The 144,179-nt window shown below is 42.4% G+C and overlaps 1 protein-coding gene across 1 annotated transcript; it reads right to left on the minus strand.

Moving 5' to 3' along the window:
- Positions 1 to 23,254: 23,254 nt before the first annotated feature.
- LOC124606153 (cytochrome P450 4C1-like) lies at positions 23,255 to 94,533 on the minus strand. Its single transcript, XM_047138117.1, has 7 exons — positions 94,474 to 94,533; positions 94,322 to 94,428; positions 81,945 to 82,146; positions 66,079 to 66,306; positions 48,380 to 48,610; positions 40,688 to 40,888; positions 23,255 to 24,333 (listed from the first exon to the last, which is right to left on the minus strand). The coding sequence occupies exons 1-7, from the start codon at positions 94,531 to 94,533 to the stop codon at positions 23,887 to 23,889; spliced, it is 1,476 nt and encodes a 491-aa protein (XP_046994073.1). The 3' UTR covers positions 23,255 to 23,886.
- Positions 94,534 to 144,179: the final 49,646 nt, after the last annotated feature.

Genomic DNA, 144,179 nt, shown 5'->3' on the forward strand with positions numbered 1-144,179 from the left:
TCAGTCAACGTTTATCGGTGGAGTTGCGCACAGAGGCCGTACGGAGTGTACGCGCAGCCGTGGTGACGCTGATTTCCTAGTCTGCTAGTTGCAAAGGGCAAACCTCAGCTCTCGGCAGCCTGTGTGTCCTCCTGTCTGGCATGTGATTTACGTGACGCGATTGTGTTTTGTTAGAGCAGAGTCATTTGTTAAAAATCGAATGTACTTGGTTATTTTCGGATGAGGTGTGTCTTGGTACACTCTGCAGTATGGTGGCTGCCAATGAGGGGTCTTTTGTGGAAAACTGTTGACCCGAACTGCAGGACGCATCGGTTGGCATGGTGCTTTTTGCTGAAAGTGAGCTTCGCGTGTGTTCGATGCATGGACTGTTCCCATGAAAGCAAACAGTTTGTCTGGGCCACTTTCTCTGCGTGTTATTGTCCTAAGTATTCGTCTTGAATATCATTTATATATTTTGTGGGCTTTTAATCATCAGTTCCTGAGAGCCAATTGCTTTCCGCTTAACTTCTAAGTTGATCAACACTAATCTTACCACTGTCTGTAAGCTGTGGAACTCAGATTTCTTGTTTACCTCATTGTGAACTGTTGCGCGCTGTCACACGCACGTGAGCCGTTTGCCGCAAATCATGAGTCTGCTATAGTGCAGCAACAGAGTTATTGAGTTGTTGTAAAGTTTAACTTAACTAAATTCATAAAGTTGAAGTTTTCTGGGTCAAAGTAATGTGAATGTTCTTAAAGAGTTCGTTAACTAGAATTAAGATATCAAGTCTTAAATTTTACTTGTTGCTTAGTTTAAGGTTCCTTGTTTTAAAGATTTTTTATTATATATACCTAAACTTAAAGGTTTCATTATTTGAGGCCTTGTTCCTCAGTTGTTGAAGGGAATTCATAGAATTTTATTATCTAGGCTATTTGTGGCTGGTTGTGATTGGTTTTAAAATTTTATGTTTCCAATCTTTTATTGTGTAGTTTCTCTCTGTTTTCGTTGTGCCTTAATTGTCCAAGGGGCCAATCTGAGGACCCTTCTCCTGTGCGTCGGAATTGCATCACTGTGTAAGTATATTTGAAGAGTTCTTCCCAGTATTAAATGTTAAATTTGATAATGAGACGTTGTCCTCTTTGTTAATTGATTTACTTGTTGTAGCTGTATTAAATATTCTCAAGGATCAATAAAGTGACTGTTCAGTTTTGTTAAATATTTTTGTGGCCTAGGCTCTTACCTCTCCACCTAAATCCTCGCTAAATATCACTGAGCTGTTCCCGCACCAACGGCAACCACAGTATAGTTCTTTTACATCTACATACTCACCTACAAGAAACTCTGTGTCCCAGATTTTGGTTGTTGCATTGTATACAGTTCTTCACAGTTGTGAAGGTATTTTCACAAAAAAAGGGTGACCGCAATAACAAACAAAATAAATCGTCATTTACAATATTATTCCATAACAAGGTGCCGGAGACCATGGGTTCCTTACAGCAGAATTCTCAGATGGTACTCCTGAACGACCTTTGAAAATTTGTCGGTGGAATTCTGGTTCACCCTGTATGTTTCGAAATTTTCTGCAGACTTTCGCAGAATAAAATAATATGAACACTAACAGTCAAGTAAGTGGCAAGCAGTTCTAAAAAATCACAAGCTGCGTCCAGCATAAGGCGCTGGCCCACATGAATGAACTCGCTGCCTGACTAGCTAGTTGCTGAGAACATTCGAACCAGTGGAAGGTGCCCAGTCACATGCCGGCCGTACCTCCGGACAAAAAGACACTGGAGCTGGTTCGTAAGTCCACAGATACGAGTAGAATCGGCAAATCACAGCAAGTTGGCTGAAGCAAAACTGAAAGATTAAAAAATCAATGACTGGCTTTATCGAAAGCAATCTCGAGGAAACAGAATTCCCTCATTATTTTAAATGCTCTCTTATTTAATGCCAGCAAACATGCATCCACAGGTTTAGTACTAGCGGAATGTTGATAATGGTGAATGCACATATCGAGTTAGTATCGGGTAAATTACGTTATTTTCAAAGCTACGAGAGTCTCTTTCTATTATCGTTTTTTTAATGTACATCACTATGTACGTAATATTTTCGGTCGAATGCTATACAGATTACTTAAGTAGTAGGGCAAGGGCGGTATCAAAGCAGTTTTGAAGCCAAATAGATATCACATCGATATGCAAATTAAATGATCACTTAATTACCCCACCGACAGCGAACTCCACCCCCACATGAGATCATGTGTTTTCCTCAGGCGGCACATGGGTTCCTCACCCACCTATCTCCTTTTTCTTCTAACTGGTTTGGTGTGGCCCACCTGGATTCCTTTCCTCTGCCAACCTCTTCATCTCAGTGTAGCTCTTGCAACCTGCATTCTCAATTATTAGCTGAATGTATTCTAATCTCAGTCTTCAGTCATTCCCTAATGTTTTAACAGATAACGTTCATACAGGTTGAAGAACTCCAACAACGAACATTCAGACGTTGTTCAGAGATACCTTCGGCCTATTTAGGTACAAGGGGCTCACAGTCTCCGGCAGTTCATTACAGAATTATTTCGCTTAGTTTGGTATTTTGGCCCATTTAGCTTTGTATGCATATTGCACTGAAAATAGTGCACAACAGTGGAAATGTCCCTTCTCCTTGACAGTGTTCTCCACATATTCCTTTCCTCTCCAATTCTGTGCAGACCCTCCTCATGCCTCACCTTATCAGTCCACCTAATTTTCAACATTCGTCTTTAGCGCCACGTCTCAAACGCCACGATTCTCTTCTTTTCTGGTTTTCCCCTCAGTCAGTGTTTCACTACCATACAATGCTGTGCTCCAAACGTATGTAATAGGAAATTTCTTCTCCAAATTGTGGCCTATGTTTGGTACTAGTAGACTTCTCTTGGCCAGGAATGTCCTTTTGCCAGTCTAGTCTGCTTTTGTCGTCTTCCTTACTCCATCCGTCAATGGTTATTTTGATGTCTAGGTAGCAGAATTCCTTAACTTCATCTAGTTCTTGACCATCAAACCTGACGTTAAGTTTCTCGCTGTTCTCATTTCTGCTACTTCTCATTGCTTTCGTCTTCCTTCGACTAATTCTCAATCCATATTCTGTACTTGTTAGATTTTTCATTCCATTCAGTCGATCATGTAACTCTTATTCACTTTCACTCAGGATAGCATCGTTATCAGCGAATCGCACCATTGATTTCCTTCCACCTTCAATTTAAATTCCAGTCTTGAACCTTTCTTTTGTTTCCATCATTGCTTCTGCGATGTACAGATTGAACAGTGGATGTGAAAGACTACATCCCTATCTTACACCTTTTTAACCCACGCACTTCGTTTTTAGTCATCGACTCTTATTTTTCCTCTTGTCTTTTGTACTTGTTGTCTCTCCCTATACCTTACCCCTGTTTTTCTCAGAATTTCGATCATCTTGTACCATTATACACTGTCAAAGGCTTTTCCCAGGTCGACAAATCCTATAAATGTTTCTTGATCTTTCTTTTCTCTTCCTACCATTATCAACTGCAACGTCAGAATTGCCTCTCTGGTACCTTTACTTTTTCTAAAGCCAAACTGATCGTCATCTAGTACATCCTAAATTTTCTTTTCCATTCTTCTGTATATTATTCTTGTGAGCAACTTGGATGCATGAGCTGTTAAGCTAGTTGTAAGATAATTCACGAACTTTCAGCTGTAGCAGTCTTCGAAATTGTGTGGATGATGTTTTTCCAAAACTCAACTGGTTTATCACCTGACTCATACATTCTACACAACAACGTGAATAGTCATTTTGTTACCACTTCCCCCAATGATTTTAGAATTGTGATGGAATGTTAGCTATCCCTTTTGCCTTATTTCATCTTAAGTACTCCAAAGCTCTTTTATATTCTGATTCTAATACTGAATCCACTATCTGTTCTAAATCGGCTCCTATTTTGCCTTCTATCACATCAGACAAATCGTCTGTCTCATAGGCGCTTTCAGTATACTCTTTCTACCTATCCACTCTCTCCTCTGCATTTAAAAGCGGAATTCCAGTCGCACTCTTAAAGTTACCACAATTGCTTTTAAAATCAACGAAAATTGTTTTGATTTTCCTGTATGCTGTGTTAGTCCTCCTGACAATCATTTCTTTTTCGATTCCTTTTCATTTTTCATGCAGCCGTTTCGTCTTAGCTTCCCTTCACGTCCTATTTATTTCTGTATTCCTGAATTTCCCTGAACATTTTTGTACTTCCTTCTTTCATCGATCAGCTGAAGTATTTCTTCTGTTTCCCATGGTTTCTTCGCTGTTACCTTCATTGTACCTATTTTTTCTTTCCCACTTCTGTGATTGCCCTTTTCTAGAGATTTGCATTCCTCTTCAACTGTACTGACTGCTGAGCTATTCCTTATTGCTGTATCTATAGCCATAGAGAACTTCAAGCATATCTCATCATCCCTTAGTACTTCTGAATCCCACTTCTTTGCATATTCATTCTTCATGACTAACCTCTTAAACTTCAGCCTACTCTTCATCATTACTGCGTTGTGATCTGACTCAATATCTGCTCCATTATAATCCAGTATCTGATTTCAAAATGTCTGTATGACCATGAAGTAATCTAACTGAAATCTTATCGTATCACCCTGTCTTTCCCAAGTATACCTCCTCCTCTTGTGATTCTAGAACAGAATATTGGCAATTGTTAGCTGAAATTTAATACAGAATTCAGTTAGTCTTTCTCCTCTTTCATTCCTTGTCCAAAGCTCATATACTTCTGTAACGCTTTATTCTACTCCTTCCCCTAGAACTTAGTTCCAGTCACCACAACTATTAGATTTTCATCTCCCTTTATGTATTGTATTACCCTTTCAGTATCCTCACTTACTTTTTCTGTATCTCATCATCTTCAGCCTGCGACGTCGGCATGTATACCTGAAGTATCACTGTACATGTTGGTTTGCTGTCGATTCTAACAAGAACAACACTATCAATGAGCTGTTCACTGTAATACTTTCTTTGCTCTACCTTTCTATTGATAACGAATCCTACTCCTGTTATATCATTTTCTGTATATTTTCTGTATATTACCCTATACTCATCTGAGCAGAAATCCTTGTCTCCTTTTCATCTCTCTTCACTGACCAATGCTATATCTAGATCGAGACTTTTCACTTCCGTTTTAGATTTTCTAGCTTTCCTACCACATTCAAGCTTCTGATATCGCATGCCCCTACTCATAGAACGTTATCGTTTCGTCAATTATTCAATTTTTTTTTCTTATTGGAACCTCCCCTTCTCAGTTCTTTCCCAGAGATCCGAATGGGGGGCTATTGCGGAATCTTTTGCCAATGGAGAAGTTATCATGACACTTTCTCAATTATAAGCCACTTGCACTGTAGATACATGATATGTGTCTCTAATGCTGTGGTTTCCATTGCCTTTTGCATCCTTGTGCTGTTGATCATTGCTGATTCGACCCCCTTGAAGAGTAGTATCCCATTCCAAGAACAAGAGACTATTCTGAAACTCTGTCCACTCGCTTGCCTTCTTTGAAAATGCCATTGGCAGACTGAGGGTGAGCAGCCAATGCTGATTCTTAGTCAGAATTTAAGCAGTGGCTGTTTTCGAACGTGGGACTGAGGAAGTTTTGATTACCAATCAAAGATGCTACACCTAGCCCATAGCTGCACCCTTCTCCACTCCTCCACCGACCAAATTGGCAGAAATTTAGAATTTTGTCAGGAATTTCTTTGTCCCAGGGCTGCGCTGATGTCCCACCCCAGGCCCAACCGGGAATTGGAGGAGGAAATTAAAAACGATGGTACCCTTTTTGTTACTCGAACCATGATCCTGCTGGACAGAAAGCGCAAGCGCATCCCCCACCACATGTAAACTGACCAGATGCAGGAGAGGAAGATTTCGTTAGTGTACTTTATTTATTTTGGTTTGGAAAAAGAAGTTAAAATCGGACCTAATTACGTCATTAATCATAAAGATCTGTCCTTATTACACAACTATATGCGTAGCGCTACACATGGATTACCTAAAATCGCAATACAGCTCAAAAGCTGATCATGCCATACAACTGGTTTTATCCTGCTGGGAAAAAATTTCACAGTATGACACAAAACTAGTAGCAGATGTACTCAAACTTTACCCTTCACCTATAAGCTGGCAGGAAAAAGGTTGGGCTGTAAGGTACTATCTTTTTTTATGATGAATATGTTCAACAGATGAGATGCTGGTGTTGGACAGAGAGGAGCTTGAAACTTCCTGGCAGATTAAAACTGTGTGCCCGACCGAGACTCGAAATCGGGACCTTTGCCTTTCGCGGGCAAGTGCTCTACCAACTGAGCTACCGAAGCACGACTCACGCCCGGTACTCACAGCTTTACTTCTGCCAGTACCTCGAGTAGCATCGCGTTTTAGTACCTGAATAGCGTAAAATCGCGTAGTCTCCTTGCGCCGCCGAGCAGTGTGTCTGCAGTGCACAAGTAGTAGCATTACTGCATTTACTAGGCAATCTCGTATTTCAATAACCGTTTAAATTTTGTGTCGATTTGTTTGCGCTCTCTGTAGATTAGCTCAGACGTTCTTTGCACAACAGTTTTTAGCATGGATAGGGACTGCAACTCCTGTGTTCAGATGCAGGCTGGGTTGGCATCCCTTCGCTCCCAGCTTCAGGCAGTGTTGGCTTCGGTCACACAGCTTGAGGCTGTTGCCAATGGGCATCACTGTGGGGGTCCGGATGGGGCTTTGTCGGGGACGGCCAGTTTGTCCCACACATCCCCTGATCGGACTACGACTGTGGTTGCCCGGGATACTACCCGCATTGAGGCTGATCCCTCACCTGTGGTAGAGTGGGAGGTCGTCTCAAGGTGTGGCAGGGGGCGAAAGACATTCCAGAGGGCTGAACGGAAGCCTCTCCAGTTTGTCTGACGAACCGGTTTCAGGCTCTGTCTCAGGCTGGTACTGATCTGCGGCCTGACATGGCTGCTTGTCCTGTTCCAGAGGTTGCCCCTCAGTCTGCAAGATCCGGGCGGTCGCAGAGGGTGGGCTTACTGGTAGTTGGGAGCTCGAACGTCAGGCGCGTAATGGGGCCCCTTAGGGATATGGCAGCAAGAGAGGGGAAGAAAACCAATGTGCACTCCGTGTGCATACCGGGGGGAGTCATTCCAGATGTGGAAAGGGTCCTTCCGGATGCCATGAAGGGTGCGGGGTGCACCCATGTGCAGGTGGTCGCTCATGTCGGCACTAATGATGTGTGTCGCTATGGATTGGAGGAAATCCTCTCTGGCTTCCGGCGGCTATCTGATTTGGTGAAGACTGCCAGTCTCGCTAGCGGGATGAAAGCAGAGCTCACCATCTGCAGCATCGTCGACAGGACTGACTGCGGACCTTTGGTACAGAGCCGAGTGGAGGGTCTGAATCAGAGGCTGAGACGGTTCTGCGACCGTGTGGGCTGCAGATTCCTCGACTTACGCCATAGGGTGGTGGGGTTTCGGGTTCTGCTGGATAGGTCAGGAGTCCACTACACGCAACAAGCGGCTACACGGGTAGCAGGGGTTGTGTGGCGTGGGCTGGGCGGTTTTGTAGGTTAGATGGCCTTGGGCAAGTACAGAAAGGGCAACAGCCTCAACGGGTGCGGGGCAAAGTCGGGACATGCGGGGACCAAGCAGCAATCGGTATTGTAATTGTAAACTGTCGAAGCTACGTTGGTAAAGTACCGGAACTTCAAGCGCTGATAGAAAGCACCGAAACTGAAATCGTTATAGGTACAGAAAGCTAGCTGAAGCCAGAGATAAATTCTGCCGAAATTTTTACAAAGGTACAGACGGTGTTTAGAAAGGATAGATTGCATGCAACCAGTGGTGGAGTGTTCGTCGCTGTTAGTAGTAGTTTATCCTGTAGTGAAGTAGAAGTGGATAGTTCCTGTGAATTATTATGGGTGGAGGTTACCTTCAACAACCGAGCTAGGTTAATAATTGGCTCCTTTTACGGACCTCCCGACTCAGCAGCATTAGTGGCAGAACAACTGAGAGAAAATTTGGAATACATTTCACATAAATTTTCTCAGCATGTTATAGTCTTAGGTGGAGATTTCAATTTACCAGATATAGACTGGGACACTCAGATGTTTAGGACGGGTGGGAGGGACAGAGTATCGAGTGACATTATACTGAGTGCACTATCCGAAAATTACCTCGAGCAATTAAACAGAGAACCGACTCGTGGAGATAACATCTTTGACCTACTGATAACAAACAGGCCCGAACTTTTCGACTCTGTATGTGCAGAACAGGGAATCAGTGATCATAAGGCCGTTGCAGCATCCCTGAATATGGAAGTTTGTAGGAATATAAAAAAAGGGAGGAAGGTTTATCTGTTTAGCAAGAGTAATAGAAGGCAGATTTCAGACTACCTAACAGATCAAAACGAAAATTTCTGTTTCGACACTGACAATGTTGAGTGTTTATGGAAAAAGTTCAAGGCAATCGTAAAATGCGTTTTAGACAGGTACGTGCCGAGTAAAACTGTGAGGGACGGGAAAAACCCATCGTGGTACAACAACAAAGTTGGGAAACTACTGCGAAAGTAAAGAGAGCTTCACTCCAAGTTTAAACGCAGCCAAAACCTCTCGGACAAACAGAAGCTAAACGATGTCAAAGTTAGCGTAAGGAGGGCTATGCGTGAAGCGTTCAGTGAATTCGAAAGTAAAATTCTATGTACCGACTTGACAGAAAATCCTAGGAAGTTCTGGTCTTACGTTAAATCAGTAAGTGGCTCGAAACAGCATATCCAAACACTCCGGGATGATGATGGCATTGAAACAGAGGATGACACGCGTAAAGCTGAAATACTAAACACCTTTTTCCAAAGCTGTTTCACAGAGGAAGACCGCACTGCAGTTCCTTCTCTAAATCCTCGCACAAACGAAAAAATGGCTGACATCGAAATAAGTGTCCAAGGAATAGAAAAGCAACTGGAATCACTCAACAGAGGAAAGTCCACTGGACCTGACGGGATACCAATTCGATTCTACACAGAGTACGCGAAAGAACTTACCCCCCTTCTAACAGCCGTGTACCCCAAGTCTCTAGAGGAACGGAAGGTTCCAAATGATTGGAAAAGAGCACAGGTAGTCCCAGTCTTCAAGAAGGGTCGTCGAGCAGATGCGCAAAACTATAGACCTATATCTCTGACATCGATCTGTTGCAGAATTTTAGAACATGTTTTTTGCTCGAGTATCATGTCGTTTTTGGAAACACAGAATCTACTCTGAGGGAATCAACATGGATTCCGGAAACAGCGGTTGTGTGAGACCCAACTCGCTTTATTTGTTCATGAGACCCAGAAAATATTAGATACAGCCTCCCAGGTAGATGCTGTTTTTCTTGACTTCTGGAAGGCGTTCGATACAGTTCCGCACTGTCGCCTGATAAACAGAGAGCCTACGGAATATCAGACCAGCTGTGTGGCTGGATTGAAGAGTTTTTAGCAAACAGAACATAGCATGTTGTTCTCAATGGAGAGACGTCTACAGACGTTTAAGTAACTTCTGGTGTGCCACAGGGGAGTGTTATGGGACCACTGCTTTTCACAATATATATAAATGACCTAGTAGATAGTGTCGGATGTTCCATGTGGCTTTTCGCGGATGATGCTTTAGTATACCGAGAAGTTGCAGCATTAGAAAATTGTAGCGAAATGCAGGAAGATCTGCAGCGGATAGGCACTTGCTGCAGGGAGTGGCAACTGACCCTTAACGTAGACAAATGTAATGTATTGCGAATACATAGAAGGAAGGATCCTTTACTGTATGATTATATGATAGCGGAACAAACACTGGTAGCAGTTACTTCCGTAAATTATCTGGGAGTATGCGTGCGGAACGATTTGAAGTGGAATGATCATATAAAATTAATTGTTGGTAAGGCGGGTACCAGGTTGAGATTCATTGGAAGAGTCCTTAGAAAATGTAGTCCATCAACAAAGGAGGTGGCTTACAAAACACTCTTTCGACCTATACTTGAGTATTGCTCATCAGTGTGGGATCCGTACCAGATCGGGTTGGCAGAGGAGATAGAGAAGATCCAAAGAAGAGCGGTGCGTTTCGTCACAGGGTTATTTGGTAACTCTGATAGCGTTACGGAGATGTATAACAAACTCAAGTGGCAGACTCTGCAAGAGAGGCGCTTTGCATCGCGGTGTAGCTTGCTCGCCAGGTTTCGAGAGGGTGCGTTTCTGGATGAGGTATCGAATATATTGCTTCCCCATACTTATACCTCCCGAGGAGATCACGAATGTAAAATTAGGGAGATTAGAGCGCGCACAGAGGCTTTCAGATAGTCGTTCATCCCGCGAACCATACGCGACTGGAACAGGAAAGGGAGGTAATGACAGTGGCACGTAAAGTGCCCTCCGCCACACACCGTTGGGTGGCTTGCGGAGTATAAATGTAGATGTAGATGTAAAGAATGAACCACCATCAGATCGAGTCAGGAAGCTAGTAGATTTTCCGCGATCAGGAAAGCAATGGCACACGGAAATTGTCAAGATTGCGATAGAGCGCGTTAAGAAGGCAGCTAAGGATAGGCAGGAGAAGCAGAAAGAAAAGATCCGTAAGATCGAATTAGCAGTAGGAGACAAGGTTCTAATTAAAACTCATCGATTATCAAAGAAGCACAGATTGCTAACCAGCAAATTCTTTACTGTGCATAATGGACCATTCGGAATGAAGCTGACTGTCCATGAAAATGCTGTACTGATTGAGACGATCAAAGGAAAACAATCGTATGGGCTTCATCACATTTCTAACATCAAATTATGGAAAAGTTAAGGATAGATCGAAAGTAGGCAAGTTATGGGAGATAGTCAGTGTATTTATTTGTGGTGTGTAACGTTGTGCAGGGTCAAGCCGAAATAAGAATTTTCAGGCGGAATGTCAGGAAGTATGACGGAATAGACTGGTCGAATGAGTCATGAACAGGAGTTGCCAGAGTGGTGTATGTATGTATTTTTGGTCATATGAATAATGATTAAGCAGAAACGACGTGATGATTAATGAGTGGACAAAGATGGTAGATAGAGAGAGAAGCGACTTAATAAATAGTGGTGGATAAAGGTGATATTTAAGGAGAGAAGCGACGTTAAGCAGTGTGATTAATAAAGAGAGATTCAACGTGATGAAACAGTGGTAAATAAAGGTGAGTAGAATGGAATAATGTGGAGATGTCTTAGATGTATGTTACAGAGAGTCCTGTGTATGCTGCAATCGAGATTGATGTGAATGGCGAAGGAAGACCAGGAAATGATGGAGTAAGGGACAGACGGAGAGCCGAAATACGAATGAAGAGATGACGACAGCACAACGTGAAAGGTCATAAAGGGAGTATGAGATCCAGATGGTGAACGTTGTGGAATACTGACGTAAGATGTAATATAAGTGTAAATCTAATTCTTACCATAACATTTGAAATATGGCAGAATAATATTTTGTTGTTGTTGTTGAAGCCTGGTACTAGTATAACTAATCAAAACGGTACCAAGAATGTGTACAGTAATTTTGCAGGATGAATAATTTGTGTATTTTTTGTTCTTAGATGAAATGTCGCAATTTTAAGTTGATATTTAGCAGGATGAATAATCGGTAAAGTGAATGCAGAGGTAAGCCGATGGAGAGAGGTGCTGGAGTGAAAGGACGAAATCGGAGACTGGAATGCTATCTCTGAAACAACTCCATGTGTTATGTGGTTCAGTATAAGGGAGCAAAGGTATGGTATGTTGACGTGAGTGTGGTGGTGTTAAGGTTAGCTCACTTCTAGACCTATTCTGTTGGTGTATTAATGGATTGAATGAGAAGGAAAATGTGGTGTCAGTTGAGTGAGAGACGTAGAGTAGGGTGATCAATGCACACACTCCTGCAAAGGGGATGCTACCGATCCGTAAGTAAAACATTATTGTGCTTTATTCTTTGATTTGGATGAACCTCGATGGTAGGTCAGGACATGACGTCATGTGGAGGGTACATACATGTCCTAGAAATGATGTTATACATAATAAAAGGTAAAATATGTAAAGAGACACTAATTTCAGTCGGTCACAAGCACAAAGGTGCGTTGTATATTGTCGTTTTAGAATCAACAGTTTCTAATATGTCCACTGTGATAGAATGTTAAAGTTGTCTACTATTTGATATTGTGTAATGGGTAATTATGAGCTGTATAGATTATTTCTTATTCCTTTTTTTAAAAAAAAACCTTTCATGTTTTGTATGAGATACGACAGGTACAATCAATAGCACAAGTGTGAGCTGTATATAGAAAAGAAAAGGGATAAATGTTGATGTTGTATGTGTAGAAAACTAGGGTATATGATTTTATGTTTTTTAGAACAAAGATTCTTTTATTACCAAGGTATCTAATAGATCATACATGTAATCAAAGAGTATTTAAATACTATAAGAATATCCTTTTGTCTGTATTGTTGCGAGATGCACGGAAGGGTCTGACTAATTGGGTGTCTTAGTGCTGAGGTGCCCACGCGGAACACGTCCATACCTGCATAAGAATGCGGGAGGCCAAGCTGACGTCGGCATGGGAGAGGCGACAGAGCCGCTGTGCTCCCCACTCCACTGTCGGTCGAGGTACACTCCAGGCACCTGCTACAACAGGTCAACGGCCTGGGGCGACATGCACCTACCACTGGCCATTCATAAGTTGTGCCACCCTTACGACTGGAGACAGTATCCCGCGGAGGCAACAGCGGGTGGTTTTTCTGTTCAACGGCTCGCGCGGCGGCGGCGCCCCGGTGACGCGCGACGGAGTCCGGTGGGGATTTTTTAACAGCAACTATTAACTAGTACTGGACTGTGGGGCCATGAAACAAGATGATTACTCGTATGTCTCAATACGTTGGAAAGTGAAGGACTGGTGTTTCCACATTGTGAGTCTTTAGCAGACAGTATGATTGTTTTGTTTTGTCTTGACCACTGAATGGTGAGATCCATAAACTTTTGGGAGTGACTTGTTAAGTGTGCTTTGTAAAATGCATGTGGGGCGCTTGGTATACTTAAAGAGGACAGTTGTTTGGTGACTAATTATTGTGAATGCAAGAAACTAAAGTGGGACATTGACATTTGCTTTTCTAGTAGGCGACATTTCTTTAATTGGTGTGGGAATAAGTGTTGTTTGTTGGCACTTAGGACTTTTAATTACACCATGAACTGAAAGGACAGGACCGTGGGTAATAGTAGTTGTACGGCCATTTCTGGACGACCAGATTCGTGTGGATGGTAATTTGAGAGTTACTGTGACATTTGTGTTTAATGTGAGATACAGTTTACTGTTCAGTGCGTGTTCAAAATGCCGATTTGAGTGACCTAAAGACTTTCGTCCGGGTAACCATGGCAGAGCTTTGACACCAAGACAGTGTTTCTAGAAAACTGTCAGCAACTTTTTGACCCCAAGAAAACCACAGAATGAAATGATTCCATGTGACTCGCAAGATGGGGAATAATGTATTTGTAATTGTGTAAATTTTTTTAAATGTTTTGTTCCTGAAGGGACAGCAAGTGTAATTTTATTTCATTAACATATGTGTTTAGAATAGTTAGTGTGTTTCTTTTTTGTTTGTTCTGGGTTATCAAGTTCACGCAGCATGTTTATTAGAATATTTGGTACAAGGACACTTTAATTATTAGACGGTGCCGTAATACTAACGTAGCGGCTCTTGTTGCGTTGGTCAGTAGGGTCGTCACAGGGGACAAGAGTTTGCATTGCACACCTTGGTCAGTAAGGTCGTCACAGGGGACAAGAGTTTGCATTGCACACCAAATATCAGGATTAACTGATGTATTTTGATGTCGCGGACAGTAATAATCTTGTTGGTGTGTTGACTGAAGCCACTTATTTGCATTATCACAGTGGTGATATTTCACATTGAAGTGTAATGGACGCTAGTCGAAATGCAAGTTCTTGTCGTCTAAATATGTAACAACAGAGAAATGAGCAATATATTAAAAGACGAGAGTTACTGGTGGATTCAAGCACTTGTTGCCAACTATTTACTGCGTGTATTGATTATAGTTGATGGACTGACTAGCTCAGCAGCAGGTATTTGTACTGGTGGACAAGGATAAGGTTTAACTCACAGTCGAGTAGTGGTGGCAATTGCTCAAGTGATGACAGTTAATGACGTATGGCATGATGTCTTAGATGGACTATATTACGTAACCAGTATTAAACTTGTGGTGTATTTCATTGTTTTGTTTTTTTCTAAGTTTAATTTCTCTTTAGGTTTGACGTACACTAGATAATGGTATGGAGCCTGACATTCTACATGTAACTAGTGTACACAATTTTTTTTGTTGATTTTGTTTTGTATTTAGATATTGCTGTGTAAAGACTATTACCCTGCAATTTATGAATGTCAGATTACTTGCTCAGTGTTTGGACAGTGAGCTATTTAAAATTTCATGAGTACAATAAGTATTCTTTTTATTTGTTGTAGAATTAGTGAAGTTTGGATTACTCCTAAAAATAACGGAGATCCCGGTAACTAAGCAAATTTTTATATCACTATTATTTTTATTTGTATGATGTTATGTTTTATATGTTATTTGGGTTGATGTAAGTTTGTATGTACGTTACTCCGGATTGTGGAGAGTACAATAATGCAATAATTGTGTCAATAATTTGGTAAAGTAACAGCATCTGGTCGTCTATTTGAGTCAATAGGGTCTTAGGTCTCCTCCGGTTATTATGATGACTTGCTACATTTGTTTGAATACAGTTTTCTTAAAAAAATGTTCAGAACTACCCTCGCATTGCAAGGATAGTACTGTGCTATTTTTTTCTGCATGGGTGGCCGATGGTGAAAGGGTACAGTACCGACCGACATTGAAAATAGGTACAACATTCTTCGTTATTCTTGTCAGAACAACATATTTTTTGTAATAATAACTAAATTTCAGTTAATACACCTAATCCGGATACCAGTGTAGGAAAGAATGACAATTTATTTATTTCACTGATCACATGTGCACTCCCACAAAATAAATCCGTACATCCAATTCGGTGAGATCTGTGAAATGAATGAATGTATGGTCGTCTGCTAACCGCAGATAGTGTATGTGCAATATATGATCATCTTTGAGACGGTCCTTTGGTCACCTTTGGTGGAACCAAAGAGATGAAATTTACCTGAGCTTTGAGCGCCTGAAATATGGCAGACCAATACGGTAGCATGGTGCTACCCCACCTCGGCGGAGGTGCGAGATGAACTTAAGGCACACTGCACGCAGCAGAGGCAGAGCCGAGGCAGAGCCAATGGGGCACCGCATACTGCACGCAGCCAAGGCGCAGGGGAGGATTAGCTGGGTCAGCCCTCTGTCCCTCTGTCCGAACCGCACAGTTTTCCTCTGCCTGCGGCCCGAGGGGCCCGTTATCTCCAATCCCATCTCTGTCAGCGGTTCGCACCACCACAGAGGTGGTCTGTGGCACCGCGCTGCGCTCGGCCAGTAGTGACTTTCCAACAGCAGTGTGTGCGTCTGTGACAGTACCTCACTTTCGTTCTTGTACGAAGTCTTTTAGTTATGGAACACCTCATTCAGTTAGTTCAGGACAACCCAGTGCTGCACGACACCAGTTATCCGGACTACATGTGGAGTAAATTGAAGTACGAAATATAGAAGAAGGTTGCAGAGGAATTACATTACAGCAATTGTAAGTATTATTTATTAATTGATTTATTTATTTTATATGCATTTTCACAATATACATGGAATATTAATGACATAAGTCGTTCTCTTTAGTATTGGCCTCTTTTTATAGCTGCATACTGCCATTGAACAGAACACTCTGGTGAATTAAAACACTCATTAAATTTTTCTCTTGTAAGAAAAGCTTCACTCGTGTTTCTGCACCTACTTGGAGCAGGCAACAGAAGCTGGTTGATATTCAGTGGCCCCATGTCGTCCTCCTCGGCGAGATCATTTGACGTAATGTTATCAGTCCTCAAGTAATTATGAAGTACACATGCAGCTGTCACAATTCTATCTACAGTCTCTAGTTTACACTCAAAAGGCCGTTTAAACACACGAAATCTGGAACTCAAGATCCAAATGCACACTCTACAGTTTGACGAGCACGAGACCGTCTGTAATTATAAACTCTGCATTTAGGGTATGGTCGCATTAAGTTTTTTAATAACGGAAATGCCTCATCACCTACGAAATCGTAAGGGGCTCTATTTTGTTGTCCAGGAAGCGATTTATCTTCTGGGATTTTTAAAGTTCCGTCAGTCAGCTTTCTACCTAATACTGAATTAGAACAAATATTTCCATCACTAAATCTGCCCATTGAACCGACGTCTATAGAGGTAAATCTGTAATGAGCATCGACAGTAGCCATTAATACTGCAGAGCAATGCCGTTTATAATTGAAAAATGAAAAACCAGATAATTGAGGTTTTCGCAAAATGATATGTTTCCCATCCACAGCTCCAAGACAATTGTAAAACTGCCATTTCCTCTCAAAGTCAGAAGCAATATTTTCCCACATAACTGTTGTTGGCTCAGGTAGATGAATGGGTTGTAGATGCTTCCATATCGCTCCACACACGTCATAAACTATCTTCGACACTGTCCTTTGACCCATGCGGTAGCTTAGAGCGATGGTTTTAAACATGTTCCCCGTCGTTAAATGCCTAAAATGAAAAAAGACAACAATCCGTTTATGCTGCATTAACAGAGTGGACAGAAAGTTACTAATTGTTTCAGCATTTATGGTACGTGTACACTAAATCACAGATTGTTTCTAACACTACTAGGGGAATGGGGCAAAACTATTCGAAAATGTAACTGTTCACCTTTCTTATGTCACTTTATACGGAAATATATGAAAAACTAAATTCAGGAATTCCTTGTTGCAGGGGAAACAGCGAAAGAAAATTGGAGAAAGCTTAGGGATTGTCATCGAGATGCCCTCCGTAGACAGAAATAGAAGATTGGGCAAGCAGCGACCTCAGTCCGCCCATGGCTGTACCAAAATCAGTTGGAATTTTTAGTTCCATATATGGCCAACAGAGGTACAGTAACAAATATGATGGAAGAGGTAAATGCTACAACGAGCGTTGCAAATGATGGTGGAGGAGATGACGTAACGGACACACAGAGGAACGAAACACAAGACGACTTGGGGCGCCATTGTCAAAGAAGAAGAAGAAAGCAGATGTCAGTAAAATCATTCTTGAAAGTATTAACAGCTACGAAGAGAGAGCTAAGAAAAGAGACATTTTACGCGAAAGATCACTGCATCAAGAAAATGACGCCTTAGACCAATTCTTCATATCGGTGTACCTATCGACAAAAGAGAGGCCAAATGCGTACCAAGTGTTGGTAAAGAAAAAAGTGTTTCAGATAGTATCTGAAACGGAGGAGGAAATTTTGACTAAACCAGTGGCTCAACATCATTCTTCAATATCATCATGCAGCACAGAAAATAGTTCGTCTACCACGTCAATATCTGACTCTCCTGGTACGCAGTTTGAACCTTCAGTAGCACATTTACTATAAACAGTGTTATCATGTTCATTATTTTAACAAATTTACAGATGGAAATTGTTTCTCTGAACTTTAATAAATATTGAGAGAAAAAAATACTTTATTTCAATTGCATACCTTTAACATACAGCTAATTTTTCTTCTGTAGGTATGGGCTCCCGCATGTGACTTGATTTTCCTCTTATGTCTTGCTCTATCAATGTATGAACCTCTTCAAACTGCCGTCTGTTCAGTCAGAAGCTTTCCCTGAATACGTGATCAGTAACTTCCGTAGACAACACGTATTCGCCATTTGTTCTTCGCTTTTGCATGTACTTGCTTTTCCATAGAGATCTTTTTCTGTTCTTTCATGCACTGTACAATAAAATAACACTCCTGAGATCCGAATCAGAATCGTAATCTAAGTCTAACTGCATAGAGTCTAGACAGACCCGCTGTGGACATTGCTGGGCGTTCTGTGTTTGGCGAGCGCTGCGCCACCACTGAGCTCTGCCGTGCCTCTGCTGCGTGCAGTGTGCGCTGACCGGCAAAACCCCTGTTGCTCTGCTACGCCTCTGCTCTGCCACTGCTGCGTGCAGCGTGCGGCGGGCCTAAGAACGGCCACGTTTCAGCACTCGGGCGCTGGATCTAGGGTTGGTAAGATCTGTCTTAGGTGTGCTCCTTAAAGACAAAAGAGTGGAGAGAATGGTATGCATGTGAAATACTTAAGAGTAGTTTGGAATAATTATTTCTCAATTTCAGGAACTATTGGGGGGAGAATTAAATGACAGGCAGGTAATATTAAGGGGATCGTAGTAATCTTCGGAAGAGACCAACAGTCACAATGAAACCACGTGGAGCAATAAGTTGAAATACTTGTGAGTGCTTTGCGAGTGCTAGTACTAAGTTGAAATACTTCCGAGTGCTAAAGTTAAGCTGAATTATTGGAGTGTGTACTGTAAGTTGGAAATATTTAAGAAATTGCGCGTGCAGAACTTGAAATTAGAGACGAGCACTTCCACGTGGTGCCTACTGTGTGTCTCAATCTGTGTATGAGACAAAGGATAAAGAGAAGTACTCGTCCAAGGTATCAGCTGTGAACTCTCATGTGTGACGAATGTGATCTTAATATTACTTTGCGTGTTATGTTTCCGGGTGACGCTAGATCCAAACTTAATACTCTGAGAGAGAAGCAAGGTGAGTCAGCCGTCTATCCAGCAACGCCACTTGGCTTGCATAGCACAGGAAGACGTGCATATGTCCTCTAGAGTTCGTAGTAGGAAAGAAAAGTTACGAAGTGGGGCAGTGTCGTGTGAAACTCGAATGAATACTAATTGAAGTGGGAAAGGTGGCAGTGAAGTGATTCTAACGCTGTGACTATTCCTTGTGATGTATTCTACACTCCTGGAAATTGAAATAAGAACACCGTGAATTCATTGTCCCAGGAAGGGGAAACATTATTGACACATTCCTGGGGTCAGATACATCACATGATCACACTGACGGAACCACAGGCACATAGACAGAGGCAACAGAGCATGCACAATGACGGCACTAGTACAGTGTATATCCACCTTTCGCAGCAATGCAGGCTGCTATTCTCCCATGGAGACGATCGTAGAGATGCTGGATGTAGTCCTGTGGAACGGCTTGCCGTGCCATTTCCACCTGGCGCCTCAGTTGGACCATCGTTCGTGCTGGACGTGCAGACCGCGTGAGACGACGCTTCATCCAGTCCCAAACATGCTCAATGGGGGACAGATCCGGAGATCTTGCTGGCCAGGGTAGTTCACTTACACCTTCTAGAGCACGTTGGGTGGCACGGGATACATGCGGACGTGCATTGTCCTGTTGGAACAGCAAGTTCCCTTGCCGGTCTAGGAATGTTAGAACGATGGGTTCGATGACGGTTTGGATGTACTGTGCACTATTCAGTGTACCCTCGACGATCACCTGTGGTGTACGGCCAGTGGAGGAGATCGCTCCCCACACCATGATGCCGGGTGTTGGCCTTGTGTGCCTCGGTCGTATGTAGTCCTGATTGTGGCGCTCACCTGCATGGCGCCAAACACGCATACGACCATCATTGGCACCAAGGCAGAAGCGACTCTCATCGCTGAAGACGACACGTCTCCATTCGTCCCTCCAGTCACTCCTGTCGCGACACCACTGGAGGCGGGCTGCACGATGTTGGGGCGTGAGCGGAAGACGGCCTAACGGTGTGCGGGACCGTAGCCCAGCTTCATGGAGACGGTTGCGAATTGTCCTCGCCGATACCCCAGGAGCAACAGTGTCCCTAATTTGCTGGGAAGTGGCGGTGCGGTCCCCTACGGCACTGCGTAGGATCCTACGGTCTTGGCGTGCATCCGTGCGTCACTGCGGTCCGGTCCCAGGTCGACGTTCACGTGCACCTTCCGCCGACCACTGGCGAGAACATCGATGTACTGTGGAGACCTCACGCCCCACGTGTAGAGCAATTCGGCGGTACGTCCACCCGGCCTCCCGCATGCCCACTATACGCCCTCGCTCAAAGTCCGTCAACTGCACATACGGTTCACGTCCACGCTGTCGCGGCATGCTACCAGTGTTAAAGACTGCGATGGAGCTCCGTATGCCACGGCAAACTGGCTGACACTGACGGCGGCGGTGCACAAATGCTGCGCAGCTAGCGCCATTCGACGGCCAACACCGCGGTTCCTGGTGTGTCCGCTGTGCCGTGCGTGTGATCATTGCTTGTACAGCCCTCTCGCAGTGTCCGGAGCAAGTATGGTGGGTCTGACACACCGGTGTCAATGTGTTCTTTTTTCCATTTCCAGGAGTGTATGTTGCCAGTGTGATGTATTTCATGTAATTAAAGTATGTGTGGTTTGCATGGGAGAGTAGCAAGATAGGTTCAGAGGCAGTGGGTTATGCATGTTCCCTTTGGTACAGCTCGGTCTGGAGTAAATTTTCGTGATGATGGGTGTGAGAGTCGAAGTGTGAGATATAGCAAAAGATCCACCATCCTATCCAGAAAGTGCACTGTAGCGTTAGATAATTATGAGACCATAAGATAGAGAATCAACAATGTAAAGCCATGCCCACTGGACGGAGTTTCCCATGTGTAATTGTTGTATTAAATGTGATGGTGTGTTTAGGTTATCTTTGAATCAAAATAGAATTTATCGGAATAAAAAAACATTGTGAAAAGAAAAAGATTGGTGGCCTTGTTCTTAGAACAGTGTGTAGTAATGATATCCAGAATTTATAATGTGTGCGCCATTCATATTCAGTGCGATGGCCACGTGTTGATCAAAGTCGTCGGGTAAGAAAGAAAATGTGGTATTGCCAGAGCGTAGTGAACAGGGTTGTGTAAATTCCTAATAGATGTACGTTATCCGTTTCCGTTGCGTAATTTTCAAACAGGAGAATAATTTGTAGCTTAATTGTGGGTACTAGAGCTCATAATCAGTCACTGATGTTGCTCGAGAAATAAGAATAAATCCACTCGCTTGGCAGACCACTCGTCTCGCAGACCTGACTGCTTGATGCCACAGTATGAGCAAGGCATGTGGGTGCCTCTCAACAGAATTTCACAAGATAGCTTATTTCGTATAGTTTTATTGTTTTGCAATTATTTTTAGTAACATTTTTAGGTTCACATTACAGCACAGACATACATGAAATTTAAGAATAAGAAACAGTTTACATACACAACAGCGACAGACCACAATATTAAAACAACTGTAGACCGAGCAACACTAATTGTGGGTGTAGTGTCTTCCTCGGAAAAGCGTTACAACTGCGTTTCTTGCATAGCCAATTTCTGTATTCCGTATAGTATGAACGTTTTTTGTGTCTCCCTGAGTGTCTGCGGGCTGTGTCACCACTGACCGAAAAAGTATGATGCAGAAGTGTCTGTGTTGCTTCGTCATTAGAATGAGGACGTACCTGCTCGTTTCTGAGTTTGTAGAGAGATTATAACAGCAGAAGTCAGTGCAGTAGCTCCATCAACGTGTAAGAAAATATGGAACGAGTTTGACGATAAATAGCATGTCGTGTGTACCGTGAAATGCGCATTGTACATTTGAGAAAGTTAAATGAAAACATTTTTCGTGAACTTAATTGTAAATAGTACCCTCAGGTTGCATGAAGGCTATTTTTTGTATCCTCTTGGTGATCGCGAAAGTCGCGAAAATCGACATTCAGCTTCACCTTCCAGATACTTCTCTACATAGTAGGCATTCCGACTTAGTAGTTTGGTAGCAGTTTCCCAATACCCTCATCATAGAAGGGAGACACCAGTGATTTCCACCGATTCCCCATACTATTCTGCAGCTAATTGTGCCAAAATGCTATCCTCACAGCCAGCGGTTGATGGGAGCAAAAAAATTAAGATCAGAGGGAGCCAAGTCCGTGCTGCTTAGTGGGTGGCCAAACACTCTTCTTCGAAAACTCTGCAGGAGCGTCTTCGTCGAATCTTTTTGCAACATGCGATCGAGAGTTGTCATGAAGAAGGATACACATGACATTTAAGTTGTATGATCTGCGCGAAAGGGAAGGAAAGAAGATGGAGTTAAGCGTCCCGTCGACATTGAGGTCTTTAGACACGTAGCACAAGCTCGGATTGTGTCAAGGATGGGGAAAATTGGGTGTGCCCTTTCAAAGGAACCATCTCGGCATTTGCATGGAGCGATTTAGGAAAATCACAGAAAATCTAAATCTAGATGACTCGACGCAGGTTTCAACCGTTGTCCCCCCGAATGCGAGTCCTGTGTGCTAAGCACTGCGCTACCTCGTTCGGTGATCTGCTGGAAATAAGGAGAAACCCCACAGCAGGAGACACTGACTTTCTAGGCATCTTCATTTGCTCACTGTGCACTCAGACCTGAGAAGTACGACGGTGTGCGATATATGCTCATACTAGAGAAACTGCGCAACACATCTGCGCAAAGCTTCACCGGATTTTTCACTGTGGTTTTAATTTCGCTACCGATCGGATGCTGGAAAAAAGAAATCTCGTCGCACATGTAAGCGCGTAAACGTAAACAATACACTGCATGAAGGATGTACAGAGTGGCAGTAATCAAACTTTCACTACTTGAGCCAGTCTAGAGGGAATCCTAAGCTATTTATCGTATAGATATAAAATTTCATAGGAATAATGTTCAGACTATGAGCTGCAGGATTTGCGTTGTTGGTAGTGTTACTGTCGTGATGATTGTGATGATAACCAGTACTGCTACGTAGGGTTGAAACATAAGCATCAGTGTGCATTACAGTTGCAGATAGTTGACATGGTTGTGGACAAGATGAGCAGGACCTTACTCGTAAAGCTGTTTTATCAAATCAACAGCAAAAGTGGTGCTGCTCTTCGCGAATATTGACGCATTAAAAGAAGATGGAGGGATTCCCTTTCCCCACTGGTATTGAAGAACATGATTCAAAAGTTGGAGCCGCGCGGGATTAGCCGAGCGGTCTCAGGCGCTACAGTCATGGACTGTGCGGCTGGTCCCGGCGGAGGTTCGATGGCTGGTTCAAATGGTTCAATTGGCTCTGAGCACTATGGGACTTAACATCTATGGTCATCAGTCCCCTAGAACTTAGAACTACTTAAACCTAACTAACCTAAGGACATCACACACATCCATGCCCGAGGCAGGATTCGAACCTGCGTCAGACTTCGGACTGAGCGCCTAGAACCGCTAGACCACCGCGGCAGGCGCGGAGGTTCGAGTCCTCCCTCGGGCATGGGTGTGTGTGTTTATCCTTAGGATAAGTTAGGTTAAGTAGTGTGTAAGCGTAAGGACTGATGACCTTAGCAGTTAAGTCCCATAAGATTTCACACACATTTGAACATTTTGAACAGAATTTAGAAGTAATATGCGATTCGAGAGTTGCCCCTGAGAGAAGCTATTTAATTAGTTAATTAGTGAATGTAATTATTGTAATATTTCTCTATGTAAACATTTTGTCATTATTTTTATCTTCTGTACAAATAATATCTGTGGAAGTCGCACATAATGTATATCTGTGTTTGCCACAGTCAGTTGTCAACTAAAGATGGCCCAGGAAGCCAAAAGCCGGTTCGCAACAAAGTAAATATAATTTTGAAAAACATTAGGAAGTTTTTTTCTTTTTAATATTGGATGTTTCTTTTGAAAATAAGTTAAAATTACCCCCATTTCTTTCTTCAGTAGCGTAAAGGATACAGACATTTGAAATAGGATGAATGTACATGAAACACTGCGTACTTGTACGTACGCGCATTGCTGAAAACATGTGAAGCGACGGTCTTCGTCACAGAAAGAAGCACATCGTCTGAATAGTTTCCCAGACAGAATGCGCCCCGACGCTGACGTAATTTATTGCTGTCCGCAGTGCTTCACGAACGTGCCGCGGCAGGCGACGGGGTTTGCCGGGGCACAAACGCGACCCTGAGACCCGAGATGGGCTGCCCCGTGATGGAGAGCGCCACCTCTTCCAGCTGCTGCCTGCTGGAGCCGGGCAGCACGTGGAAGCGCCGCAACACGGCCGACAGCAGCGTCTTCATCTGCAGCAGCGCGAACCTCCCGCCCACGCACTTGCGGGAGCCGGTGCCGAACGGCAGGTAGCTGTACGGGTGCCTGTCAGCGCTGCTGCCGCCCTTGAGGAAGCGCCCGGGGTCGAAGCGGTCCGGCTCGGGAAACGAGTCCGGCTGGCGGTGCAGCAGGCTGAGCGCGACGAGCACGCACGCGCCCCGCGGGGCCACGCAGCGGCCGCCGTCCAGCGGCGTGTCCTCAGACACCAGGTGCGGCAGGTTCGGCACTATGGGGAACAGCCGCAGCGTCTCCTACAAAACACAGCGCCAGGCTCATGTTCATGTTCGTAAAACTCAGCACAACCAATCTCAACGTCCGTAAGAGGAGGACGTACTGGAAAGCCACCAAAATTGTGAAAACACGTTTTAGTGGCTCTTCATTTATTACTAATATTGAAATTTCAAATCTTCAATATTACGTTCCAATTTCACTGCTAAGTGTCGTAAAAACAACAATTAATAAAAGCTTGCACAGGGCCACGGCCCTTTGTTCTTTATTTGTTATCATTATTCATTCCTTGCGGTGTTTTCTTCCTGTTTTATGCAGTCCCACTGTGGAGAGTACTTCGGCGTTCAGCAGATACAGAACTCCTACTGTAGTATCTGCATGTAAAAACTCAAAATCCTAATGAAAGTTACAACTCTCTGTGAGGAAAACCATGCCCGAAGACAACATTTGTTTCCAAAACTGCTGATGAAGTTGCAGCTTATGATGCTTGTTTAGTTTTTAACTGTGCTAATCTTGGAAGACTACCGACTCTACAGAGGCCATGATTTGATCCAGCAGCTTTCACATTGACGGTAAGGAAATAGACAACAGAGTAATCGATACAGCTGACGTTGTTACCTAGTCTGAAAATCAATTTAACTGTCTTGCAGACGACGTAATACATTCTTTATTTTTAGAAAGTCAGACTTCAAGAAGGATATAATTATTCCACTCCCAAAGAAAGCAGGTGTTGACAGATGAGAAATTTACCGAGCTATCAGTTTAGTAAGTCACAGCTGCAAAATACTAAGGCGAATTCTCTATAGACGAATGGAAAAACTGGTAGAAGCCGATCTCGGGGATGATCAGTTTGGATTCCGTAGAAATGTTGGAACACGTGAGGCAATGCTGACCCTACGACTTATCTTAGAAGAAAGATTAAGGTAAGGCAAACCTACGTTTCTAGCATTTGCAGACTTGGAGAAAGCTTTTGACAATATTGACTGGAATACTCTCTTTCAAATTCTGAAGGGGGCAGGGGTAAAATACAGGGAGCGTAAGGCTATTTACAATTTGTACAGAACCAGATGGCAATTATAAGAGTCGAGGGACATGAAAGGGAAGCAGTGGTTGGGAAGGGAGTGAGACAGGGTTGTAGCCTCTCCCCGATGCTATTCAATCTGTATATTGAGCAAGCAATAAAGGAAACAAAAGAAAAGTTCGGAGAAGGTATTAAAATCCATCGATAAGAAATAAAAACTTTGAGGTTCGCCAATGACATTGTAATTCTGTCAGAGGCAGCAAAGGACTTGGAAGAGCAGTTGAACGGAATGACCAGTTTCTTGAAAGGAGGGTATAAGATGAACATCAACAAAAGCAAAACGAGGATCATGGAATGTAGTCGAATTAAATTGGGTGATGCTGAGGGAATTGGATTAGAAAATGAGACACTTAAAGTAGTAAAGGAGTTTTGCTATTTCGGGAGCAAAATAACTGATGATTGTCGAAGTAGAGACGATATAAAACGTAGACTGGCAAAGGCAAGGAAAGCGTTTCGGAAGAAGAAAAATTTGTTAACATTGAGTATACACTTAAATGTCAGGAAGTCTTTTCTGAAAGTATTTGTATGGAGTGTAGCCGTATATGGACGTGAAACACGGACGATAAATAGTTTGGACAAGAAGAGAATAGAAGCTTTCGAAATGTGGTGCTACAGAAGAATGCTGATGATTAGGTGGGTAGATCACATAACTAATGAGGAGGTATTGAATAGGACTGGAGAGAAGAGAAGTTTGTGGCACAATTTGACTAGAAGAAGGGATCGGTTGGTAGGACATGTTCTGAAGCATCAAGGGATCATCAATTTAGTGTTGGAGGGCAGCGTGGAGGGTAAAAATCGTAGGGAGAGACCAAGGGATGAATACACTAAGCAGATTCAGAAGGATGTATGTTGCAGTAGGTACTGGGAGATGAAGAAGCTTGCGCAGGATAGAATAGCATGGAGAGCTGCATCAAACCAGTCTCAGGACTGAAGACCACAACAACAACAACATGTGAATATCGCTGGTGTATTGCGATGTAGGCTACTCTCATTATTTTATTGTAGTTGGAATACTGACACACTCTATAACATCACAGTCAAAGACGACCAAACCAGAAAACCGTTACAGTCTAACTTCGCTCCTCCCATTGGAGGGAAATTTAAAAATTGGTGGTACAATCCATTTTTTTCTCTCTGGCTATGAAGCATGAGCTTTGCCATTGATCAAGCACTGGACAGTAACTCTACCCAGTGTCATCAATAACTGCTGGATGTAGACACAATAATTGCGCTGTTAGTCTGGCACTAGAGGGTTGTTCCAGCCAGTCTGACCAATGACCCAGTATGAGAAGAATAGTTAATAATAATGGAACAGCAAACTATCTCTGAAACTCTGGGGAATAGCTGTTGGGAGGAACATAAAGATTAGCAATAATATTAGAAAAGTAAGGCACAGTAGCTGTGCAACTATAAATGCCTGCCCCTATATAGAGGACTCCGGTAGCAACAGCATTGGGAATAAAACACACTTACGCCTATTCACAAGAGGGAAGCCATATGCTAGCCAACAGAAACATGGCAGATACATTGTACGATATTTTGTGGTCATTATCTTGCTTGAATTCGGCATCTCAAGACGAAGGAACTGACCCGTCACCATCCGTCTAGTCCAGTATCATCTAGCGAGTGTATTGTGTACCTGAAAAGCCTTCCAGCCAGAATTTTTCTTTGTAAGTGCCACTCACTACTGGCTTAAACCACAGCTTCCGGTCACTGAACCCTCGAGACCACTCCTACCGTTGGCTGTGGCGCAATTTGAGGCAAGCAGGAGCGAAATGAACTAACTGCACCCCTGACATTCAGTTTGAAAAATACACTCTATCCAATACGAAATAGGGATGTTTAGTCATAACACCTCGAATTTCTCACTCGAAATGTATATTCCTCCCTGTTATACGAGATATTTTCGAAGACAGAAGATATCGGACCATACACTCATTTTCAGATCACTAAAGTGTCCTTAATTGTTGTAAAAATCCTGTAGAACACTAGAACATAGGCTATATTTCCTCTAAGTACTCTCTCATCAGGCAGAAACAAATCTGTTCTAATCAGTTTAATATGTGTCACGTCCTGCAACTCAGGACTAGAATGTTAAACTCGTTTTCACCTCATTACGGAACATGCTCTGCCTCTGTCACAAGATACCTCATTTTCGAAGTCTCTTGAAGTAACCAAATGCCTCATCACCTGCGAAGTCTTTCAAGGTAGCGACACAGAGGAGTTGCAAATATTAGCTTTATACTACATACCACTTTATAAATTTGGTAATATAGCTCATTTTATTACGATGATCAAATTTCCCTATGTAGGTTGGAGACTGAGATTTTGTTAAAAGCTCTCTCCACACTGGAAAAAATGCCTTACTACCACTCCAATTCTCAAACGATATCTGTGGTACTCTTGCCCTCATTTCCACCTACCTGGAGACACGTCATTGACATCAAATTGATAGGTTAATTAATTATATTAATCGTGAAGGTCCCTTTAGATGTGAATAATTTCTTTTTCCTGTAGCTGGATTACACTCACCAGGTGATAGCTATAGACGCTTCCGTGACATCTGTGGAGGCTTCCCGCAGGCTACGTAGTCTCTCCCTCCGACACCAAAATGGGTGGTCACGATCGTCATACAGTTGAAGCCATCCAGCGCTAATTGTGTATTGTCTCAAGGCACCTTTCCATGCTGGTGGAAGTAAGTTACTTGTAATTCTGGCATGCTGGTCCCAAAATAAACCTCCTGAAACCTGTCAGGAGTGGAGGCAGTAACACATTCCCTCCAACCCCGCAATCCCTCTGCACTATCTCCAACCCGCCACCATGTCGCATGTGAACAGTGGCCTCTGCCTCCATCACGTCGCAAACCTCCATCCATGCGTCAGAGTTGTACTGCAACTGGCCGACAACCCACCACTCGCCGTGCCAGAAAGCTGTTAATGATTCCATACCCACAAAAATTGTCCTATCCTCCTCAGAATGATAAATACCTTGACTTTCAACAGTATGCTTCCCCTCATCCCGCCTGCAAACTAAACGCTCTGAGATGTTTTTTTAGAAATACCCCACAAAGGGTCACCCAGTGAGCAATAGCAAAATAGCTGTTAACTGACAGCTAAATCCCAGACGTGTACCACTCTGCAGACCTAGGTTTCCCTCAGAATAGAGCTCTATGGAATCGTTACTATTGTCTCCCACCAAATTAATGGATAGATGCTTCGAGTAACGAACTGAGGAACCACGAGGGAATACTATGTTCTTTTCAAGATACGCCATTGAGAAACACTTGGAGCTGATTGCAGAAGGATTCTACTGCCGCCAACATACATTTCGCTTATGGACGCAAGAAATCAGCGCTCGTAAGGAGACATAGAGGCAGTATGGAAATGGAAATGAACGTTTGGCGTCATTGGCCGGGAGGCCCCCTTGCGGGACAGGTTCGGCCGCCTTGGTGCAGGACTTATTACATTCGACGCCACAATGGGCGACCTGCGCGCCGGATGGGGATGAAATGATGATTGAGCGGAGAAAGTCCCCGACCCAGCCAGGAATCGAACCCGGGCCCGTAGGACGGCAACCCGTCACGCTGACCACTCAGCTATCTGGGTGGACACACAGAGACAGTCATTTTTCCCTCAATCTATTTGCGAGTGGAATAGGAAAGGGAATGCCTAGTAGTGGTACACGGTACCGTTCGCCAAGCACCATACAATGGCTTACGAGATACGAATACAGATGTAAATGTATATTTTGTCTACCTATTAAGATTTCAATCCATCCATTTATAGCAACAAAAACTCACGAAAGAATGTTGCCTCTTATTTATCGAGAAAACAAAGGACACAATTTTCGCTGCCGATTGTCTCTCTGTATAAATCTTCGTATTAGCCTCTAAATTTTTCACTTCAGTCACTTTGCGAAATGTATGTGTAAGTTTGTAATTTACTTGTCTTCAATACTTTGAATAAACTGTATAGAGCTCACCTTTCCACTCCCCTATCGTTAGAGTATCACCTGCGGTATTCTCACGTATCCTCCAGTCTTCGATATATAGCATTTGAGTCCGCCTGATTCCGACGAGTAAGAAATGTCCCTCGCCACGTTACAGACCGCTGATAATTATCTTGAAATCCCATCACATTCCAGCAGCCCTGTTTCTTTACTTAGAAGGCTCTCTGGTCCTCCACCCATCACTGACTAGGTATAAAGCTATCACAAAGTGCAAATTAACACGTTAATATATGGGAGGAAATTCACAACCACGCAGGATATAGGTGGGTTGAACTAAGAAATTCATAGCACCTACAATTCATCAACATCAGATGACTGCCTTAAACATCTCTCATCAAATGACCTACTTTCCTTTGTCATATTCCTATGATTACCACACTAGAAATACGACAGTCTAATGGCATCCAAGTCTCCATTTGCAGCACAGGGTCTCTCTCTCTCCCTCTCTCTCTCTCTCTCTCTCTCTCTCTCTCTCTCTCTCTCTCTCTCTCTCTCTCTTGTTATTTTTGTAACATCCAGTGGAATAAAACTACAAACTATAAAAATTTCTCTAACGCCACGTAGCAGAGACCTTTATAAGATTTTAATGCGTATCTCTCTTCCGTTGTATCCGAAATAAAAACTGTTTGCCTATTGACAACTACCATATGTGCTGATCCCGTTAAATATACACGTATTTCTCCACTGGAACAGGGGACAGTGATCGAAGTCGCTTCCACGGACATGTGTAAGGTTTTGACACCTGTACTGGACGATTAACCTCTCCCACAGACTATTAATCACAAGGAGAAGGTTCTTGTGTTGTTATTTCATAAGCAGTATTATACACGGCTTTCTGTTCTAACATGTAGAAACAGTATATGGCTACAGCTGTGTACACAGAGAGACCGAGAGCTTTGATTTCTATTGGTGGTGCACATTTGCACCCAGGTGTATAATCGCTGTTTCGGTGAGTTAGGCGGTAGTCATGCTGACCTCGAAATCTTTGGAAAGTGCATATTGAATTTTTATGACATACAATGCATAACTATCTGTAGAACAATGGGGTACTGTGCACGACTTAAACCTGTAAAGCACAAATACTATACAGCAACAGTTGTCAATCCGAGTGGTTGAAGAATGAAATGATTCTTATACAGTCAGTTTTATATATTCTCGGTCAATTTCGGAATTTTACCGGGTTTCTTTAGCTTCCGTGTCGATCCCGTGATGCTATGAGCCAATGAGATTGGAACACGGTTCTCAATTTCTGTATCATTGTCAAACCACCCCCTCCATTACTTTGCGATGGTCATATACGTGTGGACATATCGCAAATCTTGATACATTGCCAAGATCATACGACATAAATACTGATTTTTACTGTATGTAGCATCCATCTGCAGAGGAGGTTCAAGAACTATGTTCCTTAACCGAAACAATTTTTAAATTAGGCAAGAATTTATTACAATTTGCCATTGCCCTCTATGTTGATGGAAGTTACAAAATATTCTCGTATTCGTAGGATAGTCGGAGAATGAAAGATCTCACCAACACCTTTGATAATTACCATCCCAAGAAACGAATCATATACACTCAGCACTTCGCCCTCTGTTTCCGAACGAGCTGCCCCTTCGACCTTTCCGATTTCACCATTAGTGCAGTCATACAAGGTCTCTCTAGATGTATGCGTGCTGAGGAGGGCAGCATTCCTTCTTGGTGTATATTAGATACGAGCCTGATACATATGAAAGTGTCGTGGTGATATGACAGACGATTAAGAAGAAAAAGAAATATTTGGTTTGTGCATGATGCAGAACCAGAGGAAAGGAGTTTGAAACAGTTTACGTAAATTACTTGTGCTATCAATTTTGTAGTTTTGCTGTAGTGTTTGGATTCCATACAAAGAAGGCACTGGGAAGAGAGAAATGATCATAGAAGAAAAACACATGGCTAAATGATTCGGCATTTAAGCGTGCTATAATGTTAAAGCAGTGTGATTTCCGTTGCATTAGTCGCGTGGAATTAAATGCTGTTACAGCGCAGGCAGATACACACAGAGAAAAACTGCGTAGTTGCGCTGAGTATTGACAACTGTATTACATTTACAAGCAATTTCAGTATATGTGGCGAAAAGAAACGTCATGATCACGTGAGCAGAAGTGCCATAAAATCGGTAAAACTACGAACCTTGACGGAAAATACGAATAATTTGAGGGAAAGTAATCCGAAATGCGGGGAAATTGAGGGAATATAATGGAGTACTTATGTCTGCTTGGGGCAGGAAAGTTCTTGTGCATAGGAACGAGTATGTAACTGCAAGAGGAATATGACAAAATGTTGATAAGGAAGCATCAGGAACCAAAGAAAAAGTTATTTTTCGTCGACACTGATAAGATGGCCGAAATGGATTGTTTAACACGGATGACCACCAAATGAAGAGTAATAAGTTTATATAAGTCGGATCACAAGCCCAGTTGTGAACCCAAAGTTATCGGCAACCAATTTAAAAGTTTTATAAAATGCTCTTAGCTAAAGAGCGTTGTATTATCAACTTGGTGACCGCAGTACACAACTACAGAATGGCTCACTTGTTTGATCCTATGCAAGACTGTTTCAGTGTTTTAAGCTCTAACAGACAGTATTTGCAATGTGCTCCTCTGTACTCTCTATCAATCACAACCATTGTCAGCTAACAAGTACTTTACGGAACAGTTGCTGCATGGTTTTAACAACATTCTGCTGTATGTATATTTAGGCAATAGGCATACATACAAGTTGACTGCTGTCTTTGATGCTTTCGTGGAAAAGAGAACCCTCTGCCTCTAAACTGATGCGTATCTGCGTTAAAGGACGATAGAAAGTAGATGGAGCAATCAGTTTGAGAAGTTGTGATGAGGCATGATTTAATGGTAGACGACTGACGCATTCTAGAGAGAGATGACGTGTGTGGAAAAAAACTGTGTTCTGTTCTCTTAGTGCACCGTGGTATGTAATTTCATATGTTGGACACCATTGCTATGCGTTTATCTATTTCGTTATAAGATGTCTTTGTTTCATATATTATCCACTGCTGACGACCGTTTTATAGGACTGATGCGAGCATAGCATAATTTCCATACTGTAAGTGGATGTGAGCAGTGAGCGCTGTACACATCTAAAAAGCTGTATAGTGCATATATAAAAACAAGGTTTTTTTTTCCTTTAGTGTAGAAGGTAGAAATTTTATCGTTCTAAAGTTCCTTACCATAATAGGTGGAATAGAAAGCTTTCAGGGGGAACGTATGTCAGATGTTGAAATTGAATTTGCTGCACTGGAGTATTGACAGTGTTTCATTCCATGTGACTAATATATCGGAAATCACACTACTTTAGATTGCTTAAGTGCCGAACCGTGTAGCCTTATGTTCTATGTTTATGTTCTACGCTAACATTCTATGATCATATCTCTTTTCGTAGTGCCTTCTTGGTGTGGAATACAAACACTATAAAGATACTGCTGAATTGATTGCACAAGTGATTTACGTAAAATGTTACGAACTCCTTCAATCTGGAGCTCCATTATACATAAACGATACGTTTCTTTTCCGTCTTATATCGTCTGTTATATCACCACAACAATGTCAAATGTATGAGGCTCATATCTACTACACACCAATAAGGAGTGCTAACCGCCTCAGCATGCATGCATCTAGAGAGATCGTGTATGACACAGTACTAATGGTTAAATCTGGACACCTGTTGCATGACAACATTATATAAGGCAGGCACTGAAACTGGATCAGGGCAAAACACAAACTCGACGTTTCTGGCGAGCCAGGCAGCAGACTACAGTAGAATTTTGTGGGTCAGAAAGATCAGAGAGGATCGTGTCACCTACGTTACGTGACGAAAGAAAGACTACGGCGAATGCAGCGGTAACAAGAGCCCTTACCAACCAGTTCTGTGCTATAACAAACTCCTTAAGCAAACACATATGAGTGGGAGCCATTGATTACTTCCTTCGTAATAGCAACTCATACGTGGTCATGACGAAAGATATAGGGTAACCATTAGCCACTACTTCGCTCCATACATACCCCAACCGTTTAGCTTGTAAGGTAGTCGGTGACACTGATCGATGGCATACGTGACGTTCGCATTACATTCTCTGATTGCAGGGAAGTGACGTCTGGCTCAAGTCTGTTGTGGATTTCCTGCACGCTACGGACAACAACAGCTGCTACTGAAAGAGGTATCTACCTCGTCATAATCACCATTTGCAGTTCAAAAATGGCTCCAAGCACTATGGGACTTAACATCTGAGGTCATCAGTCCCCTAGACTTAGAAACTCCTTAAAGTTAACTGACCTTAGGACATCACACACAACCATGCCCGAGGCAGGATTCGAACCTGCGACCGTAGCAGGTGCGCGGTGTCAGACTGAAGCGACTAGAACCGCTCTGCCACCGAGGCCGGCACCAGTTGCAGTGTTCAACATCAAAGTCTACCTCTGTCGCTGATGATAGGACATATAGGTGTTTCTATCCCACCACGATCAGGACACTAGTGTTCCTGATATTCCAGAGGACTGAATAGGGCCTACATGGACGGCAGATCAGTATCTTCGAACGTCACGACTACACTGCAACCGTCTCTTGGTACGATGGATGATGAAGAATGGTGGTGAGCGTGAGACAACAGGGCACTTCCCAAGTTGGTGTGTGTAATTTCAATAGGCGCGTCGCCGTCATTGTCTGCCGGGGCATTGCCGTACAGCCGTAGTCGGGGCCACCACTGAATAGCCAGTGCAGCAGCAGGCTGGAACGAAGTGTGCAGTGTCATTTGATGGGAGTGGGCTGAAGGCCGCTTACGTCGCGATTCCTCTGCGGGCATTGACAGATGACGCCAACCACGAGCCAAGTCAAGACGCTACGTGTACCACTACCATCCTTCTGAGGAAAACTAGGAAGAATCAAACAGGAGGACGTCTCCTGACACAGAACTACCTCTACTCATCCTCTCGCAATAGTCTCCCCTTGCAGACCGAAGTCGAAGCTTATTCCGCAATAGAGGGCAGAGTGCTCCAGTGGATATGATTCGTTTGTTGCGGCGGTGATCATCAAAGGTGTTCGCAAGATCTTTCAATCTCCAACTTTATGCTACGAGTGCGAGAATATTTTGTAACTCTCATCCACATAGGGGGAGATGGCAAATCGTAATAAATACTTACCTAATTTATAAATTGTTTCAGTTAAGGTACGTAGTTCTTGCACATCCTCTCTGCAGATGAAAGCTTCATACACTAAGAAACAGTATTTTTGTCATGTTATCTAGGCAATGTATCAAGATTTGCGATATGTCCACACGTATATGACCATAGCAAAGTAATGGAGGGGGTGGTTTGGCAATGATAAAGAAATTGAGGACACTACAGGATCGACGTGATGTGACATTTTGTTAACGTGTCAGTTCGTCAAGAGTGGTGGTTTGGACCTTGAGTAATTGTGTAAAATGTGTTGAAATTCCATAAACCCTGTAAAATTCCGAAACTGACGTGGAATATGTAAAACTGATTAAAATACGATTAAAATGTGGAGAGGCGAAAGCACAGTGGCACATAAAAAATCACTCGAAGCCATGGACAGAACATAACAAGACTTGCGAGGAAATTCTCAAGTGATGAGAGCAGCTCTACTCATACTTTTAGGAAATTTTTGACAAACACTCCCAACATCAGCCAACATCAGCAAACGAAATCAATGCATGCTTTAAAAAAATCAAGTCTGGCCACACATACAAATACTGCGACTAAAAAACGCTATGAGAGCTGAACTATTGAAAGGCGAAACAACAGCGAATTTTGCTCCACAACTTCTACAAACAGAGAAACCATATCCTACTGACCATACGACCGACCTCATTAAACTCACCAGTGATTTCTGCAACATCGCCACTGCTGAAAAAGAAATCATCGACCAAATTTATCCAGACATTGTTCACAACGTTACCAGTCTTGACTGGCTATTTGAAACGGCAGTTTTGGAAACTAAAAACAGTGTTGTCGACGATATCAACTTTAATATTCAAAATAAAATACAAATCCGATGGGAAACGTTGAAGAAAGTGTGACCTTCCCTACAGAGTTTCTGAACTCTTTGCAAGTACCACGAGTGCCATTACACTCCCTTAGACTTAAAATAGGATCCCCGATCATACTGCTCAGAAAACCTAACTCATCAGAACTATGTAATGGATCAAGGATGCTCGTCAAACAGTTGTCGAGAACATCATCGAAGCGGAACTTATGGCTGGAAAGTACAAAGGACACACACTATTTATTGCAAGAGTACCACTGATCTCTGTGATGGCTGGGTGTTGTGTGATGTCCTTAGGTTAGTTAGGTTTAAGTAGTTCTAAGTTCTAGGGGACTGATGACCATAGATGTTAAGTCCCATAGTGCTCAGAGCCATTTGAACCATTTTTGAACCACTGATCTCTACTTAACTGCCATTCCAATTTATAAAACTGCCATTTCCAATCCATTCTCTCACGGTCAACTATTCGTAGCTTGAAACTTCCTGGCAGATTAAAACTGTGTGCCCGACCGAGACTCGAACTCGGGACCCTTGCCTTTCACGGGCAAGTGCTCTACCATCTGAACTACCAAAGCACGCCTCACGCTCTGCCAGTATCTCGTCTCCTACCTTCCAAACTTTACAGAAGCTCTCCTGCGAACCTGGCAAAACTAGCACTCCTGAAAGAAAGGATACTGTGGAGACATGGCTTAGCCACAGCCTGGGGGATGTTTCCAGAATGAGATTTTCACTCTGCAGCGGAGTGTGCGCTGATATGAAACTTCCTGGCAGATTAAAACTGTGTGCCCGACCGAGACTCGAACTCGGGACCTTTGCCTTTCGCGGGCAAGTGCTCTACCATCTGAGCTACCGAAGCACGACTCACGCCCGGTACTCACAGCTTTACTTCTGCCAGTATCTCGTCTCCTACCTTCCAAACTTTACAGAAGCTCTCCTGCAGGAGAGCATGTCTCCACAGTATCCTTTCTTTCAGGAGTGCTAGTTCTGCAGGTTCGCAGGCTGTGGCTAAGCCATGTCTCCGCAATATCCTTTCTTTCGGGAGTGCTAGTTCTGCAAGGTTCGCAGGAGAGCTTCTGTAAAGTTTGGAAGGTAGGAGACGAGATACTGGCAGAAGTAAAGCTGTGAGTACCGGGCGTGAGTCCTGCTTCGGTAGCTCAGTTGGTAGATCACTTGCCCGCGAAAGGCAAAGGTCCCGAGTTCGAGTCTCGGTCGGGCACACAGTTTTAATCTGCCAGGAAGTTTCATATCAGCGCACACTCCGCTGCAGAGTGAAAATCTCATTCTAATTCCTGTGCTGTTTTTCTAACTCGACCGAGGGGACGCGTATGTTGATCGGAAAATTGGAAATTTGTGGCAAGGTCTTATGGGACTAAACTGCTGAGGTCATCGGTCCCTAAGCTTACACGCTACGTAATCTAACTTAAACTAACTTACGTTAAGGACGACACACACACCCATGTCCGAGGGAGGACTCGAACCTCCGACGTGCAAATGTTGATTGGATATGCAACTTGCCATCAAAAATCTAAGATTGTTGTGGTACATTTTTGGAATATGTTGATAAAAGAATCGCTCGGCCTCATCTCACTACCGATTAATTTTTCTCCGTGTACATCTGCCACGTGGAAGTGCTTTGAAGTCTTTGTAAGGCCTTGGCAGCCGTTTTCTAACACCACATTTTTCTAAACACAATAAGACGCATTAGCTCGCTGAAACATCCCATACCCTTCAGCCAAGGAAGTCGCCATCGATAAATGGCCCGGCTGCCCAAGGAATGAATGCATAAATGATCGTAAATTATATAAGGATATTTTCCAGACGATAACGGTAAGACCGTCGTCTGAGACTCATATATCTGTCCTTCGGGTTCCTATCCTGACGCAATGACTTTCATCCCTAAAAGCCTGACGACTCTTCGAAGAAAGGTCCTCGTCGCATTAACAGAACTCAAATTTGGATAGTCGTCAGCGGTCTCTTAACTAGGAGACATGCAGGAAAAGTCTGGTTGCCTGCTGGTTTCTTTAGACAGTGATCTGCTACATTATCGCATATTGGTTCGTCTTCATGCGCCACTGTTATTTGCCGTCACATTGAATATCAATGATACGTGGAGCACCGAAGTTGCCACTGGTATGGTGTCATTGGTCTACGTATGACACGCTACCACCTTACTGGAACGAGAACAGTTGGCAGATTCTGCCGTTGCAGAATAGCTACCTGGTTCGGCAAGAAAGTCTATGACCTTTACTTTTTATAGTACGAATAAGTATATTTCTTCTCTCATGAGCACAACGAGCGAAATGCGTACAGAAGTCCTGCAAATCTCATACGTAACCAACTTGGCCAGGATGCATCGTGTGATATACGAGGGTTGGAACTTGAATAGTGACAACTATTTATTCGCAACCGATACCAAAGAGTTACATGTTTGCATCTGTTACTGCCCTTCAAAGTAGTCATTAGAGTTGTGTTGAAACCGTTGCCAGCGATGTAGAAGCCTTAGTATACCGTTAGCAGAGCCTGTTCTGTTGATGGTGCGAATGGAGCGGTCTACTGCCTGTCGAATCTCTGGAACAGTTCTGAAGCGAATGCCACGAAGTGGTTCCTTCATCTTAGGAATCTAATGCATAGTATTACTGTTCGTTTTTGGAGCGTCGCCTGCGACCAGCTTTACGAAAGAAGCGGCGACACTTTCTACGCAACCCACCCATCATTTTGCATGACAATACGCGGGCGCATACAGCGCAAGCTGTGGCTGCTCTGTTCGGTCGATGGGACTGGGAAGTACTGTACCACCCACCATACTCCCCGAACTTAAGTCCTTGTGACTACTTCGAAGGACAGTAAGAGGTGCAAACATGCAAGTCTTTTCTGTCGGTTGTGAATAAATTGTTGCCACTATTTAAGTTCCAATCCTCGTAGATTAGAAGCTGTGTACTGTGGTCGTAGCATTGTACTCGTGATCGTGGTCAGGCGTGCTGATCAGTAATTTCAGTACTATCTGATGACTGTAATCAAAAGTTACAGACAAATTGTGTATGTGGCGTAGCAACATGCAAGTAGGTTTAAATATTCTGTTACAATATTGTTCACTAGGCTTTCCATCTTTTCATGGAACCCCTTAACCGAATCAGCTACTCAGTATGTCGTTCAGTGCCCCATAACGTGCTCTCTAGTACACCAAGAGACTATGGTACAGCTTCAGAGGTTTCTATGATTCTAGCAAAATCCATAAGAGTCTAGGCTGTACTATCACCAACTACTTTGTTTGCATGGCCTCAGAAGAAAGATCATACAAAGTTTTACGCTGTTAAGGATGGTGTGCTGAGTTCTATTATGTCCTGAATCCATAATCAAGTATTATTGTTCACTGTTTGACAGTGCCCCTCGTCCAGATCTCTACCCCCTCCCTCCTCATCCCGGCCAGGCTCTCCTTGTATTTCGGTCCCATCGTCCAGACCTCCCCCCCCCCCCCCCCCTCCTTCCAACCCGACCAGACCAGGCCCTCCTCGCATTTCCAGACATAGTCAACCAATTTCACAACGTCATTCATCCACGACGTCTTATTTTTACGTAACACTCTTAGTCATACGTCTTTTTTACGTGAATAATTTGAGTTATAACTCCAAAATAAATCATTCAGCCAAAATTAAATTATGTCGCTAGCAGAGTACGCACGTAAAATCTGCTCTTTCGTTCTCTGAGCAAAACAGAGCGTGCGGTGCGAGAGCTGCAGCAACCAGCACACAGGTGAGTACTGCATTGTCAACGGAAGCATCATCGCTTCTGCTATACAAAGTGGATGGTCACAGGACAGTGAAAGACTTATGAATAAATACTTCAGTTTTTTTTTTTAAAAAAAAAGCGTATAACTCGCCAGTGCGTATTTAGTGTGTCCATAAAAAATATACGACGAAACTGGTTAAACAAATCGTCATTTTAGTCGCTTCAGCTAAAAAATAAGATTTTACAGGTTTTCCTGTATTATCTTAAATATTAATTAGTAAAACTTTGAACATATCTGCTAAGGTTCAGTGACCGTGTCAGAATTATATTGTAACAAATAAGCCCTCGGTCACAAATATTAAGTCAAAAATTTAGACTTAATATTTGTGACCGAGGGCTTATTTGTTACAATATATTAATTAGTATTGATTATAGCTTCAACACCGAGAAAAAAGAGGGAATGAGAGGAAACTCAAGAGAAGTTAAACACAAAGCAGAAAAAAATTAATTTAATATTCCGTGACAAGGAGAAATGAAATGTAAATCGTATTAATGGCAAATTCAAAGGAGTGGGAGTAGTGTGGGGATGGTGATGGACAGTGCATTGTTTACTTATTCTTTCTTCGTAATAAAGTGTTTTTCTCAGCGATACCGCTATACGCATTCAAGGAATTGTTAAGCCATCATATGCTGACATTTATCTTTATTTCGTTATTATTAAGGTTTTCGTTTCTGAGGGAGCTTTGAAACTGACGTGGGTACGTTTTAAAGTGGAAACAGAGTTGTCGACACTGGCAGGTGCGATGTTTACAATTTTGAAAGACGCATTCAAGGTGACCAACTCCAACGCTTCCTTCTGTTTCACAATGCCATAGACAGTTTACAGTAAGACTCTAGATTTTATGAATGATTTGTATTTACAACTTAGTCTCACACTTATTCATCTACGAGTACAACTTTCACTGTCTTGTTTAATTCGTTCCTTTTGAACCATATTTTTTGGGCCGTTATATACGGTCTTCTGGACGTCATAGACAAACTGAATTTCACAATTTCTCTGTTTGAGAAATCCGTTTAGGCTCCTACAGGGAACATCTGCGGTATAAAAAAAAATCGTAATACATGAACATAGGAAAAATAAATTCCGAAGCAGAGTAAGACATAGCCCAACTGTCCTGCTCGTCGTTCAGTCAAACCATCTTGGCAACGGGAATGACTTGTGCCTTTTTCCTCGCCACTAGATACGCTTTGTTGCTTCTCCATAGGCCGCGCGTGGTAGCCGTGCGGTCTTGGGGGTCTTGTCAAGGTTCGTGCGGCTGCCCCCGTCGGAGGCTTGTTGTCCTTAGCGTAAGTTAGTCTAAGTTAGTTTAAGTGTGTAAGACTAGGGACCGGTGACCTTAGCAATTTGGTCCCGTAGCAATTAACACACATTTTAACATTTTGAACGCTTCACTACATAGATGGTGTCTTATTTTCTGTGGACATGGTTGTGTGGTGCTGCCTACCTTTACGACGCAGTCCAGCACTGCGAGACGGGCGATGTCTGCTGCAGTGGACGACCTGAAGCGGCCTTCTTCTGTGCCGAAGACCTCGTCCAGTTCCCGGTGCACCGCGTCCTGCCACACCGGGTGCAAGGCCAGCAGAGACAGCGTGAAACCGGTTGCCGCTGCCGTCGTTTCTGTGCTCGCCAGTGCAAACGTGCACACCTGCAGCAAAGGTATGGGCAAATTCACCGGTGCTGGGGAGATCTGTCGCTCCATAGCGGGTATATTTGTCTCTTACGTACAGCGTTACGGAATTCAGTAATGCAAAATAACAGAAATGTGCAGGGAAGACATTTCAGTAATGCAATGTCATAGATAGTTGATTACTTTAGTCTGCTTGCCTAACGGTGACTTAGGAACAACTTCAGCAAGTGAGAAGTTCTGATTTATTGCAACGTGAAATTGAAATCTGTCTATGAAAAACATTCTTAAAGAAACCATTTGATCCTAGTGGAGTTTTATGTGTAAGTTCATGACAAGGTAAACTAAACTGGAATGTGTTGTGCATTATATAATCAACGGAAATATTCCTCATATCCACTAAGACTCGCAGAAGAGTTGATTATTTAATACTTAAAAAGAACAAATTGGCAGTGTCGTTCCAGAAATAAATTTAAAATTGTTCCAATCGCAAGATTTTCGGGACGTTTGCCCTGGCTGTAAGGCAAATGTCTAAACTGATTGTCCCCTCTCAAGTATTTATGCATTCGAAATTAAGAGCCCCCCTGCCCTCTCGCCAGGTAATTGACTATTAGGAACCTAGTTCAGATTCATGGTTAGGCCTATATGTTCTTGAGGTAGGGGGATTAGGGCCTATATAATAATGAGAATTTTTATATGGAAAAATCACATAATACAGAGTACTAAATTATCATGTTGCTTAGGGGAAGTATCTCTAAAATCTGTTACTGGTAGTACGCTTTTATTGTTATTATTATTATCATTACTTATCAGCTACAAATGCCGTACAGAGAACATAGACGTGAATTGTAGTGATATTGTTTGAGGTATCTAAGGACCTCGATGCAGGAGAAGCATCATTATTTGTATGTTTCTGTATTAGGATTGTAAATATTTAAAAAATAGTACAATGAGCTTACAAACCGTAAAGATAAGGAACGACGGCAGCTTCACTGTGTATTCAGTTAGTATGATTTAAAGTTGGTAGGTAGAGCTACAATAGGGATATCGGTGTCAAACAGATGATGGGCGCTTGCAAGTGATATTTTGATTCTCATTTTCTCCAATCAGATGTTTCAAGATACCGATGTTTTTACTGGCTCATACTGGCATTGTATCACAAGGAGGTTGGTGAAAACAAGTACTTGCACTTTTTGGACCTAATACTACGATCTCTACATCTATATCTCTTTCGTATTCTACAAGTCACCGAACGCTGCATGGCAGAAGGTATCAAGTGCCACCATTAGACATTTCGTTTACTGTTCCATTTGCAAATAGCGCGAGGGAAAAACAACTGTAAAAGCCCCCGCACGAGCCCTAATTTCTACATCTACATCTACATCTACATCCATACTCCGCAAGCCACCTGACGGTGTGTGGCGAAGGGTACCCTGAGTACCTCTATCGGTTCTCCCTTCTATTCCAGTCTCGTATTGTTCGTGGAAAGAAGGATTGTCGGTATGCTTCTGTGTGGGCTCTAATCTCTCTGATTTTATCCTCATGGTCTCTTCGCGAGCTATACGTAGGAGGGGGCAATATACTGCTTGACTCTTCGGTGAAGGTATGTTCTCGAAATTTTAACAAAAGTCCGTACCGAGCTACTGAGCGTCTCTCCTGCGGAGTCTTCCACTGGAGTTTATCTATCATCTCCGTAAGGCTTTCGCGATTACTAAATGATCCTGTAACGAAGCGCGCTGCTCTCCGTTGGATCCTCTCTATCTCTTCTATCAACCCTATCTGGTACGGATCGCACACCGCTGAGCAGTATTCAAGCAGTGGGCGAACAAGCGTACTGTAACCTACTTCCTTTGTTTTCGGATTGTATTAACTTAGGATTCTTCCAAGGAATCTCAGTCTGGCATCAGCTTTACCGACGATCATCTTTATATGATCATTCCATTTTAAATCACTCCTAATGCGTACTCCCAGATAATTTATGGAATTAACTGCTTCCAGTTGCCGACCTGCTATTTTGTACCTAAATGATAAGGGATCTATCTTTCTATGTATTCGCAGCACATTACACTTTTCTACATTGAGATTGAATTGCCATTCCCTGCACCATGCGTCAATTCGCTGCAGATCCTCCTGCATTTCAGTACAATTTTCCATTGTTACAACCTCTCGATGCACCACAGCCTCATCCGCAAAAAGCCTCAGTGAACTTCCGATGTCATCCACAAGGTCATTTATGTATATTGTGAATAGCAACGGTCCTACGGCACTCCCCTGCGGCACTCCTGAAACCACTCTTACTTCGGAAGACATCTCTCCATTGAGAATGGCGTGCTGCGTTCTGCTATCTAGGAAGTCTTCAATCCAGTCACACAATTGGTCTGATAGTCCATATGCTCTTACTTTGTTCATTAAACGACTGTGGGGAACTATATCGAACGCCTTGCGGAAGCCAAGAAACACGGCATCTACCTGTCAACCCGTGTCTATGGCCCTCTGAGTCTCGTGGACGAATAGCGCGAGCTGGGTTTCACACGACCGTCTTTTTCGAAACCCATGCTGATTCCTACACGCATCTTACCTTCGTAGTCGTTACTCGAAGTGTACGTTGGCGGCAGTAGATTCGTTCTTCAGTGGGCCTCAAATGCAGGATCTCTAAATGTGCCTCACGAAAAGAGGTTGTCTTCCCTCAAGGTATTCCCATTTGAGTTCACGAAGCATCTTCATAATACTGGCGTCCTGATCGAACCTACCGGTAACAAATCTAGCAGCACGCCTCTGAATTGCTTCGATGTCTCCCTTTAATCCGACCTGGGGGGAACCCCAAACACTCAAGAATGGGTCGCGCTAGCGTTCTATACGCTGTCTTCTTCGTGGATGAACTACCCCTTCCCAAAACGCTCTCGATAAAACGAAGTGGAGAATTCGCCTTCCCTATTACCAACCCGACGTACTTGTCCCATTTCATATTGCTTTTCAGTGTTACGCCTAGATATTTAAAAGATGTGATCGTGTCAAGTAGCACACCAGTAATGCTGTATTCGAACGTTACGGGATTGTTTCTGCAGCTCACCCGCATTAACTTATACTCTTTTCTATATTTAGAGGTAGCTAATCCGCCTGCTTAGCTGGGTGGTAACGTGCTCGACTCCCATGCAGCGGGCCCCGGTTCGATTCCCTGGCGGATTGCAGATTTTCTCCGCTCGTGGACTGAATGTTGTGTTGTTCTCATCATCATTTCATCCTCACCACCGGCGCGAAAGTCGCCCAATGTGGCGTCAACTGAAATAAACTTGCACTTGGTAGCCGTACTTCCCGGGACGGGAAGGTAGCTGCCATTCATCACACCAATTGCGAATTTTATCAAGTCATGTTGTATTCTCATACAGTCGTCATTTAGGAAGTCTTCGAGCCACTCACGTATCAGGGAACCTAATCTGTATGCTCGAACATTCGTCAGTAGTCTGCAGAGGGGGAAATGTGGAAAATGCCTGTTCCCTCCCGTCCATGGTTTGCAGGGTATCATGTGAGGACAAGTTGTGTTTCGCAAAAGCGATGTTTTCTGAATCCGTGCAGGTTTGTGGACAGAAACTTTTCTGTCTCCAGGAAATTTATTATATTCGAACTCAGAATGTATTCAGGAATAACTCAGAATGCAATCAAGGAAAAAATGGTTCAAATGGCTCTGAACACAATGTGACTCAACATCTGAGGTCAGCAGTCCCCTAGAACTTAGAAGTACTTAAACCTAACTAGCCTAATGACACCACATACATCCATACCCGAGGCAGGATTCGAACCTGCGTCCGTAGCGGTCGCGCTGTTCCAGACTGAAGCGGCTACAACCGCTCGGCCACACCGGCCGGCTGCATTCAATAATTCTGCAGAAAACTGATCAAACTGATGTTACTATACAGGAAGTCATCAACGCTTTTTCTCCAGGCGCTTGTGACTTTGCGCTGGGTGAGAGATTCGCGATAAACGCAAGTTAAGTAAGGGGTCAATGTCGCAGAATACGCTCTGTACACCAAACCAGGATTCCATTTGGACATGACGAATTATTTGTTTAAAATTCTTTCAGTCGCTTCTCTACGTCACGGATGCCTGTATCTCTGTTATCCGTGCCGGAGTCTGTATGGTAACCAAACAACGGTACATTTGTAGGATCCTCCTGCGTCAGTTTCCGCAAACATGAAATTTAAAACTTCAGCTGTTCTTTTCTGTCTTCCATTACCACCCTAGATTTGCCGAATAGTGACTGGATAGAAGGCCTCGACGCGGTCAGTGACTTTACGTATGACCAGAATTTTCCCCGGTTCTCTGCAGTGTTGGGACCACTCCTGTTCCTTATTTATAGAAATGATATGCCCTCTAGTAGTACGGGTACCTCTAAAATATTTTTATTTGCTGATGACTCTAGTTTGGTAGTAAAGGATGTTGTATGCAACAGTGGCTCGGTTTCAAATAGTGTAGTTCATGACCCAAGTTCATGGCTTGTAGAAAATAAACTGACACTAAATCAAAGTAAAACTCAGGTTTTACAGTTTCTGGCAGACAATTAAACAAAACCTGACGTTTTAATTTCACGGAATGGGGGTGTGATTAGTGAAACTGTAAAGTTCAAATTTCTGGGTGTTAAGTCAGATAGGCAGTAAACTGTCGTGGGAAGCCCACATTCAGGTTCTTGTTCAAAGACCTAATACTGCCATTTTTACCGTTCTGACGGTATCTGATGTAATGATCGCTCGACAGGAAAATTAGTTTACTTTGCTTATTTTCATTCGCTTAGACCGTATGGCTTTATATTTTGAGGTAACTCTTTCCATTCTAAAAGGATATTTTTGGCTCAGAAACGGGCGGTTCGGGCAATAAGTGGTTTCAGTTCACGAACATCTTGTCGACCCCTGCTCACTAATCTGGATATTTTCACAATGGCCTTTCAATATACACTCCTGGAAATTGAAATAAGAACACCGTGAATTCATTGTCCCAGGAAGGGGAAACTTTATTGACACATTCCTGGGGTCAGATACATCACATGATCACACTGACAGAACCACAGGCACATAGACACAGGCAACAGAGCATGCACAATGTCGGCACTAGTACAGTGTATATCCACCTTTCGCAGCAATGCAGGCTGCTATTCTCCCATGGAGACGATTGTAGAGATGCTGGATGTAGTCCTGTGGAACGGCTTGCCATGCCATTTCCACCTGGCACCTCAGTTGGACCAGCGTTCGTGCTGGACGTGCAGACCGCGTGAGACGACGCTTCATCCAGTCCCAAACATGCTCAATGGGGGACAGATCCGGAGATCTTGCTGGCCAGAGTAGTTGACTTACACCTTCTAGAGCACGTTGGGTGGCACGGGATACATGCGGACGTGCATTGTCCTGTTGGAACAGCAAGTTCCCTTGCCGGTCTAGGAATGGTAGAACGATGGGTTCGATGACGGTTTGGATGTACCGTGCAGTATTCAGTGTCCCCTCGACGATCACCAGTGGTGTACGGCCAGTGTAGGAGATCGCTCCCCACACCATGATGCCGGCTGTTGGCCCTATGTGCCTCGGTCGTATGCAGTCCTGATTGTGGCGCTCACCTGCACGGCGCCAAACACGCATACGACCATCATTGGCACCAAGGCAGAAGCGACTCTCATCGCTGAAGACGACACGTCTCCATTCGTCCCTCCATTCACGCCTGTCGCGACACCACTGGAGGCGGGCTGCACGATGTTGGGGCGTGAGCGGAAGACGGCCTAACGGTGTGCGGGACCGTAGCCCAGCTTCATGGAGACGGTTGCGAATAGTCCTCGCCGATACCCCAGGAGCAACAGTGTCCCTAATTTGCTGGGAAGTGGCGGTGCGGTCCCCTACGGCACTGCGTAGGATCCTACGGTCTTGGCGTGCATCCGTGCGTCGCTGCGGTCCGGTCCCAGGTCGATGGGCACGTGCACCTTCCGCCGACCACTGGCGACAACATCGATGTACTATGGAGACCTCACGCCCCACGTGTTGAGCAATTCGGCGGTACGTCCACCCGGCCTCCCGCATGCCCACTATACGCCCTCGCTCAAAGTCCGTCAACTGCACATACGGTTCACGTCCACGCTGTCGTGCCATGCTACCAGTGTTAAAGACTGCGATGGAGCTCCGTATGCCACGGCAAACTGGCTGACACTGACGGCGGCGGTGCACAAATGCTGCGCAGCTAGCGCCATTCGACGGCCAACACCGTGATTCCTGGTGTGTCCGCTGTGCCGTGCGTGTGATCATTGCTTGTACAGCCCTCTCGCAGTGTCCGGAGCAAGTATGGTGGGTCTGACACACCGGTGTCAATGTGTTCTTTTTTCCATTTCCAGGAGTGTATATATTCTGTACTGTCGTCTCTTGTTAACAATATCAGCTTATTACCAAGAACAAGAAGCTTTCACACAGTTAATACTCGGCAGAAATTGGACCTGCATTTGAATCAGACTTCCTTAACTCTTGTGTAGAAAGGTGTGCAGTATACTGCTGCATACATTTTCAATAAGCTACCATAAGAACTCAAAAATCTTAGCAGTAATCCACGCTCTTTTAAACAGAAACTGAAGAGTTTCCTTATGGGTCACTCCTTCTATTCTGTTGAGGAGTTCCTTGAAAAATTGGGCTGATTCTTATGTTATATTGTTCATTGCGTTTACTTGAAGTTATGGTTTGACTTTTTTGGGCACATAAGCATATTACTTTCATCTGTTATTACTTTTATCTTGTAATTTCATGAACCGACACGTTCCATGACCTTGGAGATTTGCTCCTCAATTTGATCCTACGGAACTTGACGTGTAAATAAACAAATAAAAAAAATAACTAATCTTTCGTTAAGGCATGGCACCGGTAGTTGTTGTATGCTTCCTTTTGTTTTTGCGTTCAATAGGAAATATAGGTACAAAAATCTCCACCTTATTCAGAAAGTAATTCCTTACATTTTCAAGGAAAAAGCTATAATTCCTATTGAAAAGAAGACATGTATGGGGAGGTGTAAATATTGACCAGTCATCAGTGTAATAAGTTATAGTAGCAAAGTCTGACACGATTAATTGTTATCAGATAAATGGAAAGTCTAGTAAAAGCTCACCTTGGGGAAGTTCAGTTTCTGTTCCGGAAAGATGTAGCAAGACACGAAAGAACGCTGACCCTATAACTTATCTTAGAACACTGAAAAGGCTGATCTGCAGTTATAGTGTGTGTTTAGAGAAAGCTTGGGTGTACTGCTTTATATTATCTTCATTTTAACTTCCTATTTTGATCCTTTATCAGAGTTCTATTCTGGTGAACTTGCTATATAACATACAAATAAAAAAACCATAAATATATACATACAAATATGCTATGCTGACCTCTTACTGGATGAGTTCAAAATGATCGCTGTTGATGTCTAGAAACTTCTCTTATGTCTTAGATGTTAACGAAACATTATGGTTATGTGGCGTGAGTTACAACTAATTTATCTTCGACAGCTTCCACTCACCTCTTCATGAACTTCTCCTTCTGATATCTCCATGTCTCTTCGACGATCCAACAGGACGTCCATCAGAGAGCTCCTCTTGTACAGCATCGTCCCATTTCTTTTCTTCTTCGCCATATTTATTATCTGTCCCACTAATCCATTTATCAGACCAATTTGTCTTCTGAAAGCACGACCTTCCGGCGTCATTGAAACGACCCATTCCATTTGCATCCAGGGACGGAAAATTCTCTTCTGTTACAACAGACAAAGAATGATACATTTTTATCACTTGATTGCCATGTTTAAAATAATATTAATTCCAATCAAGTTTTGTAAGTATACGACCTTTCTAAAGGATACTGGGGCTTCATATTAAAGTACTGAACCTACTACAGAGACATGATCACTTGATTTATTTATTTTCTTATCATAAGATTGCTTAACGAGATGTAACGACATCTGCAGATACCATAGTCGTTAGGGGTAAAAATGCTGTCCCCCTCACAGAGTCAAAAAATAAAAAAACATTAATAAAAATACAAAATGGAAATCAGATAGTATCTAATTACCTTTCTAAAGGAAATCTGAAAAAATACAGAATAAATGCGAAAGGTGTTTCTATAAAGTCGGCTAACCCTGTCATTGAACAAATAAAAAGAGAAGATACAAATAAAATATCTTTATTGGGCTTCAGCTTATTCACGATACCCATTTGTTATGCTACTAATGTTACAGGTCACTATAGTCCTACGTTTCTTTTGTGACTAATCGAGACTTACCATGCATCTTTTTGGTGTCGGAATATTTGACACAAGATTATCTTCCAGAATGACACTGAGGTGCCACACTCACAGAGCAGCGGGGAATAGTAAAGGATCTGCAACTTGAGATAACTGATATCAGGTAACTTTAGTTCTCTGCTTTAGCTGCATGCTGAATGTAAATTGTCTATCAGCGTTATTAAATGTTATTTTCTGTACAAAGAAAGAGGGAGAGAGAGAGAGAGAGAGAGAGAGAGAGAGAGAGAGAGAGAGAGAGAGGTGGAGAGAGAGAGAAATCTCAATCCTCATCAGAAAGAAATTATTGTGAAACTTCCTGGCAGATTTTAATCTGTTCATCTTTCAAAACTAACGGGAAGTACGTTCACCCCAAACATCATGATAAACTTTTCTTGTGTGTGTGTGTGTGTGTGTGTGTGTGTGTGTGTGTGTGTGTGTGTGTTTGTCGTTTGTGCGTATGTGCAATAGTCCGTAACGTACGAAGACGGAAAAGAAGAATGTTATGGAAGATGGTACATGAACTGAAGTCGTATTTCTCTCTCTCTCTCTTTCTCTCTCTCTCTCTCCATCTCTGAAGATCTCAATTAGGCATGAGAAGGACGCACTTACACCTGCAGACTGCACTGCATCGGCAACAGCTCCAAATTTCTTTTCTTGCAGAACTTCTATATCACGAACAGAGCCATTCTTTTGCCGTGCCTGCAACGTGGGTTAGATGCACCTGTTGAACACTATCGTTATTCTTTTAGCACACTCTGAAGCCGTCGGCACACTGAGCGTGCTGTTGAACGTCAGCATCGAACGTCCGCATTTCAACGTGCTGCTGTACATTCAGAAAAGACGCGGCTAGCGCATACGGTACGTGTGCCCCACCGAGGTATAGCGATCGCAGCGCTCTCCAGCTGCAGTTGTCGGCTGTATCTGGTTCCCACATCACACTGTTTACGACATGGACGAGCGTAAAATCACTACGTTAGTCCTATTAAAACCCACATTTGCTCTCTTGTTCATATGTTAGTCACGTTGTTCTGTCAGTAGTACACATAAATAGCAGCTTCAACATCCATGGACATGTTATAAGGCAAAAAGTACCGAAGCCATCGGCTTATAAATGTTCCATCATGAAAAGTACGATACAAATCCTAACTTGATCACTGTTCCTATTCACTAGCAGAATCTTTACAACATGTGAAATAACAAACTTAAAACAAGAAATTGCAAAATATCTTGCTACAAGTAGTGCAAGCTGTCTTGTGGATTAAACCAATGAACAAACTCACTCCTCAGAAAGAGTGCTCTTATATATACATAACATCGAATATCATAGAATACAATAATATACTTTTATTAAATTAATAAGAAAGCATCAGGACCTATTAGAAAACGCAATGGCAAGTAATAAAAATACTTGAATATATTTTGACGCGAACCAGCAACACTGCTGTCTTACCAAACTGCAACGCTACTCATTTAATCTCTACCGACAATGACTGCCCTGTAACCATTCTCTGCCTGTTACTGTATACCGAAATTTTCAAATTTAGATATGTTATTACATATTAAATTTACCAAATTGTATTAAGAACATTGCTTTTCTTATGGATCCTTTGTATGCCGTTGCCTTGAAACAACGTACTCTGATATAAACAGGTTACAACAGTTCTTTAACTAACAATATGACGTTTTTTCTTGTCATTTTATTACAACAAATTATACAAGTAACAACGGGTTTTCGAACGATCCTCAGTTTTCTGATGCTTAGAAAAGGCATTTTTGCGTATGGGATTCAATTTAAAGCCAGTATGGCGTCTCACGATTTTGTACTGAAGAGAGATGGCGTGCACATGGCATTGTTCCACCTCACTTGTCAGCATTCAAACGCACGTTCAGAATATCTGTCACATTAGATACTGCTCTGCACGTTCGGAAAGACTCCCAACGTGCTTTTTCCATGCTGTGGTGTCAGGAACACGGCACACTCAACACTCAATGTTCGAATGCACGATCCGTGTGCCTACGGCTGAAGATGTTAGTAATCTCGCAGCTAACACGTTCAGCAAGCCTTTCTCCCACTGGATGAGTGTGCATCATGATGGGACGGCATTTTGCCCTTCCTGCATTGACAGCAACTCCGAACCTCTAGTGACTATGGAAGAAGCCTGTTTAGGGCTTAGCCGGCCTGTGTGACCGAGCGCTTCTAGACGCTTCAGTCTGGAACAAAGCGACCGCTACGGTCGCAGGTTCGAATTCTGCCTCGGACATGGATGTGTGCGATGTCCTTAGGTTAGTTAGGTTTAAGTAGTTCTAAGTTCTATGGGACTGATGAAATGGTTCAAATGGCTCTGAGCACTATGGGACTCAACTGCTGTGGTCATAAGTCCCCTAGAACTTAGAACTACTTAAACCTAACTAACCTAAGGACAGCACACAACACCCAGCCATCACGAGGCAGAGAAAATCCCTGACCCCGCCGGGAATCAAACCCGGGAACCCGGGCGTGGGAAGCGAGAACGCTACCGCACGACCACGAGATTCGGGCAATGGGACTGATGACCTCAGATGTTAAGTCCCATAGTGCTCAGAGCCATTTGCACCATTTGTTTAGAGCTTGATGACGTGCAGTGTAGCACCGAAACCGGTCGCATTAAATAAACGAATTTCAAAACAAAACACAGCTCAAGGTCGTACCGTCAGTCATCAGGATGAAGGTAGAGCCCAGCACATTTCCCACCAAGATGTGTACAGCACTACTATGAGCATCTCTACACTCAGCTGTCAAAACGTATTGCAGCTACAAGAGGCTACGCGATACAGTTTTTCAATAGGTGTTTGAACCTGTGATGATGAACGCACACAGTAAAACACTTACATCATTGGTGAATAAGGATACAAAGAATTGAGACCTTGCTGCAAACTTTTCATTTTTCGCCTCCAGTTGCGTATGTATCAGTTTTGTTACACTGAAACGGCAGTTTACGCATCGATATTAAGTATTTATTAAATCGGAGATGATAGCATGAAAAACTCTGCACTCAGCTCTCTGGCGGAGTTGTGGAAATTGTTTCTTCACACTAAAGAGGTTAAGTTGAAACGTGTCAGTCAAGTGATCGACTGACACGTCTTATATATCACTGCATTTTATTCATTTTATCAAAAACCGTATCGTGTTTCTACCCGTTGATGAATATCTGGTGCTGATAATATGCGTGATTTCCGTGATTGTAAAGATCAAGCCACTAACCCAAGCCTTAATTTCCCTCTATCACCGTAGTTAACTGCATGTCCTGTACTTGTTGTGCTATATAAATCTGACACAGTCTTGGATAGGTCCTCAAGGAAGGAGGCGGCAGCTGGCCCCTGGAGCGAACAGGCAGCTGGTAAGAACTGAGCCCCGAACACTGGGTGTCAGGTAGACGATTGCAGGATCCTGCATTGTCTGGCCCGGTGCCTGTTTGGGGCCGGTGGTCAAATTTTCGCCAGCATCGACCACGCGCTTTGGGTCCCGGGGTCTGTCTAAAGAGGGCCAGTATAATGAACCATGTCGCGCGTCCGGCCAGTGCAAAATAAGCTACTTTTGCAAGTCAATTTTTCTGCTCAAAAAACACCTGGGTGCAATTTTTAGCTGCTAACGCGTACTACAGGAGCTAACGCATACTAGAGGAGCTAAGAGACTTTAATGTACTCTTATACTGTGTGACATTTCACTGTTATGATGATGGGACATACTTTGACACATTCTGGAAGGTTGCTCAAGATCTTGGACATCAACGTGACCAATGCTAAATGAAATGAAATGATTGTATGGCATTATTGGTTCATTTTACCGATCATCCTGCTATCAGATAACTCACTTTCTGAACAGTTCAACGAAAACTAGAGTCTCATTTCAAGTAGGTACTCCATTCATATAACTATAGTTGGTGGTGACTTCAATCTACCCTCGTTACGTTGGTGAAACTACATGTTTAAGGTCGGAGGTAGGCATAAAACGTCATCCCAAGTCGTTCTGAATGATTCTCAGAAAATTATTTTGAACAATTAGTTTCGGAGTACTCTGGAGAGTGTTCTACCAGTAGTGGACACCGGTAGATCCTGAGTAAGATCCCAGCAGAGGGGTCGAATAGTCGATTATTTTAGAGGAAGTATGACGCGGCCTAATAATCCAGAAGATTTTAACTTCAGTGACAACGGCCACGAAAGCCTGGAGACTTACATAATATCTGGCGTTCTCAAAATAAGTGTTATGGGCCTTCTGCCGTTTCTGATATACATAAACGATTTAGGAGACAACAATCTGCGTAGCACTCTTAGATTTTTTGCCGATGATGCTGTCATTTACCTTCTTATAAAGTCATCAGATGATCAAAACAAAATGCAAAACTGTTTAGACAATGTGTCTGTATGTCGCGAAAAGTAGCAGTTTACCGTAAATAGTGGAAAATGTGATGTCATTCACATGAGTACCTAAAGGAATCCGCTGAATTTCGATTGCACGATAAATCACACGAATCTAAATGCTGTGAATTCAACTAAATGCGAGGGAGTTGCAGTTACGAGTAACTTAAGCTGGAATTGTCGCATATATAATGTTGTGCGTAAAGCAAACTAAAGATTACGATTTATCAGCAGTACACTTACAAAATGCAACAGATCTACTAAAGAGACTGTCTACACTATGTTTGTACGTCCTCTTCTGGAGTACTGCTGCGGGGTGTGGGATTCGCAACAGATAGGATCGACAGAGGGCATCGAAGAAGCTCAAAGAAAGGCAGCTCGTCCTGTACTACAGCGAATTACGGAGAGAGCGCCACTGATATGATACGTGAATTGAGATAGTAATCATGGAAACAAAGGCGTTTCTTGTTGCTTCAGGATCTCCTCACGAAATTTCAGTCACCAACTTTCTCCTCGAAGTATGAAAATAATTTGTTGGCGCCCGCTTAGATAGGGAGGAATGATCATCATTATAAAATAAGCGAAATCAGAGCTCACACAGAAATATGTTATTCTTCATGCTGTTCGAGAGTGAGATGATAGAGGACTACCTTGAAGATAGACACTTAACTGTAAAGTGAAGAGTAATCATGTATATGTAAATGTAGATGAGACCCTTCTGATGTTTGGATGCGCAGTGCAGGTCTTTTTATTTGACCCACTTGCACTACTTGCTCATCGAAAATGGTGAAATGATGATACAACATCCAGTCCTCAAGCGAATGGAATCTCCGACCCAAACGTGCATTGAGGGCAGACCATCCACGTGGCAGTCGGCCACGCTGACCACTCAGCTACGGAGGCGGACAACCAAAGATAATTACTCATAGTCAGATTTGTCAAACAATTTGACTGGTATTATCCTATCATGTCCACATCGATATTAAGTCCATATTCCATATAGGTTGCTGTCTAACGCATGTAACAAGAAAGCCACGAGTTATACTAAAGGAATGAGGTAATACAGTACAAGTCCACCTGATAATTTTCCGTCTATCTCAGACTGACGCCCAGGAAAGTGACAATGAGATTTTCATTGTTGGAACTGGAATATTATCTCATAAAAAGTATCCGGACATCTACTAGTTGACGTTGGTATAGAGTGTGTCCACCCTTCGCCTTTGCTACGAACACTTTCAGTGAGGTGTTGGAATGTCAGTGGATGAATGGTAGCCCATTCCCCTCAAGAGCTGGTACCAATGTTGGGAGTGAAGTAGACGCTCTGATACATCCTAAATGTTTTCCATTGGATTCATATCCAGTCCATTTAGGGAATTTTATTGTTCACAGACTATTTCCTCACAGACGCTTCTTTGTGACAGTGCGCATTGTCAGGCTGACACAATCACAGTCCCTAGACTGTTCCACTAATGTACGCAGTACACAGTGCTATAAAATGTGTTCATATCGTTTTTCATTAAGCGTTATCATAAGCGCAAGAAGGGGATCACACCCTAACCATTAAAAGCACAGCCATACTTTAATACCACGTCGTCCTCTGCACTTCATTGTTCTCACTACACCCGGTGGCAGGTAACGTTCTCCAGCATTCGTGAAACCCAAACATTACTGTCGTATTGCGACACTGTGTGATAAATCACTCCAAAACACTCGTTTCCAGTCATTCACTGTTCAGTGGGATTGTTGTGTGCGATATCTCAAGCATCGTCGCTTCACGTTGACTACTAAAACGTGTTGCTTATGATGAACTGCTCGACCATTGCACCCTAGTCCTTTTATCAGCCTACTCAAACAGCCACTGCGATAGCTAGACTGATGGAAGTACGTTGGAACTGAGGAGTGGCTCCTTCCACTGATTTCATGCCATTTCTACCACCTTCTTCGGCAGTGCTCGGCGGTTCCTGATCGTCAGTACGTGAGCTCTGACTGATCTTGATGTAGTTGTGACTGTTTCTTTTCGTTTCCACTTCACATTCATATCACCAACAGTTGACTTAGGCAGCTTTAGGAGGTTAATATGACCCTGATGGGTTTGTTACTTAGGTAACATCCAATGACTAGTCTACGTTCGATGACTGTGACCTCTCCTGATCATTTCATTCCGCTGTTACTGCTTCCTGCTCAAAATATAACACTCGTTGCCTGATTTTGTACCGGTAGGTCCGCCTCTCGTGACATCTAGTAGTCAGTTACGCATTAATAAGGGTGTACGGATGTTTCCTGATCAGGTAGGTATTTCAAATGTTTGTCATAGAAAGCTATTAGCCATTTTGGTTTAAATATTTGAGAATAAGGTAGTAGGAAATGTCGTAAATTATAAATACCATAAATTTAAATGTGTTACATGTATGCAAATGAAACCAGTGTTTACATATTTTAATTGATTTAGTTAGAACAATGACTTCTTTTATTTTAATTCATACCAAATGCTGCATTACTTTAATTACTACATCTAACTGCAACATGCCACATACTGTTTACAGTTATTAAACACAGATACTGTAAATGAGATGAGAAATCCGGATAACGTAATCAATCCACTATACACCCATCAAAAAGAAAGGTTCATCACCGCGATTCCGAGAGTTCCGGAACCTGTACAGAAAATTGGAATAGAGATCAACATAAACATCATTTCCACCCTTTTTATTGCTCATGAAAACCACACGTTGTATGTTGTACCACCACAGAGCGAGACCTTCAGAGGTGGTAACCCAGATTGCTGTACATGCCGGTACCTCTACTACCCAGGAGCACGTCCTCTTGCATTGATGCATGTCTGTATTCGTCGTGGCATTTTACCCACAAGCTCATCAAGGCACTGTTGGTCCAAGTTCTCCCACTCCTCAACGGCGATTCGGCGTAGATCCCTCAGAGTGGTTGGTGGGTCACGTCGTCCACAAACAGCCCTTTTCAATCCATCCCAGGCATGTTCGATAGGGTTCATGTCTGGAGAACATGCTGGCCACTCTACTCGAGCGATGTCGTCATCCTGAAGGAAGTCATTCTCAAGAAGTGCATGATGGAGGCGCGAATTGTCGTCCATGGATAAGAATTCCTCGCCAATATGCTGCCGATATGGTTGCACTATCGGTCGAAGGATGGCATTCCGCTACGGTCGCAGGTTCGAATCCTGCCTCGGGCATGGATGTGTGTGATGTCCTTAGGTTAGTTAGGTTTAATTAGTTCTAAGTTCTAGGCGAACTGATGACCTCAGAAGTTAAGTCGCATAGTGCTGAGAGCCATTTGAACCATTTTTTGATGGCATTCACGTATCGTACAGCCATTACGGCTCCTTCCATGATACCACCAGCGGCGTACGTCGGCCCCACATAATACCACTCGAAGACAGCAGGGAACCTCCACCTTGCTGCACTCGCTGGACAGTGTGTCTAATGCGTTGAGCCTGACGGATTGCCTTCAAACGCATCTCCGACAATTGTCTTGTTGAAGGCATATGCGACATGTATCGATGAAGAGAATGTGATGTCAATCCTGAGCGGTCCATTCGGCATGTTAGACCCATCTGTACCGCGCTGCATGGTGTCATGGTTGCAAAGACGGACCTCGCCATGGACGTCGGGAGCGAACTTGCGCATCATGCAGCCTATTTCGCACAGTTTGACTCGTAACATGTCGTCCTGTGGCTGCACGAAAAGCGTTATTCAACATGGTGGCGTTGCTGTCAGGGTTCCTCCGAGCCATAATCCGTCGGTAGCGGTCATCGACAGCAGTAGTAGCCCTTGGGTGGCCTGACCGAGGCATGTCATCGACAGTTCCTGTCTCTATGTTATCTCCTCCACGTCCGAACAAGATCGCTGTGGTTCACTCCGAGACGCCTGGATACTTGTTGAGAGCCCTTCCTGGCACAAAGTAACAATGTGGACGCGATCGAACGGCTGTATTGACCGTCTAGGAATGGTTGAACTACAGACAACACGACTTCTTCCTGGTGAAATGACTGGAACTGATCGGCTGTCGGACCCCCCTCCGTCTAATAGGCACTGCTCATGCATGGTTATTTACAACTTTGGGCGGGTTTAGTGACATCTCTGAACAGTCAAAGGGACTGTGTCTGTGATACAATACCCACAGTCAACATGCATCTTCAGGAGTTCTGGGCACTGGGGTGATGCACTTTTTTTGATGTATGTATAATACTCGCTGCCTGCTTTTATACCGATAGTTCCGCTACTTGTGACATCTGGTAGTCAGTTCTGCATTAATAAGGGTGTCCGGATGTTTTCTAATCAGGTAGATATTTCAAATGTTTGTCATAGAACGCTGTTAGCCATTTTCATTTAAATATGTGAGAGTAAAGTAGTAGGAAATTTCGTAAATGATAAATACCATCAATTGAAATGGATTACATGTATGCAAATGAAACCAATGATTATACACTTTAATTGATTTTCCTTAGCTATCACAATGACTTCTTCTATTTTAATTCAGAACAAATATTGCATTACTTTAATTACTACATCTAACTGTAACATGCCACACATTGGTTACAGTTCTTAAATAAATCAAATAAATGTCGTGTGACTAGGGCCTCCGTCGAGTACACCGTTCGCGGGGTGCAAGTCTTTCGATTTGACGCCACTTCGGCGACTTTCGCGTAGATGGGGATGAAATGATGATGATTAGGACAACGCAACACCCAGCCCCTGAGCGGAGGAAATCTCCGACTCAGCCGGGAATCGGATACGGGCCCTTAGGATTGACATTTTGTCGCGCTGACCACTCAGCTACCAGCGGCGGATCAATTCTTAAGTAGAGATACCGTAAATGAAATCAGTAATCCGGATAACGTAATAAAACCATTACAGTGTCTCCCCAGCACGGTGTAACAAAATGCTTATTGCAACATGGTTTTTGACGATACGTTTCCAAAAATGGAAGGTAGAATGGCATATCAGAATTTGTAACAGTGAATTTAGGATCACGACGACAAACTTTGATCTGGATGGCTAGACGGAAATTTGAACGTTGCTTCTTCCGAAAGCGACTAAAATGTGCGTACCACCACACCAGCTCGTACGGAACACATTAGAAACATAACCGTAATCTAGAACTGCGCATCAAAGATAATGTTGGTACTGCAACTGGGGATTTTTGTGAAAATACAGAACAGAGCAATTTACTCCTAGAGGTGAATTTTGTATCGACGGAACCCTATCTACGAAATTTATTGTTTGCAGAAGTTACGAGGTGTGGGGAAACCTGCACTGATTACGTGGAAATCAAAGTGAAGTACTACTAATTACGCGAGCATATATGCCAATAATTCGCCCAGTACGGAGGCTCTGTTACGCTACACGTGAAAGACAGTCTAGTGAACAATATCAAGTGTTTCTATTGGCAATCGACAGCGTACGACATGCTGCACGATTCAAAAATATCGGTACCAGAATAATCTAGTGTATGGTACTGAAGATGAAATTTACTTTCCCATCCTCTTAGTTTCTATACACCCCAGAGACTATCGGTTACAGTCTGCTTCTTCTTAGTGTTCGTAAAATATTCCAGAAGAGCACTGCATGATGTTTCGTTTGTAATAAGGTTACCGTAATTTGTATTCTACTCTCATTGTTCATTGTGAAGATTCGTAAGCTTTAGCGGCGCGCAATTATGAGGTTAACCCTATCAGTGGTGCGTGTTTTTCCCGCTAACAGCAGATGAGTGAAGGTCTTCATTAACAGTTCACCCTAAGGCTCCGCTTGAATGGTCTTTCACCTTTCACCAAAGTTCATAGCCCCACAGCATTACAAAAGACCGGATGTAGAAAGTAGAGAGTGTGGAACGGGGAACTAACGGCTCGAGAACTGGCTGCGTAAGTGGCCTACAGACGTACTCGCAACTGCTTACTTGACACCTCCAGTACCGCCTTCACATGTCTACTTAGACCTCGGACGACGATTACTTGACCTGTTGCAACACTATAATGAAGAAAAAGATTCGAGGAACAAGAGCATTAACTGAAACCTAGATCGAAAGATAAGATACGGATATTCTCACACCAACTTTTAAACAAGTTTAAATTACAGTCCTAACATTGTCATTATTATCGGACAATGGATGAGAAGGAGCATTTAACCTTTTTTTGTAACAGTCTCTCTCATTTAATTGATGCAACAAGTATGATTATCGAGTAATCTGCAATGCCACTGGAAGGACGGGCAGCAACTTTCCATTTTTTAGCTGTTTCATTATCATTACAACACGACTATCCCGATCCACTAAAAATGAAACTTTTTTGTTTTCGCTTTCGGACATTGTTACTCAGGTTCATGTTCCTGTTGCATCATGGACGTCGTATTTACTGCTTTTAATATAGAAATTCATCGCTTACAATGCATATAGTATCTTTTCTTGTAATATTTGCGTTCTATGAACTGAAGACGCTACTCACTCTTGTATATGCGACCAAACTGTTCGAGCACATTACGATCAGTTGTCCGAATTCCTCAGCAAACCCATGTCCTAGGATCTCTCTACTTGTTAGATTAGAAGTCGATTCATGGGGTCCGTACATTAGCAAAAACTAAACCATATTACTTTTAGTGTTTTTAACCAATACCTAATTGTTTCGTGCGGTACGCAGAAACACTGAAAGATATGCACTACATGTACAGAAGACCGTCTACTGCATTTCGGTTCTCCTTTCCTAAACGTATATTAAATAAAAACAAAGACGCTGCATTTTTTCATAAAATATATATATATATATATATATATATATATATATATATATTATCTTTAGCCTTCGTTATTATAGACGTTGTACTGTACAATACCATATGTAGATTAACTTACTACATTGTTGTTATTGTGATTCAAATTAGTATCTTAACTAACAATGGAACTATGCTACTTCTAGAGTGTCTAATGCGTATAGGAATTTGAAGTTTGAGTAGCTTTAGCTGTTACGTTTAGCAAATTATCTTGGCCTAATGACGAGTAAGTGCGCTCGTTAGCGTCACATATAGCTAATAGCTGGGGTACATTAGATTAAATATACAAATTTTTACTTGGTATTGATTGATGAGGTGAAAACTTTGTATCAAACAGCTGAAAACGTACGCATATTGGCAAAATAAGTATGTTACATGTAACATCAACAATGGACCGCGCGTTGCTTTGTGCTGAAAGGGTACGATTTACTAAATGCTGATAAAAGACAAATTCGAAAATTAAATTTTTAGCAACGCTGTATCGTCATACACAATTTGGAACTCTTTTTGTGTGCGTATATCATACTGTGGATCACACTTCACGCTAATAAACAAACACCACTGAACACGGTGGGTTGAACACGATAAACTGCAACCGAAAAACGCAAAGACAATCTCATCTCCTAGTAAGTAAACGGCCAGCGTGTTATGGAGTGAATAAGGGGAGTCCTATCGATAACCTTCCAAGGGTAGATGTAATGTGCACCCTGGAAAATCACTAGCAAAACTACACTGACATGAAAGTGGACGTCGAAAAGTAAGTGTGTATTTGGGGTCTAAGAAACACGAAGTTTCATTCCCACACTATCCTCATGATGCAGCCCATTTCGAAACCCTGCAAGACTAGAGAGTGAGTCATAAACCTTACAAACGATGTACGAGTACGTAGCTTTGCTTCTTTACCTTGAAATAGAATCTTTGGACAGGCTGCCAGATTGACTACGAGAATGAAGCTGTGTTCTGTACGAGCAGGGCTTGAATCCGCGTCTATTCATTGTAATTCAGGATTTCCTTGGTTATAACGCCTGGATGGCATTTTATAATGACTACGGACAATTTCCCCTGCGTCTCTGTAATTATTCTGATGTAGACGGACCGCTAAACTGTAAAATTCATTCCTTTCTCAATTAATAATTCTTCTTTTGATATAACAGAATGGTATGATTTATTCAGAAAAGTCCTTAGTTAATTCCCTCTGTGCTCATGCAGTTCTTTTTGGATACCATCTTTAGTGATTTCGATCACAATGGAACGTTGAATCGTGACCAAATAGATACTGCATTCTAAAGAAATTCTGCTTAGTTGTGCAGTTGCACACAAGCATAGAACTGTAAAAACCACACATATCGTGATCCAGAGTCACACAGCACAATCATTTTTCAATGTTAGAAAGCTCTTTTGACCGATGTAAAGTGCCTAATAAAAAGAGTGAAGCACCCAAGATACACTGAAGTGCTAAACAAACTGTTGTAGGCATGCGTATTCAGTTACAAGAACATGTAAACAGGCAGAATATGGCGCTGCGTTTGGCAACGCAAGTGTGTGGTGCAGTTGTTAGATCGGTTACGGCTGCTACAATGGCAGGTTATAAAGATTTAAGTGAGTTTGAACGTGTTGTTATTGTCGGCACACAAGCAATGGGACACAGGATCTCCGAGATAGCGATGAAGTGGAGATTTTCCCGTACGACCATTTCACGAGCGTACTGTGAATACCAGGAATCCAGTAAAACATCAGATCTCCGACATCACCGTGGCCGGTAAAAGATCCTGCAAGAACGTGACCAAAGACGACTGAAGAGAATCGTTCAACGTGACAAAAGTGCCGACGCTTCCACAAATTGCTGCAGATTTCAGTGCCTGGCCATCAACAAGTGTCAGTGTACGAACCATTCAACGAAACATCATCGATATGGGCTTTTGGAGCCGAAGGCCCACTCGTGTACCCCTGATGACTACACGACACGAACCTTTACGCCTCGTCTGGGCCCGTCAACAACGACAGCGGAATGTTGATGAGTAGAAACATGTTGCTTCGTCGGACGAGTATCGTTTCAAATTGTACCGAGCAGATGGACGTATACGGGTATGGGGACAACCTCATGAATCCATGGACCCTGCATGTCAGCAGGGAACTGTTCAAGCTGGTGGAGGCTCTGTAATGATGTGGGGCATGTGCAGTTGTAGTTATATGGGACCTCTGACACGTCTAGATACGACTCTGCCACGTGACACGTACGTAAGCATCCTGTCTGATAACCTGCATCCATTCATGTCCATCGTGCATTGTGGCAGACTTGAGCAATTGCAGCAGGACAAGGCGATACCCCACACGTCTAGAATTGCTACACAACGGCTGCAGGAACAATCTTCTGAGTTTAAACACTTCCACTGGCCACCAGACTCCTCAGCAATAAGCATTATTGAGCATAGCCGGGATGCCTTGCAACGTGCTGTTCAGAAGAGATTTCCATCCCCTCGTACTATTACGCATTTATGGACAGCCCTGCAGGGTGCATAGTGTCAGTTCTCTCCAGCACTACTTCGGATATTAGTCAAGTCTATGCCACGTCATGTTGTGGCACTTCTGCGTACTCGCGGAGGCCCTACACGATATTACACAGGTACATCAGTTTCCTTGGCTCTTCAGTGTACATAGTCGAATGTCAATAATATTTTGAGCACTTACACACCATCGGTGGATATGTAAATGATTAGAGCTGCAGTTCTCTGTAACAGGTGGAACGGTCATTTGAGAGTGTTAGTGTTGTTCTTTTCTGGTGTTGTTTCCAGGTTTGGTGAGCGATATAATGCGCTTCAACAGCATCAGATATTGAGTGACACTGTGAACTCAAAGAGATGTTGCGTACCAGAGTAAAACAGGGTTATCAGCACTTGATAATTTTAAAGGGACCTCATTGTGGGTCGGGGTCGTGCAATATCCGGATCTGTGGCCCGACTCTGGGTTGCATGGGAACGTGAGGGAAGGCATAATCGTCATCAAGGTTCCAGTCGACCACGTCTGACCACCACAAGAGAGGGTGTGTACCAAACACTTCACATCTGCGCTTGCCATACGAGATCAACTAATGGAGTCCATGAAACATTCTGTCCCATCCCGTACCACTGGTCGAGGACTATCAGCATCAGTATTGAGGAAATACTGTCCCACTAAAGGCTTCCGTTAACATCACAACACAGACGGCTATGTTTCTAGTGATGCCTTGACTGGGAAGCATGGACTGCTGATTAATAGCATCCCACTGTGTCCACGGATGACTAGCAGTTCTGTACTATCCCGTATGACCATTGTCTACGAATACGGCGGTCAATTGGGACGAGTCTCGGACGTTTCGTTGTTTTGGAGAGGCACAGTGATGTTACTCCTGTTGTCACGGTGTGGCGAACCGTCAGGCACGATTTCAGTTTACGGCTGATTGTGATTGACTGAACTCAGACTGCACAATGGTACGTCAGGAATGTCCTGTGTCCATATGTGTTACTTCGCACGTGACAGCATCGTGAGACAATTGTTTAACATGATAACGCTCGTCCACACATAGTGCGCCTCTCTATGAGCTCTCTGCGTGGTGTTGGGGTACTCCCACGGTCATCCAGATCAGCATCTGTCCCCTTTATAATATTGCGTATCAGCTCTCGGACGCCAACTCCGTGTTAGTACCAGTATCCAGCACATCAAGTTACAATAGCTGTGCGCCAGCTTTCTTCTTGATGGAATCCAACGGCTTTATGACACCCTTCACAACCGAATCAGCGCATGTATCCAGGACAGAGGGGGAGTGACGTCACACTAATAAGGATGCTCATATTACCATATTCTTTATTTGATTCGATTTTGGAATCACTGAAATAACCTCATATATCTTATCGACCCGTGAAGTTTCATTTCGTCCCCTCTTCCCGTTCTGGGTGTCTCACTTTCTTTCACTCAGCTTATTTGAGTACACGCTTGACTAAAGAGCAGCACCGAACCATTGAATATGAAACAGTAGAGCAACATGTACAGTGGCTTATGGAAGCTAGACACAGTGATTTTAGCGTTTTAAGAAAAGCATTGATATCCTATACCAACATTTAATAATTTCAACTGCGAAGTAAGTAAATTTATGACGATAAGATGCGATAATTTCGGTGCTAGATGATACACGCTCAGAATACAGGATTATAAACTGGGTGGAAATATAGGGCTTTCATGAAGAAAATATGGTTCTATTAGGTTGGTGCATAAGTTCGCAGCGTTTTTCCACAAGTTTCGTAAATACAACAGATACACATAAAAGAGATTTTTGTCGTCAATAATATATTCTCCTTCACTATTCACAACAAACAGTCTGCCAACGTTGGGGTAACTTTTCAGAAACCACGTGTTTTTGTGGCGAAGAACTTGTCGAGCCATGTTCGAGGCAAATTTTCATTCGGTAAGAAAGTTCCTCGAAGGCTGTGCAATAGAGGCCGGGAAAGGTGAACGTCTGAGGGTACAAGATCAGGTGAATAAGGTGGGTGCGGTATGACTTCCCAACGAATCTCCTATATAGCGCTTTTTGTCAGTCAAGCAGAATGCGGGCGGGCGCTGTCGTGAAGTAGCACCACTTCACGCAGTCATCCTGCTCGTTGTTCTTGAGCTGTGTCTGCAAGACGCCTCATTTGTTGACAATAAATGTCAGCAGTGATGGTTACACCTAGGGGACGCAATTTGTAGTATATCACACCGTTGCTGCTCCACCAGATGCATGGTATTATGTTCCATGGGTGCTCGAAGGTCTTTGTAGGGGAGTTTCTGCTTTGTTTGGATTCAACAATTCCTTTCTTTTCCTCTTGTTATCATAAAGACACCATTTATTATCACTACTACTGATGTACGGTAGGGCGGCCGGTGTTGTTCACGAGCAAATTGACGAGTAGCAAGCAGAGATGCACATATGGCCACTCACTGATTTTTTAGATTTTTGCTTAGAGCATGCGGTACCCATACACCCAATTATTAGACCTTCCCCACTGAATTACCGCGAGACCGCTACGGTCGCAGGTTCGAATCCTGCCACGGGCATGGATGTGTGTGATGTCCTTAGGTTAGTTGGGTTTAACTAGTTCTAAGTTCTAGGGGACTAATGACCTCAGCAGTTGAGTCCCATAGTGCTCAGAGCCATTTGAACCAACCCACTGAATGCCAATGTCACACAGTGGAGGAATGATCACAGTTCTTAAATTCACTGACGTCAATTATTGTCGACTAGTGCGCATAAACAATCTTGATCAAATCCCGAAAGTATTCTTGAATGTGGAAAGTCACTAATATCAAGAAGATCCTCCTTAAATAGATTAAACCATTCTCTTATCGTGCTCTGTTCAATGGCATTACCCCACGGCGCAAATGTTTCTGGCTCCCTTTTTTGCTGTCACACCACTATTGAATTAAAACAGATGAATGTATCGGAAATGTTGCAATTTCTCCACTTGGCATTCCATTTTTTAACGCCCACAGCTACATTTACTATCTCAAAATGACGAAATGACAATATGTAAACTCAAATAGCAACAATGAACTACAAATAAAAAATAACAATCGATAAATAAATACGTAGCAACCACAATACCAAAAAGCAAAACAAAAACACTATAAGCTTATGCACCAACTTAATAATATCCGTTACTGCTTTTCACCTTCGATTTCATGAATGAATGTCGTCCAGATATGCTCTGATCGTGCAAAGTGCGCCTTATGCGTCCTTTACCTGTATGGTCTGCAGGCCGTCTTTCACCTCGTCGGCGATCTCGGCCTGTTTGAGCCGGTCTGGCTCTAACTCGTCCAGCTGGATGCCGACGATGGTCGAGGTGAAGGTCCGCAAGGCCGAATGGAACAGTGGGCCGTATACGTCAACCTCGGCACCGGCAGCCGCCGCCAGCTTTTCGCACGTGAACCTGGCGCCTTCATTGAATGAGTCGACGAACCGGCTCAGCACCTGCCGGGCCATCGTAGTGAATCACAAAACAGGTTCCCATAGAAGGTCTCTTCTCTTTCTCCTGTACGGTACGAAGTATTCCTGAAATCACCAAAAAAACTACAATTTCAACGCCAGAATGAATCTTCCATTATGCAGCACAGTGTGACCTTAGTGTGACACTTTCTGGGAGCTTCAAACTGTGTGCCGGACCGGTACTGCCGGTACTCCAAAACTCGACCTTGCCTTTCTCGGGAATGCTCGTGAGTCGTGTCCTGGCAGCTCAATCAATGAAGGCACTGCGCACGGAAGACAAGGTCCCAGGTTAGAATACCACTCCGGAGTACAGTATTAACTGCCAAGATGTTTATCAATTTAATCTAATCATTAGCGCTATACGTTATGTCATACAATGTTGTACAACAGTCCTGATCGATGTACAGGTCGTGACGACAAAATTTTAACCTCAAACATTTGCGTAACCGTTGAAGATATCGATTTTTCATTCATGGGGAATCACAGTCACGTAGAATATCTTGAAAGAAATTTCACTGTAAATTACTGTTCTGTCATTTCACATAATCATGATTTCGGTTTTCTAGCCATTCTCAAGTGCATCTTGAACTGCAAATCATTAAGGTGTACATATCGTACAGTGTAGGGCAACGGAAAAAGTAGTCATTACGTACCTGATAACATTACTTACGTGGTACAATATATCTGACGTATATACATCTACGTGACACGTCATCGTCGAAAAAAACATATTTATGTTCATATAGAACTATTGTCGAATTACAGAATATGAATACGGATCGAAGATACATAATATGGCTGATATTTTGTATCGATGTCTTCGCTGTATATTCATGTCTTGTAAATATGACAACAGGTCTGTAAGACGATAAATACCCTCCAATACATTAAAATACGACACACAGTGAAGGAATTATTAAAACGGGACGGAGATCTGTAGATATGGGATGTAGTATATGTACAGACAAACAAATGATTACAATTTCAGAAAAAGAGTGTCTACTTTTGCAGACCACCTGCTTAAAGGAGGCCGTAGTTACAAGGTCCAACATAGTCTTACATAACACCCACAAATGGAGGAAGATGAACCGCCTTGAAATGAAGGACATTAATAAACAAATGTTCACTTTTTCCTTCTTAGTACTGAACGATGAGAAACACTTCCTGTACTCTCCATTCTGATTACAGATACTGCTAATAGTCCCGTCCAGACTACTTAGTAAACTATCCCTCCTACTCGTAGGATCATTTTTTCCTTTATCTCAAATACTATAATTTCCCTTATCATGCTAAAAAAATTAGTTTGTATAGTTACAGTATTCCACTTCCTGTTTAGTCTCACTTGTAATGCGGAAAATCTTACAGAAAAATGGGGCTGCGAGAGGGAGGGATGGTTTACTGAGTGGTCTGGATGGGATTATTAGCAGTATCTGCAGTCAGAAGTGGTGGTGAGTAAGGGAACAGTGTCTGATCATTCAATACTAAGCTTGAGAAAGTGAACATCTGCTTTTTAATTTCCTTTATTTCATGGTAATTCATGGTTCAAAAATGGCTCTGAGCACTATGGGACTTAACATCTTAGGTCATCAGTCCCCCTAGAACTTAGAACTACTTAAACATAACTAACCTAAGGACATCACACAACACCCAGCCATCACGAGGCAGAGAAAATCCCTGACCCCGCCGGGAATCGAACCCGGGAACCCGGGCGTGGGAAGCGAGAACGCTACCGCACGACCACGAGATGCGGGCTGGTAATTCATCTTCCTCCATTTGTGGATATTATGTAAGGCATCATACGGAACCTTGTGACGGTGGCCTTCTTTAAGTAGGGGTCTGCAAAAGTAGAGTCTCCTTTTCTAATCCTCCAACATGTATGGTGGACGGATTTTGCCCTGTCAGACTGACTTATATACAATGATCAGCCAGAGCATTGTGACCACCGACATACTATCGATGTAAACCCGCACAGGTGATAGTGGCGTCACCTGCTAGACACACGCACCGTGCGTGTAACATCAGTGAGCGTACCGTCCGTGTGTTGAATGGGGAAGGTGCGCGATGTGTCTCAATTTCATCGAGGGCATACTGTGATGGCAGGAAACTCGGCACGAGCATTTCGGAAACTCCACGACTTGTCGGATGTTTGAAGAGTGGTGTGGTGAGTGTCTTCAACATGTGGCAGAACCAACGTGAAACCACGCCCAGACTTTGAGGCGTTGGATGGCCAGTGCTCTCGGACATCTTAGGCTGGGCAGACAGGTAAAACACGACAGTGAACTGTGGCAGAAATAACATCATACTTCAATGCTGGGCAGAGTACAAGTGCTTCTGAATACACAGTGCACCGAACACTCCTAACTATGGGCCTCAACAGCCGACGACCAAAGCACATTCCAATTTTACATCACGACATCGACAACTGCTACTGAAACGGGCACGTGAGCATTGGCACCAGACGGTGACGCAGTGGTAGAGCTTTGCATGGGTCATGGGTCCTGATACCTTCTTCATCATGCCGATAGGAGGGTGCGAATCCATGCTCTTCCAGCGGAAGAGCTCTTTGACCCCAGTTCTACGGGTCGGAGACAAGCTGGCGGCAGTTACGTTATGCACCGGGGAACATTCACGACGGCATCCATGCGCCCAGCGGATCTCGTGGAGAGCACCATTACGGCAACATTCGTTTCAGACCACTCACATCCCTTCATGTCACAATGCCTGGAGTGTGATGGAGTTGTTCGAGGGATGCTGCGGCGAGTTCCAATTGATGTACTGGCCTCCCAACTAGCCAGGTCTGAACGCAATCGAACACATCTGAGACGTGATTGAACGTCGCGTCAGAGATCATCGCCCCACTCCCTAGAATTTACGGAAATTATGTGACCTTTTTGTGCAGATACGATACCAACTCCCTCCAGCGACCTACCAAGGCCTCATTGCTTCCATGCCATGACACGTCACCGCCGTTATCTGTGCCAAAAGTGGGCATGCCGGCTGTCAGGTAGGTGGTCCTAATGTTTCGGCTGATCTGTGTACAATTTCCCACAGTTTCATGTGAGTCTGTAAAGAGAGGGAAAATATTCCTATCCGAGCACAGAAAAGGCGAATATGTACCTGTTTAAAATACTGTGATTGACGAGAGGGGTATCAGCTGCCTGATCCAACCTCTCTCAGACCTTTAAAAATTTTCGCCAAAATATTGGCATGCGATCATATCCGCGCTCTTTTTAACATACACCTCTCACTCCCACAAGTTCCCCTTACTGTTAATCGTTCAAATCCACTAAGCCATTGCTGTAAGTTTCTCATTTTTTCAGACCAACTCATTGTCATTATATCTTTGTGCATTTCTGTTACTGTCTCCTGTCTTACAGTCTTGGTCTCCCTCGTTCTGTTTAAATATTGCTTTTTGAATAATTAATAGAATATGCCCCAATCGTTTAATTAAGGCTAAAGTACATTAAGAATTAATTTTCTCTGTGTAAATAAATCCGTAAAGTAAGGAGAAAAAGGTTACCATTTAATGCAAGGATTTATTTTTTTTAATTAATTAATTTATTTATTTTTTTGATGTTGCAACAAATAATGTTCCAGAAAAATGTTAATGTATCGAAACTGTAAAGCAAGTTGAAGGCAGTTGCCGTAATTTGTTTTTGGATTATATAAAAGCAGGAGCTGTGAGCTCTCTCTCTCTCTCTCTCTCTCTCTCTCTCTCTCTCTCGTTTGTTTTCGATGGCTTTTGGGCAAATAATTACTCTAATTTAATTACAACAGCCGTGTTTGAATTAAGACTCTACTTTCCTTTTTCATTAATTGCACATCTTAAATTATTATGTTGCATTTTAAAACTTTTTCAGGCTGCAGCGAAGGAGAGTTGCCGACGAATTGTTTGATGGCCACTGCCGAACGCTACTAGTTTTCAATCGGCTATTACTTTATCAAAATTTTATTTCAGCGTCCTTCAGATCACTTTTACCGGTATTTTCTGTTTGCATCCTGGCAATGTAATTGCACAAAGTGCGTAATTTTGAGATCGGTCACTGGCCTCTAAACAATACCATCGGTCAACGTTCCCGTTGGTCTGATGGGAATCTGATGCTGGTTGTCGGTATATATGATTTCATTATCCACAAGTAAAAATTTTCTGTGCAGCATTTTACCATTTCAGAAGCTTTGCCACCAGCAAAAGCTATAAAATATAATATTACATTATGTTTTAAATACAGGTAATAGTATACTGTCTTACTACTACTGCTCCTACTGTCTTATCTCATTGTCACCGTCTCCCACATGCTCTCTCTAACCGCTACTCCCTCATTCATTCATTCCAACATTCCAAATGCTTCCGCCTCTTCTGATTATCTCTCTCTTCCTTGTTGTCACTGTCATAGACTCTGTCTCTCACAATCACTGACTGTCATCCATCTCACCCACTTCCACTTTCTTCTTCTCTTTATTTTCCACTGGTACTGAATGTTTCACTCTTTTTCTAGCAATGTTCTGCCATTGTGGAATATGTTCCACTGCCACTGTGTCCTTATTTTTCTATCACACTACCATTGTATCATTCGCTCTTTCTATACCACAACAATTTTCTAATATTTTCCAGTATTATTACTTTTTCCGTCTTTTCCAACTGCCACGCCTTCTCTCTCAGCATAAAAAAGAGCGAATACGCTGGCATGCTAAAAGTTTGGCAAAATTTCTAAAGGTGCAGAGGAAAATGTAATGAGACAGCTGGTACCCCACTTTCAGTTAGAATATTTTAAACAAAATGATGTTCGCCTTTTTTGTGCTCCGATAGGAGCATTTTCCACTGGTTCCCTTCTTTCGCTAGCACGGCTCGGCATGTCAGTCATAGTGAAACAATTTTACTAATTAGTACAATTTTGATAGTTATCTAACGTGAAATTGAATTAACGCAGAACTTATTTTACGTTTCAGATCGGATTTTACGGGCACAAAAATTTTTCATGTGCTTCAGTACTACAGCATGGGTTTCCCAGAACCCTACTGATGATAACGGAGATAATTTACAGCGTTTTTGTCTCGTACTACATTTTGCCTGCTTATTTTACCTGTACAAGTAGAGTTCAAATGGCTCTGAGCACTATGGGACTTAACTTCTATGGTCATCAGTCCCCTAGAACTTAGAACTCCTTAAACCTAACTAACCTAAGGACATCACACAACTCCCAGTCATCACGAGGCAGAGAAAATCCCTGACCCCGCCGGGAATCGAACCCGGGAACCCGGGCGTGGGAAGTGAGAACGCTACCGCACGTACAAGTAGAGTAACTCAGAATCGCTGTGTCTCGGAAATAGGTAAAGACATCAAGAAAATTTTCAAGGTTGTTCGAGACATTCAGCCATTTGCTGAGCATAGCCGTCGTGGAATGTGCGACTCGGGTAGAGATTTTTGAAAACGGGAAGGGCTAAAGAATATACTGTTAAAACTTGAGCACTCTGTTGCTGTTAGTTATTTAGATATTCGCTGCTGACGGCGAAAAAATGATGAAAAAAGCTTTTTTCGTCTTTTCTCTGGAACCGCCCATGAACTAATGGCGCCTCCATGGGCTCCTTTAGACGCATCGTAGACCACATCTAATTCAAATAGAACCAACAGATTTTCTCCGTTTGCCTAAGCTGGAGGAAGGGACTAATATTGAAACATTGACCCTGTACAGTAGCAGAGTTACAGTAGTTACAGTAAGACGATCCTTCTGTTGGATATAAAAATGGTCCAGAGCTCAGGCGCTTGACTGTTCTCTCCTATCACCAACAGAAGTAGAGGTTTTTTTTTTTTTTTTTTTTTTTTTTTTTGGTCATCAGTCTACTGACTAGTTTGATGCGGCCCGCCACGAATTTCTTTCCTGTTGTAAGAGGTCCGAGCAGATGCCAGAAAGCTAAGTCAGACACGACTTCACATATTCCTCCGTAACATCCCATTGTACCTGTTAAATTGAGACACATGGCCGCTGTAGACATTTTTGGTCCGATTTCCAGAACTAATAGAGGTTCTTGCTACATCTTTGTCGCTGTTGAACTCACTTCAAAATTTGTAACCTTCACTCCGTTACGCAAAGCTACTGCTAAATCGATCTCGAAAGCATTTGTAAAACATTTTCTATTTCATGTAGGGCACGTATTGAAAGTAATTTCCGACAATGGACCACAGTTTCGATCCGCTATATGGACACGTATGTTACGAGCAGGAAACATTTCTCCGATCTATATATCCAGGTACCACGCTTCTTCGAACCCTTATGAACGTCTAATGAAAGAAATTGGTAAACTATGTAGAATATACTGCCATAAAAAACATATTGATTGGGACACACACATACTCTCATTCCAGGATGTAATTAACTCCATACCAAATGAATCTACTATGCTATCTCCGACTGTTATACTGAAAAATGTTGAACCATCTAACAAAATTAAAGAATTAGTATCCTTTCCTACCTCTCGTCAACTACGACACCATGAAATAATTGACATTGCACTCACCAACATCAAACGTGCCACATAGCGCCGAAGAAGACAGCAAAAACAGGTAGGTACACGCCGTGACTTTCACATTGGACAGAAGATATTAGTACGCACACATTATTTATCCAACAGAGGAAAGAGTAGATGCCGTAAATTTGAGCTTCTATACGCAGGTCCATATCGAATTCGCAGCATTCCTCTCCCCAATGTAGTACACGTCGAAACTTTGAGAACCAGAAAAAGCAAGGGCAATCACCATGTCTCCAATATTAAACCCTTTATTGAATGAACATACTTTATGATTTATCACACTGTAATGCCATTTCCTGATTTTTATATGACCACTTAAGCAATTATATTTATGTGACTACTTACTGATAATGATCGTATTTTTTCCTGGCAAGTGCTCGGCAAGGTAAGGTTAGCAGGTCGCTTTTCTTGTCGTTACACATCAGACCGTGCCCTTTTTTCCAGATAAACTTACATATTTTATGACCAATTATGCAATTCTATCTATGTGATTACTTACTGATGATTATCATATTTTTTCTTGGCAAGTGCCCGGCAAGGTAAGGTTAGCAGGTCGCTTTTCTTGTCGTTATATATCAGACTGTGCACATTTTCCATTTTTTGTGTATGTATGATTGTTTTCCTATCGAAAGTAGAATTTTTGTCTGTATGCACTATGTAATCTTTAAGATATAACAAACACCAGTTGACTTTGACATTTTTCTTTATGATATCTCAATATCTTGACTACTCTACAGTTTTTGCCACTACATTATGATACTGTGTGTACATTTTTTGCACTTGAAAACTGTCTATGCTTTTGACATAATACGTTTTCTGTCATGCTATGCTGTATGCTTAATTATATCACTAGAAACAAGTTTTTATTTAATGTGTATATGATTTAAATGCAAGATATTAATCCTTATTCATCATTTTCAGAAAGCAATAACGTGTAAAAGAAATAACTTAAACAAAGCAAAGTGGATTACTATGAAATGGGAATTTCACCTTCGGAATGAACGAAAGAAAATGCAATACCATGTCATGAAGAGTAAATGGATCAGAATTAACAAGCATTAACAAGAATATACTATACACATCGTATGATAGCAGTCTTAACTAATTATTTTTCTTTCAGAATACGAGGCGATTGATGCAGGCTGTCAGACAGAACTACACATCTTAGTTTTAGTGATGAAATATGCTAGAAATAAGAAACTCTATACTACGAATAGTTGTATGAAGTAAATGGTAATATGAATAACGAATAATGAAGTGTCTTTTTTGCAGATGATAATAAATGATGATGAATAATTATATGAAGAATATGCCAACATGAATAATGAAGTTTTTCTTTGCAGGTGATGATAGTAATGAAGTTATAGTAATATGAGTAATGAAGTTTTTCTTTGCAGATGAGGATAATGATGCAGTTTGTTCTATTTACTGTTAGTTGAGAAATGCTATGTAGTTATTTAAGTATTTGTTGCAGTTCGTATTGACAGTATGTCTTATGTCGCATGGTATAATGACTGAATGTTTTGGAAAGGACAGCTAGAGTACATACATATTGAGTACACGTTTCATTACCTGTTAATTCGAAGTTCACTACTTTTCAGCATAATATGCGTTTCTTCTTTCAGCTCAATAATCCATTTTGTATTTTTTCTAGGAGAAGCTATTCATGAAATTAATGTGCTATAAGCAGTTAGTCATTAAACCTGTTCTAGTACTTGCATTTTTTTACCCATTTGTGTGTGTCATTCATGAATGTGATCACATATACTCTACTTGTTTCATAACCTTGCTACAGCTGACTCATGACAAATGACGTTACTAATCCTTATATCCAGTAATAATTCAAAAGCAAATATTTTTATGCCCCAGCAATTAATTATCGACCCCAACGCAATGCATTGTTAGCACCAAAAAAAAATTACCAGCCCCAGCTATTACCAGTATACAACCAAATAATGCTACTAGTTTAAGATGTATTTCTAGTTCTCAATATAATGCAAATTTCTCAGATGTATTGAAACCATTATATCTATGTATTATTGGACCACAGACCTTGAGTAATAGTTACAGTGTGTTACATTTTAAATATGTCCTATGTCACTTGAATGATGAGTTCTGAGTAATACTGAATGGTGTTTTCTAACCACAGACCTTGAGTAATAGTTACAGTGTGTTACATTTTAAATATGTCCTATGTCACTTGAATGATGAATTCGGAGTAATACTGAATGATGTTTTGTAATAATGCATGAATGCTATGCCAATAATTTCTGTAAATAATATTTTTGTTATACTCTATAAATGCTCTGCCAATAATTAACTCCCATTTTGAATGATGACTTCTGAATAATACTGAATAATGTTTTATAAAACTATATGAATACTTTGTAACTGGCCAATGAATGCCACTGTTTCTTATATTTTAAATTTGTCTTATGTCACTTACATGATATTATGTATGAATACCAGTAGCTTGATGCTACACTAATTAACTCTTGTTTTGAATGATGACTTCTGAACAATGCATAAAATGGTTTGTAACTGGCTAATGAGTGCCAATGATTACTATAATTAGATGAATTATGTAAATGCTATGCCATTAATTAACTCTTGCTTTCAATGATCACTTCTGAATAATGCACAAAAATGGTTTGTAACTGGCCAACGAATGCCAATGATTACTATAATTAGATGAATTATGTAAATGCTATGCCATTAATTAACTCTTGTTTTGAATGATCACTTCTGAATAATGCATAAAAAATGGTTTGTAACTGGCCAATGAGTGCCAATATTTACTGTCATCAGATGACTTATGAATAATGTTCTGTAATACTCCATACATAGTACAGAAATATTTAGTAACTAGGCAATGAGTGTCAACAATTACTCAAATCAGTTGATAGACTAATGTAATCCTCAATGATGACTAGCATAAGACTTAATGTCCTTCACCTTCTGACCTAATTACCAGAAACTACTGCAATGTCCGTTTGTCCTGTCCATCCTCATGATCATGGAGCACTATATTTGGTTTTTCCACTAATTCTACGTTGGTGAAAGAGTATGGATTCTACAAGAATGTGGTGTTGACACATCATGCTGTCCACCACCTTGAACGATGCAGATTTTACTATGGTCCCACTGTTTGGTGTACCTAATGTACTACGAAAATGATAACATTGAATATTAATACAACATTTCAGTGTCTTGGCTACACTGATTAATACTTCAGGGAAGAGAACTTCAGATTGTCTCACTTGGTGTTGTGCTTCTGTAGAAAGATATGGACTTTCAGTGCAGCTACGTGCAACCTACTGTGCTACAACCATGATGCAATCCTTCCCTTTCCTTTCCTAGTTCTTGTAAAATGGTAAAAAATATATACAGTTAATATGTTTTGTACTCATTGCGTACAAATTTTGTCATTTATTGATATGTTCTGTACTCAGTGCATGTGCACTCTATTTCATTTCATGTTCTGCACTTTAGACTTAGTTAATAAAGTAGACTATAGAAAAATTTGTTGCTCATGGCAAGTCCAATTAACTCACCATCGCCGCCAAATTTTTGACCCCCCAGTGGAGGGTAATGTAAGAGGTCCGGCAGATGTAATTTCGATGTATTGCTCACGCGCTGCTGACGGCGAAAAAATGATGAAAAAAGCTTTTCTCGTCTTTTCTCTGGAACCGCCCATGAACTAATGGCGCCTCCATGGGCTCCTTTAGAACCAACAGATTTTCTCCGCTTGCCTAAGCTGGAGGAAGGGACTAATATTGAAACTTTGACCCTGTACAGTAGAAGAGTTACAGTAAGACGATCCTTCTGTTGGATATAAAAATGGTCCAGAGCTCAGGCGCTTGACTGTTCTCTCCTATCACCAACAGAAGTAGAGTTTTTTTTTTTTTTTTTTTTTTTTTTTTTTTTTTTTTTTTTTTTTTTTTTTTTTTTGGTCATCAGTCTACTGACTAGTTTGATGCGGCCCGCCACGAATTTCTTTCCTGTTGTAAGAAGTCCGAGCAGATGTAATTTCGATGTATTGCTCATGCGCTGCCTGCGATATGCAAGGTATAAGAGAATCTCTGACCAGAGAGCAGTGTTGACTGCAGTACGAACTGTGTGGCTGTAGCAGTAAGTTGTTGCTAGTCTGCAGTTTGCTCTGGTCTGGTCTGGTGTATCGTGTTGGCTGGGCCGGTCGCGGTGCAGCGATGCCGGAGCCTGAGTATTATTGTATAAGGTAAAAAGCAGCCTCGCGCGTATGTAGTAATGTCATCTCAAGTCCCATGTAAATGTTTTTAAAAATCTCGTAATAATAATCCTTCTCATATAAAGTAATTTTCAACAACCATTCATTTCAATTTAAAGAATTTACTAATTTCTCCCAACCATGATCATCCCGATTGTTGCAAAAGAAAAATCAGTTGCTTCCTTTCATAAATGACAAATCTATCGGCCAGCATTGCACAGGGCTGTGCCAGAAAACATTATTTTAAGAGCGGATATATATGCGTTATCCGGCGACTTCATTGAGGTAACAATTTTTCTCTTTTTTTATTCATCTTTATTTATTGATCATTATTGATCTTTCAGGGCCATGACGCATCACTGCTGTCGTCCAAAATTTACCAGGTTAAATTCACAGTCAATTACTGAAAAATTGTAAGTGAGTGACAATTTAATTGAGAGGTTAGTTACATTGTGTTAGCACCAGGTCACTGAATTTCTTTATTTATCTTTTTTTTTTTTTGTTGGGACGTTACACTGAATGTGAGCGACATAATTTTAATTTTTATTGTTGACAGGTTTAGGAATTTTTATGTTTTTGAGCTTAGATTAAATGTGAAACATTTTGTGGGGAGGTTACACTAAATTAGAATATTATTCATATTATTTATTATTATATTTTGTGGGAAGGTTACACTGTGCTAACCTCTTCATCTCAGAGTAGCACTTGCAACCTACGACCTCAATTATTTGCTTGACGTATTCCAATCTCTGTCTTCCTCTACAGTTTTTGCCCTCTACAGCTCCCTCTAGTTCCATGGAAGTCATTCCCTCATGTCTTAGCAGATGTCCTATCATCCTGTCCCTTCTCCTTATCAGTGGTTTCCACATATTCCTTTCCTCTCCGATTCTGTGTAGAACCTCCTCATTCCTTACCTTATCAGTCCACCTAATTTTCAACATTCGTCTATAGCACCACATCTCAAATGCTTCGATTCTCTTCTGTTCCGGTTTTCCCACAGTCCATCTTTCACTACCATACAATGCTGTACTCCAGATGTACATCCTCAGAAATTTCTTCCTCAAATTAAGTCCAGTATTTGATATTAGTAGACTTCTCTTGGCCAGAATGCCTTTTTTGCCATAGCGAGTCTGCTTTTGATGTCCTCCTTGCTCCGTCCGTCATTGGTTATTTTACTGCCTAGGTAGCAGAATTCCTTAACTTCATTGACTTCGTGACCATCAATCCTGATGTTAAGTTTCTCGCTGTTCTCATTTCTACTACTTCTCATTACCTTCGTCTTTCTCCGATTTACTCTCAAACCATATTGTGTACTCATTAGATTGTTTATTCCGTTCAGCAGATCATTTAATTCTTCTTCATTTTCACTCAGGATAGCAATGTCATCAGCGAATCGTATCATTGATATCTTTTCACCTTGTATTTTAATTCCACTCCTGAACCTTTCTTTTATTTCCATCATTGCTTCCTCGATGTACAGACTGAAGAGTAGGGGCGAAAGGCTACAGCCTTGTCGTGCACCCTTCTTAATACGAGCACTTCGTTCTTGATCGTCCACTCTTATTATTCCCTCTTGGTTGTTGTACATATTGTATATGACCCGTCTCTCCCTATAGCTTACCCCTACTTTTTTCAGAATCTCGAACAGTTTGCACCATTTTATATTGTCGAACGCTTTTTCCAGGTCGACAAATCCTATGAAAGTGTCTTGATTTTTCTTTAGCCTTGCTTCCATTATTAGCCATAACGTCAGAATTGCCTCTCTCGTCCCTTTACTTTTCCTAAAGCCAAACTGATCGTCACCTAGCGCATTCTCAATTTTCTTTTCCATTCTTCTGTATATTATTCTTGTAAGCAGCTTCGACGCATGAGCTGTTAAGCTGATTGTGCGATAATTCTCGCACTTGTCAGCTCTTGCCGTCTTCGGAATTGTGTGGATGATGCTTTTCCGAAAGTCAGATGATATATCGCCAGACTCATATATTCTACACACCAACGTGAATAGTTGTTTTGTTGCCACTTCCCCCAGTGATTTTTAAAATTATGATATAATGTTATATATCCCTTCTGCCTTATTTGACCGTAAGTCCTCCTAAGATCTTTTAAATTCCGATTCTAATACTGGATCCCCTATCTCTTCTAAATCCACTCCTGTTTCTTCTTCTATCACATCAGACAAATCTTCACACTCATAGAGGCTTTCAATGTATTCTTTCCACCTATCTGCTCTCTCCTCTGCATTTAACAGTGGAATTCCCATTGCACTCTTAATGTTACCACCGTTGCTTTTAATTTCACCAAAGGTTGTTTTGACTTTCTTGTATGCTGAGTCTGTCCTTCCGACAATCATATCTTTTTCGATGTCTTCACATTTTTCCTGTAGCCATTTCGTCTTAGCTTCCCTGCACTTCCTATTTATTTCATTCCTCAGCGACTTGTACTTCTGTATTCCTGATTTTCATGGGACATGTTTGTACTTCCTTCTTCCATCAATCAACTGAAGTATTTCTTCTGTTACCCATGGTTTCTTCGCAGCTACCTTCTTTGTACCTATGTTTTCCTTCCCAACTTCTGTGATGGCCCTTTTTAGTGACTAATGTCTTGAACTCAGCCTACTCTTCATCACTACTATATTGTGATCTGAGTCTATATCTGCTCCTAGGTACGCATTACAATCCAGTATCTGATTTCGGAATCTCTGTCTGACCATGATGTAGTCTAATTGAAATCTTCCCGTATCTCCCGGCCTTTTCCAAGTATAGCTCCTCCTCTTGTGAGTCTTGAACAGGGTATTCGCTATTACTAGCTGAAACTTGTTACAAAACTCAATTAGTCTTTCTTCTCTTTCATTCCTTGTTCCAAGCCCATATTCTCCTGTAACCTTTTCTTCTACTCCTTCCCCTACAACTGCATTCCAGTCGCCCATGACTATTAGATTTTCGTCCCCCTTTACATACTGCATTACCCTTTCAATATCCTCATACACTTTCTCTATCTGTTCATCTTCAGCTTGCGACGTCGGCATGTATACCTGAACTATCGTTGTCGGTGTTGGTCTGCTGTCGATTCTGATTAGAACAACCCGGTCACTGAACTGTTCACAGTAGCACACCCTCTGCCCTACCTTCCTATTCATAACGAATCCTACACCTGTTATACCATTTTCTGCTGCTGTTGGTATTACCCGATACTCATCTGACCAGAAATCCTTGTCTTCCTTCCACAACACTTCACTGACCCCTACTATATCTAAATTGAGCCTTTCCATTTCCCTTTTCAGATTTTCTAGTTTCCCTACCACGTTCAAGCTCCTGACATTCCACGCCCCGACCCGTAGAACGTTATCCTTTCGTTGATTATTCATTTTTTTTCTCATGGTAACCTCCCCCTTGGCAGTCCCCTCCCGGAGATTCGAATAGGGGACTATTCCGGAATCTTTTGCCAATGGAGAGATCATCATGACACTTCTTCAAATACAGGCCACATGTCCTGCGGATACACGTTACGTGTCTTTAATGCAGTGGTCTCCATTGCCTTCTGCATCCTCATGTCGTTGATTATTGCTGATTCTTCCGCCTTTAGGGTCAATTTCCCACCCCTAGGACAAGAGAGTGCCCTGAACCTCTATCCGCTCTTCCGCCCCCTTTGACAAGGCCGTTGGCAGAATGAGGCTGACTTCTTATGCCGGAAGTCTTCGGCCGCCAATGCTGGTTATTTATCAAAATTTAGGCAGTGGCTGGGATCGAACCCGGGACCGAAGACGTTTTGATTATGGATCAAAGACGCTATCCCTAGACCACGGGTCATGAAGCGAAGTTGAGGTATGAGCCCCGAAACTCCTTTTTTTTTTTGCGCTGTGTTTTGGAATATATTGTTAGTACATGCTGTCGCACTCATACCGATATCCTGCTCTTTTTCAAAGTTGAAGTGCTGTTTTTACCATTGGTCAAAAAGTGCCCAGTAGTGATTTACACATAACACCATAATTCGAAGTTCCTGGATTTTTTTAAATGCATTATGAGTCCAACAAGGAAGAAGTGAATCCATTGCTTGATGCTATTTGTTCGACTGTATTATTTAACTCAGTTTGGAAGTTGTAATCGCTCATGGAGACAGATATTAGGCAATGTATCACTCAATAAGAGCAAGGGCAGAATTTGAGAATTGGCTCAAGAATTTGATAATGTAGGCACAGAGACAACACCACATAGGTCGTCCTGGAACATAATCTTAGATAGTCTCTCACTCGCTTAAAAAAAAAAAAAAAAAAAAAAAATTACAGATAAAAATGTGGCGCACTAAACAGTATGCAGATACCTGGTATGACTACAATACAGATATAAATAATAAATAGATACCAGGTAATGTATGGAACAGTCCGAAGAGCGCTGTAAATAGCACGGACGGAAACACAGCTGAAGCTGTACAAGATGATGGCAGTGCCGGTTATTCTATACGACAGTGAAACGTGGACATTAAAACGGAAGGACAGCACAAATGAAAGCTCTACACGTTTTGTTAAAATAAGAAACTAGGACATACGGAATCAATTACAAAAGTTTGCAATATGGAAAAAAAGGACGAATATAGATATTACTGGGAAGTGCATTTAGAAAGAATGGACAATACAAGTATTCCAAACATGGCATAGTCGTATAGAGCAATTGGCCGAAGAGACACACGAAGACCGAGATTAAGGTGGACTGAGGGCAGAACATTCCGAAGGACCTCAATCATGAAGTGATGGTGATGGTGATGCAAATTATTGACAGTTTTCGTCCGTGGTTGTATTAACGGATTACTAGTGCCAGGCACTCCAGTACACTCATCGCACTGTCTTATGCCAACTTGCCTCGGTGTGGAATGTGGGCTCAATGATCTTGCGGTGGTTTCTCCAGACGTCTCCCTTGCTGGTAAGTAGGCCCTCGCCAACGAAGACCCTCAGTGGGCGTATGAAGTATGGATCGCGTTCGCGCTGCCAGCTGGTCGTTAGTATCTTTTGAACATCGTCGGGTTGTGTCACCACCATGAATAGCTTGGGCCCCATGTAAAACCTGCAACAGAAATGTGATAATGAATTGGTACGTCACTCGCTAGGAAATACTGCCAGGGCTTAGCATTAAACATGTCAGTTTTTCCAGTGGGCAGTGACTCGCTCGTAAGGCCGGTCAGAGACAGAAACATTATCCACACCTACAGTTGCTGTACTCACCTGGCCAAAGTTCCGGACGTCTTTGGCATAGACCAGAGTGTCGGTTGAGTCGTATCAAGCCTCGAAGCGACTATTCACTATAAGAGAGATGGGCAGCATATCCGTGTACAATGTGTCCTACTTCAGGGACAATCGTTACACGTAATTGTGACAAAACAAATCTTCCACACGCCATAAAGTCTATGACGCAAATATGCAGGGAAGTGGATCCCTAGAATAAATGAAAATAGTACCAGTCATTGTGTTAAGTTTTCGGGAGGTTTGTCTTTGGATATCAGGCGAATGAGGAGACTTAGTGCATTTGTAAACCCTGCTCATTAAGATGTGTGCTTGCGTACAATGTTCAAATATACTCGTTACAAAGTGTAACACGTCGGTGATAAAAGTACATTGGCGGAAAAGAAAATACAGCACCCATAAGGATTGCGTTCAATGACATCAGAGCATAATAGATACGTGCATACTGAGGGGTTGCAGTGTCTGTAATTTATTTGTGACGGTGCTCGGATGTCAGGTGCTGCTTAGGAGGACAGTCTGTGCACCCTCTGTTTTGACTCTGCAGGCAGTAACTGTGCTGAGTTTTAGCTCGGTTTGCAACGTTCATTCTTGGGTACAACCATGTCCATCGACGAGTACATACCACTGTTGAACAGCTTCAGCCATCTGAGCGACGTCTCATTGTAGCCCAGCGAGAAGCTGGGTAGAAGTACCGACTGGCCGCTGCACATGCTGGGCACAATGTGTGTCGCTGCTTTTAAAGGTGGTCTGTGGAACATTGGCACACCTTTGGACCAGGTTCTGGACATTCGCATAGTACAGACGCACATCAAGGTTGACCCATTGTTTAGACAGCGGTGGCCAACCAAACGTTATGCAGGGACGAAATGTGCCCAGCATGTGCAGCAGTCAGTCGGTACTTCCACCCAGCTTCCCGCAGGCCCACAACACGACGTCGCTCAGATGCCTGAAGCTGTTCAACAGGATTATGTACTCGTCGATGGGCGTGGTTGTAACCAAGAATGAATGTTGCAAACACCAGCACACTTATTGCCTGAAGAGTCAAAACAAAGGGTGTAGAGACAGGTCTGCTGAGCACCTGCACCTGCACCTGCTAAGTCATCAGGAGCTACGGGAAACCGTCTGTTTCTGTAACAAGACTAAGAACTTGCGTAAATCTGGCCAGATACCAACTACACCGCGACGCCACCTATCGTGGCTACTCTGGTGTAGTGAAATTGTTGACTGGGGAGTGGAATGGCGCTTTGTCGTCTTCAGTGATGAGAGTAGGTTCAATGGACGTACACTTGTATGCCGTAGACCTAGTGAGCTTCCTATTCAAGAGAGCATTCGCCCACGACACACAGGTCCCTGGACACCGTTATGGAAGTAGTGGGGCGGGTGCATCGCTTATCGCTTACTACTCAAGATCAAATTTGGTGTTTCTGCAGGGTAGAGTAACCAGTGCCTGCTACATTGCACAGGCTGTTATGCTTGTGCTACGGGAAGGAGGTGTGCTTTTCCACAGGACGGAGTGCATCCACATATGGCTGCTGCAATGCAACGCGCTCTTCGTGGTGTACAACAACCCTGGTCAGCAAGATCACCAGATCTCTCTCCAATTGACCGCGTATGACATATGATTCAGCGAGAACTTACTCGTTCTCCAGGGCGTGCAAGAACCATTGCCGAAATGCAAGAAAAGGAGCAACAGGCTTGGAACAATCCATCGCAGGATACCGTTCGGCACCTGTATCATCGTTTGCATTCGAGAATACACGCCTGCGTTGCCGCCAGATGGAGGTACACTGAATTGATGCGACTGTTTGAGCATCTTTTACTGTGGCTGAATTTATAAAATACTACTACAAAGATGGTCTATCTGTCACCTCACTTCTCAATAAAATGTTCTATCGCTTGAGGATGCTGCATTTCTTTACGACAGTGCATAAAATTTATAACGTTGCTCAAAGCATGTTTATCGCCTTTAAAACTATTGCAACACTAACCGCTTTGTCACACTTGCACTTCGTAACTTCACAGATGCTGTACAACAAAGAGTGTATTGAATGCTTCACTCATTAGGGAGCATGTTACATGAAAAATTTGCAGATTATGGCGATGCAGCTTACAGTGTGCGTACACGCAAACTGTCTAGCAATAGTGAACTGAAGATGGTTGCCTAGCAAGTGAAACTAATTATCAAATCCTAACTGACGACATGTCTTATGAACCGTGGCCCTTTTGCTACAATAAATAAACAAACACAGTCTGGATCACAACTTGTTATTTTCCTGGTGCTGTGTAACCAAGAGTCTATTGAATGTTTTGCTTATTAGGGAGCGTGTTTCATGATACACTTCCAGACTATGGCGATGTAGCTTACAGTGTAGGTACACGCAGAATCTCTAGCAAGAATGAACTGAAGACGGTTGTCTAGCAAGTGAAACTAATAATCAATCCATAACTGACGCCATGTCTTAGAGGCTGTGGCCCTTTTGCTACGATAAATAAACACCGTCTGGATCACAACTTATTATTTACCAACAGCCGGTTTCAGCCTGCACTGCAGATCATCTTCAGGGATAGGTTGTAAGAAAAAGGAAATGTAGTACATCCAGTATGAAGTATGAGCCATACAGTAGACAAAAATAACAATTGTTGTATACATACTGACAGGAGACTATGTATCGTACATTTTCGTTCTTTTTCACATATTGTGACGCAGTTGTCGTTATTTCGTACCTAGACTCTGTTTTTTCCCCCCATCGCTACCCCTTCTTTTTAGTTCACAGAAAGAGTCCTCACTGTATTTCTGTCCTTATTCATTGAAAGGAAGGTAACTTTCTTTAAGTCTCAGATAGGTTCGGTAATTTCTCACTGGCTTTTTTTTATTTATGAAAATATGTAAGCAAATGTGCGATGCATAGTGTATTGCCAGTATAACATTCACTTTTATCTACTATTGTGGACTGCATTACTCATACTGAAATGTACTTTGTTAACGTGCCCTTCAAATCTGAGTTTTTATTAACTCCTTTATTTAATTACGCATGAAAAAATTGTTTTACCTTGTTTTAATGTACTCATCTATTAATTAGGTACATGTCACGTTACAATACAAAACCTTTTTATCCCCACCACACCCTTGTCCTTTTTTCCACACAACGTTGACGACGCGCGCTTTGCACCACCAGGTTTATGAGAATTCATAATACATTCACGGGAATAAAAAATCGCAACAGAATAATTATTAATGATTTTTTTGGAATGCGTTTGTCTAGGTAACATATTGAAGTGATTAACACTGCAAGATCACAGGTTTTGGTAAGAGCGAGATAAGCCATTGCAAATGTGAAATACTAGTGTATTCATAACCGTTGTTAACGCCAGAATGTCGAGTGCAAGTGTGCAAACATGCATTCGTTGTGTAGTGCAAGTGCCGGATGTTAGAGTTTGTGGGGTGGAGTTCCATGCCTGTGGCACTTGGTCGGTCACTACAGGGAGTTGTCATCCCACAATGTCCCATATCTGCTCTATTGGAGACAGGTCTGAAAATCGAGCAGGCCAAGGCAACATGTCGACACTATGTAGAGCATGTTGAGTTACAACAGCGGTAGGTGGGCCAGCGTTAGCCCGTTGGAAAACCTACTCTGGAATGCTATTCATGAACGTAAGCAAAACAGGTCGAATCATTATAGTGACATACAAGTTAGCAGCCACGGTTCGTAGGATAACCAAGGGAGCACTTCTGTTGTCACAAAAACCACACCCCAAAACCAGCCCCTGGCAATGCTGATTTAGGCTTTCCGTGATTTCTCTAAATCGCTTCAGGGAAATTCCGCGATGGTTCTTTTGAAAGGGCATGGCCCACTTCCTTCCCCATCCATCCCTAATCTGATGGGACCAATGACCTCGCTGTTTGGTACCTTCTCCCAAATCTACCATCCAACACCCCAGACCATTGCTCGAGTGGTAGATCCAGTATGTCTAACACAAGACGGGTTGGCTGTAGGCCATCAACTGTCCTCCTTTTAACCAGCCATCATTAGCACGGATGCAGAACCAGTTTTCACCAGAAAACACAACAGACCTCCATTCCGTCATCCAATGAGCTCTCGCTTGACACCACTGAAGTCACAAAGGGCGATGGTTTGGGGTCAGTGGAATGCCCATTACAGGGCGTCTGGCTCGGAGCTTTCCTTGAAGTAACCGATTTGTAGGCGTTGTGTCACTGTCTTGCCAACTGCTACTCAGATTGCTGTTGCAGATGAGATACGATGCACCAAAGCCACTCACCGAAAACGATGGCCTTCCCTCTCGGTAGTGTCACGCGGACGTCCGAAGCCTGGTCTTCTTGCGACAGTACATTTACGTGAACACTGCTGCCAGCAATCACGCACGGTGACTACATTACTGCCAAGTACTTCTGCAGTGTCGTAGCAGAAACATACAGCTTCTCGTAGTCCTATACGTGACCTTGTTCAAACACAGTGAGTTGTTCATAATGGCGTGTAGGTCACCTTAAAGCCATTTTTGACCAAAATCAACTCACCACGTCCAGTCACAAGGGTAATTAAGCTCACAACCGTTACAGCGTATATTTTAAAGCAATTTGATTTGCATCCTCATAGTGGGGCTACTGGTGCCACTATCTGCGACTGGCGCGAAATTTGAGTAGACCTCATCTTTCAAACGTTCAAACACGCCTACTGACTTTCGTTTATGTCACACAGCTCCTTCCTCGTGTTGAAATTTTTTTTTCGTCAGCGTATTTTGTTGTTATTTCTACTATCCATATGACAAGTGTCGTAATATTACTCTTCCGTAAAATCGTTACTGCTATTGAGTTTTGGTTCCAACCATGATCTAAGATAATTTGAAGCGCAGACTGAAATTAGTTTAGTTCAGTTTAGTTGTGTCATGTTCCGTAGGTCATTTTCACGATTATTTTATCGATATGATGTGGAACACGTCAGATTACAAGATACATATACACAAATGAAAAGTGCTAATATTAATATTACTGAATTTTTTTGTTCTACACATGCAACTACATTTAGAGTTACAATTTTTTTTAACAGTTCTGAAACAGAAAATTTTCCATGAAATAGGAGTTGTCTAAAAGAAATGATTTTAAGCTAGATTTAAAACTTGATCTGTTACCCGCCAGACTCTTTATGTTGTTGGGCAAATGATCAAAGATTTTTTGTTCTGAATAATGTACTCCTTTTTGAGCAGCTGACACTTTCAGTAACGGATAGGAAAGGTCATTTTTCCCTCTAGTGTTGCACGTATGAACATCACTGTCCTTCGCGGATTGAGATGGATTATTTATAACGAATTCCATTAACGAATTTATGCACTCTGATGGTGCAGTTAAAACACCTAACTCCTTGAATAGGTGCCTACATGACGTCCTTGGGTGAACACTACTAATTATTCTCACTGCTCTCTTTTGTGCAATCAGTACTTTATGTCTAAGTGGTGAGTTACCACAGAAAACTGTTGAGTGGAAATATGAAAAGTACGTTAGGAGGCTGATCTGTTCATTACCAAGACTAGCGATTATACGAAGATCGAAAGAAGCTGAACTTAACTGTTTGAGAAGCTCAGTAATATGCTTCTTCCAGTTCAAGTTGTCATCAATGTGAACACTCAAAAATTTGGAAAAATCTACCCTATTAACTGAGCCTTGTTCATATGCTACATCAGTTGTCGGTGTGACTCTATTCGGTCTATAGAACTGGATATAGTGAGTTTTTTTCAAAATTAAGGGACAGTCCATTTTCTGAGAACCACTTAACAATTCTTTGAAAGACATCCTTAACAATATCTTCAGCTGCTTTTTCTGGAATGGGATTTATTATAATACTCGTGTCATCTGCAAAAAGTAGTAGTTCTGCTTGCTTAACGTTAAGTGAGAGGTCATTCACATGTATAAGGAACATCAGGCAATCCGAAATTGAACACTGGGGACTCCTTTTGTGATAACTCCCCATTCACTAGAATTTACCACCATCCCAACATTATTTGTATTATTCAGCACAACTTTTTGCTTTGTGTTTGTTAAGTATGATTCAAACCAGCTGTGTGTATAGCCTTCAATTCCATAAAACCTGAGTTTTTTTAAGAGTGTGGCATGATCCACACAGTCAAATGCCTTGGAAAGGTCACAAAAAATACCAACTGGCGATAATTTGTTATTTAGGGCTTGTACTATTTGATGGGCAAATGTGTAGATAGCATTCTCAGTCGAGTAACCCTTCCGGAATCCGAACTTTGACATGCTGAGTAAATTATGTTCACTTAAATGTGAGACTGATCTTGAATACATAACTTTTTCGAGTATTTTAGAAAATTAAGTCAGCAATGAGATTGGTCTATCATTATATAAGTCACTCTTGTCACCTTTCTTATGAAGAGCTTTGACAATTGCGTATTGCAATCTGTCTGGAAAAATTCCCTGTGCCAACGAAGCATTACATATATCACTAAGGACTCCACTTATTAAATTAGAACAACACTTCAAAATTTTGTTGGAGACTCCATGAACACCACATGAGCTCTTGTGTTTCAGTATATTTATAATTCCCTTAATTTCAGTGGGGGATGTTGGTACTGTTTCTAAAGTCCTGGGGAATGACATTTTTAGCGTTTTTCTTTTCTTCTTCAACTGAACCCTTTAACCCTATTTTTGCTGATACATTCAGAAAGTGATTGTTAAAAATACTTGCAACTTGTGAATTATCACTCACAAGATCATGATTTAGCTTAATTGCTATGGTATGCTGTGCACTGTCAGGCTGCTCCGTCTCCCGTTTGACAATATTCCATATAGTTTTAATCTTAGTATCCGCATTATTAATTTCTGCCAGAACATATAAGCTTCTCGACTTCTTAATGACTTTCCTTAAAATATTACAGTGTCTTTTGTAGTATGCAAGTAACGTCGGATCCTGACTTATTCTGGCCCGTCCATATATTTCCCTCTTCCTTTTACACGATATCTTAATTCCTTTAGTAATCTATAGCTTACTTGACTTTGTAATAGCTATTTTGGTTACCATTTCAGGAAAGTAACTCTCAAATATTGAGAAAACTTTACAGTGGAATAAATGAATTTGGCATCAGCATCATTTTCTGCGAGTATTTCATCCCATTCTACCTCTAGGCTACTCTTAAAACTCTGTACTGTGTTCGCATCAATAAGCCTTCCTGCCTTGTATGAACCTGCCTGAAGCCGGTAAGGTGCTATACGTGTTATTTCCATTAACCGTGCATCACGATCAGATAGCCCATTTACAACTGGGTACACATCAATTGTTTCTGCCTGAGCGCTGTCTATGAAAATGTTATCGATAAGTGACCTACTATCCTGCTGCACACGAGTTAGAAAATTTACAACAGATACTAGAGTGAAACAACTAAACAAAGATTCTGGCTCATTTTCCCTATCCGTATATTTTAATAAATCTACATTAAAAGCACCACAAATCACTGACTGCTTCTTTTTGTCTGACAGGTAGCTTAATAATGCCTCTAGATGTTTCATGAACAGCTAGAAGTTACCTTGAGGGGATCTGTAGATCGTTCCATTTACTATAGAAGTATATTGCAGTAGCAACTTACAAGCACATGCTTCAAGGCTCTAATCTACACAAAAACTATTTGTTTCAATATTTTGTGTCAAGTTTTTACAGAAGTAGCAACTCCTCCTTTTTCCATGTTGACTCTACGTAAATAAGATGCTAATCTGTAATCCCTTAAATTTAACTTCTCTATACCTGCGTTTATGTGGTGTTCAGAGAGACACAAAACATCTATACCTTCAGAATTTACCCAGTTTTCTAGGCATAGAAGAAGCTCATCTATTTTATTTTTCAATCCTCTAATGTTCTGATTATACACACAAATTTTATTTCTTTGGATACTGCTACAGTCATTATGTGACTGTTGTGTTCTAATTTCTTTCAATCTCTCTGTCTGTAGCCTGACTCTAACCTAAAAAATGTGTCCCTCTGACTGCAGTAATCACAGCTACTTTGTCTTGTGTGCATGTGGCTCCCCTTACATTTTCTGCAAGAAGATCAACTAATCTATCCTTCCCCCTCCTATTCAAGTGTAGGCCATGGCTAGTGTATCCCCACCTCCCAATTGCATCAACAGGTACAACACAGATATGAGATTTAGTTTCTGCTAACATTAACCCCGCCCACCCAGCTCTCTGTTAACACGTTTGACAGCCGTATTAACCCAGGACTGGTCATGGCGCTGCAAAACATCCACAAATCCCACACGAGTGGAGCTGTTGCTGCTCCTATTACATCGAGGTACACTTAATACTATAGTCCTAGTTGCTAGCCAGGCTGTTTCCTGCTCCTCCTACTATATGAACATGGTCCTCACGATCAAAATCTTTGCACAAGGCCCCTAGGTTTTCTGTAACCTGGCTAAGCGAAGCACTAGGTTTGTGACCTGGTACTCGACTCCTAGCCTATCCTGTAGCAACTGCCCTACACCTCTCCCATGACTGCTACCTAAAAGCAGGACTATTTTCTTTTTGCTTGACTTTACCCCCGACCTAGCACTGGAATTGTTACTACTTGTCGCCTGCACCCTACTTTGCTCAAAAACTGTTTAAGGTTCGTCTACTCAGATAACAAATCAAACTGATTGCTCACTAGAATCTGAAAAGTGATTTCTGGCGTTTTCTCCTTCTGACTACGACTTGTTACCTGTTCCCAGCTCCCACTGTCTCTTTCCCCCTCCAACCTGCCTGGTTCGAAGTACACCATTTCTAGTTCAGCCTGAAGGGCAAAATCTTTTTTCGCTGTTCCACGATTTTCTTATCACGGCTACATAATCTACAACTCCATTGGCGAGCCGCATCTGGCACTATAACAGCTTCCCCGCTACAATCATCATAGTAAAACACCAACCCACAATCCTGACATTTCACTCCCGTGCTCACTAATCTACGACAACATCCACATTTGTTACACATGATGGCTGATTAAACAATACAAGATACACTACAAACAAACAACAGAGATACAGACAATAAAAATTACACTACAAACAACACAAATACATACAATACAAATTACACTACAAATAATTCCGCTGCACCAATTGCACTACTGGCCTTTAAAATTGCTACCCCACAAAGATGACGTGCTGCAGACGCGAAATTTTACCGTCAGGAAGAAGATTCTGTGATATGCAAATGATTAGCTTTTCAGAGCATTCACACAAGGTTGGCGCCGGTGGCGACACCTACAACGTGCTGACATGAGGTAGGTTTCCAACCGATTTCTCATACACAAACAGCAGTTGGCCGGCGTTGCCTGGTGAAACGTTGTTGTGATGCCTCGTGTAAGAGGGATAAATGCGTACCATCACGTTTCCGACTTTGATAAAGGTCGGATTGTAGCCTATCGCGATTGCGGTTTATCGTATCGCAACATTGCTACTCGCGTTGGTCGAGATCCAATGACTGTTAGCAGAATTTGGAATTGGTGGGTTCAGGAGGGTAATATGGAAAGCCGTGCTGGATCCCAACGGCCTCGTATCACTAGCAGTCGAGATGATAGGCATCTTATCCGCATGGCTGTAACGGATCGTGCAGCCACGTCTCGATCTCTGAGTCAACAGATGGGGACGTTTGCAAGACAACAACCATCTGCACGAACAGTTCGATGACGTTTGCAGCAGCATGTACTATCAGCTCGGAGACCATGGCTGCGGTTACCCTTGACGCTGCATCACAGACAGGAGCGCCTGAAATGGTGTACTCAACGACGAACTTGGGTGCACGAATGGCAAACCGTCATTTTTTCAGACGAATCCAGGTTCTGTTTACAGCATCATGATGGTCGCATCCGTGTTTGGCGACATCGTGGTAAACGCACATTGGAAGCGTGTATTCGTCATCGCCATACTGGCGTATCACCCGGCGTAATGGTATGAGGGTGCCATTGGTTACACGTCTCTGTCACCTCTTGTTCGCATTGACGGCACTTTGAACAGTGGACGTTACACTTCAGATTTGTTACGACACGTGGCTCTACCCTTCATTCGACCCCTGCGAAACCCTATATTTCAGCAGGATAATGCACGACCTCATGTTTGCAGGTCCTGTACGGGCTTTTCTGGATACATAAAATGTTCGACTGCTGGTCAGGGCGGCACATTCTCCAGATCTCTCACCAATTGAAAACGTCTGGTCAATGGTGGCCGAGCAACTAGCTCGTCACAATACGAGAGTCACTACTCTTGATGAACTGTGGTATCGTGTTGTAGCTGCATGGGTAGCTGTACCTGTTCACGCCATCCAAGCTCTGTTTGACTCAATGCCTAGACGTATCAAAGCCGTTATTATGGCCAGAGGTGCTTGTTCTGGGTACTGGTTTCTCAGGATCTATGCACCCAAATTGCGTAAAAATGTAATCACATGTCAGTTCTAGTATAATATATTACTCCAATGATTATCTGTTTATAATCTGCATTTCTTCTTGGTGTAGCAATTTTAATGGCCAGTAGTGTAATAATGAGTAGATAGTAACTTAGCTTCTGGTGAGACGAGCAAAGAACTTCGGGACGCCAGGTGAATGTAGCAGCAGGAGAATGTAAACAGCGCGAAGTTAATTGCTAGCGTAGGTTATAGCGGCGGAAATCACGAAACGAGTAAGAAACTGAAGAGGCTCGGTATTTTCTAACGATAAATTTGAACAGGCGCTATCACTGAATTATGTATAAATACTCTAATGGAAACAGAACCACCACTTAATGACTTTTCTGCACAATAGTTGTCAGTAACTAAAAAGTTGTCATCCAGACGGTGTTTGTTATCTAGAAATCAACTCTAAAGCAACATATTACTGCGATCCAGAAAATTAAAAGAATACATAATTTTTTATAAATGTTTTACTAAAAAATAATATTCTTTCATTGCAATGTGCATAACGAGGAAATAAAGGTTAATGGTGTATGTCATCGTCGTCGGGCAAGAACACTTCAGCACATGTTGAACGCTCATATACTTTACGTTGAAACTCTCAACTACATGAAAGCACATTAGGCTTACATACTTTTGATTGAGACTGTGTTGTCCCTGCAACAGCGTGAAACGGTTTAAATCTGAAACGTTTTCTGGACGCTTCATTTACTTGTAAGGTAAATGCTGAAACTGGAGACCCTTTCGCAAATATTCCCTACTAGAAACGTCCTGCAAATATGTTCAAATGTGTGTGAAATCTTTTGGGACTCAACTGATAAGGTCATCAGTCCCTAAGCTTACACACTATTTAACCTAAATTATCCTAAGGACAAACACACACACCCATGCCCGAGGGAGGACTCGAACCTCCGCCGGGACCATCCGAAACCTCCTGCCTCGATCCCAATTCACTGAGATGTGATTGAAACGATCCGCGCTGTCTGAAAAACGAAATGATCGTACATTGTTGTTCGGTCCCCTTTTATGTGACGCCACTTCGGTGACTTGCGGGTCGATGACGATGGAATGATAATGAAGATTACACAATACCTAGCCCCTGAGCGGGTAACATCTCCGACCCAGCTGGAAATCGAACCCGAGCCTCTGTATGGAATTAAGCCACGCTGATGGGGTGGTGCGATCTCAAAATGGTTCAAATGGCTCTGAGCACTGTGGGACTTAACATCTGTGGTCATCAGTCCCCTAGATTAGAACTACTTAAACCCTCAACTAACCTAAGGAGATAACACATATCCATGCGCGAGGTAAGATTCGAACCTGCGACTGTAGCGGTCACGCGGTTCCAGACTGAAGCGCCTAGAACCGCACGGCCACAGCGGCCGGCCGGTGCGATCTCAGACAGCTCGACCTGCTCACAAGGGCGGGCCATGAAACACACTGAGAACAAGGAGAAGTATCTGAATCGTACGTACTCTCCGTCATACACTCGGCGACTTGTTGGGGACTACAGGTACGTGCGTGTGTAGATGCGAAGTGAAGCAAGTAGCTGCGCGCCCACCTGAACACGTTCCCGTAGGCGCGCTGCAGGGCCCTGAGCTGGCCCACGAGCACGGGCAGCTTACGGAAGCTGAGGAGGTTGCCGATGAGCGGCAGTGGCGGCGGCCCCTGGGCGGCGGTGCGCAGGCGCGAGGCCCACAGCCAGGCGCAGACGGCGACGAGAGCGCCGGCCGCCCACACCAGCAGGCACGAGCACGCTGCCACGAACCCCATCTCGCGGCGAGCACCTCTGGCCCACTGTGCCGCCCGACGGAGCGTTGCGATCAGACGAGGGCCTGGCGCCTCACTTCCTCACGGGAGAAGCGACTGCGCCGTCACTCGCCGACTTTCACTGACGAAACAAAATCGACAGTCATATACAAGTACACTGACCCCCACGTGACGCAAAGGCTGTGGCTGTGGTTGATTCCGTCAGGAGATACGTATTCCATCAACTCGCTTTCTCCATTCTGAGAAAGCGATTATATAAGACGGGAGAGAGCGAGAGCACTGGAAACCAGCAATCAAGTCTGAATCTCGTGGGATCCATTTCCTGTTGGTTCAGAGTTTATGTTTATTTCTTATTTTTCTATTTTCGATTTCTTATATGTACACTCTAAGTCGGTTCAGACAGCACGGAACAAATACACAAAAATTCAGAAATCATCGACACTGTGAAATATTCTACATCTACATCTATATCTACAATGATACTCCGCAAGCCACCCAACGGTGTGTGGCGGAGGGCACTTTACGTGCCACTGTCATTACCTCCCTTTCCTGTTCCAGTCGCGTATGGTTCGCGGGAAGAACGACTGTCTGAAAGCCTCCGTGCGCGCTCTAATCTCTCTAATTTTACATTCGTGATCTCCTCGGGAAGTATAAGTAGGGGGAAGCAATATATTCGATACCTCATCCAGAAACGCACCCTCTCGAAACCTGGCGAGCAAGCTACACCGCGATGCAGAGCGCCTCTCTTGCAGAGTCTGCCACTTGAGTTTATTAAACATCTCCGTAACGCTATCACGGTTACCAAATAACCCAGTGACGAAACGCGCCGCTCTTCTTTGGATCTTCTCTATCTCCTCCGTCAACCCGACCTGGTACGGATCCCACACTGATGAGCAATACTCAAGTATAGGTCGAACGAGTGTTTTGTAAGCCACCTCCTTTGTTGATGGACTACATTTTCTAAGCACTCTCCCAATGAATCTCAACCTGGTACCCGCCTTACCAACAATTAATTTTATATGATCATTCCACTTCAAATCGTTCCGTACGCATACTCCCAGATATTTTACAGAAGTAACTGCTACCAGTGTTTGTTCCGCTATCATACAATCATACAATAAAGGATCCTTCTTTCTATGTATTCGCAATACATTACATTTGTCTATGTTAAGGGTCAGTTGCCACTCCCTGCACCAAGTGTCTATCCGCTGCAGATCTTCCTGTATTTCGCTACAATTTTCTAATGCAGCAACTTCTCTGTATACTACAGCATCATCCGCGAAAAGCCGCATGGAACTTCCGACACCATCTACTAAGTCATTTATATATATTGTGAAAAGCAATGGTCCCATAACACTCCCCTGTGGCACGCCAGAGGTTACTTTAACGTCTGTAGACGTCTCTCCATTGATAACAACATGCTGTGTTCTGTTTGCTAAAAACTCTTCAATCCAGCCACACAGCTGGTCTGATATTCCGTAGGCTCTTACTTTGTTTATCAGGCGACAGTGCGGAACTGTATCGAACGCCTTCCGGAAGTCAAGAAAAATAGCATCTACCTGGGAGCCTGTATCTAATATTTTCTGGGTCTCATGAACAAATAAGGCGAGTTGGGTCTCACACGATCGCTGTTTCCGGAATCCATGTTGATTCCTACATAGTAGATTCTGGGTTTCCAGAAATGACATGATACGCGAGCAAAAAACATGTTCTAAAATTCTACAACAGATCGACGTCAGAGATATAGGTCTATAGTTTTGCGCATCTGCTCGACGACCCTTCTTGAAGACTGGGACTATCTGTGCTCTTTTCCAATCATTTGGAATCCTCCGTTCCTCTAGAGACTTGCGGTACACGGCTGTTAGAAGGGGGGCAAGTTCTTTCGCGTACTCTGTGTAGAATCGAATTGGTATCCCGTCAGGTCCAGTGGACTTTCCTCTATTGAGTGATTCCAGTTGCTTTTCTACTTGAAATCACAGTTTGGAGTTCTGACAATGTTCTCAGAACCACTGCGTTCATAGCTACTGGAGACGTGAAGGACGTGTGTAAGAGAATCTGTCGTGTAGTATAATAATGGCGTGTGACGAGGGCCTCCCGTCGGGCAGACCGCTCGCCTGGTGCAAGTCTTTCGATTTGACGCCACTTCGGCGACTTGGGCGTCGATGGGGATGAAATGATGATGATTAGGACAACACAACACCCAGTCCCTGAGTGGAGAAAATCTACGACCCAGCCGGGAATCGAACCCGGGCCCTTAGGATTCACAGTCCGACCCGCTGACCATTTTTTTCTTCCAAAATGAGATTTTCACTCTGCAGCGGAGTGTGCGCTGATATGAAACTTCCTGGCAGATTAAAACTGTGTGCCCGACCGAGACTCGAACTCGGGACCTTTGCCTTTCGCGAGCAAGTGCTCTACCATCTGAGCTACCGAAGCACGACTCACGGCCGGTACTCACAGCTTTACTTCTGCCAGTATCTCGTCTCCTACCTTCCAAACTTTACAGAAGCTCTCCTGCGAACCTTGCAGAACCAGCACTCCTGAAAGAAAGGATATAGCGGAGACAAGGTTCGCAGGAGAGCTTCTGTACAGTTTGGAAGGTAGGAGACGAGATACTGGCAGAAGTAAAGCTGTGAGTACCAGGCGTGAGTCGTGCTTCGGTAGCTCAGATGGTAGAGCACTTGCCCGCGACAGGCAAAGCTCCCGAGTTCGAGTCTCGGTCGGGCACGTAGTTTTAATCTGCCAAGAAGTTTCATATCAGCACACACTCCGCTGCAGAGTGAAAATCTCATTCTGGAAACATCCCCCAGGCTGTGGCTAAGCCATGTCTCCGCTATATCCTTTCTTTCAGGAGTGCTGGTTCTGCAAGGTTCGCAGGAGAGCTTCTGTAAAGTTTGGAAGGTAGGAGACGAGATACTGGCAGAAGTAAAGCTTTGAGTACTGGGCGTGAGTCGTGCTTCGGTAGCTCAGATGGTAGAGCACTTGCCCGCGAAAGGCGAAGGTCCCGAGTTCGAGTCTCTATCGGGCACACAGTTTTAATCTGCCAGGAAGTTTCATTTTTTTCTTTTTCCTTTTTTTTAATTCTTTGTTGATCTCATTTTGTTCTATTTTGTTCGTTGTATATGATCGGGGCGGACGTCTCATGACACCCGTTCAGGTTGTTCGTTGAACCGTTTTTTTGTTACAGAGGGTAGCTAAAACCTCTGACCGAACGGTGAGCTACCGTGCCGGCATACCATTCACCTACCGGGGGCGGACTGTTGTGTAGTACACGGATGCCTATCAGATGCGTGTAGGACGCTTACGTGAGATATCTGGATTCCAGGGTATCGGTTCTAAGGAAACAGCAAACCCAGGGACACTGCCTGGAAGTCATCAGTCAGCGCAGGAGATGAGAAATCTGCGAGTTGGTTTCCCCCTGTCGGTAACAAGAGAAGAACTTGAAGAGATGGGCAGTGCTGGAAAAGATACATATATTCTATCAATTCAGGACATCACAGCTAAATATTGGAAAGCTTACATAGCGGGACAACGAATAAGGAAACAAAAATTGGAGGACATCAGAAGGGTACATCGAAGTTTGCTAGAGGACAACACAACTTTCTCTTCAGATGAAAACCATTTGGAACAACGATCAGCGAGCGAAAATCACGACGCAGCAAATATCTCAACAGAAGAAAAAAGGGATTACAAGAGGTAACTGATAACGAGAGCATGCGAGAATTCCCATCCACGAAAAAAAAAAAAAAAAAAAGCTAGCAACCGAACAATGCGAGTCCTGAAAGAAGAGGAACTTAGGCAACGAGAAACTGAAACGAGCAACAGATACGAGACACGGTCGAAGACGGTTGGCAATCGGGAACTACTTCAACCAACTGAAGCAAAACTCCCGCCGATAGTTATTTATCATTGCTTAATCCATGTAATGCTGTGCAAGGAGTTGAGAGCCTGAAATCAGGAAGCTTGCGAGCAATATCCACAGCAGAGAGCATGATGTATTACGTAGATTCAATGTATGTCCACCACAGAGTGTTTAAGCACTACCATGACCAGCAGATACCGTTTCATAGATAGCAAGACGGACGCCAGAGAGACAGGAAAATTGTTATTAAAGATTTACGACACACAGAATCAGTAGAGGACATCAATGAAAACCCAACACAGAAATGATTCCCCATCAAAGAGATTCATCAGCTGAAACACAAGAGCCCAAGGAGAGGTACACTAATTCCACTGCCTGCATACTCACTAACCTTACCTAAGGACACCGATTGTGATACGATATACGACGATAGATAAGTGCTGAGCACAAAGGTACGCATGGTGGATTACGTCTCCTGTTACAAAGCCGCACATTGCAGACGTCGCCAGCGTTAGACTCAGACAAAAAAAAAATTTGTAGTTCATCTGCAACCAACCTCCTTTACAAGATCTTGATGCGTCTTTTCTTTAGCAGTACTCAGTTTGGGAACTTCTGGAAAAAGATATGTAAACTGCTTCGTTTGTGTGTATCGTTTAAGGGCCGCACAGAATATAAACTATGTGCCGTACAAGAACGTTGCTGTACTCTGTTCGTGAGTGGAACAGGGATAGAAGTGATTTTTTACAGTTCCAAGTAAAATCTCCTCCTTACACTGTGTTTTACACGTTTCATTCGCAGGTATTATTTAGCACTATACTATAGTTCTGCATCACAACATTATCTGTTTTTAAAATTCGTGTCAGATTGAAACAATATGCCAGAATTGGGCTTGAATTCTGAACCTTGCATTCACAGGCAGAGATCTTTTCGCAAGAGCTATCAAGGCGTGACTCAGAACGTGTCCTCACAGTTTAACTTCTGTCGGGGTATGCAGAGGAATTCTTCGTTCAGTGTCCCTGTAGTAGCTGAAGCTCCAACCCATGTATCACAGCATTGCCTTCGGAGATCACCCGTAATGTCTTACTTCCATTCCAACTGCACATCGTTTCAGGATGTCCTATTTCAACTTCGAAATAAAACAACTTCACAATCTGAAGCACGAAACTTCTGAAAGATTGCTCCTGAGTCTGGTCTCGTATCGAGTATCATGCGTTTCTCACACATACATATTCTTGTCGAAGTGTCTCACATAACCATTAATAATAATAATAAGGGCTTGCCTACCACGTTTGCGTTCTGAAATCCCTCTGGTACAGCATGATAAGAATGATGATAATGATGATCTTTTTTCGTATCGAAAAGTATGAAAAGATGTCTCTTCACCTCTCCATAACAGCGCCTGTGAAGATGGTACCTTTAAATTAGATTCATAACAAACTTTTCATTCATTCTGTTAAGTGTGTTAATACACAGAGCTACTAGGATAACTTTCTTTTTATATGATACAAATGTGTCTCAAACTTGATACATATTGCATACAAGGCTAGTATGAAACCAGAAAATTTCAGCAAACGGGAATGGGGTGTGTTTGTGATGTGTGTGTGTGTGTGTGTGTGTGTGTGTGTGTGTGTGTGTGTGGTGGAAGGAAGGGGAAAGTAGCAGATTATGACAGAATATTCTGAAAATGTTAACCAATGGTGTTTTCTGTCCGTTAATGTTGTTAAACATTTTATCTCCCAGACCAGTTACAAATGGGGAAGAAACTTATTTTGCTGTTCAAATTAATTACAAATTACCTCCAAAGAACAATGATCCAGGAGAGACTTCAAGAATTTCATTTTAGTGGTACATAGCTCGCTAAGTGAATTCTGAACCAGATAGTAGATATTGCTATGCAAGTGCCACTGTACTTTTAACATGAATGGATTCATTTAATGGTGAGCGTGCCTGGTCCCCTAAAAAGAGATATCCAAGAAAACCGTGTACACATTGAAAGATTTGAATGCATCTTGAAATCACTTTATACTTTCGATTTGAAACGTTGTTAACGTTGTATTACCCATCCCAACAATATACGCTGCGGTCCAAAATTAAAGCAATAAACAGAAATTTTTTCAAACTGCGTTTATTTTGCCACAAAACAGTATAAACAGGTGATAGTGAAATATAAACAATGTAAAGAATACAGAATGTAAACAACTCCAACACGCATAACGGTAGACAAATATGTTCTTCGTTTTTTCTACCATAACGCTTTTACACACACATTCCAACGACAAGTTAATGTGTTCAGTGTGGGTTGTGACCACCTCTGGCAGCAGTACAGGGCTGACAACGATAAGGAATGTCATCAATCTCATGTTGAAGCAATAATGCCCATCCTTCCTGCAGAGCTACCCGCAAGTACTGCAGAGCGGTTGGCGGATGCTAACGTGATGCAACCCGTGTCACTAATGCATTCCAGACGTGATCTATGGGATTCAAATCGGGAGAGCGAGCACGCCCCGCTATTCGCACAAATACTTCCGTTTCTAAGAAAATGTCAGTCACCTATGTTGTATGAGGTCGAGCGTTATTGTCCATCAATACGAAGTCTGGTCTCACAGCACCTTGCAACAACCCCACACGAGGTCCTGAGATCTCATCACGATACCTGACAGCAGTTGAATCTTGCCGATTTAACCGTACAACTTCATGAAGACATGTTCGACTGGTCGACATAACCCCTGTTCACACCATTAGGGACCCTCTTCGATATCGGTCTCTTTCCACAATGTTTAGGTCCCGAAATTGTATTCCACGTTCTCTTCAGATGCGAATCCCTCGGGAATCACTCTCCAGACCAAATCTGGACTCGACTGTGAAAAGAACATTGGCCCACTGTTCGACCGTCCAGGTGGCATGTTGAGGGTTCCACTCCAGACGTTCCCTTCTGTGAAGACGCGTCAGAAGCACACATACAGCAGGTCTCCAGCAATAAAGGCCACTCTGCAAAAGCCTTCTCTACACCGTTTACCTCTATACATCACGTCCATTGTATGATGTGAAGTCAGATGCCAGTGACCGTGGAGTACTAAGGGAATACCCTCGTCCCCTTACAGACTAAAAACAGTCCTCTCTTTCTGATGTCACGCGTGGTCGGCCCAGCTCCGGTCTTTGGGATACAGTTCCGGTCTCTATCAACTGTCACCGCATCCGGAAAACAACAGAACGATTCACGTTAAGCCATCGAGCCACATCAGCTTGTGACTGCCCTGCTGCCATTCTTCGTATGTCGCTCCTCCGCAGAGAGTCTGGTAGACGTCTTCACTGTGCGATACAGCACTGTCTATGACTGTGTACACAGGGATTGCGGATTTGGACTACCCGGCAAACACTACCCCGTTTGATAGGTACCCTGACATCTTCGTTGGCGTAGTTGTTCGTTGACCGGAAGGTTATCTTCCGTGCAGAACACGATCGTACGGGCATCTGTTGACAGTTTGTATGATTATATCGTGAGTTAGACACAGGACGGGGAAACAGTGGTTTGTTGCTTTAATTTCGGACACCAGTGTAGTATTAAATTTTAAGGGTTTTTTCGGGGAAAGTCAGTAAGCGTGTTGACAGAGGCGGTCAAATAAATTCCTTACCTATGATTCTAAAGTACATAGAACTAGGCTACCTTGCTCGTCAAAAACAAGCAGAGGCCAACACCAAGAGTGCTCAAATCAACGGTAGCGTAATTCGATTTCCTTGAGACATTTCATAGGTCTCTCATACACAAAAGGACCAATAGTCGTGCACGTATTACTTTCAATAGCTACTTGTTGATGACAACAAAAGTATCTCAGTAGTCTTAGAGTTTGAGCAACAATTTGGAAGTCTGGGCTGTATATTTTCGTAAGCGTAGTGACTATCGCTTTATTAATGTTTTCAGAAAAATATTATGCGGATATGATGATTTGGACTGTTTATTTGTTGGTGACAGTTCTACAGGAAGAGGTAATATCCAGTATCAACGTAAACTTTGTTTCTCCTTTCTAGCAGTCTGATGGATTTTTGTCCACTTTTTTTACACGTTTTAGTTACTTTTTTACAGTAAAATTACTATTCAGTATATCTTTCAGTTTGAATACTTTATTATTATCTGAGGCAAACAGATAGGTGTGCCAACTGGGACACGGTCCCAGAATTCTGCTTTCTTTTTAGCAGTGCTGTTACCGAAAATAAAGCGAACACTCTGCTACAATGTGATAGTTTCATTCTGGATGGACCCCTTAGCATGGGCGTGAACAGAAATTTATCTAAAGCAGGACAGAATTCAAAAATTCCCAATTTTGATACGATTGATTTGTTGGGTTTGAAAATGTTTCGTAGCACGTAACTAAGTTTGACGTAAGTACACTGAATTTATGTATATCAAATAATTGATAATTTCAAAGTAGTATTTTTTGAAAGAGCATTACTTTCATATCTGGAAGGTAAGCACACTTCATTAATCAATGTATATTACTTCTTTTTATACTATTGATATGAATATAGATCCCACCTTTTTGATTTAACAGTGTGAAATTTAATCCATACATGATTAAATGCAGCCCATCCAACGAATTATAAAACATAACTAGAAACATGCACCAAAGATGTTGATGTCACATAAATGAAATTAGTTATGAAAAGAGTTATGAAAAGTATCTAGAAATATGCACCAATGAAGCTGAAGCTACAGAAGTGCAAAGTCTATAATTAGCGCATGTTCCTTGCAAACGCTACTATTTGTTTGTGTCAAGGTCCGCTCTAAAATTTGTTCTTTGATTGTGATGAGTCTGGACAGCAGATGGAGCGGGTTTCGATCCGACTAGTCCTTGGTATTTAGATGCATGTGGTAAGTTATAGGTGACCCACTGGGTGATTTTTATTTCTTGTTAGGGTCTTGGCAACTGGCTGGCAGGAGAGCTGATACAGTGCCAGTGATTTGAGCTGCGTCGTTATAACGAGCTTGGGAGACATAAGAAGACAGCACATGTATTGCGACAAGTGTTTTGTTTGTGGTACGGAATACTATATAAAAAGCGCGACGATGTAAATGATCACATTGAGAAGCCATTACAAACAGAAAAGACTTTGTTAGAGAACTCTAATAATGTCATTATGGTACTGCGACACAAGACGCTGAATTTTGATCGTCGTCTTTTTTTTTTTTTTTTTTTTTTTTTTTTTTTTTTTGCCATGTCAAGTTGTACTCACACATTCACGCAGAATATGGCAATTTACAAGCATTAGTTTTCTTGGATCTACATTTTCGTTACCGTTTTTATTTATGGGTATGTACTGACTTTATGGTATGTACAGGGACAGAGATGTTTAAATACGTGTAGCATAATGTTTTGGGCAGACTAGTCTGTTGCGTAAGTTAGACTATAAGTTTTCTTAAATATGTTTTCTGTTTAAAGACATTGGAATGTAAATTATGTCAGTATATCATTGTGTCTGGTGCTACTGGCTAAGTGTATGGAGTAGAAGTGGGGATATTGAGATAATACACCCCATTAATTGTGACTAGGAACCTAAAAAACAAACGCGGCTATTAGCGCGCTTTCTGTTTTTGTCGAGAGAAAGGTGCATTTGAGCCGGCGCGGGTGTGTTGACAGCTGAGGAGCCTTGGGCCGGAACCAGGCGGATCCCAAAAGCCGCAAGAGTCTTACGGAGTCGTCAACAGATTGCGGCACACTTTGAGCCTCTTTGACAGGCAGACAATCTGAGTATGAGAATTACCAAGCCACAGGTCGGGTAAACGCATACTCTGGACGCGTGGTTGGGAAACCCGGCCGTTAGCGAGACACCTGGAGAGGTAACCACCACGGCTATATTGAGTGCCCATAACGAATATCATATAAGACTAAATAAAAAAAAACTTAACCCAGTTAGCTATAGAGAAGTCAACAAAAAAAGTGACACCTAAAACCACCACGCATTCGGAGGCCATATAAACAGTTACTTCGTAACTTACTATTTATTATTTGTGCAGATGCCCATGGGAGTTCACGAACTGGAACATTACTGAACAATATTGTATGGAATCAACAAGACATTAGTAAGTCAACTTCTTCATTTACATTCTGTCATACCATATATGTTGGTATCGTCTGGGAACAACAAGCTGTAGCTACACAATTTTCATCCATTAATTCTCTTACACATGAGAATACATCGTAAGAGAACAACTCACTTTTCACAAGTAATTGCTACGAAGATGTAGTTATCAAAGTAGTGAAGCGTGCTTCATCTTTTGTGAAATATTGAGACACAGTTTAATAAAAAAAATTTGCACCATGCAGTTGATTTTTGTGAGTATATGGCTGTATATTAATTTTCTGTATAGATCCTCTCGTTATTGTGCATATTTAAAAGTTAGGGAGGATATTCAGTCTTGAGCTATGCATCCTTGAAGTGTATGTTTATTTTACCTCATGTAATTCATTTAACTGGTCTAAAACATTGTCAGTTTTTAGCTTCCATTTAGAAGTGCTTCCTGCATGCACCCTGCTGTGGTGCACCTACTGCGGAACACTGGCGGCCAAATGTCTAACAGCAACATAATTCAACGCCGACGGATCCACTCGAATTGCGGCATGGCCAAGAAGCCAGAGAGGAAACCATTAGATGGCAACGCCAGTGGCCGTGCCAAAATCTCAATCGTCACACTCAGCTGTCATCAGCCTGTGCTGATCGAGGCGATGTTCTGCTTCCGCGACCAGGCCAAGCAGCGAGTCAGAAAGATCTTGTACTCTGTACGTATAGGATTTAAGCATGTGCCGAGGCAGCAGAAGGGAGTGTCATTGCCATCTCAGACCGTCGTCCATCACTACTCTTCAACCAACACGTCGCGCCTTCGGGGACAGGACTCTGGCAGCTTGACGTCATCATTTCAGTGATTGTAGCTATGAACATTAACTTTTTCATTACTCGTGCTTGGTTCAGAGTTTGCGTTCACGATGAATATGCTCCGTTGTGGCTTGTCGAAACTTTCGCTCGATTAATTATAATGACCGGCAAGAGACTTCATTATTTGTTTTCAAATTACTGACTTTTTGTAAGACTGTGTTGTTTACTACAGTGTTCAAGAATAGCTAAGAATAGCTCTTATTGCCACAGTAAATTTTGTGAACAAGTATTTTATTTCTATGGTGCTAACTGATTAGTTTTGCAAGAAACTTCAAGAAGCTTTATACTCCTACGGAAGTTCAGAAATGCAAATACGTGGACAAATAATATAATTATGCTGTGACTTATTATTGTAATCAACGACCGAAGTATCGCCACATATCACCTAGCTCTCGAATAACCAATATATTCTTTTCAAAAACATTTACTTATCACCCAGTACAGAGATCCAGTAGTAAAGTATTATACTTTGTTTGAGACAGACCTTCATTCTACTTGATTGGTTATGAACTACACAATGCAACAAATATGTGAGGTCACAAAACCTTTTTTCCGAAAATGTAGGCGTTCTTTTTGTATTTCGACCTCTTGAATTCAAAAACGATACTCAGGACATCGTTTCACTCACAGAATTGCACTTATAGCATACATTTGCATTAATGATAATATACACGAGAACACCTTATGAAGCTAAGAAGCGGCGCATCGCTTTCGACAGTTCAACACTTGCGGCTCTAGCGGCACACAGCTGTCACATTGCAAACGGTGCTGGTGTTGGTATCGTTGTAGAATGCCTACCGGAGACTGTGTATACCTCTGTAACAGTTTTTGTTACATCTGTGATGAAAAAAGGTCGGAAAAACATTACTGCTTTCATGAGTAAGGTCTGCCATGGCTATTCTGGAGTGAAGCTAGGAGATATCAATGAAGCGTTGGCTCCTTGGGTTGTGTATGTAGAAGATTTAGCACTGCAGACGGCGGGTAAGAAGAAGCCATTACCAGTCAGTATCCGTATGGTATGGCGGAAACAGCAGAATGATTCAGACTGCTGCTTCTCTCTTGAAAGATTACTAGTTTCAACAACAACAACAAAAAAAACTGTTGTATACCTAAACAACTTTCGCTCAGAAATTCATCCGTTCCCCATGGCGTATATATATATATATATATATATATATATATATATATATATATATATATATATATATATATATATAGGGCGTCTCACACCTCACTCTGTCACCTCAAGTATCTCTGTAACAACAATAGATATTCAAAAACGGTTTTCACCAGCAGGAACGTACGGCAGGGGCTTAGGAAACCAAATACTATGCGAAATTTTAAAACGTGAACAAATACTATTTTCAACACAAACTCGTGTATTTTTAAATGGACACCATCTATTACTTCGGGTGCAATCAATCGCATGAAAAATCACAAAAATGATGGCGTTGATTGCATCGCAATACGTCAATGACATCCCGAGAAATTGAGAAGCGAAGTTGACGCTTAAAATAAACGAAGCGCACAGCAAGCGCACGTCCTGAGACTCAAGCGTGTACCTCACGCTGCCTGTGTCAGGGGCTCACACAATGGGAATGTATGCACAATCCACAAAAATAAACAAGTAACACGTCCAACGCAAAGTTACGTTTTTCAAGTTGTAAATGTGTGTTTATTCTAGCGAAATGACAACTAGAGCTACAGTTAGAACTAACACACTTGAATTCACTTTGATAAACATATTTACTATTGCCCTTTCGCCCACAGAAACTGTATTGTTGTGCATTACATAAAGCATAGAAAATACACCCACATCTTGACCAATGAAACTGTGTCCCGTCAACGTATGTTCGAAGTACCCTACGTTTGCATCAATACACGTTTGCAGACGGGTAACGAGAAACTGTTGCACAGATTGTAGAGTCTCTACAGATATAGCCGCACATGCCGTAGTAATACGATGTTGCATACCCTCTACTGTCGTTGGGGGTTTTTGATACACTCTGTCTCTCACAGCGCCCCAGAGAAAGAAGTCTAATGGCGTCAAGTCGGGGGACCGCGTTGGCCATCGCACAGTACCACCCCGCCCCATCCACCTATTTGGAAATGTCGCATCTAGAACGTCTCTGGCAACTTTTGCATTGTGTGCGGGACATCCATCATGCTGGAACTACATTGATAGACGAGTTTCCGATCCTAGTTCCTTCATGAGGAACGCTAGTGTGTGTCGAAGAAATAATGCATATCGCTGTCCATTCCTTGTTCCACGGTAAAAATAGGGACCTACAATACAGTTAGCAATGATACTGCAGTAAACATTGACACTCCAATGTCGTTGATGAGCAGCTTGGCGAATCCAGTGTGGATTCTGCACGGACCAGTAATGCATGTTCCGTAGATTCACATTACCATCATTTGTAAATGAAGCCTCATCCGTAAATAACGTATTGCTTAGGAATATTGGATTAACTTGCAACTGCTGAAGTGCAAAGCGACAGAATGCAATGCGGGATTCAAAGTCATTCCAATACAGTTCTTGGTGCAGTGAGATATGGAAAGGATGAAACCGATGCCGATGCAAGATTCTGCACACACTACTGTGGCTTATTCATACACCTCGTGTAATTTCTAATACACCCACATGAGGATTGTCCGCTACAGCAGCCAGAACAGCAATTTCGTTTCTATTGCCAGTCGCTGCCGTTGTACGTCGACGTTTTGTGGGAGCCCAGCTTCCTGTTTTCGTAGGTGTCTTGCAGGTGTTGCCAATGGTTCGACGTGATGGACGCTGCCGATCTGTGTAGCATTCAGCATACAGTGTCACAGGTGCGGTTGTCACATTCGCCATAGATTAAAATAATATCTTGTTTTTCTTCGTTACTGAAGGCGGCATATCGACTAGATGACGGCAAATGTAACAATCCACAAGAAAAAAGGTTTTAATGTGGCAACGTATGTGAATTACGTTACAGTACGAGAGCAATTCAGCAGACCAGATTAGTAGACACTTGTACACTGAAGGTAGAGCGTACTGTGGTGATATTGGCATGTTTACGCCAGGATACGGCCGCCAGTGCAGGCAAACCTCGCTCTGAGCACAGTACTTCATGTGACGCCGTTGCTATCCTTTACAAGTCACATATTTCAGAACTTATGAGGTTTAGAAACGTGAAACCAAGTATGTTACCACTAATTGTACCTCTAGTTGTCATGTTGCAACAATAAACATTATGCGCAGGACATCCATCATTCTGATAGCGCATTATTTAACACATTATAAGAGGTGGGCCGGTTCAAGTAAAGTACAGCTCAAGAAGGGGCTAAAATATCCCCCTTTAGGAGTGCCATCAATGATATATGGGCCAATGATGTGTTTTCATACAGTACCATACCATACATTAACACTCCACTGACGTAGTACGTCAATCACATCAGGATTACCGGCAGCGTGAGGTACAAGCTAGACTCTCAGGACGTGCGCTAGCTGTGGGATTCATTTATTTCAAGCGTCAACTTCGCTTCGCAGTTTCTCGGGATGTAATTGACGTATTTCGATGCAACCAACGAAATCATTTTTGTGATTTTTCATTATGTTGATTGCATACGAAATAATAGAGGGTGTCCATTTAAAAATACACCAATTTGTTTTGAAAATAGTATTTGTTTTAAGTTTGAAATTTCGCATAGTTTTTGATCTCCTAATCCCCTGCCGTACGTTCATGCTGGTGAAAACTATTCTTGAATATCTATTGTTGTTCCAGAGATACTTGAGGTGGCAGAGTTAGGTGAGCAAGAGACGGGTGATACCGACTTTGAGGTAGGCATATATGAGGGACCTCTTCTCTTCAATCAGCCAACTCTAAATGATTCATTCCGTGATCTGGGAGTGAAGAAGGATAAGGAAGACCTCCCAGGGCCAAGAATACATCAAAGACATTTGTTAGCAGCTGGCATCTCCGTTGCTTTTTAAGGGCCTTGATATTCAAGTAATATTTTTCTCAAAACCACTTTTTACTGTACTGCAGTGGTGCTGACGAAATTCAGAATGCTGGGATACTCACAGTGCTTGAATTTACGTCTACATCTACGTGATTATTCTGCTATTCACGATTAAGTTCCTGGCAGAGGGTTCAATGAAACACCTTCAAGCTGTCTCTCTACCATTCCACTCTCGAACGGCACGTTATACATTTTTAAAATTCAGACCTTACTTTCTTCGTTCAAAGCTGGGTTCTATACGTGAGGAATGTGCAGACAGATTCCATAAGGATATCAAGGACATGGAACGACAATACCAGGATACTTAAGATGTTCGGATGATTGGTGACTACTGCTGGAGCCCGCATCTCGTGGTCGTGCGGTAGCGTCCTCGCTTCCCACGCCCGGGTTCCCGGGTTCGATTCCCGGCGGGGTCAGGGATTTTCTCTGCCTCGTGATGGCTGGGTGTTGTGTGATGTCCTTAGGTTAGTTAGGTTTAAGTAGTTCTAAGTTCTAGGGGACTGATGACCATAGATGTTAAGTCCCATAGTGCTCAGAGCCATTTTTGAACTACTGCTGGATGCTTCACTGTGAGCACACGGAAACCCACCATAAGAGGAAAAACAGAGGCCTTGCCATGATAACTACGAAAGCACGGAATGAATGAGGTTAGTCTGTGATTGTATCACATCCTCTGCATGCATCTGTTTGTTGCGTGCGTATTTCAATATGTCATTGTTTTAAATGTGTATTCCACTTCGTATCCCATAAACAGGTAAGTTATCGGAAAATATGTGACTGGTGCCAAAACTGTGGGTGATATGATGTTTCCAGTATCATTTTCAAATTTAGGCGGCATAAGTAAATAAAGCACACCTACAGTTGCATTGTGTTACGCAAAATTGTTCCAGCTATATGTTCTATGTGGATGTTATTTAGAAAACATGATTTGAACGATGTGTCAATTATGCCGATCGAGAATGTTTTTACAGTATGCATTCTGTAATTACATTTTCTTATACAGTTCTGAACTTTGCTATAATTTTATGTGCACTTTGTAGTTTGGACGCGTAATTTTGATTCCTATAAGCTGTTATACATTGTTGTAGTCATGCGCGCAATTTTATATTTTAGATTTAAAGATGGATCATATCTAGCTGAAACTAGTAACCACAACAAGAATTTATTGGTGATCTTGACTCCGAGAGTTATCAATGTTGAATATAAAAATTACTAGTTAAGTTATACCTCCTTAAGGTGTAAGGCGAAGGAAGTGTCGATAAATAATTTGTCAGTCTTGGGATTTCAGTCTCAGACATCATCTCAACCTCAACAAGGTCATCTGGATACGAACGTTTTTAAAAAAGCTGAATCTGGTAAGTTTGTCAACACTTTCACAACCGTAGCTTCCGACAATTTAAATGATGTTTTACTGAGGCGACCCAATAAATGCTCTCAGGTCGTGTCCTCATCGGGCAATCTATTAGTTCTCCATTTTTCCTAGAAAATAGAATTGTGGAGTTGAATGGATTAGGAATGTTCATTGGCCCACTTCGCAGAATGCATTTTACAGTTCACTTTATTAGAAAAGTTTGTAATATCATAATTCCACATATGGCGTAAAATATCCAGCACAGGTGGTCAAAAAGTAAAGGCCCATGTATCCAATGTACACAGTGTTTATTGGGCTTAAGAGAACACAATTTCTCTTCTTGGAAAGAAGTTTTGAAATAGTCATGAGCAAAGTAGAACCGGTTTGAACACAAAACAGTACTTTAGGCATAATGCCTATTATAGGAGAAAAAAAAAGAAGTTCTGAATTAAGTTCTTGTCAGAGTTAGTGGGGAAACTCTCCAGAAGGGACTAGCTCGAGCCAACTCTCACAATGAGAAAATATTCTAAGTCCTGTGAAGCCTGAACTATTACAAGCCACTGGTCAGTCTCTAGGTTGAGGCAATATTTGGACGGCGGTGACAGCCTAGCGATGGCTACAGAGTGAGCTCCTAATTGAAGAAATGCATAAGCATTCGCTGCCTGGCCCACGAAGCCCACTCAGAGTGAACTGCCTGCTCAGGGCACAAGTGCCAGCCTAAGTGCAGCCTTCAGCACCAGGAAACAGCTGGTCTTGCCGCCCCCCCCCCCCCCCCGTTATCTGACCAGCATAGAAAAGAAGTCAATGAGGCCAGCGATCTCTGATGGCACTGCAGTCGCCGTCTGATGCCCGTGTGTAACGTGGCAGCCCTCAAATGTTGACTGTAAGAAAGCCGCCTGTCCTCGTGACTCGAACGTGATGTGGGTTGCGTGCAGAGTAGGAGTAACCCCATGATATTGCATGGCCCATAATTTTAACCTTCGGTATAACGGATTATCAAGCCCAAATACCTAGTGATAAAAAGAGAGAACGATCAGAAATTAGTGAAGGTACGTGAGTAACACGTACCTAACTAACTGAACACATTGTGGGCGTTGCCTTTATCCCACGTAAAATAACCAAATGAATTATTTAGTAAGTCACGCATTGTTAAATTAATTTAGCCAATTTCAGTTTATGCTAGAACATCAATACATTCGCTTCTGACGAGACAGTTTTTGAAAATTTTTATCTACTTTCTTCGATAATATGTTAGATTTAGTCCTAGAAGCATCAGCTATCCTTTGCTGTCTACATTGTCGAACACTATGCAGTATCATTTTTTGAGAGAAATTGTTTTCGTCTGTAAATACTCTGTGCAGCAGCGGTCTTCAAACTGTTGCCAGCAGGCCGCGTGCAGTCAAACCAAGTATTCGTGTGGCCCATTGTTCATAGCTGTGTTTTACGATAATATGCATCTAGTAGCTAAAAGCCAAATCCAGAAATGTCAACTGAAGTTAATAGCTCCTCAAGAGTGTAGTTTTTCTACTGAACAACAAACAATATTTACAGCGACGGTAATATATTAAGATATGCTCAGTTTTAATTGGCGTTGATGAATTTAGTCGTCCTCAGTGGAAGAGGGGTAAGTAGCGAGGCCACTGCTGGGTTGGGAGATGTAGGATGGGGGGATGTTTTATTTTTCATCATCCAATACCTACATGTCACAAATGTGTGCGACTCGTACCCATCAGCTGACGTATAAATTTTGACATGGAAGTTACATTGGTTCGTGAGTGTGCATTATCGAGACAGTCATCTTCAAATGCGGTACATATTTGTAGCAAGGAATATGAAATTAAATTAAGCGTTTTGTAATGCAACACAATGAGTAGAAGAAAAATGACATTCAAAACATTCATAAACATTTGTGACAGTGTCCATAATACATAATGCATTTGAATATAAGTTCAATTGCTATTATTAATCAATTAATCATCAGCTTACACAGACAACACAACACTTCATCAGGTACCTGGTATCAGAACTTTCGGGTCGGTGACGGTGGCAGCAGTCTGAAACAGAACAGTCGACTCTAAGTGTTCAGCCTTTTAGCGAACAGTACTTGGGGCCTAGCGGCTAACTTATAGCGCCCTTACTATAGCTAATCCACTGGAGACTCATAACATACTATTTTATGCAGGTTACCAGTTAATAATAAGATTGGTACATATGCAACCCGAGGTAGCACCCCACAATGTCAGTAGTGGATCCTGAGCAAAAATGTTTGATGACCATTGCTGTAGAGTGAGGTGTAATCCGGAAAAGCTGTAAATCTTTTTTAAAAAAATGGCACGAAGTTTTTGTGAACATTTACTATCCATTTACTTCCGTCAGTGGAGAGGGTGGTTGTATCAGTTTGACCGTAATGGCTTTCAACTTTTGGTACTGAATATTTGCTGTCTTATTCTTGCTCTGATTACAGGGTCCAAAGTTTTCCGATTCCCATATTTCTCGCTTTTTAGTATTCTGACCAAACAATTTCAAACTAATTACGTTTGTCTAACATGGTTCGAATTAGTGCTCATATATATACAAGGTATTTTTCTGCAGACTGACTAACATATTCGAAACATATTCTCGTTTTAATGGATATAAAAGGCGTTATTGTTTTTATGTGAGGCTACATCACTCAATGGAACATATGGTACATGGGATTAACTACCTCAGTGGACTGCTACATGAATTTTAGAGAGAACCGTCGGATGCCAGTAACCTCCTGCCAAAGTAATCGTCGCAGTCTTCTGGCCATTCTCGGTCATATGCTGGAGAAGATAATTTTTTGTACTCTTCATTTCCTACCCCTAACGGTAGACCAGGCTATTGAGTTGTGACCCACTGTACAGTTATAGTCCTTACAGCCAAAAATTAGGTTCAGTGGTAGTGAGATAGACGTACCATTTCCAACGGTGGCTAGAATCTCCGCATATCAGTGACGCGGACCACGTGAGACAGTAAGATGACGTATTGCTTCACATATTTACTCATAAATCATTATTGACATACATGGTAAAATTATCAGTGCAGCTACTGTTTTTGAAATCGGGAATTAGCAGGATCAGAGAAATGAAATGGAAGAGCTTGGCCACTTTAACTAACATCATTTATCTTTTTGACAGCAAACTTTTATTTAAGTAACAACAGGTCCACTTCAAGAAAAACAGGTAGAAACATTCCAAGCTAATTTGCCATATTATATTTACAGACTTGAAGGTGTTCAAAATGGTGAATGACACAGTCACTGAATTACCATAACAATGGCCTCAAACAAGATACAAGAAAATAAAACTTTAACAATACTGGCCTTTAAAAAAATTTAAATAATTAAAACTTAGTTCAAGGCAAATTCCTTCACGCGAGCTCAAATCCAAGACATTAGGCAGACCCACAAAAGATGAATAATAATTACTTAACAAGACATAACAATCTGCCTTTACGGCTTACCCAAAACGTTTACACCAAATAATTTAGAGAATAATTCAGAACAAGGTCAGAACATATATTAAAGGAAACAATAACATTACAGGAAAAAATTTCTTGTGCGAAGATAGTTAACCAAAGGTCTCTTGGCCGACAGCAAAATTTCATTTACTGTGCAAGTCAGATAACATAAGATACTCAGCTTTTGAGCACAGGCAGTCAGGACGTGCATCTGCAAGCAAATACGAAGCCGCATTAGGAAACGCTCGAGAGCCCTCCATACGCCCGCTAGCAAGCCAGTCCCACGAGGCAAGAAACTGCCGACACGCAACGCTCTCCTGGCAACTTACTTGGTGCTGTTCACAAACACCAACATAAATGCCGGAGTTACACTACAAGTGAAAGTAATTGTTTAACCACCATTGCACTTAGAGAACCTTTCCAATAAGGTCATACACCCTAGAGAAGTAAGCTTCGCTAAAAATATAATGTGTAAAAGAGAACTATTCGAAGCTAGCTGAAAAAATTCTTCTAAAAAGGAATATAATTAACAGCTCGCTAAGGTCTTACCATTAGGTGGAGCTCTTACCACACGAAACTTAAAAGGTTGAATAATAGTAACACCAGAGAGTACACCAGCTCCTAAAACGGGTAGAAACAAATACTAAAATCCAGAAAAAGTTCTTTCTCTCTTATAAAACAACTCGAATCAAACAACAAATTATTAAAAAACTGAATAATTCATAGGCCCGATATAATTATGCATGAAAGCTTTTCGCATTACATAGACATAATAATATTAACTATACTAATTTTCAGAGAGAGAACTGAAGATTAGTTTAACACAAGTCAAACAAGCCTGAAACGTCAGCACAGCCCCAGAGGTCCACCAGTTGCCTTCCAACACGCCAGAGTGCTGCCAACTAATTGCCGACTTTGTGTCTGCATAGACCCCTTCACGAAATTGATTCAACATCAATGTTTTTGCTCAATAACCTCCGGAGCAGAAATCAGGGATTTCCATGGGCCATTTCCTCGGGCCTGCCAGGGATTTTCAAAAAATTACTTCCAATAGCGGCTGTAAAACACGTGCCATCATGGAAAATCACTAGCCCTTGTGTCCGCATAGTAGACTCTGACAACGATCCGCTTTAGAAGAAATAAGGAAATAACGGCCCATTACTCCCAGTCTGAGAAAAAACTGCCGGCCTCGGATACCACAAACCGGCTCTGCCGTGCACATTAGCTAGGAGGATGAGCCCAAGAACGAGGCCGTAATCAGTTTGTTATTCCTTATTCTCACGATCTCGTTCTATGGACGTTATTCTCGGTAACTGCATTAGCTGCTGCATCTGCAATTCACTACAGTCCCTGATAGGTCAGCTGAAACAAAAAATGGTTCATATGGCTCTGACAGCTGTGGGACTTAACTTCTGAGGTCATCAGTCCCCTAGAACTTAGAACTACTTAAACCTAACTAACATAAGAACATCACACACATCCATGCCCGAGGCAGGATTCGAACCTGCGACCGTAGCGGTCGCGCGGTTTCAGACGGTAGCGCCTAGAACCGCTCGGCCACCACGGCCGGGTGCTGAAACAGAAGTAGACTGTGTTCTTAACAGTTACACTAGCGTTGCGTACTAATTTCCATATATATATATTAACTATTAAGAACACAGCCTATTTCTGTTTCAGCTGACCTATCAGGAACTGTAGTGAATATATATATATATATATATATATATATATATATATATATATATATAAGAAGACTTTATATTCAGCGCAGCCACACTCTGGATATACCATTCTGAAGATAAGAACGCTTCAGCTGTACGTACTTTATTTATAAGCACGACCGGTTTCGCAGCGTTTTAGTTGCATCATCAGGTGCAACAAAATCAAGTCATGTTCTGGTCAAAAAAGAGAATGGGATGACCCAGTAGCGGACGACAGTTGTAAAATGGCGGCCGGAGACTGCCAGGATATGAAGTCACCCTCATTCTACCACGGCTTTCTCATAGAGGGCGAAGGATCAGACGGAGGTTCAGGGTCATCTGTTGCCCTTGGTTGGTAAATAGCCCCTAAAGACGGAAGAACGAGCAATGATCAACGGCTTGAGGACACAGAAGGCAATGTAAAGCACTGCGTTAAAGACACGTAAAGTGTATCCACTGGTAAAATGGACTGTAATTGAAAAATTGTCATGATGATCTCACCATTGTGAAAATATTCCGACCTTGTGCCCTATTCATATCACCGGGAGGGGACTGTCAAGTGGAAGGTTACCATTATCCAACGAAAGAAAAATGTTCTACGAGTCGGGGCGTGGAATGTCAGAAGTTTGAACGTGGTAGGGAAGCTAGAAAATTTATAAAGGGAAATGCTAAGGCCGTCTCTAGACGTAGTGTGTGTCAGTGAAGTGAAATGGAAACGAGACAAGAATTTCTGGTCAGATTAGCAAAGAATAATATCAACAACACGAGAAACTAGTATAATGGGAGTGGGATTCGTTATGAATTGGAAAGTAAGGCTGAGATTGAGCTACTGTAATCACTTCAGTAACAGGGTTGTTCTTATCAGGATCGACAGAAAACCAACACCGGCAAAGATAGTTCAAGTACACATGCCTAACGTCACAAGCCGAAGATGAAGAGATAGAGAAAATATATGAGGATATTAAACGGGTAATTCAATATGTAAATGGAGATGAAAATTTAATAGTCATGGGGGATTGGAATGCGGTTCTAGGAGGAGTAGAAGGTGCTACGGCGTACACAATGGTACGCTTTGGTACTAGGACTTGAGAAAGCACTACGACTAAATGAATTCTGGAATAAATTTCAGCTAGTAATAGAAAATACACTGTTCAAGAACCACAAGAGGAGGATGTACACTTGAAAAGAGCCGGGAGATACGCGAAAATTTCAGGTAGATTACATCACGGTCAGACAGTGATTCCGAAATCAGATACTGGATTGTAAGGTGTACCCAGGAGCAGATACGCACTAAGATCACAATTTAGTAATTATGAAGAATAGGCCGAAGCTTAAGAGACTAGTCTAGAACACTCAACGCACAAAGTGGGATAAGGAAATCTCAAGGAATGAAGAGATACGCTTGAAGCTATCCAAGGCAACAGATACTGCGATAAGGTATAGCTCAGTAGGGAGGTCAGCTGAAGACGAACGGACATCTCTAAAAAGGTAATCACAGAAGTTAGATAGAAAAACATAGGTACACTCCTGGAAATTGAAATAAGAACACCGTGAATTCATTGTCCCAGGAAGGGGAAACTTTATTGACACATTCCTGGGGTCAGATACATCACATGATCACACTGACAGAACCACAGGCACATAGACACAGGCAACAGAGCATGCACAATGTCGGCACTAGTACAGTGTATATCCACCTTTCGCAGCAATGCAGGCTGCTATTCTCCCATGGAGACCATCGTAGAGATGCTGGATGTAGTCCTGTGGAACGGCTTGCCATGCCATTTCCACCTGGCGCCTCAGTTGGACCAGCGTTCGTGCTGGACATGCAGACCGCGTGAGACGACGCTTCATCCAGTCCCAAACATGCTCAATGGGGGACAGATCCGGAGATCTTGCTGGCCAGGGTAGTTGACTTACACCTTCTAGAGCACGTTGGGTGGCACGGGATACATGCGGACGTGTATTGTCCTGTTGGAACAGCAAGTTACCTTGCCGGTCTAGGAATGGTAGAACGATGGGTTCGATGACGGTTTGGATGTACCGTGCACTATTCAGTGTCCCCTCGACGATCACCAGTGGTGTACGGCCAGTGTAGGAGATCGCTCCCCACACCATGATGCCGGGTGTTGGCCCTGTGTGCCTCGGTCGTATGCAGTCCTGATTGTGGCGCTCACCTGCACGGCGCCAAACACGCATACGACCATCATTGGCACCAAGGCAGAAGCGACTCTCATCGCTGAAGACGACACGTCTCCATTCGTCCCTCCATTCACGCCTGTCGCGACACCACTGGAGGCGGGCTGCACGATGTTGGGGCGTGAGCGGAAGACGGCCTAACGGTGTGCGGGACCGTAGCCCAGCTTCATGGAGACGGTTGCGAATGGTCCTCACCGATACCCCAGGAGCAACAGTGTCCCTAATTTGCTGGGAAGTGGCGGTGCGGTCCCCTACGGCACTGCGTAGGATCCTACGGTCTTGGCGTGCATCCGTGCGTCGCTGCGGTCCGGTCCCAGGTCGACGGGCACGTGCACCTTCCGCCGACCACTGGCGACAACATCGATGTGCTGTGGAGACCTCACGCCCCACGTGTTGAGCAATTCGGCGGTACGTCCACCCGGCCTCCCGCATGCCCACTATACGCCCTCGCTCAAAGTCCGTCAACTGCACATACGGTTCACGTCCACGCTGTCGCGGCATGCTACCAGTGTTAAAGACTGCGATGGAGCTCCGTATGCCACGGCAAACTGGCTGACACTGACGGCGGCGGTGCACAAATGCTGCGCAGCTAGCGCCATTCGACGGCCAACACCGCGGTTCCTGGTGTGTCCGCTGTGCCGTGCGTGTGATCATTGCTTGTACAGCCCTCTCGCAGTGTCCGGAGCAAGTATGGTGGGTCTGACACACCGGTGTCAATGTGTTCTTTTTTCCATTTCCAGGAGTGTATAAAGAGGAAACTGCGAAGAAACCATGGGTAACAGAAGGAAGTGGAAAAATGTTCTGGGAAATACAGGAATACAAAATACAAATCACTTAGGAATGAAGGACGTTCAGGGAAGTTAAGGCGAAATGGCTGCATGAAAAATGCGAAGAAATTGAAAACGACATGATTGTCGGATGGACTGACACTGCATACAGAAAATTCAAAACAATCTTCGGTGAATTTAAAAGTAAGGGTGGGAACCGTAAGAGTGGTATGGAAATTCCACTGTTAAATGCAGAGGCCACAGCGGATAAGTGGAAAGAGTACATTGAAGTACATGTAAACTGCATGAGGGGAAAGACTTGTCTGACGACGCGATAGAAGAAGACACCTCTATTTGATTTAGAGGAGACAGAGAGATTAGAATCAGAATTTAGAAGATCTCTGTTAGCTTTGGAGGACTTAACATCTAATGAGGTAGAAGACTGTAAGAGCCGAAAAGCGCGAATATTATTACAGACTTAGCTTAACAGTTCAAGCATCCAAGCTGTTGACAAGATAATATAAGACAAATGGAAAAGAAAATTGAGGATCTGTTAGATAAGTATCAGTTTGGCTTTAGGAAAGTTAAAGGGACCAAAGAGGAAGTATGACGTTGTGGTTGATAATGGAAACAACATTTAAGAAAAATCAAGACACGTTCATAGGTTTTGTTGACCTGAAAAATAGCATTCGATGATGTAAAATGGTGCAAAATGTTCGAAATTCTGAGAAAAGTAGGGGTAGGCTATAGGGAGAGACGGGTCATATACAATATGTACAACAACCAAGAGGGAATAATAGGCGTGGAAGACCAAGAACGAAGTGCTCGTATTAAAAAATGTGTAAGACAAGGATGTAGCCTTTAGCCCCTAGTGCTTACATCGAGGAAACAATGGTGGAAATAAAAGAAAGGTTCAGGAGTGAAATTAAAATTCAAGATGAAAGGATATCAATGATAAGATTCGCTGATGAAATTGCTATCCTCAGTGAAAGTGAAGAAAAATTACGGGGTATGTTCACTGGAATCGACAATCTAATGAGTAAAGAATATGGACTGAGAGTAAATCGAAGAAAGATGAACATAATGAGAAGCAGTAGAAATGAGAACAGCGAAAATCTTAACATCAGCATTGATGATCACGAACTAGATGAAGTTATGAAATTCTGCTACCTAGGCAGCAAAATAACCCATTACAAACGGAGCAAGGAGGACAAAAAAACAGATTAGCAATGGCAAAAATGGCATTCCTGACTGTGAGAAGTCTACTAGTATCAACCAAGGGGCTTAATTTGAGGAAAAAATTTCCCAGGATGTACGTTTGGGGCGCAGCATTGTATGGTAGTGAAACATGGAATGTGGGAAAACCAGAAAAGAAGAGTGTCGAAGTATTTGAGGTGAGGTGTTACAGAAGAATGTTGAAAATTAGGTGGACTAATAAGGTAAGTAATAAGGAGATTCGTCGAAGTATCGGCAAGGAGAGAAATGTGAGGGAAACACTGACAAGAAGAAGGGACAGGACGGTGGGACATGTGTTAAGACGTCTAAGAATAATTTCCATGGGACTATACGGATCTGTAGAGGGTAAAAACTGCAGAGGAAGACAGAGTATGGAATACACCCAACAAGTAATTGAGGACGTAAGTTGCAAGTGCTACTTCGAGATGAAGAGGTTGGCACAGGAGACGAATTCGCGGCGAGCCACTATGAAATCAATCAGAAGACTGACGGTTCCATTAAAAAAAAAAAAACTTTTTGTACAGTATCGTCGTAAGCAGGAAAAAGCAACTCTTCGTGAAATTCAACGAGCTTTAAGTCGTTGATAGCCAAAGCTCGACTGCCATATGACAGTATTGGCACTGGCCTACCGTTCCTTCGATTAAGATTTGACGGATATAGCTCCTGGCGATCAGTTTTACTGGCGAAATGTACACGAGAGAGTGGTTTACCTCTTACCGTTACCGTAAACCGATACGCTATTTTTTCTTTTAATGTATCCACTGTTGCAGCAAATGAGCTACATTATGATTCAAAACGTTACTATCACTTTTCACCGCAAGACTGATTGTCGCGCAGTGACACGGTAAGGAAAATATATAAGTGGAGCAGAGATGATTGGGGAGTCATTGTAGTTTGGTTCAAATGGCTCTGAGCACTATGGGACTTAACATCTATAGTCATCAGTCCCCTAGAACTTAGAACTACTTAAACCTAACTAACCTAAGGACAGCACACAACACCCAGCCATCACGAGGCAGAGAAAGTCCCTGACCCCGCCGGGAATCGAATCCGGGAACCCGGGCGTGGGAAGCGATAACGCTACCGCACGACCACGAGATGCGGGCGGGAATCATTGTAGGTACGGTAAGAACCGAAAATGTGGAAATGTACTGACAAAGGGCAGATTATGAACCGGCGCTTTGGAAGCAGCACCTCGAAAACGGCCAAGCTTGTTTCGCGTGCTAATGACGTGAGCATTTGTGGAAAGTGGTTGAAAGACGGTAAAACACGAGTAGGGGACAAAATGTCAGCTCATCAAGGAACTTGATGGTAGGACGCTTGCCCGCTCCTTAACACGATTGGCGGCGATCTGTAGCAGTTCTGTCGACAGAATTCAACTCTGACACAGGCTTACATGTATAACTATTTCGGAGCGCACACAGTTGAACATGTGGCTCCACCTTAGACGACCCATGCGCGTTTCTACGATACCGTCAGCTACGATTCTAACAGGCACAGCATCATCGATCAGTGGAAACATATCGCCTTGTTGGATAGAGGTCGATAGTTGAGTCATGCAGGCGACTGTTTGCTCGAAACATATAACACGCCACGGACGCAGGCTGGTGCAGGCAGTATTATTCTATGGGGAACATTCGCCTGGACTTACATGGGGCCTAGGATAGTAATCGAAGGCACCACAGTTAGCTGTGGACCACGTGAACATTAGTGCTGACCACCTAAATCCTCTCATGCTTTATGTCTTCCCAGACAGCGATTACATCTTTCAGCAGCGTAACTATTCGCGGCACATAGCAATAATCAAAAACAGTGATCTGGGGTATACAATAGTGAACTCACGGTTATGTGTACTTGATGGAACAGATGTGGTACGCCATCGGGTGCCAGCTCGGCACTCACAAATCACCTGTGCTTAACTGAAGGGAATTCCGAAATTTGCGTATACAGGTGCTGCCACATACACTACGTGATCAAAAGTATCCGGACACCTGGCTGAAAATGACTTACAAGTTCGTGGCGCGCTCCATCAGTAATGATGGAATTTAGTATGGTATTAGCCCAATCTTAGCCTTGATGACAGCTTCCACTCTCGCAGGCATATGTTCAATCAGGTGCTGGAAGGTTTATTGGGGAATGGCAGACCGTTCTTCACGGAGTGCTGCACTGGGAAGAGATATCGATGTCGGTCGGTGAGGCTTGACACGAAGTTGGCATTCCAGAATATCCCAAAGGTGTTGTATAGGATTCCGGTCAGGACTCTGTGCAGGCCAGTCCATTACAGGGATGTTACTGTCGTGCAGCCACTCCGCCACAGGCCGTGAATTATGAACAGGTGCTCGATCGTGTTGAAAGATGCAGTAGCCATCCCCGAATTGCTCTTCAACAGTGAGAAGCAAGAAGCTGCCTAAAAAGTCAATGCAGGCCTGTGCTGTGATAGTGCCCGCAAAACAATAAGCTGTGCAAGTCCCCTTCATGAAAAACACGACCACAACATAACATCACCGCCTCCGAATTTCACTGTTGGTACTACACACGCTGGCAGATGACGTTCACCGGGCATTCGCCATACCCACACACTGCCATCGGATCGCCACATTGTGTACCGTGGTTCGTCACTCCATGCTACGTTTTTCCAAAGTTCAGTTGTCCAATGTTTACGCTCTTTGCACCAAGCGAGGCGTCGTTTGGCATTTACCGGCTTGATGTGTGGCTTATGAGCAGCCGCTCGACCATGAAATCCAAGTTTTCTCACCTCCCGCCTAACTATCATAGTACGTGAAGCGGATCCTGATGCAGCAGGGAATTCCTGTGTAATGGTCTGGACAGATGTCTGCCTATTACACATTACGACCCTCTTTAACAGTTGGTGGTCTCTGTCAGTCAATGGACTAGATCAGCCTGTACGCTTTTGTGCTGTACGTGTCCTTCACGTTTCCACTTCACTATCACATCGGAAACAATGGACCTAGGGATGTTTATGAGTGTGGAAATCTCGCGTATACACGTGTGACACAAGTTGCACCAAATCACCTGAAAACATTCGAAGTCCGTCAGTTCCGCAGAGGCCCTCTCTGTCAGTCAACAGACGAGATCGGCCTGCACCCTTTTGTGCTGTACGTTTCCCTTCACGTTTCCACTTCACTACCATATCGGAAACAGTGGGCCTAGGTATGTTTAGGAGTTTGGAAATCTCCCGTAAAGACGTATAACCCAAGTGAAACCCAATCACCTGACCATGTTCGAAGTCTGTGAGCTCCGCGGAGCGCCCCATTCTGCTCTCTCACGATGTCAAATGACTACTAACGTCGCTGAAATTGTTTACCTTGCAGTAGGTGGCAGCACTATGCACCTAATATGAAAAACGCACGTTTTTTGGGGTGTCCGGATACTTTTGATCACGTACTTTACCTGTTAAATCCATGCGATGCAAAATCGCTGCTGTATTGCATTCCTAAGGTGTTGTGAATCAGGTAGTCATAATATTTTGGCTCTTTGGTGTTACCCATATTGCAAATTTTATTTTTTCTCTTAGTCGTAGCAAAAACAGTTTTAGTCTTAGCAGAAAGATTTCATTTTAAGGTTTTTCACTGAGCCACGAAGAGAAATTGCAGCAATGTCGTCGCGTTTTATGAACAGGGGAGGAGTGGATGCTGGTTAAGTTCTTCATGTCTCACTTTGATTTTTCCGTGACACTACTGTTTTATTCATATTTTGTTGACCACGTTGTTAAACAATACTGATTTCTTTCGCAACTGTATCAAAGACACATTACCGTTAGTGAAAATCATTGTGGTTTCACTCTAGATATATCTCTTCTTTTGAATACTTTAAGATACAGTTAGGGATAGGAAAAGAATCAAATGAAGGATGAGTCCACAATTCTTGCATCATTTACCCTTTGAATGATCACATTTATTTACAATCCACATTATAGCACCAAATATAATACAATAATCACCAAATATCTCTGAACATAAGAGGCTGTTAAATGAAATTAGCCTTTTAAAATTTTAACAATAGTATGTCAGGACCAAACTTTCAGTTCCTGCTACCCCAAGGAAACAGTGCGAGCAACAAATAAAAAAATATATCATAATAAATCCTCTCTTAAACAATAATTAAGTACATAATGATAACTCTTGCCCAATCCTTTTAAACAGTCACAGTTATTAAGAACTGGAAATTTAGAATAAACACACAAGCATGGAAGATTTAACAAATTTTCTTACATCCACAGATCGGATACAATGACAAATTACATTCAAGATAAGAATAGTGAGTAATAATTAAATATAGGAATCTAAGTATATGGCAATCACAACGGGAATTACATTAAAATTTTCCTCAGCTCACCAAGTATGTTGTTGTTGTGGTCTTCATCCCAGAGACTAGTTTGATGCAGCACACCATGCCACTCTATCCTGTGCAAGCTACTTCATCTCCAAGTTACCTGCATCCTTCTGAATCTGATTAGTGTATTCATCTCTTGGTCTCTCTCCATGGTTTTTACCCTCTACGCTGCCCTCCAAAGCTAAATTGGTGATCTCTTGATGCCTCAGACCATGCCCTCCCAACGGATCCATTATTCTAGTCAAGTTGTGCCACAAATTCCTCTTCTCCCCGAATCTGTTCAGTACCTCCTCATTAATTACTGATCTACCCATCTAATCTTCAGCAGTCTTCTGTAGCACCACATTTCGAAAGCTTCTATTCTCTTCTTGTCTAGACTATTTATTGTCCATGTTTCACTTCCATACATGGCTACACTCCATACAAATACTTTCAGAAAAGACTTCCTGATATTTAAATCTACACTCGATGTCAACAAATCTCTCTTCTTCAGAAACGCTTTCCTTCCCATTGCTAATCTACATTTTATATCGTCACTACTTCGACTATCGTCAGCCATTTTGCTCCCCAAATAGCAAAACTCGTTTACCACATTAAGTGTCTCATTTCCTAATCTAATTCCCTCATCCTCACCTGATTTAATTTTACTACATTCCATTACCCTAGTTTTGCTTGTATTGATCATCATCTTATATCCTCCTTTAAAGACACTGTCCAATCCAGTCAGCTGCTCTTCCAGGTCCTTTTCTGTCTCCGACAGAATTACAATGTCATCGGCAAACCTCAAAGTTTTTTTCTTCTCCATGGATTTTAATCCCTGCTATAAATTTTTCTTTTATTTCCTGTACTGCTTGCTAAATATACAGATTGAATAACATCGGGGATAGGCAACAGCCCTGTCTCACTCCCTTCCCAACCACTGCCTCCCTTTCATGACCCTCGACTCTTATAACTGCCATCTGGTTTCTGTACAAATTGTAAAAAGCCTCTGCTCCCTATATTTGTACCCTGTCACCTTCAGAATTTGAAAGAGAGTATTCCAGTCACCATTGTCAAAAGCCTTCTCTAAGTCTACAAATGCTAGAAAAGTAGGTTTGCCTTGCCTTAATCTATCTCCTAAGATGAGTCGTAGGGTCAGTATTGCCTCACGTGTTCCAACATTTCTACGGAATCCAAACTGATCTTACCCGAGGTGAGCTTCTATCAGTTTTATCATTCGTTTGGAAAGAATTCGTATTAGTATTTTGTGGCCGTGGCTTACTAAATTGATAGTTCGGTAAATTTCACACCTGTCAACACCTGCTTTCTTTGGGATTGGAATTATTATATTCTTCTTGAAGTCTGAGGGTATTTCTCCTGTCTCATACATCTGGCTCACCAGATGGTAGAGTTTTGTCAGGGCTGGCTCTCCCAAGGCTGTTAGTAGTTCTAATGGAATGTTGTCTACTCCCGGTGCTTTGTTTGGACTTAGGTGTTTCAGTGCTCTGTGAAACTCTTCACGAAGTATCATATCTCTGTCTTATCCCTAGTGGGGTTAGGGTTGTTTGGGGAAGGAGACCAGACAGCGAGGTCATCGGTCTTATCGGATCAGGGAGGATGGGGTAGGAAGTCGGTCGTGCCCTTTCAAATGAACCATCCCGGCATTTGCCTGGAGCGATTTAGGGAAATCACGGAAAACCTAAATCTGGCTGGCCGGACGCGGGATTGAACAGTCGTCGTCCCGAATGCGAGTTCAGTGTCTAACCACTGCGCCACCTCGCTCGGTTTATCCCTAGTGATATAGGCCTCTAAGTCCCTATGTTTGTCCTTCAGCCATCCCTGCTTACTGCTTAGCCATTTTTCACTTCCTGTCGAGCTCATTTTTGGGACGTTTGTATTCCTTTTTGCCTGCTTCATACACTGCAATATTATATTTTCTCCTTTCATCAATTAAATTGAATATCTCTTCTGTTACCCATGGATTTCTACTAGCCCTCGTCTTTTTACCTACTTCATCCACTTGTGCCTTCACTATTTCATCTCTCAAATTTACCCATTCTTCTTCTGCTGTATTTCTCCTCCCCGTTCTTGTCAATCGTTCCCGAATGGTCCTCTGAAACTCTGTATAACCTCTGGTTCTTTCAGTTTATCCAAGTCTCATCTTCTTAAATTCCCACCTTTTTGCAGTTTCTTCAGTTTTAATCCAAAGTTCATAACCAATAGATTGTGGTCAGAGTGCACACCTGTCCATGGAAATGTCTTACAATTTACGACCTGGTTCCTAAATCTCTGTCTCACCCTTATATAATCCATCTGACACCTTCCAGTGTCACCAGGGCCCTTTCGCGTATACAACCTTCTTTCATGATTCTTAAACCAAGTGTTAGCTTTGATTAAGTTATTATCTGTGCAAAATTCTACACTGCGGCTTCCTCTTTCATCCCTTACCCCCATTCCATATTCACCTACTACGTTTCCTTCTCTTCCTTTTCCTGCTATCGAATTCCAGTCCCCCAAGACTATTAAAGTTTCGTCTCCCTTAACTATCTGTATAATTTCTTTCATCGCGTCATACATTAATTTCTTCAATCTTTCATATCTGCGGAGCTAGTTGGCAAATAAACTTGTACTACTGTGGTAGTCGTGGGCTTCGTGTCTATCTTGCCTACAATAATGCGTTCACTCTTCTGTTCATAGCAGTTAATCCGCGTGCCTATTTTTTAATTCATTATTAAACATGCTCCTGCGTTATCCTTATTTTATTTTGTATTTATAACCCTGTATTTAGCTGATTAGAAGTCTTGTTCCTCCTGCCACCGAAATTCACTAATTGCCACTATATCTAACTTTAATCTATCCATTTCCCTTTTTAATTTTTCTAATCTACCTGCCCGATCAAGCCATCTGACATTCCAAACTCCGATCCGTACAACGCCAGTTGTGCGTCTCTTGATAACGACGTCCTCATGAGTGGTCCCCGCCCGGAGATCTTAATGGGGGAACATTTTACCTCCGGAATATTTTACCCAAGAGGACGACATCATCATTTAAACTCACAGTAAAGCTGGATGCCCTCGTTAAAAAGTACGGCTGTTGTTTCCCCTTACTTTCAGCGTTTCGTAGTACCAGCACAGAAACGCCATTTCGGTTAATGTTACGAGGCCAGATCAGTCAATCATCCAGACTGTTGACCCTGCAACTACTGAAAGCGCTGCTGCCCTCCTTCAGGAACCACACCTTTGTCTGGGCTTGTACAGATACCTTCCGTTGTGGTTGCACCTACGGTACGGCTATCTTTGTAGCCGACGCACGGAAGACTCTCCACCAACGACAAGGTCCATGGTTCACGGGGAGCACACCAAGTTTATACACAAATATTTGAACAGGCAAAGGCACTACCTCAAAATTTAATTACAGCATCGCGCACGTTCAGGCCTTTAGGCAGAATATTTAGAAGTTAAAGCAAGTGCATCAGAGCCTCAAGAAGGTAAAGGCGAAACTTAAAGATGGCAAGCTGTCAAGGTGAACAGTTCCAGTATAGCAACAGCGGACACGCCTCAGACACAGCCGGAAGGCACGTGCAGGGCCGCAACAGCAACAGGCCCTCGAGGCCGGCAGCCGCAGGAACGTCGGGATCGCGTATCACAAGACAAAGTGGTGCTGCTAACGAACACCACGTAGGCGAGATATAAGCTACAGAAATACAATTTACTTCAACAACAATGGCCACCTTCTTAAGAGTTCAAGCCAAAGCCATCATAAAATAAGATAGCAAATATTATTCCAAAAAATTGCCAAAAGAAATAAATCTTAAATTACCGGTAAGAGAGGACAAAAATATAATAATTAACAGCTCCCCAAACAATTTAGGTAAACTTTACAGTGAGACTGCAGGGCTAGTTGCCTCTTTGAATCAGAGGGACAAATAAATGGCTAAGCTCACCCCTTCAAGGGCCAAGATTAATGACAATAAATTAAAATGTTCCAGTGATCCATACGGCATCAACACCAGTGGCACATATATCAGACCGCGAGAAACAGGTCGATGTCGGCACCAACAGAACTAAAAACCAAAGGAACCGTTTCGCGGGAAAACCCACCCGTGATACCCTACGCCAGTGGTTCTCAAACTTTTTGAGCTTCGGGTGCATTTAAAGGTCTGCAAATAATTGTGGGCGCTCTATATACACATTTCTGAGGAATATTTTACAACATTCAATACAGGAAACAAATACTGTGATAAAATAACAAGTAATTTTATTTTGAATTTCGAGCCCAGACTACAGAAAATACGTCTTACATTAATAAAAAAACACACATTATCGTAATATGAGCCAATAATTTTTGTATAAAAAATGTGGGACATTCATAAAGCACAACTGACAAACGCAACGGCCGAGCGTTCTGTTGCCTCCTACACTGCCAAGACGAAAGGTAAGAGAAACTATGAAGTGAAACGTATTAAAATGAAATAATGCAATAAAACTAAGGATTAATTCAAATTATAGAGAAAAGTAATAATTCAATACAAATGAAACGTAACTTACGACAACTTCTCTATTGTTTATGGGAAACATGAGCCTGATGTTTCCACGCGATTTCTTCAATGTTTAGAGATATATTTAAAAGGCAAACTCCCATTTCCTAGTCAATACATTGAAAGAGTTCCTCTCTTCTTATATTTAATTATGGTGAGGGCCGAAAATCCTAATTCACATAAATATGACGTCGAAAATTGAAGTAAAATGTTTAAAGCCTTTTTAGATCTCGACACATATTCTTCTTTTATAGAAATCCAAAAGGCTTCAAGAGACAATCCCTCATGCTTAATCATCAGTCCACGATCAGTAGATATAGCTGCCAGTTCTGAAGTTTCCATGAATGGGCTTCGAATCCAATCGTACTGTTCAGTGTTGAGGGATGAACTTAGTTTCTCTTCTAAACTTATTAAATGATGTACTATTATTGGAAGTATTTCATTTATGCACGTGCTCCTTACCAACGGGAACATTTCCAAGTTACCTTGAATAGCTTTTCTTTTCCATGTTTCTAGTTTTCTGTGAAACGCTTTAATATTGTCGTTGGATGTGAGGATAGTGTTAATAATATTGAACTGCTGAAATATGCCGGCCAGATACTGCAGTATGGCAATCAAAAATTCGCTCCGAAGGAGGTTGCAAAAATTTAAATGTTTCACTTCATTGAAAAACACGAGGAGTCCTTGCCGTAGCTCATGCACACGGGTAAGTACTTTCCCCCTCGACAACCACATGACTTCTGTGTGTAAAAGCAACTGTCTGTGTTCTGACTCCATATCGATAAAAAAAATTCGAATAAATGGGTTTTGACACATCTTGTTTTAATAAAATTTACCATCTGAACAACTTTGCTTTAAGACTTGTCTCAATTTTTCTCCTAATGTTATTGCTGTTAGGACCCCCTATGAAGAAAGTAGTGAGTTACTATAATATCTTCACTTTGTTTTATTACAAATGAAATAAGCTCTTTAACACAGCCTACCTTTGAGGGGGAGCCATCTGTACAAATACCTACACACGACTTCCACTTTGACTGCCACTTATTAAGATAATCATTTAAAATGTTGAAAACGTCCTCACCTTTAATAGACACACTTATTTCTTTGCAATAAGGAAACTGATTTACTGGTTGATCTTGATTAATGAAATGGACAAATGCTAAGAGTTGCTATTGGTTGGTAATGTCTGTTGATTCATCGACTTGCAATGCAAGGTTTGAGTGTTTGAGTTTATTACTATACACATTTTTCTCAATATCAGTAGACATTTCTATAATACGTCTGTTACCGGTATAATTCAACAAAGGATTCTTGCTTCTTTTCATAGCTGCTTCATTTCCCATCATCGTCATGCCCATTTTTTTGCAAGCAGGCAAAATAAGCGACTCACTTATAGTATGAGCTTTTATTCACTTTGCTATTAGTTCAGACACTTGGTGGGAAGCGATCAGAGTTTATCAGAAACAGACATTACACTTTTAAAAGAATTTGCTGCCCTTGTTAGCTGTTTAGTCTCTTGAAATAGCTTACATGTTTATCTTGCAAATATGAAGGCATTGTTTTAAAATGTTTGCTCAGTTTACTAGGAAGCAGAGATTCATTTGCCATTTTATACGCACATACTAAGCATAGTGGGAAAGGATAATCTTCACTCCCACTCCAAGTGAAACCATAGCTGATGTAGCTTTCATTGTACTTACGAGCAGGCCACTGTTTTGCTTTTTTACTTGCACATAGCGGTTGTTCACTTCCAGAATATGATTCTTCAACGGCATGCTTGTTTTTCAGAAATCTGTTCATTTTATTCGATTGTATTTTGCTTATAAGTTTCGCTTCTAGCGCTTTGAAACCAAGCAGTACTCTGTAAACAAAACACGAGCCCCACGTACACTGACAACAGCTCACTGCCATATCACCTGACAGCTCAGCGATAATGTCAAGCGCACAACAATGGAAACGCGGTTTTCCTTCTGGGCCTGGATTCTTGTGCCTCCATGGTTTAACAGTGCTGCCAATGATAATTTTCAAATTCAGTTAACCTTGCCGTATACTTCCGTCATGAATCCGTTGGATCACTAAAGTGCAGTGGAAATGGTGCTCAGAAGTAGCAAGACTTTATGAACAATGACGATCATGTTCACATGTGCTACCCATCTGTAGCAAAGAACATGAAATAAATTTTTTTAGTCACGAACAGCTCGAGGTCAAACTGTAACCAGCTCTCATAGATAATTTCATCTCCCAGTTTCAATAATATTTTATTGACAACAAACAAATAAAATATTATTAAAAAGTGACTGGTTGTGGATGTTATTTAAAATTTTTGATACACTGTCGAGGTACATATATAGGTCATAATGGCCAATAGTAATAATATGCAATGCACTTCCTATGTGTTGTTGCAGCGCCACTTGGAGTTAGGTGGAATAAGTTCGCAATCATGGGGAACGACACGAAACCTTCTAAATTCTGTGGACAAGTTGTGATCACATACATAACGCACAATGCTCAATTTCAGCATGGCTACCATAATAAAAGAAAAATGTCCGCAGGCAAATTAACTGCGAAACAAAAGCACGACACGATCAGATAATATCCCCAAGAGTTTTCCTCGGAAAAATCCGTCAGTCGTTAAATATTTTTTCAACGTTTTCTCCTGATCCTGAACGTTTGGATCTGGCCAGAGATCCATTAACGCTAGACAAGACTGTAGATTAACTCAAAGTTTATTTAAAAATTGTAAGATTGACACAAACGTCGTACCGTTTGGTTACGTAAAGTAGGCACGGAACGCGGCGTGCGAAAATAATTTACACGGTGCTTCAGGGCGAAGGGTGGTGACAGGGGGGGGATGGTTAGGAAAATTTCACGACTAGCGCTAGTCATCCACGGATGACTGGGCGCCTGGTACCGACCAGCGACTAAGATAGTTACATTTTACAGACAGAACTAAAAAGGGTTCACTTGAAGCGCATTATATCTATCAAAAATTGTGAATTTAAGGTAAGGCTGTTGTAATGCAATTCCAGTGCAAGGAGTTGAAGAAAATGGAATTTGAGGCATCTATTAAGTATGAATGACCATGAAGCATTATGTTGTAAGAAACGTGCAGGTCATGGTTGCAGTCTTGGACTACAAGTTTTTTAATACATATCAAATAATACATATCAAATAAGTTACTGTGTCGGCCACACCAAACTTTACTATGGATAAAGCGCTACATTCGTTATTAAATGAATTAACCACTCCCACCAAAGTTTATTTAAAAATTGTAAGATTGACACAAACGTCGTACCGTTTGGTTACGTAAAGTAGGCACGGAACGCGGCGTGCGAAAATAATTTACACGGTGCTTCAGGGCGAAGGGTGGTGACAGGGGGGGATGGTTAGGAAAATTTCACGACTAGCGCTAGTCATCCACGGATGACTGGACGCCTGGTACCGACCAGCGACTAAGATAGTTATATTTTACAGACAGAACTAAAAAGGGTTCACTTGAAGCGCATTATATCTATCAAAAATTGTGAATTTAAGGTAAGGCTGTTGTAATGCAATTCCAGTGCAAGGAGTTGAAGAAAATGGAATTTGAGGCATCTATTAAATATGAATGACCATGAAGCATTATGTTGGAAGAAACGTGCAGGTCATGGTTGCAGTCTTGGACTACAAGTTTTTAATACATATCAAATAATACATATCAAATAAGTTACTGTGTCGGCCACATCAAACTTTACTATGGATAAAGCGCTACATTCGTTATTAAATGAATTAACCACTCCCACCAATGCATGTTGTTATCATTGTAGCAACGTGACAATTATGTGACCATTCTGTTTCTCCAGACCGCAGCATTCTGCCATCCGAACAATTATTTTTCTCGCCTCGCTATGAATTTCACTTTCGCTAGAATTCCTTACACTTCTCGATGTTGTAAGGGATGACCTCGACGGCCTAGAAATGGCATTATCATCACTCATTATTTTGAAATACCTTTGCCAAGTTCCCAAACAGCCGCTACTGTTAGATAGCTAAGATTAGCAGCAACTGAAGAGAGAAGACAGTCGGCATGAAACGTTCCGAATACTGTCGACACTACAAGGAGAATAAGCCATCTTATTTCCTTAACCAAACAAGGACTCGTTCCTTATTATACCTGTCGTGAAATGGATAAAATTGAGTAGCTACATGTTATTTTATATTTTGCCATACGTTTTCCTAAAATATTACAGAGTGCACCCGTAAATGTTCTATGTCGCACCAGTGCGCCCTGGCGCACGCTTTGTGAACCACTGCCCTACGCTGTGCCCCTCCTGCGCGTTCTCACAACCCACTGTCGGCCTGTGTCAAACTCTCTGAGCCAGTGATCATCTATGAAAACTGCAAGTTAAATTCGCCACGCCTATCGGAAGGTACGTGAAAGAAAGCACCGGGAATACAGAGAGAAAACAAACTGACGAGGACGGCGGTTCAAGTCCCATTCCGCCCATTCTCATACATGTTTCTTGTTGCATCAATAGAGTCTTAAAACAGTTGCTTGAGTAGTAATTTTGAAAAAGATTTCGTCCCCCATCCTTCCGTAACCTAAGTCTGCCCCATGTCTTTTACGACCTCGGAAGACCTACTCATCTCGAGTAAGTTTAAGCTGGCAATAAAGGTTAATATACCCATCCGATGGAAAATTCATCTTTAACAGCGTCTCAGCCTCCATTCAGTGAGGAACTATGATAAGTCACAGGATTTAACACAGGTTAATTGCACAATCTGGTCGTCATTCTACAACACCGTCTGTCCTTTCCTTGCTAGCCATACGCAGGTAATAAATATTTCTTCTTTCCCCAGTGTTCGAGTCACCTTCGTTAAGGCCAAGTTCTACTACACTTCCGTTTGTACGCGAACATCTAATCTATAAAGTAAAAATGTCTTGCTCTCTTCAAACGATAGTTGAAAATGCGTTTAATGTAGTCAGTTCCTCGACTGCAAATAACAGTGAAAAAATTCTTATACAATCCCAGCCATTCACTTCCTAGGAAAACAGATGCCATTTTCCCGTGAATATTCGGGAATACGATGGGAGAAGGTAGGTTCGTTGTATCTCTATGCATAATGCCATTGGTATATGTACCAGCTGGCGGAACTACATTTCTGGCCGAAATTTTTATCACTAGAACCTTTAATGTAATTTATTTTGACACATTTTCTGACTTTTATATACAGTATTGATTCAAATGGCTCTGAGCACTATGGGACTCAACATCTTTGGTCATCAGTCCCCTAGAACTTGGAACTACTTAAACCTAACTAACATAAGGACATCACATACATCCATGCCAGAGGCAGGATTCGAACCTGCGACCGTAGCAACTGCGCGGTTCCAGACTGAAGCGCCTAGAACCGCTTGGCCACTCCGGCCGGCTATACAGTATTATTGCCTAATCATATGAACTAAGTAGTCAGAAGTATATGGAACCTGTTGCGAGCCATACTATGATTAATTTAAACTCCTTAGATCGAACCATGTGGCCTGAAGTCGAAACGTCACACGGTTGCAGAGAATGGAAGTGCGACTTGAGAATAATAACAACTCAACCCAAACCTTCTTCTTGATGGAAAATATCCTTCGCAAAATGTTGTTTCCTCTAAACATTTGATAAATGGTTAAGCTTGGCCTCAAAGGCTACAGGCACAGTATAATGGATGTGGTTGATGCTTCCACCCTCATCGCATTCTATTAGGCCTACTTTCGTAAAAAGCAACTGCAAGAACTAAAAGGTGTTCATCCCTTCCTATACTGCAAAGCTGAGCTAAACTAGCTGTGCATTTTTTATGTTGTCTGGAAAAGTATGACATTTTGACACAAAGCATTCTAAATTTTTAGAATTTCAAAAGAAACATTTGACAGTTTTTTATGCGCCAGATTGGAACACGAAGGAGCCAAAATGAGCAACGGAATTTCGCTTATTGAAGTGCTAACGGTGACGCTGGACAGAGTACATAATCAAAATTTCTTGGCATAAGCTAAATGAAACAGACACTAGTTCCCTTTATCTATTCCAGTACGTAAACGAGTTCCATTCTGAATACAATAAACAAGAAAACTAAAAGTAATTGATACTCTTATGTATTATTAATTTCCAGTAAGACGAGGTAATTATTGCTCCAGAATCATCACTGAATCCTAAACTCTTTTCGGTGTGAAACGCAGAACTTGCACTTTCACGTGCTTAGAACCAACTGTTGAGTCTCAATAAGCTCACCAGTCATGGGCGCGTAGACGTGTAAATACATATGCTATTGAAAACATGTTGCTTAGGTACGTTCCAAGATGTGGTCACATGGCCCTGAATTCTACTGAAGAGTAAACTGAACCGTGTAATAAAGTACAAAGAAAGTCTGTGTAAAACAGTAAAATTACTTCCGTAAAATGAAGAACAAACCGCCTTCAGTAACACAAATCACGATTGTATTTCAATGCACGATGCATTTCAACCCCTGGGCGCTCATCTCCAGGTATTCTGAAAGTCTACACAATTTTTTAAATTAGGTTAATGGCGATTCAGTTGGTATTAAAATGGAATTGTGGAAATACTCAGCGTTATTCCTACGTCTAAGGCTTCTTCACGTACGCTGAACGGCCAGAACATTATGACCACCGACCTACTATAGATGTAAACCCGACCAAGCGATAGCAGCTTTTCCTGGTAACGAAAGACTGCTAGCCAGACACACGCACGCTCATGCTGACCGTGTACAGAATGGAGAAGGCGCACGATCTCTCTGAGTTTGACCGAGGGCAGATTATGAAGGCCCAGAATCTCGGCAGGAACATTACGGAAACTGCACAACTTGTCGGGTGTTCGAGGAATGCTGAAGTGGGCGTCTTCAACGTATTGCGAGACCAAGGTGAAACCACGTCCAGGCGTCCAGACGTCGGCCACCCCTCACAGTCGGACGTCGTAGCCTGGGCAGACTGATAAAAGAGGACAGGCGGCGAACTGTGACGGAACTAACATCAGGCTTTAATGCTCCTGGGCAGAGTTCAAGTGCAGCTGAACACACAGTAAACCGAACACTCCTAACGATAGGCTTCTGCAGCCCATCCAAGTGCTAATGTTAACAACATGACATAGGCAACTACGACTGAAATGGGTGCGTGATCATCACCACCGGACGTCGGCGCAGTGTCAGAGTGTTGCATGGGCTGATGAATCCTGATACCTTCTTCATCATGCTGATGGGAGGGCGTGAATCCGTCGTCTTCAATGGGAACAACTTCTTGACATCTGTACAGCGGGTCAGAGGCAAGTTGGAGGCGACTCCAATATGCTCCGTCCACAGTTCGTGGTCTAGTGGCTAGCGCTGCTGCATCTGGATCACAGGATCCCGGTTTCCATTCCCGGTCGAGTTGGGGATTTTTTTTTCCGCTCGGGGACTGGGTGTTTGTTGTATCCTCATCATTTCATCATCATTCATGAAAGTGCCCCCCCCCCCCCCCCCATGAACCATGGACCTTGCCGTTGGTGGGGAGGCTTGCGTGCCTCAGCGATACAGATAGTGGTACCGTAGGTGCAACCACAACGGAGGGATATCTGTTGAGAGGCCAGACAAACGTGTGGTTCCTGAAGAGGGGCAGCGGCCTTTTCAGTAGTTGCAAGGGCAACAGTCTGGATGATTCACTGATCTGGCCTTGTAACAATAACCAAAACGGCCTTGCTGTGCTGGTACTGCGAACGGCTGAAAGCAATGGGAAACTACAGCCGTAATTTTTCCCGAGGGCATGCAGCTTTACTGTATGATTAAATGATGATGGCGTCCTCTTGGGTAAAATATTCCGGAGGTAAAATAGTCCTCCATTCGGATCTCCGGGCGGGGACTACTCAACAGGATGTCGTTATCAGGAGAAAGAAAACTGGCGTTCTACGGATCGGAGCGTGGAATGTCAGATCCCTTAATCGGGCAGGTAGGTTAGAAAATTTAAAAAGGGAAATGGATAGGTTGAAGTTAGATATAGTGGGAATTACTAAAGTTCGGTGGCAGGATGAACAAGACTTCTGGTCAGGTGACTACAGGGTAATAAACACAAAATCAAATAGGGGTAATGCAGGAGTAGGTTTAATAATGAATAGGAAAATAGGAATGCGGGTAAGCTACTACAAACAGCATAGTGAACGCATTATTGTGGCCAAGATAGATACGAAGCCCACACCTACTACAGTAGTACAAGTTTATATGCCAACTAGCTCTGCAGATGACAAACAAATTGAAGAAATGTATGATGAAATAAAAGAAATTATTCAGATTGTGAAGGGAGACGAAAATTTAATAGTCATGGGTGACTGGAATTCGAGTGTAGGAAAAGGGAGAGAAGGAAACATAGCAGGTGAATATGGATTGGGGCTAAGAAATGAAAGAGGAAGCCGCCTGGTAGAATTTTGCACAGAGCACAACATAATCATAACTAACACTTGGTTTAAGAATCATGAAAGAAGGTTGTATACATGGAAGAACCCTGGAGATACTAAAAGGTATCAGATAGATTATATAATGGTAAGACACAGATTTAGGAACCAGGTTTTAAATTGTAAGACATTTCCAGGGGCAGATGTGGACTCTGACCACAATCTATTGGTTATGACCTGTAGATTAAAACTGAAGAAACTGCAAAAAGGTGGGAATTTAAGGAGATGGGACCTGGATAAACTGAAAGAACCAGAGGTTGTACAGAGTTTCAGGGAGAGCATAAGGGAACAATTGACAGGAATGGGGGAAAGAAATACATTAGAAGAAGAATGGGTAGCTTTGAGGGACGAAGTAGCGAAGGCAGCAGAGGATCAAGTAGGTAAAAAGACGAGGGCTAGTAGAAATCCTTTGGTAACAGAAGAAATATTGAATTTAATTGATGAAAGTAGAAAATATAAAAATGCAGTAAATGAAGCAGGCAAAAAGGAATACAAACGTCTCAAAAATGAGATCGACAGGATGTGCAAAATGGCTAAGCAGGGATGGCTAGAGGACAAATGTAAGGATGTAGAGGCCTATCTCACTAGGGGTAAAATAGATACTGCCTACAGGAAAATTAAAGAGACCTTTGGAGATAAGAGAACGACTTGTACGAATATCAAGAGCCCAGATGGAAACCCAGTTCTAAGCAAAGAAGGGAAAGCAGAAAGGTGGATGGAGTATATAGAGGGTCTATACAAGGGCGATGTACTTGAGGACAATATTATGGAAATGGAAGAGGATGTAGATGAAGATGAAATGGGAGATATGATACTGCGTGAAGAGTTTGACAGAGCACTGAAAGACCTGAGTCGAAACAAGGCCCCCGGAGTAGACAACATTCCATTGGAACTACTGACGCCCTTGGGAGAGCCAGTCCTGACAAAACTCTACCATCTGGTGAGCAAGATGTATGAAACAGGCGAAATACCCTCAGACTTCAAGAAGAATATAATAATTCCAATCCCAAAGAAAGCAGGTGTTGACAGATGTGAAAATTACCGAACTATCAGTTTAATAAGTCACAGCTGCAAAATACTAACACGAATTCTTTACAGACGAATGGAAAAACTAGTTGAAGCCAACCTCGGGGAAGATCAGTTTGGATTCCGTAGAAACACTGGAACACATGAGGCAATACAGACCTTACGACTTATCTTAGAAGAAAGATTAAGGAAAGGCAAACCTACGTTTCTAGCATTTGTAGACTTAGAGAAAGCTTTTGACAATGTTGACTGGAATACTCTCTTTCAAATTCTAAAGGTGGCAGGGGTAAAATACAGGGAGCGAAAGGCTATTTACAATTTGTACAGATACCAGATGGCAGTTATAAGAGTCGAGGGACATGAAAGGGAAGCAGTGGTTGGGAAGGGAGTAAGACAGGGTTGTAGCCTCTCCCCGATGTTGTTCAATCTGTATATTGAGCAAGCAGTAAAGGAAACAAAAGAAAAATTCGGAGTAGGTATTAAAATTCATGGAGAAGAAATAAAAACTTTGAGATTCGCCGATGACATTGTAATTCTGTCAGAGACAGCAAAGGACTTGGAAGAGCACTTGAATGGAATGGACTGTGTCTTGAAAGGAGGATATAAGATGAACATCAACAAAAGCAAAACAAGGATAATGGAATGTAGTCTAATTAAGTCGGGTGATGCTGAGGGAATTAGATTAGAAAATGAGGCACTGAAAGTAGTAAAGGAGTTTTGCTATTTCGGGAGCAAAATAACTGATGATGGTCGAAGTAGAGAGGATATAAAATGTAGGCTGGCAATGGCAAGGAAAGTGTTTCTGAAGAAGAGAAATTTGTTAACATCTAGTATTGATTTGAGTGTCAGGAAGTCATTTCTGAAAGTATTCGTATGGAGTGTAGCCATGTATGGAAGTGAAACATGGACGATAAATAGTTTGGACAAGAAGAGAGTAGAAGCTTTCGAATTGTGGTGCTACAGAAGAATGCTTAAGATTAGATGGGTAGATCACATAACTAATGAGGAAGTATTGAACAGGATTGGGGAGAAGAGAAGTTTGTGGCACAACTTGACCAGAAGAAGGGATCGGTTGGTAGGACATGTTCTGAGGCATCAAGGGATCACCAATTTAGTATTGGAGGGCAGCGTGGAGGGTAAAAATCGTAGAGGGAGACCAAGAGATGAATACACTAAGCAGATTCAGAAGGATGTAGGTTGCAGTAGGTACTGGGAGATGAAAAAGCTTGCACAGGATAGAGTAGCATGGAGAGCTGCATTAAACCAGTCTCAGGACTGAAGACCACAACAACAACAACAACATGAAAGTGGCGAGATTCGACTAAGTAAAGATTGGGGATTTGTATAGGCGCTGATAACTGCAAAGTTGAGCGCGCCACTAACCAGACATGATCATCATCACCCATTATGCTCTGAGGAACATTCACGCAGGCGTCCATGGTTCCAGTGGAGCTCGTGCAAGGCACCATGACGGCCTAGGAGTATCGTACACTGGTTGCAGGCCACGTACACCCCTTCGAGACGATCATGTTTCCAGAAGGCAGTGGCATTTTTCAACCAGATAATGCGCTATGTCGCAAGGCCAGGAATGTGATGGAGTGGCTCGAGGAACACAATGGCGAGCTGCAATTAACGTGCAGGCCCCCCAACTCGCCAGATATGAACCCAGTCGAACATCTGGGATGCGACTGGACATGGTGTCAGTGCTCATTGCACTCCTCCCCGGAATTTAAGGCAATCAGATGACTTGTGTGCACAGATCTGGTGCCAGCTCCCTCCAGCGACCTGCGAGGACTCGTTGCTTCGATTCCACGACGCGTCGCCGCTGTTATCCGTGCCAAAGGTGGAAATACCGGCTATTAGGTAAGTGGTCATAATGTTCTGGGTGGTCACTGTATTTAATCACTGTTGGAGAAATAAGATGATACCAAATGAATGCCTGAGAGCCAATGTAACATTTTTCTTTAAAAGGGGCGATAAAAATAAATGTAGTAACGATCGAGGAACAAGCCTCCTTGATTCAGCCCATAAATTATGTGCTAAAATTCTGTAATTATCATGCAAAAGTTAATACCCGAAAAACAATCAGATTTTAGGAAAGGACGTTCAACTATTCACAATGTTTTTACAATACTACAAGCTATAGAAAAGAGACGACAATTCAGCAGGGAAAACCATCTTGCTTTTCCGGATTTTGAGAAATAATTCTAAATGTGAATAGAAAAATGCGATGGAATATCATGGCTGAACAAGGTTATCCATCTCACGACATAAATGCTATTAAGAATCCATAGACAAGCACCGAAATTGTTATAGATATTCGAAATATAACAACAAAGCTAGTGAAAAAAAACCAGAGGGATGCGACAAGGATGCTATGTTACTCCAATACTCTTCAGTATATATTATGTAGATGATGTTATCAGCAAATGAAAATGTTGAACATAAATGGAGTTCTTTTAGATCATGACAGTCGGTTACATGTAATTTTATGTGCAAATGCCCTAACTCCGAGTACGGAGAATAAAGTTGATCTTCAGATGGAAATCTATAAGTTGCAGCAGATAGTCTCTGATTGCAACCTAACATTAGATGAAACGAAACTGATGGCGTTTCAAGGAAGACTACCAGTAACGTCTAAGATAATCTTGAATAATAAAATCTTGGAGCAAATAAAACATTTTATGTATCTAGGACGCGACATCACTTACGAATATAACCATGGCGTGGACAAAATATTAAATAAATATACTTTTATACGTGGAACCATCGTAAAAAATTTTCAGAATAAAGCCAGGAAAGAAACTCAGCAGAAATTTTTTAAAACAACCTTACTTTTGGAGTCAGGCAACAACAAGACATAAAGACAGTAGAATACAGGCTCAAGACATGCGATTTCTAAGAAGAGTAGAACGACGTACCAGGAAAGATAGAAAAAGAAATGAAGATATAAGGAATGATTTAGGAATATATAACCTACATGAAAAAAATAAAGCAAATAGGAGAAGATGGAAGGAACGTTTAGACCATATGCATGGAGAAAGACTCCCGGTAAAAGCTCTCAGTTATAATTGCACTGGAAGATCAAATATAGGAAGACCATACAAGAGATGGAGAACCGTAACAGACAATTTGCCTAATACATGAAGTGATGAAGAAGAAGATTATTACTGGTCCTGTTAAGATAACATTGACATATGACAAAGTGGCACATTGTGAATATAAGTTTTACAAGATTAAGACAAATCGAAAAATCGCTTAAAGTTTCTAATAGTGGATACATAAAGTCCATTATGAACAGACATGTTTATGTACATACACTAATGGAAAAAAATCACAACAGCAAGAAGGAGCTGTGCGACGTAAACGAAAGTTGGTAGGTGCGTTTCTATACGTGAAAGATGTTGTCTACTCAAATTTTGGTCCAGCCGCTTACGAGTGGCACTAGTAGCGTTGTAAAAATACACGCTGTAATGGTCGTGAGCGTTAGTTACCTTTCAGACTGGAGATGATGAGTTGATGTTAGTTGCCTTTAAGGCGACAAGAACATCATTACAAACACCTAACTGAGTCTTAATGGGTCGTCTAATAGGGCTTCAAGAACCTGGGTGTTCCTTCTGCGATACTGCAGAAAGACTTGGCAGGAATTTAGCCATTGTAAATTACTGCTGGCAGCGGAGGTCAAGAGAACCTGATGTTAAAGAAGACCGGTCTCTGGACGGCCACGTGGCCCTACCGATAGGGAAGACCATCGTGTTTGGCGTACGGCTCTGGTGCATCATACTGCATCCGCAGCAGCAATTTGAGAAGCAGTTGGCGCCACAGTGACACAAAGAACTGTTACAAACTGGTTATTTCAAGGACAACTCCGAGCCACACGCCCTGTAGTGAGCATTCCGCTGACTCCCAAGCCAACGCCATTTGCGACTTCATCGATGTCACGTGAGAGCTCACTGGAGGGCACGGTAGAGATCTGTTGTGTTTACTGACGAATTTTGTTTCTGCCTCAAAGTAATGTCTGTTGGTTGGTTAGTTGTTGGGAGGGACCAAACAGCGAGGTCGTCGGTCCCATCGGATTACAGAAGGACGGGTAGGAAGTCGGCCGCGCCCTTTTAAGGGATTTAGGGAAATCCCGGAAAACCCAAATCAGGATGGCCGAATGCGGGATTGAACCGTCGTCCTCCCGAATGCGAGTCCAGCGTGTTAACCATGCGCCTCCTCACTCGTTAGTAATGTCCGCGTGTTTTTGAGAAGGAGGCAAGTTGAGGGCCTGCAGCCAACCAGTCTGCGTGTTGAACCACTGGACCTACACCTGGAATTATGGTCTGAGATGCGATTTCGTATGACAGCAGGAGCAGTCTCGCGGTTATCCCACGCACCCTAACTGCAAATATGAATGTTGATTCGACCTATTGTGCTGCCACTAACAGCATCCCAGAGATTGTTTTCCAAGAAATTAACGCTCGCCCACATACCTCTGTTACAACGCAACATGCTCTACAGAGTGTCGTTATGTTGTTTTGGCCTGTTCGATCATCAGATCTGTCTCCAATTGAGTACGTATGGGACATCAGCGGACGACAACTCAAGTGTCATCCACAACCAGATCAACCGTCTCTGTATTGGCCGACCAGGTGCAAAAGGCAAGGAATTCCATCCCACAAACTGACATCCGGCACCAGTACGACACAATGCGTTCGTGTTTGCATACTTGCATTCAACATCCTGGTGGTTACAGAGTTATTGCTGTAGCAGCAGTTCACATTTGCCATGGCTTTATTCGCGCTTACATTAACCTGTGATCTTGCAGTGTTAATCACTTAAGTGTGTTACCTAGGCAAATGTATTCCAAAAATTTCATTACTGTACAGTAATAATTTTTTACTGTTGCAGTTTTTTTCGTCAATGTGTGTTTATTCTGCATTTCTACTTATGCACAGGTGTTATTATTTCAAAGAAGTTATAAACCGGTATATAATGCTACGCAGATGTCATTTATGAAACTAATATTTGTGAATATGTCATATGTGGCTATATTTTATCAAATAATTGCACTATTGTTTCCTTAGGAAAAAATATACCCTTAAAACGGCGGAAATAATTGCAGCTACTAAGCTCCGTTTGTTCATTCAAGATATTCTCAGAAAATTTTTCTTTCCATAATATTATTTTTAGTTGTTCTAGTAGATCAAGTTGTTTTACCATTATTTTCTCAGCGAAGAATAGTTAGGCTATTGTGGATTTCACCTTTCTATCTCTATTATGGTAAACGGAGACTACTGCAGATTTGTTTTGGCCATATAAAATGCAGTGTAACTGACACACCGTAATTTACATACTCCACTGTGTTCTTTTGTTGGGATGTTTGTTTGCCATGTTAGATCGATAAATTTCACCGGTTCAAATGTGCTCTGTGTCCATCGAGCTCGTCGTCGTCCCAGTGTTAAACATCAATCTTCCTATCTTCTTGTTCTGTCCTTCAAGTAACTGGGTAGTCGTTTAGGGGATTGATAATCTAGCGACATCATTTCACTATACATATCCAGTGAGCTTTGTTACTGCAAGCTATTTGAACAGCTACCTCAGATCGATCAGTTTATCCTTTAATGTGGAATCGAGACTTCATATAAAAATTCAAAGAGACGGTCAAATGTTTTACGAAATGGTTTGTCTAAAGGTAAGAAATAAAGTAGAGAAACATTTGACATGACTTTGAATGATGCTTGAAATCATGTACATCATCTAAGATGTTGATAAGTTAATGACGTAAGGTG

The sequence above is a fragment of the Schistocerca americana genome, chromosome 3 (assembly GCF_021461395.2).
Source record: "Schistocerca americana isolate TAMUIC-IGC-003095 chromosome 3, iqSchAmer2.1, whole genome shotgun sequence".
NCBI lineage: Eukaryota > Metazoa > Arthropoda > Insecta > Orthoptera > Acrididae > Schistocerca > Schistocerca americana.

Bases quoted from the DNA above. Each gene is read 5' to 3' on its own strand.
- LOC124606153 (XM_047138117.1), bottom strand. From the start codon at position 94,533: ATGGGGTTCGTGGCAGCGTGCTCGTGCCTGCTGGTGTGGGCGGCCGGC. The intron at 82,147-94,321 runs GTGGGCGCGCAG...TTTCTGTTGCAG, and splicing joins GCCTACGGGAACGTGTTCAG to GTTTTACATGGGGCCCAAGC. The intron at 40,889-48,379 runs GTGAGTGGAAGC...CCTTTGCTGCAG, and splicing joins AAGGAGAAGTTCATGAAGAG to GTGTGCACGTTTGCACTGGC.